The 144179-nt window shown below is 48.2% G+C and overlaps 1 protein-coding gene and 1 pseudogene across 4 annotated transcripts; one reads left to right on the top strand and one right to left on the bottom strand.

The window, feature by feature from the left end:
- Positions 1-44373: 44373 nt before the first annotated feature.
- SEC14L1 (SEC14 like lipid binding 1) lies at positions 44374-120150 on the bottom strand. 4 transcript variants are annotated; one of them, XM_034942968.3, is made up of 18 exons: positions 119475-120150; positions 117856-117960; positions 116947-117039; positions 69830-69979; positions 69488-69619; positions 67243-67371; positions 65880-66114; positions 64480-64589; positions 60130-60319; positions 57161-57249; positions 55478-55548; positions 54427-54598; positions 53963-54097; positions 51349-51483; positions 48606-48857; positions 47313-47491; positions 46786-46887; positions 44374-44926 (listed from the first exon to the last, which is right to left on the bottom strand). In XM_034942968.3, the coding sequence occupies exons 3-18, from the start codon at positions 117007-117009 to the stop codon at positions 44911-44913; spliced, it is 2160 nt and encodes a 719-aa protein (XP_034798859.1). In that variant the 5' UTR covers positions 117010-117039; positions 117856-117960; positions 119475-120150; the 3' UTR covers positions 44374-44910. The 4 variants fall into 4 exon arrangements, with proteins under 4 accessions (XP_034798859.1, XP_063455504.1, XP_063455502.1 ...); XM_063599434.1 differs by lacking the exon at positions 117856-117960 and having other exon boundaries at positions 44374-46887; positions 119475-119678; XM_063599432.1 differs by lacking the exons at positions 44374-44926; positions 46786-46887 and having other exon boundaries at positions 46973-47491.
- Positions 107951-108107, top strand: LOC129394534 (U4 spliceosomal RNA; annotated as a pseudogene).
- Positions 120151-144179: the final 24029 nt, after the last annotated feature.

Here is a 144179-nt window from a genome sequence, read left to right as displayed (position 1 = left end):
AGCCACTCATAGGGGTGGGGACAGGGCTTCCCAGCTGTGTACCTGGAGAGGGGAGAAAGCAGCCATGGCCTCAGAGCCCTGGCACCCAGGGACTCAGCACCCGGACAGCAAAATCCCCAGTAGCCCCCGGGAGGTGGGAACTCTGAGCCAACAACACAGGACCTCACCATTTCGGGGAGAGAGTGGGGGAGAGAGGGTGCGGGGAGAGAGAGAAAAAAAGAGGAGAAAGAGAGAGAAAGAGGAAGAGGAATAGGAAGAGGAAGAAAGAGAGACAGAGATTGACTGAAATGAGAGAGGCATTTACCCAAGACAAACCTACACACCTCACCCCCACCACATGGCAAAGCTGCTGCTAATAAAGACAATTAAGAAAAAATCAACCCTTAAATCATTGCAGGTGAAATGGAAATAACGGAAGAATCTGAAAATGATTTCAAATTAAAATGTTTAGGATCATCAAAGAAAACAAGAAGTTGTAAAACCGAAACTGGCTTAAGGCCAGGCGCAGTGGCTCATGCCTATAATCCCAGCATTTTGGGAGGCCCAGACAGGCAAATCCCGAGGTCAGGAGTTCGAGACCAGCCCGGCCAATATGGTGCAAACCCCATCTTTACTAAAAATATAAAAAATTAGCTAGGTCCGGTGGCGCTCACCTGTAGTCCCAGCTACTCAGGAGGCTGAGGCAGGAGAACTGCTGGAACGTGGGAGGCAGAGGTTGCAGTGAGCCGAGATCACGCCACCGCACTCCAGCCTGGGTGACAGAGTGACACTCCATCTAAAAAAAAACACAAAAAAAAAAAAAAAAAAAAAAAAACTGGCTTAAATGAAATAAGAACAGGTGGTCACGAAAAATAATCAGTGAGAAATCCTGGAAGTTAAAGGTATGATTTTTATTTATTTTAGTTTTTTCTTCCTTCTTCTAAAATTTTTTTATATTCTCTTTTTAAAAAATGTTTTTCATGGGCCAGGCATGGTGGCTTACACCTGTATTCCCAGCACTTTGGGGGGCCAAGGTGGGCAGATTGCTTGAGCCCAGGAGTTTGAGATCAGCCTGGGTAACAAAGTGAGACCTCATCTCTACAAAAAAAATTTAAAATTAGCTGGGTGTGGTTGATGCATACCTGTAGTCTCAGCTACTTGGGAGGCTGAGGGAGGAGAATCATTGGATCCCAGAAGTTTGAGGTTGTAGTAAGCTATAATTGTACCACTGCACTTCAGCCTGGGTGACAGAGTGAGACCCTGTCTCAAAAAAAAAAAAAAAAAAAAAGCTTTACATTTTAGTATTTATATATTACATTTTTCACCCTGTTGTGGTCTGTGTGCAAAAGGTGTAATTATTGAAATTAAGAAGCCAACAGACAGAATGTAGTTGGCTGGATACATTGAAGAGAGAATAAGTTAGTTGGCTGATGTCACCGAGAGTGTGGTAAAGAACAATATAGATGAAACAGGCCGGGTGCAGTGGCTCACACCTGTAATCCCAGCACTTTGGGAGGCCGAGGCAGGCAGATTACTTGAGGTCAGGAGTTCCAGACCAGCCTGGCCAACACGGTGAAACCCCATCTCTACTAAAAATTCAAAAATTTGCTGGGTGTGGTGGCAGGAGCCTGTAGTACCAGCTACTCGGGAGGCTGAGGCAGGAGAATCACTTGAACCTGGGAGGCGGAGGTTGTGGTGAGACCATGCTACCACACTCCAGCCTGGGTGATAGAGCGAGATTCCGTCTCAAAAAGATAAAAGGAGCAGGATTACTTGTTCACCTCTTTCTCTGGGCACTGAGGATTGGCAAGTATGGTCCTCAGGCCAGTTTCTGTGGCCCCCAGGAAATTCTACAAATGCATGAATAATGGGTCAGGACCCACAGTCTCGGTGATCCAAAGCTCACAGGTGATGCACCCTCCTGCAGAATAGAAAGAAGGGACAATCCTGGCTCCTGGTGGTGCTGATGGTTTGTTTTCATAAATGTCCATTTAACAGCTGCGACAGCTGGAGATCATTGTTCCTGGGGCATCTCGCTCTACCCCAGCTATGGTCCCTCTGAGCAGCCCCTACAAACACGGGAACCCACCAGAGGCCGAAGAGCCCTAGAAGAGACCAACTTTGGCAGTCCCATAACTGCACTGCCTTACTGTCCCCAAGGCAGACCATTCCCTTGCTCCCTCCAGGGGACACCCATAGCCCCCAGGGGCCACCTGGCTGCAGAAGGCCCCTGCACGGGGATGATTCTCAAGATTCTGATTTATTCATACTCTCTCCATATTTTCCCAGGCCGTATTCTACGATGTCAGGGATTTTGTGCAGGGCACAGGGCAGAAGCTGATGTGAGACGTGGGTACCTCCTGTCTCTTCAGAAGAGCTGTGCTCACCGGCTGCACATGGCAGATGAAGGAGGGGTGTATCTTAGTCCATTCTCATGCTGCTATAAAGAAATTCCCTGAGACTGGGTAATTTATAATGGAAAGGGGTCTTTTGTTTTTATTTTTATTTATTTATTTTTTTTGAGATGGAGTTTCCCTCTTGTTGCCCAGGCTGGAGTGCAATGGCATGATCTTGGCTCACCGCAACCTCCGTCTTCTGGGTTCCAGTGATTCTCCTGCCTCAGCCTCCTGAGTAGCTGGAATTACAGGCGCCCGCCACCACACTCAGCTAATTTTTTGTATTTTTAGTAGAGATGGGGTTTCGCTATGTTGGCAAGGCTGCTCTCGAACTCCTGACCTCAAGTGATCCACCTGCCTCGGCCTCCCAAAGTGCTGGGATTACAGGCATGAGCCATCACGCCCGGCCGGGAAAGAGGTTTAATTGACTCACAGTTTTGCATGGCTGGGAAGGCCTCAGGAAACTTACAGTCATGGCGGAAGGTGAAGGGGAAGCAAATACCTCCTTCACAAGGCGGCAGGAGAGAGAAGAGTGAGCGAAAGAACTTGCCAAACACTTATAAAACCACCAGATGTCGTGAGAACTCACTCACTCACCGTCCTGAGAACAGCATGGGGGAACCGCCCCCATAATCCAATCACCTCCCTCCCTCGACACATGGGGATTACAGGTCCCTCCCTTGACACGTGGGGATACAAATCGAGATGAGATTTGGGTGGGAACAGAGCCGAACCATATCAGGGTGCCTTGACAAAGAGAGAAACCGGAGATCCCAAGCCGAGGAGAAGTTGGAGGTTGGTCCTGAGGGCAGTGGGGCTGGCCTGGTGCGTCTCTGAGGGGAATAGCCATATGGCGCCTGTGGGAGGGGGCCCAGGATTGGGTCCTAGTCTCTCCAGTGTGGACACAGAGCCACGAGGCAGAAAGTACCATGAGATTGTGACCATGTTTGTTTCAGCAGACCCAGCCAGGATGGACAGTGATCAGGGCCCACTCTGAAAGGCCTGGGACCTTTGCACAACCACGGTGGTGGTGACAGCTGTTGGGGGGAGTTGGGAGCAGGAACCCTAAATGACAGATGGTTCCCTGTCCACTCAGCAGGCTGAGGGTCCACCTGGAAGATACCAAGGCGATGGGCTTGGTGCCGTCCTGAGTTTGCAGGCCGAGGCTCACGCTGCTCTGCCAACACTCACATACAGTATCCGCGTAAGCCAAAGAAACCCCCCGAACTTGGGACAGGCAGCTCCTTGCTGTGGGCCACACACTGGCTCGGGAAGGACCAGTGACTCAGGAGCTTTCATTGTTTCAGATCAAAGGCTGAGTGTGGCCAAGTGAAGGAGAAAGCCCCTGTGCGGGCACCTGCAGAGGCGTCCAACCTGCCCAGGGGCCTCTGGGGACGCAGCGCCCACCCTGCCCAGGGGCCTTGGGGACGCAGCGACTCACTGACCAGTGAGCGCAGATGAGCGACTGCACCTCTCTGCTTCAGCTCTTGCAATCCCCACCTTGCAAGGTGGCGTCAAGGACTGAGAAAGAACGAGCACCAGGCCTGGCCCCATGAGCACTGCTGGGTCTGGATCCAGGCGCCGTCCACCTTCCACCTGGCAGCACTAATGCTTCCTCCCCGGCTGCACTGGCCCTTATCTGGGGGTCAGGAACTCACGTGCTGAATAAAGAGCAACTCTTTTCCAGACAGGAACGTTGGGTGTGGCAGGGACAGGCACTGGGGCTGAAGTAGCTTTTCCAAGGAGACGGTTTGGAGTGGTGCCTTCCAGAAAGGAGCATGGTAAGGTGAAGGAAAGGAAGCTGGAGAGGGTGAGGAGGGGCTGTTTCAGGAAATGAAGCTGAGGGGAAGTGGCTCAGGATGTGGAGGTGGAGGAGGTGATAGAATGGAGGAGGTGATGGGAATGGAGGAGGTGATGAGGATGGAGGAGGTGATGGGGATGGAGGATGTGGGGAGGTGATGGGGATGGAGGAGGTGGGGAGATGATGAGGATGGAGGAGGTGACAGGATGGAGGAGGTGACAGAATGGAGGAGGTAATGGGGATGGAGGAGGTGATGCGGATGAAGGAGGTGGGGAGGCGATGGGAATGGGAGAGGTGACGGGAATGGGGGAGGTGATGGGAATGGAGGAGGTGATGAGGATGGAGGAGGTGATGGGGATGGAGGAGGTGGGGAGATGATGGGATGGAGGAGGTGATGGGGATGGAGGAGGTGGGGAGATGATGGGATGGAGGATGTGACAGAGGAGGTGATGGAGATGGAGGAGGTGATGGAGATGAAGGAGGTGGGGAGGTGATGGGAATGGAGGAGGTGATAGAATGAAGGAAATGATGGGAATGGAGGAGGTGATGGGGATGGAGGAGGTGATGAGGATGGAGGAGGTGATGGGGATGAAGGAGGTGATGAGGATGGAAGAGGTGATGGGGATGGAGGAGGTGATAAAATGGAGGAGATGATGGGAATGGAGGAGGTGATGGGGATGAAGGAGGTGGGGAGGTGATGAGAATGGAGGAAGTGATGGGGATGAAGGAGGTGAGGATGGAGGAAGTAATGGGGATGGAGGAGGTGATGGGGATGAAGGAAGTGGGGAGGTGATGGGGATGGAGGAGGTGATGGGGATGGAGGAGGTGATGGGGATGGAGGAAGTGGGGAGGTGATGGGAATGGAGGAGGTGATGGATGAAGGAGGTGGGGAGGTGATGGGAATGGAGGAGGTGATAGAATGGAGGAGATTATGGGAATGGAGGAAGTGATGAGGATGGAGGTGATGGGGATGAAGGAGGTGATGGGGATGGAGGAGGTGATGGGGATGGAGGAGGTGATGGAGATGGAGGAGGTGATGGGGATGGAGGAGGTGATGGAGATGGAGGAGGTGATGAGAATGGAGGAGGTGATGGGGATGGAGGAGGTGATTGGTTGAAGGAGGTGATGGGGATGGAGAAGGTGATGGGTTGAAGGAGGTGATGGGGATGGAGGAGGTGATGGGTTGAAGGAGGTGATGGGGATGGAGGAGGTGCAGAGGTGATGAGGATGGAGGAGGTGATGGGGATGGATTCCACTCTGGCCTTCCCTCATACCCTATGGGCCTCCTTCATCACTTTCGTTAACAACTTAGGCAGTTCCCAAAGCTGTTCATCTAGCTTCAGCAAATGAACCATCTCATCTTGGCCAATCCAGGCTTGCTGTCCCATATTAATAAACCAAACCAGTCTAAGTCAAAACTTCCATCTCACATCTGATGGCAAGCTGCAGGGGGCAGTAGTAGGGATCAGCCCTTCTACCTCCTTGCTCCCCTCCACCCTCATACATGCCTCCTCTCTCCCATCCCCTGCAAAGGACATCCTCCAGGGCACCCCTCCCCCAGGCAGCCCCACCCACCCCAGCTGCTGGTCCTTGTGGTTCAATGCCATCCAGGCAGCGAGCCCTTCATGAGCCTCCCACCTGAACCTACCCTCCTGGTGTTGCATGGCAACTTCGAGCATCCTTCCCTGGGAAACGCTGGAAATGTGGAGGGTGACCTGCCCAGGCAGCTCCAGCCACCCTTCAGAAGGCTCCAGGGGCAGGGCTGCTGCCTCTCTGCACCCAGCCCCAGCCGAGGTGGCCAAGCCCTCCCAAGAAAGCTCCCCACTTCTGCCTGGGGCCAGGACTCGAGTTCAGAAAACCATCAGCTGAGGCTCCTTTGCCAGGGGTGCTCGGGGGGCCCCCTCTCCTGGCTTGAGTCCCTTCACAGTCCCATCTCTATTCCTCAAAACTTGCCTCCAGCAAGCCCCTCTGATTTGAGCCTTCATTTGCAAGTGGCTTTGGCTCTGGGCTTTATGCTGCAGATTCACTGACACCTCATCACAGTTCCTCTAGCACCCATTTCACAGATGAGGAAACAGAAGCACAGAGAGCTTAAGTCCCCTGCTTGAGGTCTCACAGCTTCTCAGCAGGGGAGCCCAAATTCAGTTCCTGGCAGCAGCATGCTTCCCGGTCTGTGCCCGTAACCCCACTGCAGCTCTCTGCTGGGACCGTATGCCACCTTTTGAGATGTCCAACATTGACACGTCAGGCACACTGTCTGCACTGAGCAGACACGTCGGGCACCCTGTCTGCACTGAGCAGACAAGTCGGGCACCCTGTCTGCACTGAGCAGGCACGTCGGGCACCCTGTCTGCACTGAGCAGGCACGTCGGGCACCCTGTCTGCACTGAGAAGGCACGTCGGGCACCGTGTCTGCACTGAGTAGACACGTCGGGCACCCTGTCTGCACTGAGTAGGCACATGGGCATTCTCTGCTTTCCAGCTTCATCCAAAATCCCAGGCATCCGGGAAAGTCCCTGGTCACAGGGAGCCCAGCGATTCCTGGTGTGGGAGGGTGAGGGAATAGAGGAGTGGTTCTTCTCCACCCTGCCTCTGCCCTGAAAGACTTATTCACTGGCAACGTCCCCTAGAAAGAGGCCTCTGAGCTCCTAACCACAGGGTGCAGGACCCAGTAGCTCATGTCTGTGCCTCGTGCCGGGTGGCACGCTGACCCGGCTGCAACCAGCCAGTGGTGACTCAGGCCTCGGAAATGACAGGCTTCCGTGGAGACAGAGGGCACCGAGGTCGGGGAGGCAGCCCACGAGGAGCTTAAACCCCCACTGGGGGAGGGAGAGCACGACATTGCTGGATGGCAACATGAGAGGCCGGGGGTGCGAGTGAGGCCTCTGCCCACAGGTGACCCGGGTCACACCTTCCAGGAGCCACAGACAGGCCCCAGCAGGAGGAGCTGGGGGACACACACAGGCCCCAGCAGGAGAGGTGGAGTGGTTGCAGGACAGGCCTGGAGGGCAGGGGAGGGGCTGAGCCTCCGCAGTGGGCAAGAAGATCGGCCTCACAGCGCTGACGGTCAGGAGGCCCAGTCTGCCGCCCCATGCTGTGTGCCTATGAGGCCCCACGGGCCTCAGCTTCCTATTCTGTGACAGGGAGCAGCCCCCTCACCTGGCCAAGTGCCAACTGAGAGAGAGCTTGGCCCTGGGCAGGGCCACCTTCCTGTGTGCTGAATCGTCACCTGGAGGCAGGACTGGAAAGTGTTCTCACTGTATTGCATTCCTGGGCCCGAGGAGCTCTTTCATGGGGCTGAGCCGTGGATGAAGTGCTTATGAATTGGCACAAAGAGGGGGCCGGGTCTGATTCATCTGTGTGCCCCATCCGCACCCCATACAGGATCCGGCACAGAAAGATATTTCCCATGGTTACAGGAGGAAATAGAGTAGGATGAGGAAGAACCGGCCTCTGAGGTCCCTCTTTCTTCCCACCCTATCCCCCAAAAGTTGCCTTCCTGGAACCCCCTGCCCCCGTGTCCCCCACATAGGTGTTTACACGCTGATCAGTGGCGGAGATTCCAGGCAACAAGGAGCTGGGAGGCTGAACAGGTACTGGAAGCCAGTGGCCGATGCCCCTGGAACAGAGCCCTGTGGCCGAGCTGCGAGCTCTGTTAGGTCTCCAGCTTATGGCTCCCATGAAGGGCCTTGCCCTCCTGCCAGGAGCAGTATAACAATCTACCCAAATGCCCATGGACCCCTCTGGAGGCTTGTAAAGCCCCCAACTCCTGTTTGCTGCGAACTTACCAGGCTCGGCCACAGGGGCAGGGAGAATGTCCGGCTGGAGCACAGGGAAGGAAGGTTGGGTCTCTGGAGTCCACGGGGGTGGGGGGCTACCTCCCAGGTCTCGCCCTTCAGCTTTTCTGTTTCCCACTCCAGGGCCACACGTCCGTCGTTCTGAACCTCCAATCACATTGGTAACCAACATTATGGGTTCCCAGAGGCCCCGTTGTGGGGTCTTTTCCTCCTGGGGTCTCTGCTGGGGCTTCTCCCTCTCCTCGCTTCCGGCCATCCCCTTCGCTGGGGAGCGGTTGGCTGCTTTTCCGCAGCCAGTGCCTTTCACGGGTCCAGTTGATCCTATGAGATGCACCATGGAGGGGCAAATGCAGCCTGGGCTCCTCCAGAAGCCAGGGTGCCCACTGCTGCGTGGAGATGCTACCAAGCGTTCAAGTCGTGCGGGTTGTGGAAGAAGCTGGTGAGCCCCGGAGTCGGGCCTGGAACTCAGAACCCAGCGTGAGTCAATCCCTCCGCTTTTCACCGGGAAAAATCTTCCTGCCTCGAGGTCCTGGGTTCATCACTTTCTTCAAACAAACACTCAATCAAACACTTAGAGACTTCCGGTCTGGGTAAGATGGCCTAAACCCGACCCTCCCTGTTCCTGTCTGCTAAGCCCTGGAAAGAATGCAAGAGGCAACCCTAAGAGGGCCCTGAGGTGGAAGGAGCAGGAGAGCTGGTGAAGGACCCCAAGGCTGGGTCAGGAATATTTATCAACAGGGCATTACGACACCCCTCACCCCCACCCAATACAGGACCCGCCCAGGCGTGCATTTCCCAACTCCCGACCTAGCAACAGAAGGCAGCCAAGTAGGCTCCTTTCTCTCCTAGATTAAAGGCAAGTCGCCCCAACACACTAGGCAAGGCTGGGCCCGATTGCTCACAGCTGTAATCCCAGCGCTTCAAGACAGGAGGATCTCTTGAGACCAGGGATTTGATACCAGCCTGGGTAACCCAGCAGACCCTGTCTCTACAAAGAAAACTTAAAAATTAGCCAGGCATAGTGGCAGCCGCGTACAGTCCCAGCTACTCGGGAGGCTGAGGTGGGAGGATCACTTGAGCCCAGGAGCCTGGCCAACATGGTGAAACCCCGCCTCTACTAAAAATACAAAAATTAGCCGGGCGTGGTGGTGGGTGCCTGTGGTCCCAGCTACTCAGGAGGCTGAGGCAGGAGAATCGCTTGAACCTGGGAGGCAGAGGTTGCAATGAGCCAAGGTTGCGCCGTTGCACTCCAGGCTGGGTGACAGGAGTTAAACTCAAAAAAAAAAAAAAAAAAAATCAACAACAAAAAACCCACCAAGCAAGCCAGGCAGAATCACCAAAGGGGTTGGCCCAGCACCCTCCTGCTAATTATCTGCCAGGGTTAACCCTTTCCTCCTCACTGGACCTGAAATTCCACTTCCCCACCCAAAATCACTGCACAGCAGAGAGAGAGGGAGACGTTGATGGCAGGGAGAAAGCCCACCACAAGCAGAAGGCCTGTCTGTCCCTGTGAGCGAGAGACTCCCTTCTCCCACCTGGAGGCAATGAACGTCCAGCCTGGGAAAGCTCCTTCTGCCTCCTTAAGCAGCACCACACAAGCCGACCTAACCTCTATAGCACGGCAGAGGCTCTGCAAATCAGGTTTTCATTGGAACCACAGCCCCTAAAAGTAGCCCAAGACCTGGGCGCTAAACCTAAGCAGGGCCGCTGCTATCAAAGTAAAAAATGCAAACAGGACCTGAAGTCTCCTCACCTAATAGCCACAATGTCCAGGATACGGTGAAATTCACTCATCCCACCAAGAACTACGAAAATCACAATGTGAGTGGGAAGACCGTCAACTGAACCCTGAGATGAATCAGACGTTGGAGTTTACGTGACCAGGATTTTACTCTTTTTTTTTTTTTTGGAGACAGTCTTACTCTGTCACACAGGCTGGAGTGCAGTGGTGTGATCTCAGCTCACTGCAACCTCTGATTCCTGAGTTCAAGCGATTCTCCTGCCTCAGCCTCCTGAGTAGCTGGGATTACAGGCATGTGCCATCATACCCGGCTAATTTTTGTATTTTTAATAAAGACAGGCTTTCACTATGTTGGCCAGGCTGGCCTCGAACTGCTGACCTCAAGTGATTCACCCTCCTCGGCCTCCCAAAGTGCTGGAATTACAGGCATGAGCCACTGCGCCCAGCCATGTGACCAGGATTTTAAAGCACCATCAAAAAAAAAAACCACATAAAAATAAAAAATTCAACAAGCAATTACAAATTCTCTTGAAACAAATGAAAATATAGAAATTCTCAGCAAAGAAATAGTGGGTATTTAGAAAGAACCAAATGGAAATTACAGAACTGAAAAATGTCATTGCAGAAATTTAAAAAACTCCCTGATGGGCTCAGTTGTAGAGTGGAAATGACAGACGACAGAATCAGTGAATCTGGGGACAGATCAATCCAAAGTACCCAGTCTGAACCACAGGGAGAAAATAGACGGATAAGAAATAAACAGAACGTCCACGTCCAATGGGACCATAACAAACAAATCTCACACTCACATCACAGGGGCTAAGGAGGAGAAGAGAGTGAGGCTGAAGGAGTATTTGAAGAAATAATGGCTGAAAACTTCCAAATCTGGTAAAAGACATAAGCTTACAGATTCAGGAAACTGAACTTCAAACAGAAGAAGCCAAAGAAATCTACACTGAGATATCATCATTAAACTTCTGAAAACTAAAGACAAAAAAATCTCTTGAGAACAGCCAGAGAAACAATACATTACCTATAGGGACACCGGTTCAAATTATCTCATCTGAAACTACGGAGGCCAGAAGTGATGTGGATGACTTGAGGTCAGGAGTTTGAGACCAACCTGGCCAACATGGTGAAACCCCGACTCTACTAAAATTACAAAAAATAGCCGGGTGTGGTGGCACATGCCTGTAGTCCCAACTACTTGGGAGGCTGAAGCACGAGAATTGCTTGAGCCTGGGGATTGCGGGGCCAAGACTGCTGATGGGGGGTGGGGTTGAGCTGTGATGGCGCCACTGCACTTCAGCCTGGGTGACAGAGTGAGACTCTGTTTCAAAAAAAAAAAAATCAGTAACAGAAAGACTACAGGAAAATCTCTAAACACTTGGAAATTAAACAGTACACCTCTAAATATCCACGTCAATGAGGAAGTCTCAAAGAAAATTAAGAAATCTATAAAACTGAATGAGAATTAAAGGACAGCATACCAAAATATGTGGGATGCAACTGAGGCAATGCTGAGAAAGAAATTTTCTTATTTTTATTTTTTATTATTTTTTTGAGACAGGGTCTTGCTCTGTTGCCCAGGCTGGAGTGTAGTTGTGTGATCACAGCCCACTGCAGCCTCGACTCCCCAGGCTCAAGCAATCCTCCCACCTCAGCCTCCTGATGAACTGGGACTACAGGAACATGCCCCCCACACCTAGCTTGCTTTTTTTCTTTTTTTGATAGAAACAGGGTTTCGAGGTTGCTCAGTCTCGAACTCCTGGCCTCAAGTGATCTTCCCGCTTCAGCCTCCTAAAGTACTGGGATTACCAGTGTGAACCACTGTGCCCAGCCGAGAGGGATATTTATAGCACTAAATACTTACATTAAAAATAAAGATATCTCTAGTTTCAGCTACTTGAGAGGCTGAGGCAGTAGGATCGCTTGAGACCAGTCATTTGAGGTTGCCGTGTGCTGTGCTGGCACCTGTAAGTAGCCACCGTACTCCAGCCGGAGCAATGTGGTGAGGCCCTGACTCTAAAAATAATAAATAAATAAATATAAATTAAAAGAGAGCAGTCTCGTCTGGGCGTGGTGGCTCACGCCTGTAATTCCAGCACTTTGGAAGGCTGAGGCGGGTAGATCACGTGAGGTCAGGAGTTTGAGACCAGCCTGACCAACATGGTGAAACACCATCTCTACTAAAAATACAAAAATTAGCTGGGTGTGGTGGTGGGCGCCTGTAATCCCAGCTACTTGGGAGGCTGAGGCAGGAGAATCACTTGAACCCGGGAGGTGGAGGTTGCAGTGAGCTGGGATTGCGCCACTGCACTCCAGCCTGGGTGACAGAGTCAGGTCCATCTCAAAAAAGAAAAAAAAAATTAGCCAGGCGTGGTGGTGCATGCCTGTAATCCCAGCTACTTGGGGGGCTGAGGCAGGAGAATCGCTTGAACCTGGGAGGCAGAGGTTGCAGTGAGCCAAGATCCGTACCATTGCACTCCAGCCTGGGGGATAAGAGCGAAACTCTGTCTCAAAAAAAAAAAAAAAAAAGAGACAGACAGAAGTCTCAAATTAACCATTTATTGAGGTGGGTTCTGTGCTTGGTGCTGAGATGATAATTGTGAAGGCCCAGTCTCTTCCAAAGGGGCTTACAGCTTGAATGGGCACAGAAACAAGGAAAGGAGGAATTCACACACAGTGTGGTCAGGGGTGTAATTCACACACAGTGTGGTCAGGGGTGTAATTCACACACAGTGTGGTCAGGGGTGTTGGTCAAGGGTAGCCTAGGGCTAGGGTGTTGGCTTAGCCAGGTCAATACAGGCAGATGGCATCAAATCCAGGCTTGGGGAGCAAAGAAGTCTTCTCAGAGGAGAAGCTGCACCCTGATAGGTGAGGTGGGCCCCCCAAAATGGGGAGAGGGCTCAGAAAGCTGGGACACGCAAAGGCGCTGAGGGGAAGAGGACACGGCCCATCAGGGCACTGTCAGTGTGGCCAGACAGAGCAGGCAAGGCGGGGGAGACCCTGGGAGACAGAGCCAGGCCCAGAACGAGGGGCCCCTTCCCAGACTCGGAAGGAGTTTGGGCTTGATCCTAAGACAATTCAGAGCCAATGAAGAGTTTCAAGATGACAAGGTCTCATCTGTGTTTTGGGAAGACCCTTCCAACTGTTGGAGGAGGGCTGCTCCTAGATGCAGGGGGGCCAGGAGGGAGGGACTCAGTGGGCCATTTGGCAGAGGTGGACGCTGGACAGGGCAGGGGCGGCAGGCAGAGAAGTCCACAGCTCCTGGGGGAAGATCGCCAGGATTTGAAGATGAGATCTGGACACGACGGCCCGGGGGCATCCAAGCTGAGCCTGGGCCAGTGGGTAAATAAGCGGTCATTCACTGAGTAGGGGACATGAAGGAACAGATGGAGATGCTTTGTGTTGCCTTTGGTGGGGACAGAGCAAAAATACAATGATGGCATTTCCATCTGGGAGATGGCGCATCAGGGGCCAGGAGGCACGTCTTAGCCAGGACATGGAGGTGACCTAATTGACATGTGGCTGTGGCTGCAGTCGGGGATTTGGGAGAAACGCCACTGAGATGATTCAGAGGAGAAGGGCCAGAGACCAGGTCCTGGACGTGGGGATGTCCACATTTAAGGGGAAAACAGAAAAAGAAGGGTGGGGGAGAAGTCAAAGAGCCGGGAAGAAATCCAGGCAAGAACTGCACTCATAACCAAGGGACAGAAGGTTTAGAGAGTGACATGCCAGGGAGAGCTGCAGCTCACTGGGTTGGCAGAAGGGGCAGATGGTGAGTAGGGGGAGGTCATGGAGGAGGGATGAGGTGGAGGAGCAGGGAGTTCACGAGAGAGAGGAGGTGGACCTGGGAGAGGAGACAACTCCTTGGTTTTAGATCAAAGAGCCTTGAGTTAACGTATTTATGCCAGGAGAGAGAATGTCTAGGCTTGAAGGGGGAGGTGAGGGCTGACGGCACAAGGCTTCCAGCAGAGGACGGACAGCTCGGCCTGGAATAGAGAGTGGGACACAGTTTCCACGGAGGTGGAGAAGGGGACACAGTCCCTCGTCTGTGATTAGATGCCAATGGAATCCAGGCACAAGGGAAAGAGGGGCGGCACCTGCCCTCTGGAGGCTTCCAGTCTAGCGGAAGCTGATGGGTGGGAGGCAGGTGCAGAAAGATGGGGATCAGGCCTGGGAAGCAGTGCAGGAGGCAGGAACACCCAGCCATCTTCCTGTCCCTGGGGTGCCCAGCACCAGGGAGCATGAGTGGTGACCAGAGGTGCAGGTGGGTCCCCCCTGCTTAGTGGGAGAGTGGGGGAGGGCAGATGGAGTGGGGAGTCTTGAGTGACAAGCCAGCGCCCCTGGCACCCATCTCTGAGCATGGCAGACATGGTCCTGCCTCCACGGTGCTCCAGGTCCAGCTCAGCATCTTCCTTGGAGGGGCACCCCCAGAGGGGCCCCCAGCCACATCCTGTAAAATATGGGCTTCTGATGACCCTCTGACCTGGCTCCTCCTCCATAGCTCTCAGCCCCCTTGGAAATCAATTTTTAAATGTGCAATTAAAGGTTTGGTTCACTACAAAGGGCAGGTGAACAAGACAGACACAAATGATCCTTGGGAGCCCATGTCAAGGGGGAGAAGGCAGACAAGTGAACAGACTGTGATGATCCAGCCCGCAGAGGGCCGGTAGGCCCACATACAGCAGGAGCGCCCACCCTCACGTGGAGGGGGAGGGAGGGCTTCCTGGAGGAGGCGACATCTAATGCTACCCAAAGGGTAAGTAGCAGCTCATGAGTTAGGCAGGTGAAAAAATCTTCAGGCAGAGAGAACCACAGGTGACGGAAGCCAGCATGCCTGGGTTCCAATCCCAGGCCCTCCCCACCCCGACCCCCGGCGGTGGGACTTCTCTGTGCCTCAGTTTCCCCCTTTAAGAGGGAGCCAGAACAGCACCAACTCCGTAGGTCTGAGAGGACCACACACTTGGAAGACGGCCCTGCGCCTAGTGTGGCAGCCACTCTGAGAGCGCCCGTCACCATCGCCCGGAGGAGGAGGGAGGTCGCTGTCGCCAAGAGCCCGAGGACCAGAGCCGGCGGTCAGACCCTTCTCCAAGCCCTCCAGGCTCTCGGCCTGGGTCCTCAGAGGGCAACGGCAGTGGGCCCTTCCTCCCAGAACTGCTAAAACATCGCCCTGCGGAAAGGGCCCCTCGCAGCCCCAGACGCCGGGGAAGCGGTGGAGGCGCCGAAGACTCGGTCGGGGGTCTCGGGCGCAGCCCCAGGACCTGCGGAACCCGGCCCGGTGCGCAGACGCGCACAGTCCGGCAGGTGGCGCTGCCTCCCCTGGAACGAGTCGGCTCCCGCAGGCGGCGCTCGGGGCGGGAGGGCGGGAAAGGGAAGGACCGGAGAGCAGGGCGCCTCCCTCTGCCCCGCCGGCCTAGGCGTCCGATGCGGCCCCTGCGAGCCCCCTCCCCGGGAGTTCTCATTGCCTCCCCCTGCCCCCGCTCCCGGCCGCTCCGATGCCTGTGGCAACCGGGGTCCCGCGCCCGCCTCACCTGGGTGCGGGGGTGCAGGGTGACCTTTCACGCCGGGCCAACCCCAGTACCCCCTTCTCAGCACACCTGGGTCCCCGAGCGGGCCAGGTGGTTCCGTGGGGGCGGCCGCCACCGGCACACCTGGGCTGGATCCCCGCACACCTGGGTCCGCCCACGCTGCGGGCGGACACTCCTGTCGGGCTCGGGTACAAGTCCTGGCCGTGACACCTGGACCCCTCCACAGCCCTGCGGCTCCTCACTTCCCCCCTGCAGGGCTGGTTAGAAGAGGCACTCTAACGCACCTGGAAGGTAACCGGCCGTTCACAGGAATAGGACACCTGTCCCCTTCGTGCTAAAGGACGCTGGGGACAAGCGGGCCCCATCCAAAACGTGGGGAAAGTGACCATTGTCATCCCAGGGAAGAGGTAAGAGGGAGCACAGGACTTGGTAGGGGCAGCTGTCACGGGGATGAGATGGAGAAGAGTCATGGGACCACCTACAGCCCTGTGTCCCCAGAGCCACATGCCACAAACACACACACACACAAACATATACACATATGCATAGGGACACACATTCACATGCTCATATGCACACATTCATATACACATATATGAACACACAGGCATAGACATACATGCAAACACGCTCATATGCACACATTCATATACACATATAAACATGCAGACATACATGCACATACACACGCTCAATGCACACATTCATATGCACATAAACACATGCACACACACATACATGCACATACACACATATACAATGCTCATATGCACACATATACACATATAAACACACATGCACACACATACACATGCTTATATGCACACGTTCATATACATGTATATAGACATGCACATACAGACACATGCTCATGCACACATATACACATGTACACATACACACGTGGACACATACGCACTTGCATAGACATACACATGCTCATATGCACACATACACGTAAACACGCACACATACACATACGCATGCTCATGCACACATTCACACATGTACACATACATGCACATACACATGGGCATACACAGACATGCTCATATGCACACATTCATACACACATGTACACATACATGCACATACACATGGGCATACACAGACATGCTCATATGCACACATTCATACACATATGTACACATACATGCACATACACGTGGACGCATACATGCACACATACATACACGTGTGCACACAATATGTGTACAGATATACACATATATATGCACACATGCTCATACATACACACACTGACATACATACTCATAAACATATGCACACACACACACACACACACCAGGCCAAAGGCTGGTCTCGGCCACAGGAAAGCCCACGGCTGCTCCCTGGGGCTCTGTGGAAGACAGCGAGGGGTCTAGGTCTGGGCGGGCTGTGCGTGCCGCTGTGTCCTGCCAAAATGACTTGAAACCCTTCTCTCTTCCGGGCACTGTCCTGTCTCTCAGTCACGTCACCTCCTCACCATGCACCCGACCTTTGCGGAGATGAACTGTGACACCTGTCCCGTGCCTACACGGACTCTCAGAGTCTGGCTGGGCCCTCCACATTTCCTTCCCAAAGCTCTAACCACATCCCCTCTTCTTTCCCCAACTCCCTCTGCTCCCTCTCTTTTTCTCTCCACCCTCTTGTCTTCTACAATGTTGATCACCTCTGCCCTCCCCTCCCCGTCCCCTCTATCACCCTGCTCTGATTCTTATCACTCTGCTCCACGCTCCTGGCTGAGCCCCACAGCCCAGCCCACCCTCCATGCCTCACTGCTCCAATCATGTCAAAACCCCAGTAGGCCACAGGGTTTCAAAGTGGATTCTTTTTTTTTTTAATTTTTGTTTCATACTAACCTCACTATGGGGCTTTTTCAAAAGTAATTTATTTTTAGTTATGATTATTATTATTTTTTGTAGAGACAGGGTCTCACTGTGTTGCCCAGGCTGGTCTTGAACTCCTGGCCTCAAGCAATCCGACCACCTCAGCCTCCCAAAGTGCTGGGATCACAGGGTTGAACCACCGCATCCGGCCTTCAAAGTGGATTCTTAAGGAACCAGTTTTATAGAATACTACACACAGGCGGCCCTGAGGTTTGGAACCAAGGCTGTAAATGCATCTGGGGACCTCCTTCCATTAAGAAATGCTTTGAATGCTGGAGGAACGTTTATTATGTAGTGGGGTGACTGCCCTGAGCCCACATGGGGTTCAGCCCCTGGTGTGATGAGTGTGCAGGGAGAGACTGTGAAAGCCCAGCCATGTGTTGCCATGGATTGTCTTGGGGTGAGGGGATATTGGTGACAGGCTGGCAGGGAGCTGGGCGCTCACCCTGTGCCAATGTGTCCTCCTGGGTTTACTTGGTGCCTCCAATAGGGAAGAGGTAGCTCTAACAATGGAGAGGACCAGCTCTCACCTCAAAACCAGGGACTAACCTCAGAATCCCGAGAGTCATGACGTGCCTTCATTTTTTTTTTGGAGACAGAGTCTCACTCTGTCGCCCAGGCTGAGTGCAGTGGTGCAATCACAGCTCACTGCAGCCTCAACCTCCTGAGCTCAGGAGATTCTCCCACCTCTGCCTCCCAAGTAGCTGGGATTACAGGCACATGCCAACACACCTAGCTACTTTTTAAAAAATTTTTGTAGCAACAGGATCTTACTGTATTGCCCAGGCTGGTCTCAGAACTCCTAGGCTTAAGCGGTCCTCCTGCCTCGGCCTTCCAAAGTGCTGGGATTACAGGTGTGAGTCACCACATCTGGCCCATAATGTGCTTCTGATGACCTATAAGACCCTCTGGCCTGAAAGCACAACCTGAATCTTATCAGACCTAGTTTAGCTCTAACTTCAACTTCATAGGCCACGTCAAGCAACAGCGTATGTATACCACAGCCAGAGGAAGCAGCCAGGCTGACCCCGAATGGATGCCTTGCAAGTCCACAGCCCGCCAACCCAGTCTCTTCCACAGTCAGACATGAAAACACAGGATGGCCGGACGCGGTGGCTCACACCTGTAATCCCAGCACTTTGGGAGGCTGAGGCGGGCAGATCGCCTGAGGTCAGGAGTTCGAGACCAGCCTGGCCAACATGGCAAAACCTCGTCTCTACTAAAAATACAAAAATTAGCCGCGCATGGTGCCAGGCACCTGTAATCCCAGCCACTCAGGAGGCTGAGGCAGGAGAATCGTTTGAACCTGGGAGGTGGAGGCTGCAGTGAGCTGAGGTTGTGCCACTGCACTCCAGCCTGGGCAACAGAATGAGACTCCGTCTCAAAAAAAAATTAAAAGAAAAAAAAAGGAGGCAGCAGGTTAAAGGTGACTAAGAGATGAAACCACCAAATGCAACGCATGCACCTTATCGGGATCCTGGGTTTTGTTTGTTTATTTTTATTTTTTAAGACAGAGTCTTGCTCTGTCGCCCAGGCTGGAGTGCAGTGGCATGATCTCAGCTCACTTCAACCTCCTCTTCCCAGGTTCAAGTGATTCTCCTGTCTCAGCCTACCAAGGAGCTGGGATTACAGGCATGCTCCACCAGGCCCGGCTAATTTCTTTTTGTGCTTTTAGTAGAGGTGGGATTTCACTACATTGGTGAGACTGGTCTCGAACTCCTGACCTCAGATAATCCGCCCACTTTAGCCTCCCAAAGTGCCGGGATTACAGGCATAAGCCACCGCGCCCAGCCTGGGATCCTGTTTTGAACAAGCCCAGCTGGAAAAGCCATTTGGGAGACAACCAAACAAACATGGACTGGGCAGGCCATGACATTAGAAAATCGGTTAATTTTGTTAGCTGTGATCATGGTATTGTGGTTCAGTAAAAGAAAATGTCATTTTTAAAAGAAAATGTCTAAAAAAGATTTAGGGGGAAATGTCACACAGACAGTAACTGACTTTAGATTAGTTTAGAAAAGAAAACCAGATGAAGCAAATGTGGCAAAATGTTAGCGATTGTGAAATATAGAGGCTGGATCCGGAGGCGTTCATAAGGCTGCTGTCTGCACTCTCCGGAGGTTGAGATTTTCCATAATAAAGAGTTGTTTTCAACGTTTAATAAAGTGTGCGCACAGGGGAGGACACAGGCGTGAAAGGACAGTGTTTAGAACACATTTACAGTCACACAACAATAAGGAGCGATTTATGGGTCTTCCGGAAGAAGTGACTGGGTTTGAAACTCCACGTGGGTGCCTGGGGGAGTGTGCACTTCTCGGAGGACAAAAGCCCTCGACGCTCTTGCGTTCACTCAGTAGCCATGGTTCACGCACCCCACGGCAAGTGCTGCGAGGGGGAGAGACACAGGGAAATGGCCCTGAAATGGCACAGGGAGGTGCCCAGGCTCCGAGCAGCCCGGAGGACTCTGGAACCGTGGGGAAGCTGCCGGTGGAGCCCAGTGAGCTCCTGGAACAGCACTACCGCTCCCCAAGACCTCCACCCACTTCATCGCTTATGGCACCTGCTGCGGGGTTAGGTGCCTGTCCACCTGCCAGGCAACCTAGTTCAAGCTGTTCCTCCAATCACATGACCCTGCAGACCAGCCCTGTGCCCTGCCAGGCGGCGCCAGCCACCCCAGCTCACTTCTGGTGCCCTCAGGAGGATTTTGTCCGGTTGTTTGAGGCTGGCAGAGGTTTGCTGGGACACAGGGGGGTGTACAACAGGCCCCCCTGAGCCATTTCTGTTGAAGAGGTGTTTACTTGCCCTTCCAATTAGTTCCCAAGAGATTGGAAGTGTTGGAGTCTTGTTAGGAAAAGTGTGGATAAACTGTAAGCGCCTGAGAACGGTCTTTGGGCTGAAGGCTTTCTGGTGATGGTGGCCAAAGGGTCCTCCAAGGCTAGCACCCCACAGCGTGCAGAGCAGTCTAGTCCACAAAAGGAGCCACACTCGCTCATGTGTCCCCACATCAACCATCCCCAAAACTGGACTCAAGGACAGAAGTGTCGTGGCAGCGTCTCTAAGCAGCGCGGGCTAATGCAGAGGCTGCTGCATTTACCTGGGGTGCCGCGCACAGCCCAGATGTGCTGGGGAGTGAGCGATTCTGGGGTTGGCCCTTTAGAAGTGCTGGAGGTGTCATGTGAAATCCTAACTCGGGGGCAGCCTCCCCAGGAAGCAGGCCGGGTCTAGGGGGCTAGACTCTTTGATTTTTAACTATCCAATGCAATTCTGCAATAGATATTGGAGAGTGAATTTTAAACTGCTGTGTTCATTAGCTTGCCTCTCAATTATCAGCAGAGCTTTTGGCAGGACGGAAGTTGATTTATGTTTGTTTGCATGGAGGGGGCCCTAAAATCCCACCCCGCTTCAGCCTTGGACAGTCCTGTGCCTTTTCTAACAGATGGAGTGGAACAAGCTGAGTCACCCCACGCCGGGCCCGCTTGGGAACGCCGGGGTGGGGGTACTGCTCGGCTGACCCTCGGGTTTGGGTTTGCTGAGCAGGGTGGACAGGCCAACAAAGGGGGTCTACCAAGGTGCTGGGTCAGGGAGAAGCAACGTCCAGGGGGGCTCGCTGGAGGGGAACCTGGTGCCTCTAATGGGCTCCCTCCCCCCGCCGCACCCCCTGCAGTCACCATCTTCCCACAACATGTTCAAAATAAATTCTTACTAATCCATAATGGAACTGGTTCTCTTTGGGGCCACATCAGAACTGAGAACAACCTCAAGGCGGATGCTGCTGAGAGGGACTGCCCCCTGCGGGCGCCACCACACACACTGGGAGTCTGCCACGTCCAAGGGACTGGATATGCTTCTTCCTCCCACACCTGCGCCCCCCACCCCCAGATGGCTTCACGCCCTCAGCAGCGGCTGGAGAAGAACCCGGAGGCTCAGATATTAAAAAGTCCTAGAGGCGCAGATGACACTCCTTAGGAAAATGCAAAACTGAGGCTCATGCTTTCGTCTAAGCTGAAGTCCCTCTTGCTTGAGCACTAAAGCCCATAAGGGCTGATATTTCCCCAGGGGGAAGCACGGATTCTTATCATGCGCACGGTTGAGGCTCCATGTTCTACTCCCTTCCTCATGGAAGAGATGATCTGACTTTTAAAATGACAGTATGCAGGCGTGGTGCAGAGGTTCACACTGGTAATCCCAGCACTTTGGGAGGCCAAGGCAGGAGGGTTGCTTGAGCCCAGGAGTTCAAGACCAGCCTGGGCAACATGGTGAAACCCCATCTCTACAAAAATACAAAAATTAGCCAGGCATGGTGGTGCACACCTGTAATTCCAGCTGAGGGAGGCTGGAATTGGGAGGCTGAGGCAGGAGAACCACTTGAATTCAGGAGGCGGAGGTTGCAGTGAGCTGAGATCATGCCGCTGCACTCCAGCCTGGGCGACAGAGCTAGACTCCAGCTTAAAAAAAAAAAAAAAAAAAAAAAAACTCCCATGGGCTCTGTTGCATGCCTGCCCCCCGGGGAGGCTGGTGAGCCCGGCCTGGGAGTAGAACCTCTGCTGCTCAGTGCTCTCCAATCTCCTTGTTTTGTGCCAGAGCCACTAACTCTAGGATTCTAAAATCGAATGCATGCATGAATTCATGGATCCTGTCCTAGTACAGACAAACTCAATCCTTAGGGTATGTCGGATCCCCCAGTGCACACACACTGCTTCTCTCCAGAACTCTTAAATACGTGTGTGCTTTCAGAAAATTCCTCACCATGTGTAATTTCACTTATTAAACAGAAAATCAGGAAGCGATCACAAGAGAAATCTGGCATTGCAGAAGAATTTTTACTGGGGGTTCTTTCAACAGCCTTTTCCCAGAACACATTTTAAAATATCAGTTCACGCACTGGAAAGGTGTTTATTGAACAGACTGCGGTCTGCCTGCCTCACGAGAGCAACATGGTATGCACCAGGGGGTGGAGTGGAAGTGCTTTTTTTTTTTTTTGAGATGGAGTCTTGCTGTATCGCCCAGGCTGGAGTGCAGTGGTGCTATTTCAGCTCACTGCAGCCTCAGCCTCCCAGGTTCAAGCAATTCTTCTGCCTCCGCTTCTTGAGTAGCTGGGACTACAGGTGCATGCCACCATGTCCAGCTAATTTTTGTATTTTTAGTAGAGATGGGGTTTCACCATATTGGCCAGGCTGGTCTTGAACTCCTGACCTCGTGATCCACCCGCCTTGACCTCCCAAAGGTTTGGGATTACAGGCATGAGCCACCATGCCCGGCCTGAAGTGTTTTTTGTTTGTTTGTTTGTTTGTTTGTTTGTTTTGAGACGGCGTCTCGCTCTGTCACCCAGGCTGGAGTGCAGTAGCGCTATCTCGGCTCACTGCAAACTCCGCCTCCTGGGTTCAGGACATTCTTCTGCCTCAGCCTCCCGAGTAGCTGGGACTACAGGCGCCCACCACTGCGCCTGGCTAATTTTTTGTATTTTTAGTAGAGACGTTTCACCACGTTAGCCAGGATGGTCTCAATCTCCTGACCTCGTGATCCGCCTGCCTCAACCTCCCAAACTGCTGGGATTACAGGCGTGAGCCACCGCGCCCGGCCTGAAGTGCTTTTTTTATAATGACAATGAAGACACCACCATAAAGCTAAGCGAGAGAAATAGGATGGATGCTGGCATTATTCAGAAGTGAACCCGTTGCCATCTGGCCCCAGCGTCCCAGTTCCTGATCTGGAAGCCTGTGTTCTCTGCCCCACCGGGGCGTGGACCTTCCATCTTAGGAGAAGCTGCTCAGATCATGCTAACGAGGGCAGGATCTGGTGGGAGTGTCCACACCTGCCAAGCCCTTGGCAAAAGCTTCTGCAGGGGCCTGGAATTGAATCACCTTGGCTCTTTGTACCACCAAGGAGATGAATGTCTGTTCTCTCTGAGCATTGTGATCTCAGGGTCGTCTATGGGAGAATTCGACCTTAGGTGGATTCCAGTCTCATCTTTCATCAGAATCACGCACACCATACCTGCTGCCCCATTTCTGAAGATGGAGCCCCAATCTGGGAGCTTGTGCTAGGGGCCCAGCCCCAGCTCCATCCCAGGGGCTCACTGTGTGACTTCAGGCAAGTGTCTTAACCTCCCCGGGCTTCAGTTTCATCCTCTCAGTCATAAAAGTGCTAGTTTAGATCAATGATTCTCAGCTAGGGGCAGTTTTGCCCACACGGGGAACATTAAACAGTGTCTGGCTGGGCACGGTGGCTCACAACGGCAATCCTAGCACTTTGGGAGGCCCAGTTGGGAGGATCACTTGAGATCAGGAGTTCGAGACCAGCCTGGCCAACATGGTGAAACCCTTTCTCTACTAAAAATTTAAAAATTAGCCAGGCGTGGTGGTGGGTGCCTGTAATCACAGCTACTCGGGAGGCTGAGGCAGGAGAATCGCTTGAACCCAACCCAGGAGGCGGAGGTTGCAGTGAGCTGAGATCGTACCACTGCACTTCTGCCTGGGTGACAGAGCAAGACTCCGTCTCGAAAAAAGAAAAAAAAAAAACAGTGTCTGGAGACACTGTTGGTTGTCACAGCTGGGTGGGTGCTAGTGGCCTCTGGTGGGTAGAGGCCAGAGATGCTGCTAAACATCCCACAGTGCACAGGACGGCTCCCCCCGCAGAGAATGACCCTGCACAGCACGTCAGCCGCGCCTGCTGAGAAACCTGCCATAGACAAACCCAGCCCATTGCTGGCTGCCACGGTGGTCAGGACGGCCCAACAGCACCAAGACCGTCCCTAACTCTCAGTGGGCAGGACCTGAACTAGGGAGGTGGAGAAGGCTCACTGCCAGGCTCACCACTGTCCCTGATGCCTTCCAGGGAACTCTGGTGATATTCCAGTAGGATTTCCTTGGAAACATCCTCCTGCTCTGCAAACACTGGAGATTGCATGAGGAGCAGGTGGCTGAGCCCTGAGCATGTGACAGCCAGCGCTGGGAACTCAGTGGGACAAAAGGTCACACTGGGGCATCAAGGTGACCAAGTCCTGGACCTGCTGTCTTTCCTCCATTCTGCCTTCTTTTTGGTTTCTGTATGAGTCCGTTCTCACACTGCTCTAAAGAAATACCTGACACTGGGTAATTTATAAAGGAAAGAGGTTTAATTGACTCACAGTTCCACATGGCTGGGGAGGCCTCATGAGACTTACAATCATGGCAGAAAGCAAGAGAGAAGCAAAGGCATGTCTTACATGGCAGCAGGCAAGAGAGAGTGAATGAGCGAAGGAGGAAGAGGCCCTTATAAAACCATCAGATCATCTGAGAACTCACTCACTATCTCTTGAACGGTATGGGGGAACTGCTGCCATGACCCAATCACCTCCCACCAGGTCCCCCCTTCAACACATGGGAATTATGGGGATTACATTGGAGATGAGATTTGGGTGGGAACATAGAGCCAAACTAAATCAGTCTCTTTCTTTCTTTTCCTTTTTTTTTTTTTTTTTTGAGACGTAGTCTTGCTCTGTCACCCAGGCTGGAATGCAGTGGTGTGATCTCGGCTCACTGCAACCTCTGCCTCCTGGGTTCAAGCAATTCTGCCTCAGCCTCCCTAGTAGCTAGGATTATAGGCGCCTGCCACCATGCCTAGCTAATTTTTGTATTTTTAGTACAGATGGGGTTTCGCCACGTTGGCCAGGCTGGTCTTGAACTCCTGACCTCAGGTGATCTGCCCGCATCAGCCTCCCAAAGTGCCGGGATTACAGGCATAAGCCACTGCACCCAGCCTCTTTTCTCTTGTTTTCTTTCTCTCTCTTTTCTTTCTCTCTCCTTTCTTTCCTTCCTTCATTTTCCTTCCTTCTTTCTTTCTTTTTTGACACAGGGTCTCTCTCTGGAGTGCAGTGGTGCCATCACAGCTCCCTGCAGCCTTGACCTCCCAGGCTCAAGCAATCCTCCCACCTCAGCCTCCCAAATAGCTGGGACTACAGGCATATGCCACCATGCCCGGCTGATTTTTTTGTATTTTTTTGGTAGAGACAAAGTCTCCCTATGTTGCCCAGGCTGGTTTTGAACTCCTGGGCTCAAATGATCCTCCCACCTTGGCCTTCCAAAGTGCTGTGATTACAGGCATGAGCCACTGCACCTGGCCTTGTTGGTTCTTTAACAGCCCCAGCTAGGACACTTGGAGACAAATGGGTCTTGTCTTTTTACCACAGCTGGCTAACACTACAATGCCCCTTAGATTGAGAGATGTTCACTACATATTTTGAGAGACAGAAAAACTAATATTCTTTAGTTTGTTTTTTTTTTATTTTGGGTTTTTTGTTTTGGGTTTTTGTTTTGTTTTTTTTTTTTTTTCTTGAGACGCAGTTTCGGTCTTGTCACCCAGGCTGGGGTGCAGTGGCACAATCTCGGCTCACTGCAACCTCCGCCTCCCAGGTTCAATCAATTCTCCTGCCTCAGCCTCCTGAGCAGCTGGGATTACAGGCGCCTGCCACCACGCCTGGCTAATTTTTGTATTTTTAGTAGAGGGGGGTTTCGCCATGTTGGCCAGGCTGGTCTCGAATTCCTGACCTCAGGTGATGCACCTGTCTCAGTCTCCCAAACTGCTGGGATTATGGGCATGAGCCACCATGCCCAGCCTGTTTGTTTTTTGAGACAGGGTCTCTTGTTCTGTCACCTAGGCTGGAGTGCAGTGCTGCAATCTTGGCTCGCTACAACCTCCACATCCTGGGCTCAAGCGATTCTTCCACCTCAGTCTCACAAGTAGCTGAGACTGCAGGCTCGCGCCACCATGTCTGGCTACCAGGTTCTATTTAGTATTTTTAAAATAAAAATCTGCATGCCTCTTTCAAATCTGTAGTGGGAATCAGACCCCGCACAGGAAATGTCCATCAACTCCAGGGGCCCAGAAATGGCACTGGCCAAAAACACATGCCTGGCAGAGCCGAGCTGGTTTCCGGAAGAATGTGTCAGCAAAGCATCCCCACTTTTCTCCAGCTTGCATTTTCTCTTCAGCTTTCTCTTATGCTTTTCCAAACCACACAGCTTCTTGGGAGGCATGCTGAAGTGTTTAAAAATGAAGCAATAAAAATAAATCACTTGTTCTCGGAAGACAGCCGGCTGGTTATTTAGCTGCATGTTTCAACGGACTAAATGCTGACACAGGGCTGTTCCTCGGGCACCCAGGCAGCGGTGCCGCAGACAGGGTGCCTCAGAAAAGACTCTTGTCATGTCCACCAAAGGACATTCTGCTCCCTGTGGTGGCCAGAAACCCCTTCACGCTGGGGCTACACAATGTGATGTTCGCACTGTGTTTTATTCCTGGGTTATTTCCACACTCCTTTTTTTTTTTCTTTTGGAGACAGAGTTTCGCGCTTGTTGCCCAGGCTTGAGTGCAATGGTGTGATCTCCGCTCACTGCAACCTCCGCCTCCCAGGTTCAAGTGATTCTCCTGTCTCAGCCTCCCAAGTAGCTGAGATCACAGGTGCCCATCACCACACCCAGCTAATTTTTTGTAGAGAGCAGTTTTCACCATGTTGGCCAGGCCGGCCTCGAACTCCTAACCTCAGGTGATGCACTTGCTTCGGCCTCCCAGAGTACTGGGATTACGGGCATGAGCCACCACGCCTGGCCACTACACTCCTTATAATTGTCTAATTGTCCCAGGCAGCCACCCAGCCGGCCCTGGCCCTCCCTGGTGATCTGCTGGGGCTCCTCTCACCACCCCGATGCCCTTCCCACCCCAGACCCAGCATCAGTTCCCTAAAGGGTTTCTCCAGAGTTTCAAAGAGCTGTCCATAAGCTTTGTCATGCAGACACTGAATCTAGAGGACCATTTAGGACTCATTAAAAGCTCGACCTCACTCCTTACACAAAACCCACCAGATGCATCAGAGATTTCAGTGTAAAAAAATAAAGCCATGAAGGCCGGGTGCGGTGGCTCATGCCTGTAATCCCAGCACTTTGGGAGGCCGAGGCAGGAGGATCACTTGAGTTCGAGACCAGCCTGGCCAACGCAGTGAAACCCCGTCTCTACTAAAGATACAAAAATTAGCTGGGCATCATGGCACGTGCCTGTAATCCCAGCTACTTGGGAGGCTGAGGCAGGACAATCGCTTGAACTCGGAGGGGAAGGCTGCAGTGAGCCGAGATGGCACCACCGCACTCCAGCCTTGAGTGAGACTCTGCCTCTAAACAAAATAAAAATAAAATTTTAAAAAGCCATGAAAGTACGAGAAGAAAAGGTAGGAGGAGAATTAAACACGCAAAAGTCGTTTCCAAGCTGATACAAAACCCAGAGGCTACTGAGAAAGAGAATACCTTTGACCTCATAAATATTACAACTTTCATTGCAGCAGGTGGGGTTGATGGGAGGAAGTCAAAGTCAAATGAGAAAAGGCAGCTGTTTCCCATCTCACTCAGAACTCAAGCCAAAAAGCTGGTGTCCTTACCAAGACCCATAAGGCCTTGCAGGACCTGACCGGCCCCCCACACCCGCCAAGTCCCGCTGACCTCATCCCTGTATTTGTCAGAATGAACTCATTTTTGCTGACCTCATCCCTCTATTTGTCAGAATGAACTCATTTTTGCTGACCTCATCCCTGTATTTGTCAGAATGAACTCATTTTTGCAGTGGTGACAAATAAGCCCTGATGTCTCCAAGACACGATACACTACAGATTTACTTCTCGCTGACGCTAAGTCCAGAGCGAGCCAGGCAGCTCCCCAGAGCAGCAGTGGCTCCACGCGGTGACTCACCCATCCAGGCTGCCACAATCTTGTCTTTCAACAAACTCAATGCGTGGCCTCCAGCCATCATCAAGAAGCAGAAGGCAGGCCAGGCATCGCTCACCTGTTCCTCATGCCTCTGCCCAGGAGTGGCCCACGTTCCTTCCCCTCGTGGGGGCCTGGGCCAACTGCGCGGTGCCGCCTGTCTGTAGGGGGGCCGGTTATGGGGGTGGCCATGAATTATTTGGTGAATGTGCCTCCCTCTCCCGCAGCTCACTCGCCCGGCTACACTGACTCTGGTGCTTTATCTTGAACACCCTGAACTCCTGTCTCATGGCCTTTAAATTAGCTCTTCTCTCTTTCTGGAATGTTCTTCTCCAGGGAATCTGCTTGGCTGGTTCCCTTACCTCCCTCAGTGTAATTCAACAGAAAAGCATCAAAGAATGTAATTAGAACATGGGCAAGAGATATGAAATATTTTACCAAAAAGGATATACGGATGGCAAATAAGCACGTGAAAAGACGTTCAATATCGTGAGCCATTAGGGAAATTCACATTACGACTACAATAAGATATCACTGCGTTAACTATCAGAACGGCTAAAACAAAAAATGGTGGCAACACCAAATGCTAATGAGGATGCAGAGAAATAAGATCACGCACACACTGCTGGCGGGAACGGTACAGTTACTCTGGAAAACAGTCTGGCAGTTTCTTTTCTTTTTTTGAGACAGGATCCCACTTTGTTACCCAGGCTGCAGTGCAGTGGTGTGATGTCGGCTTATTGCAGCCTTGACCTCCTGGGCTCAAGTGATCCTCCCACCTCAGCCTCCTAAGTAGCTGGGACCACAGGCACATGCCACCATGCCTGGCTAATTTTCTGTATTTTTAGTAAAGATGGGATTTCACCATGTTGCCCAGGCTGGTCTCAAACTCCTGAGCTCATGTGGCCCTCCTGCCTTGGCCTCCCAAAGTGCTGGGATTACAAGCGTGAGCCACTGCGCCAGGACAGCAGTTTCTTATCAAACAAAACATGCAACTAACTACCACATGACACGGCAGCTATCGCACTGCCTGGAGAAACGAAAGTTTACGTTCACATAAAAATCAGTACACCTGCCTCAGAAGAAGGAGCAGGCATCAAAAAAAAAAATTGGGACTGGGCGCAGTGGCTCATGCCTGTAATCCCAGCACTTTGGGAGGCCAAGGCAGGTGGATCACTTGAGGTCAGGAGTTCGAGACCAGCCTGGCCAACATGGTGAAACCCCGGTCTCTACTAAAAATAGAAAAATTGGCCGGGCGTGGTGCTGCACACTTGTAATCCCAGCTACTCAGGTGGCTGAAGCAGGAGAATCACTTGAACCTGGAAAGCAGAGGTTGCAGTGAGCTGAGATCACGTCACTGCACTCCAGCCTGGGCGACAGAGTGATACTCTGTCTCAATAAATAAATAAATAATAAGACTGGTGGATTGCAAGATGTTGCCATTGGCGGAAAATGAGTAAAGGGTCAAAGGAATTTCTCAGTGTGATTTCTTGCAATTGCATGTGGATCTACAATTATCTCCCTCAAAATTTTAATTAAAAAACAGACACAAGGGCTGGGCGCAGTGGCTCACACCTGTAATCCCAGCACTTTGGGAGGCCGAGGTGGGCGGATCACCTGAGGTCAGGAGTTCGAGACCAGCCTGGCCAACATGGTGAAAACCCATCTCTATTAAAAATACCAAAAAAATTAGCCGGGCGTTGTGGCTGGTGCCTGTAATCCCAGCTACTCGGGAGGCTGAGGCAGGAGAATAATCGCTTGAACCTGGGAGGCGGAGGTTGCAGTGAGCCGAGATGGCGCCACTGCACTCCAGCCTGGGCAACAAGAGCGAAACTCCGTCTCAAACAAACAAACAAAAAAAATAGACACAAGGCTTTTCCTTCATTATTGTGAAACTGATTCAATTGCTTCATTTTGGCTTTGCTGTTTAAAAAAATAAAATAAAATAAATTAAAATAAATAAACCAGGGTGGCATTACTAGCAAACTTGTAATCACCCAGAATTGACTCTGGGTCTTGTGGCAAGAGAAGGTGCACAACACCGTCACCGTCACCGTCACCATCACCGTCACCATCTGAGCACAGGGAAATGCGGCCCATCTCCTCAGCTAAGTCCTAATTAGCTTAGTCCTGTGGTCGTAAAACCAAATTCCACAGGAGTGGAGAATGTCAAGAGGTGGCCGTGCACAGAATTACAACAGGTCCCTGTCCTTGCTCTTCTTGCATAGCTCAGATGTTCTCTATTTTGCTTTCAAAAGCAAAGGGCCTTCCATTCCTTCCATCCATTGCTCTCTCCATAGAGTCAGCGAAGATCAGTAGTTCATAAACTAGGAGCACAGCAGCATGTGGGTCCTTCACTCATCTACACCCTGAAAATGTTCTGGAAAAGGTCTCAAGCAAGAAGCCAACTGCTCCTCTTCCTGTGGCCCCAGCAAATCTCAGCAGGCCCCAAAGGCTGGAACCAGACAAGCGGGCCCATACATCCCCATGTCCTAGAGCAGGAACCTGGGCCACCCCTGCAGGAATCCCTGAGGATCAGGAAATCGGTTCACCAGCGTGGCTCGTCATCCACCCCTACTACAGGCAGGTTTTAGATCAGTGACATTCCCAGAAGCATTTCCTCTCCATTCCCAGATCACCTGCTGTATTAGTCCATTTCCACACTGCCATAAAGATACTACCCGAGACTAGGTAATTTATCAGCCAGGGAGGTTTAATTGACTCACAGTTCCACACGGCTGGGGAGACCTCAGGAAACTTACACTCACGGCAGAAGGGGAAGCAGACGCCTTCTTCACAAGGCAGCAGGAGAGCGAGAGAAGGAATAGGAAGGGAGAAGAGCCCCTTATAAAACCATCAGACCTCGTGAGAACCCACCCACTATCACGAGAACAGCACTGGGGAAGCTGCCTCCATGATCCAATCACCTCCCTCCCTCCACACGTGGGGATTACAATTCAAGATGAGATTTGGGTGGGGACACAGAGCCAAACCAGATCACCTGGCTCACCCAGACCTGGGACCTAGATGCCCCCTCACTTCTCAGTGTCAGGCTACTCCTCCATAAGCAGGCATCCAAGGACCCTCAAGGACCGTCGGTGGCTCCCTCCCTCCTTCCATCAAGCCTTCACCTGGTGGTTGGCCCCAAGGCCCCCATGCATGGCCCCTGCCTGCTGCTGTCTTCTGGGTTCCCTGTGCTTGCCTTCAGGGAGCTCCCAGCCTTCTGGCCATGCGCCTCGAAGTCCGGGGCTGTCTCCTCCCTCGGGGTCCTGGAAGTATCTTTCTTGCACCTGCCCCCTCCCAGGCAGGCACCTCTGAAGTCCCCCCAGTTGGGGTCCCTCATGCTCCTAGGGCTCCTCTCCAATCCACTGCCTGCTGGGGGAGGGATGCATCCGGGGGCCTGGCCCACGGAGCCAGGCCACCGTGAAGGCCTATCTCACCTGGCACAGGCCTGGTGGACACCGGCTGGCCGCAGCACCACCGAGCCTTCCAGAGGCAGGGTGCCGTCCCCACAGGCCGGCCCGGGCAGCATCTGCTGCTTCCCGCTGTGGCCAGCAGGCAAAAGAATCCCTCCCTGAGTCCCAGGAAGGGAGGGAAAGTCCAGACTAGCACTGAGACACTGAGGGCTTTGGGGCGGGCAGGAGCATGTAGGGGAGAGGCCGAAGCCAATCCCCCGACTCTCTGCATGGCTCACCGCTTCCCTGCTGTGTCTCCCAGAAGCAGCCATCACTGTCTGCTCCAGAACGTTCCTCTCCATCTTACTCCACGAAGGCAGGGAAATTGGATGGTCTATTTGCTGTCATGTCCCCGTACCCACAGTGGGAGAAGCCGAGAGGAGCTGGGGCCTCGCCTGGCTGGGATGGGCCTGCCAGGAATGCTGCCAGCTGGTTCCTTGTCCCAGCTGTGGGCACATTCCCAGTCCTCCGGTTGGGCTCTGTGGCGGGCCCTGAGGAGCACCCCATCCTCTGGGTCCTGGGTGGGAAGATAAAACAGAGGTCAGCAGAGCAGGGCCTGGGGCCGGACTGGATCCTGTTCTCCATTTTGTTGGCTGAAACTGTGGGCAAATTTCCCCAACCCCTCTGAGCCTCAGTTTCTCCATCTGTGCAGTGGGGACGGTAGGACTGACCCTGCAGGGATGGGTGGGGACTAAAATGGTGGGGGTGAGGCACTGAGCTCAGCATACGGCCAGAGGGAGGGCTCCGGGGCACTCCTGGGCTGGGTTATCCAATCAGAACTGCGGGAGGGCCGGGCGCGGTGCCTCACACCTGTAATCTCAGCACTTTAGAGGCCAAGGCCAGGGGATCACCTGAGGTCCGGAGTTCGAGACCAGCCTGGCCAACATGGTGAAACCCCGTCTCTACTAAAAATACAAAATTAGCCGAGCGTGGTGGCACATGCCTGCAGTCTCAGCTACTTGGGAAGCTGAGATAGGAGAATCGCTTGAACCCAGGAAGCGGAGGCTGCAGTGAGCCAAGACTGCGCCATTGCACTCCAGCCTGGGCGAGACAGGTAGAGACTCTGTCTCAAAAAAAAAAAAAAAAAAAAAGCTCTGGCCTGTGAATGCAGCCTGAGAAGCCTGGACTAGAGGCAGTTCAGCTTCCTTCCACATCCCCGGCACCCACCCATGCTGTGGTAGGACCTGCCCTTCTCGCGGGGGAAGGGAGGCCCTTCTGACCTCCACCCTCCATGCACCAGCACCTTCTGTGTGTCCAGCACAGCTCGAGGGCCCGGTCACACAGAGGTAGGAAGGAGAAGGAGACAGACGTGGGACAAGTCAGTTCCATGAACATCACAGGGCCGGGCACGGTGGCTTGTGTCTGTGCCTTTTGGGAGGCCGAGGCGGGAGGATCGCTTGAGCCTAGGAATTTGAGACCAGCCTCGGCAACATGGTGAGACCCTATCACTACAAAAGATAAAAAATAAAATAAATCATTGCAGCGTTGCACAAAAGTCTGTGCAGGGGACAAGGGGGTCAGGAAGGGAGGCTGGCCAAGCCCCCACAAATGTCTTCAGGGAAGAGCTTCCTGAGTTGTCCTTCTCCAGGGGTGGGAGCGTCCCAGGCAGACGAAACAGCAGGAGCACAGCACTGGAGGCCTGGCCTGGGCGGGAAGGGGAGGAGAGCGGCATGGCCACTCAGGGACCTGCATGGAGGTCCCACTGCCAGGTGACACTCAGCAAGCTCAGATCCTTTTACAAATAACCAGCCGCTTCTAGGAGAGAGATTAGTCCAGATTCCCCGGGAGCTTTTGACTTTCAGAGTCAACAAAGGATAAATTAATGCATCACTCTCTGCTCCTTCTGAGAACACGTGTCTAACCGGACCAGCTGCACCTTTGAGGCTGGGATCAGAGGGAGCAGCTGAGGACCCAGAGTGAGCCTGAATGAGTGACTCTGGGAGCCGGGCGAGATGGGGCAGCAGGGAGGGCGCCCGCCACCCATCGTGACCCTCTGGCCTTCCCGTCCAGCCTCTTCCCACACTGTGTGCCCCCCGAGCCCTCCTTGCTCTGGGGACGGCAGAGAGGCTGAAGCCAGGAGGCTCTCAGGTATGTCATGAGTCAACCCAGACAGAAACGGAAAACGAAGGAGACAGGAGCAGGTGGGAGGGAGGGAAGAACTGGAGGGCCACGGGGAGGCTCAGGACAGGGGTGGCCCTAGCCCATCACTGGGCACCTCACTGAGACAACACACTAGGGCTTCGCCAGCTGCCCCTGTCCCCCCAGGGCAGAGAATGTGGGCAGCCCAGGCAAAGCTGTCCTGATGCCTACACCCTCAGCGCCCAGCCCTTCCAGCTGTGCCACAGGAGGCTCATCCAACGGTGCGGAGAGAAGCGGGGAACAGGCCACAACCCACTGAAGGTCTCCAGAGCCTTCTCCCCACCAGCCGCGGAGCCTTCTGGAAGCATTCGGTTCATGTGCTCCTCTAACACTACCAGAGCTAGGGGCTGGCACCTCCTGCAGGGAACAATCAGACAGCATGCGGCTGGAGGGGCGGATGCCAGGCCTAAGAAAGCGGCAGCCCTCCAGGAAGCTGAGCCCCGTGACCAGCCCGTCCCACGCCCCAATAGTCGGCTAACCGCTCCTCTCCTACAGAGCCTCCCCGGCACAGCTCACAATGGCAATCAGGGCACAGATTCTCCCAGGAACTCCACAGGTACCAGACGCTGCCCCATCGGGGACGCAGAGGGTGAGCACAGCCCCAGCACAGCCCCACACTGATGCCCGTGGCAGGGGTGAGAAGAGGCGGTGCCCTCCCTTCAAGGAAGAGCTTGTTCAATCTTCCCCCAGATTCTAGGTTCTGGGAGAGCAGAGGGCAGGTCTGGCTGGGGCAGGACTCAGGGATTACCTGTCGTCCAGCTTGGCCACTGACGGTGACACTGGGCAGGTCCCCTTCTCTCCCACTCCACAGGGCAGGGCTCGGGGGCTCTGAGGAAGGGAGGAGGGCCACCTTCTCCACTGGGCCCATGATCCTTTAGGTGTCCACAAAAATGTTTTAATTTTCTTTTTTTTTTTTTTTGAGAAAGAGCCTGGCTCTGTCACCCAGGCTGGTGTGCAGTGGCACGATCTCGGCTCACTGCAACCTCTGCCTCCCAGGTTCAAGTGATTCTTGTGCCTCAGCCTCCCAAGTAGCTGGTATTATAGGCGCCCACCACCACACCCAGCTAATCTTTGTGTTTTTAGTAGAGATGGGGTTTCACCATGTTAGCCAGGCTGGTCTCGAACCCCTGGGCTCAAGCGATCTGCCTGCCTCAGCCTCCTACAGTGCTGGGATTACAGGAGTGAGCCACTGCAACCGGTTGGGATAAGCCTATTGATGGGAAGAAAAACCCCAAACACACACATACACACACACATACGAACCAAGGAGAGATGATTCCAGATTAACCCATTTTTTGTAGAAGTCAAAGGTTTTGCAGTTCCAGGATTTTGGAGCACACCTCCTATAGAAACAGAACAACAGGATGTATGTACATACGTGTAGAGAGACAGAGAATCACACACACACAGATGATAAGGATTCGGCTCATGTGATTGCAGAGGTTAAGTCCCAAGATCTGCTACAGTCGGCAAGCTAGAGGCCCAGGAGAGCGGACCACAGGGTTCCAGTCTGAGGCTTGAGACCCAAGAAGAGCCAGCATTCAAGTTCAAAGGCAGGAAAAAGCCAGTGTCCCTGTCTGAAGGCAGGCAGTCCGGAGAATTCTCTTCCTCGGGGGAGGGGGAGGCTTTTTGTTCTATGCAGGCCTTCAACTGACTGGATGAGGCCCCCCCACACTAGGGAGCACAGTCTACTCCTCTCAGTCCACTGATTTAAGTGTTAAACTCACCCACAGACACCCAGAATAATGTCTGACCACACATCTGGGAACCCCGTGGCCCAGTCAAGCTGACACATAAAAGTACCCAGGTAAGGCTGGGCGCAGTGGCTCAAGCCTGTAATCCCAGCACTTTGGGAGGCCGAGGTGGGTGGATCACCTGAGGTCAGGAGTTTGAGACCAGCCTGGCCAACATGGTGAAACCCCGTCTCTACTAAAAATATACAAAATTATCCGGGAGTGGTGGCAGGTGACTGTAATCCCAGACACTCAAGAGGCTGAGGCAGGAGAATCACTTGAACCCAGGAAGCAGAGGTTGCAGTGAGCCAAGATGGCGCCATTTCACTCCAGCCTGGGAGACAAGAGTGAAACTCCATATCAAGAAAAAACAAACGAACCAACAACGCACACACAAGAAAAGGGACCCAGGTAGGACTCCAGTGGACATGAGGGCTGGAGGGTCTCCCCTCGTGGCTCTGACTCCAAGGGCAGAGCTGAAGGGGGCAAAGGCTGTCACTGCCCCAAGCTCTGAGAGCTTCAGCCAGGTTACAAGAGACACAGGATAGTGCCAGAGGAGGAGTGACTCTTGGCAGAGCCAGGACTACCTCCAGGGGCCTCCGCCTTAGGGGGCTGTTGCTTGGCTTCACTCTTGGGTGTAAGCTGGCTGATACGGTTTGGATCCATGTCCCCACCCAAATCTCATTTTGAATTGTAATTCCCAGTGTTGAAGGTGGGGCCTGGTGGGAGGTGACTGGATTATGCAGGTGGCATTCTCATGAATGGCTTAGCACCATCTAATATGGTTTGGCTGTGTCCCCACCCAAATCTCATAATCCCCACCCGTGGTGAGAGGGACCCAGTGGGAGGCAATTGGATCATGGAGGCAGTTCCCCCATGCTGTTCTCATGATATTGAGTTAGTTCTCATGAGATCTGACGGTTTTATAAGGGGCTTTCCCCGCTTTCACTCTGTACTTCTCCTTCCTGCTGCCATGTGGAGAAGGACATGTGTTTGCTTCCCCTTCTGCCATGGTTGTAAGTTTCCTGAGGCCTCCCAAGCCATGCTGAACTGGGACTCAATTAAACCTTTTCTGTTTATAAGTTACCCAGTCTTGGGTATGTCCTTATTAGCAGAATGAGGATGGACTAATGCACCATCCTCCCTTGGTACTGTATAGTGAGTGAGTTACCAAAAGATCTGGTTGTTAAAAAGTGTGTGGCAGGCTGGATGCAGTGGCTCACGCCTGTAATCCCAGCACTTTGGGAGGCTGAGGTGGGCAGATCACGAGGTCAGGAGATCGAGACCATCATGGCTAATATGGTGAAATCCCGTTCTCTACTAAAAATACAAAAAATTAGCCAGGTGTGGTGGCACCCACCTGTAGTCCCAGCTACTCGGGAGGCTGAGGCAGGAGAGTTGCTTAAACCCAGGAGGCGGAGGTTGCAGTGAGCCGAGATTGCACCACTGCACTCCAGTCTGGGCGACAGAACAAGACTCCATCTCAAAAAAAAAAAAAGTGTGTGGCAACCTTCCCCTGGCTGTGTCTTGCTCCTGCTCCTGCCATGTCAGAAGCCTGCTCCCACTCTACCTTCCACATGAGTGAAAGCTCCCCGAGGCCTCCCCAGAAACAGATGCCGCCATGCTTCCAGTAGCCTGCAGAACCGTGAGCCAATGAAACCCGTTTTCTTTATAAATTACCCAGGCTCAGGTATTTCTTTATAGCAATGCGAGAGCAGACTAATACACCGCCCTGGCAAAGTGGAAAGGACAGGCAGGGCTTGGCAGCCAGACAAGGACTTAACTTTCAACTTGGGACTGAACATTCACCCAACGGAAACGAGATGGCTCTGCAGATGGAGCTGGAAGGGTCCCCCTTCTCTCTGCACCCCGTTCTCTCCTTCAGGAGTTGCACCGGCCTCTTGCCCCTCACTGGTTCTCAGCTCAGAGAGCGCAGGCAGCAGGTTTTTCTCTCCCTCGTGTCTCTAATCGGACATAAAGTGGCTGGGGACAGTGCAAAGAGACTCGGTAAGTGCTCATGATGATGTGTCACTGTCAAAACTGGGTCCTGGTGACAGTTTCTTAAGCCCAAAGGCAAGGTCGGAGTGGGAAATAGTCTGGTTGCTTCTATTTGAAGGCAGGACAGGTCACAGACAGTACACCGCAGGGGACAGAGCTTTAATTGGAACAACCTCAGATTCTCTCCTGGGGAACAGAAGCGACCAGGAACACAGAAGCTGCTGCCCTCGGCACAGCCGGCACGCACATCGGACCAGACACGAGCTAGTGCAGGACACGTCCTCAATGGCACCTGTGCCACAGGCCACAGCAGCCCCGTGATTTGGATAGAAGACGACCTGAGCTCCTAATAACCAGTGTTAACTTTTCTTCAAGGCAAGCTAACCTGTCTAAAGCCGTTAACCAAAAACAAAACACAACCAAACAATAATAAACCTTTTTATTGTAAAGTAAACACGGAAATGCACACAAGCGCACAGAGGACCCCAGGAGCCAGGACTGCCCCGACCCCACACCACATCACAGCCTCTGCCCAGGGAGGAGCCGCTTTCCGGCTGCTGTGATGATCGCTTCCTCGTGTTTTAAAACTTACAATAGATCTGCTCTAAGAAAAAGAAAGGAATTGGGTGGGACATTTCCTACAAATTAAAGAGACTGAGCCTTCTGGTCGGGCGGGGTGGTTCACGCCTGTAATCCCAACACTTTGGGAGGCCGACGCGGGTGCATCATTTGAGGTCAGGGGTTCGAGACCAGCCTGGCCAATATATTGAAGGTCTGTCTTTACCAAAACCACACAAAAAATAGCTGGACATGGTGGCGTATGCCTGTAGTCCCAGCTACTCAGAAGGCTGAGGCAGGAGAATCACTTCAACCCAGGAGGCAGAGGTTGCAGTAAGCCGAGATTGCACCACTGCACTCCAGCCTGGGCGACAGAGCAAGATTCCATCTCAACAACAACAAAAAAAAGATAAAGAGCCTGAGCCTTCTGACTTCACTTTCCCACAGTACAGTTCAACAGGTTCCTTGGTCTCTACTTCTTGCAAATTGGCAGCTGGATTCAGAGACTGGATAACAAAACTCTGGCAAGACTGTAGATCTCTAGGAGACACAGGACATCTGCTTGTCTTTTGTGTGTGTGATGTTAGCAGCTGATGCTTAATACTTCTATTTATTTATTCATCAGGATTACAGAATGATGTTATTCTATCATTTTTATAGTTAGTGAAAGTTGAAATACTTTTATAGATACTCATCTTCATCTATCGTGCATTTAGGAAAGGCTGGGATAAATGCTTGCTTCTTATTTACCAGTTTTCAAAATAAATGGTTCCCTATCATCCAAAATTATGTTATATATTAAAATTATGAACTCATGAATCTTAACATTCAATGGCGTCCTGCAATTATTATTATAGGACAATAACAATTGGGACAAGTAGAACTTGTCTCGTTTCTGGCCAGTGAAGGCCTCTTTGAGTCTGCTGAGTCCTTTTGACATGACCCTATTTTTTTTATTTTTTATTTTTCGAGATGGTCTCACTCTGTCACCCAGGCTGGAGTGCAGTGGCACAATCTTGGCTCACTGCAACCTCCACCTTCCAGGTTCAAGTGATTCTCCTGCCTCAGCCTCCCATGTAGCTGGGATTACAGGTGCCTGCCACCACGCCTGGCTAATTTTGTATTTTTAGTAGAGACAGGGTTTCACCATGTTGGCCAGGCTGGTCTCGAACTTCTGGGCTCAAGCAATCTGCCACGTTTGCCTCCGTGAGCCACTGTGCCCACCCCCTAATAGTCTTTGATCGCTTTTTTCCCAAGTGATATATGACAAGACGTCCCAGGCTCATCTGGTCCATTTCCTGTCCCAGACTTGGAATGAGTCATTTTAACAGGAACGCCTGGGTTCAATCGGGATGTTAGAGATTCTCTTTGTAATGGGCTGCTCATTGTTTCTAAGTAAATTCACTTAAACTCACCACACATACACATTTAAAGATAAAAATACCTCATGAATTCATATTAACCTTCCAATTCAAATCTGAGACTACAGGGCTTTTTTTTTTTTTTTTTTTTTTTTTTTTGAGACGGAGTCTTGCTTTGTTGCCCAAGCTGGAGTGCAATGGCACAATCTCGCCTCACTGCAACCTCCGCCTCCCGGGTTCAAGCGATTCTCCTGCCTCAGCCTCCCAAGGAGCTGGGATTATAGGCGTGCACCACCATGCCCAGTTAATTTTTGTATTTTTAGTAGTGATGGGGTTTCACCTGGCCAGGCTGGTCTCGAACTCCTGACGTCAGGTGATCCACCCACCCTGGTCTCCCAGCGATGGGATTACAGGCGTGAGCCACCACACCTGGCGACTACAGGGCTTCTATTTAACCACTCCCTGATGTATCTTCCACACAGAGAACCTTCGACACAGGACCCGGGGAAAGCTGGCTGAGGACAGCCCCTAATTACTCACTTGTTACCATACAAAAACTCAGCATAACAATGTTAATACTGCCCCTAATATAACCACTAAAACAACAGATATTTGCAAATGTTCCCTCTATTCTCCTCCCATTTTAAAACACAATTTTGCTGGCCAAGCATGGTGGCTCAAATCTGTAATCCCAGCACTTTGGGAGGGCAACGTGGCAGGACTGCTTAGGGCCTGAGACCAACCTAGGCAACACAGCCAGACCTCATCTCTACAAAAATAAAAATAAATTAGCTGAGTGTACTTGCACATGCCTGCAGTCCTACTTGGGCAGCTGAGACAGGAGGATCACTGGAGCCCAGGAGGTCAAGTTGGAGGCTGTAGAGAGCCGTGATTGTGCCACTGCACAGTCTGAGTGACAGAGCAAGATCGTCTCAAAAAAAAAAAAAAAAAAAAAAAAAAAAAAAAAAACAGGCCAGGCATGGTGGCTCACCTGTAATCCTAACACTTTGGGAGGCCAAGACAGGTGGATTGCTTAAGCCCAGGAGTTGGAGACCAACTTGGGCAACATGGTGAAATCTGATCTCTACCAAAAATACAAAAATTAGCTGGGTGCAGTGGTGCATGCCTGTAGTCCCAGCTACTCAGGAGGCTAAAGCTGGAGGATTGCTGGAGCTTAGGATGTTGAGATAGCAGTGAGCCACGATCAAGCTACTGCACTTCAGCCTGGGTGAGAGCAAGACCCTGTCTCAAAACAAACAAAAACTTTCGTGTGATCAATACGTTGTCGGAGCCAATACACACTGTCCCCTTGCCCTCATTAGCCTCGGCTGTACAGATGGGCAGGACCCTGAGCCCACCGCCAGGTCTCATGACTCTCCACCACACTACCTGAAGCCTAGTCGCTGGATAGCTCAGGAAGGGTGGTAGGCCCAAGCTGCTGCACACTGATAGCTTTATCAGCGCCCTTTACTTTTTTTTTTTTTTTTTTTTTTTTTGAGATGAGTTTCGTTCTTGTTGCCCAGGCTGGAAGGCAATGGTGCAATCTTGGCTCACTGCAACCTCCACCTCCAGGGTTCAAGCAATTCTCCTGCCTCAGCCTCCCGAGTAGCTGGGATTACAGGCACCCACCACCACTCTGGGCTAATTTTTGTATTTTTAGTAGAGATGAGGTTTCACCACATTGGCCAGGCTGGTCTCGAACTCCTGACCTCAGGTGATCCGCCTGCCTCAGCCTCCCAAAGTGCTGGGATTATAGGTGTGAGCCAACATGCCTGGCCTGTATCAGCACCCTTTATACTTGGAGGTCAGTCTTGCTGGACATAAAATTTTTGGCTGTTTCCTTGAAAAGTCTTAATTAATCCATTTCCTTCTGGCAGAAAGCTCAGTCCTCAAAAAAACTGATTCCCAGGATGCCCCAAGGATTTTTTAAGTCCAGAACTTTTCCTAAAATACTCTTGGTGTTGGTCCTTCTCAGACCCTCACTCTTTCAGTGGCACTCATGTGTTTGCTTATTTTCAACAGCATCACTTTTGAAGGCTTTCCATCCTTTTCGATTTATAAAATCAGCCGGGCGCGGTGGCTCACGCCTGTAATCTCAGCACTTTGGGAGGTCGAGGCCGGTGGATCACGAGGTCAAGAGATGGAGACCATCCTAGCCAACATGGTGAAACCCCGTCTCTACTAAAAATACAAAAAATTAGCCACGCGTGGTAGCAGGCGCCTGTAGTCCCAGTTACTCGGGAGGCTGAGGCAGGAGAATGGCGTGAGCCCAGGAGGCGGAGCTTGCAGTGAGCCAAGATCACACCACTGCACTCCAGCCTGGGTGACAGAGTGAGACTCCATCTCAAAAAAAAAAAAAAAAAAACCCATCCTCATTTTCACTTGGCATTGTTTTTTCACTTTGCATTCCCTCTACTTTGTCTCAATTTCTGAAAGGATTCCTGCATTTCTAATCTTTCTTGAGTTCTGTCACTTCATTTCTGAGTTTTTCTAACTCTGATTATGCTTTTCACATTTCATATCATTTTCTTCAAGTTTTTTTAGTTCATTTTTAAAATTGTTTTTAGACTGGGCGTGTGGGATCACGCCTTTAATCCCAGCACTTTGGGAGGCTGAGGAGGGTGATTACATGAGGCCAGGAGTTCGAGACAAGCCTGGCCAACATGGTGAAACCCCATCTGTACTAAAAATACAAAAATTAGCCAGGCGTGGTGGTGCACACCTATAGTCCCAGCTACTAGGGAGGCTGAGGCAGAAGAATTGCTTGAACCCAGGAGGCGGCGGTTGTAGTGAGCAGAGATCATGCCACTGCACTCCAGCCTGGACGACACAGCAAGACTCCGTCTCAAAAAATAAAAAACAAAATAAAATACAAAATAAAAATGAAACAAAAATAGTTTTTAAATGTGTTTTCTTTGGTCTGTTTTGCAGGCATGCCTTTCTGGCTTGCTTTCATTGTTGGTGGGAGTATTATTCTGCTCCCTACTCTGAGCCTTCTATAGGTTTGACTTTGCTACTTTTCTGATGCTCATTTTTATGGAAAAGTATTTCATAAACATTCAGAATGAAGTATGCTTCAAGAAAGCTGCTCTAATTTTGCGGTGCTCCCTCTCTGTTGTTTTGTGAAACGTTTAAAACATCACATCCGTCTGCTTTCACGGCTGCCCTGCCCATGACCCTCCCAGGCACCTGCACAGACTCGGTCCCCATCCTGCTTGACTTTATTCCCTCCAAGCAGTGGAATATGCTTTATTTCCTCACTGTGAGGTTCCTTCCAGAAGTGAGCCCTGGCAGGTCAGTCCAGGGAGTCCAGAGGGCCTGGTCTGCTCCCCTCAACCCGATCCTCTTCCCAACAGCCTCCGTGTCCCCAGGCTCCAGGTGCAGCCCAGCTGGGCCGTGTTACCTGCTGAGCACACACTGGCCTCCCACTGGGGTTCGTGGGGCCTCGTGGCTTCTCCTGCTCTCCCATCCATCAGACATTTTGCGTGTAACCTCTGCTTTCTCCCTCAGACACGGATAACCTATGGGTCTGGAAGCTCTGGAAACTACTGGTGGTTTACCCCGACTCACCCCTGGTTTGGGGTTTATGGGGATACTTGATCACCTAGTGTTGCCGTAAATGATGTCCATAGGCTGTTCTTACTGTCGTGCCAAAACACATACACAAACGCTGCCATTTCAGCCATTTTAAAGTGACCATTCAGTCACCCACGGGTTTTAGGTTTTGCAGTCTAGTTGTATTACCATCTTCCCAGAATCCCTGGCTTTCTAAAGCCCTCACTTTTCAAGCAAAACTGATTCCAACTGGTTTGTTTCATGGTGACATTAATAAGAATGCCTCCACCACAACTTAAGAACTGGAAGACAACCTACGGTTTGGGCTCTGCCAAAGTTCTGCAGAGATGGAGTATTAAAGGAAACATGATATATTTAAGAATCATCACATTGGCCGGGTGCAGTGGCTCACGCCTGAAATACCAGCACTTTAGGGGGCTGAGGTGGGTGGATCATTTGAGGTCAGGAGTTCAAGACCAGCATGGCCAACATGGCAAAAACCCATCTCTACTAAAAATACAAAAATTAGCCAGGCGTGGTGGTGGATGCCTGTAGCCCCAGCTACTCAGGAGGCTGAGGCAGGAGAATCACTTGAACCTGAGAACGGAGGTTGCAGTGAGCCGAGATTGTGCCACTGCACTCCAGCCTGGGTGACAGAGCACAGAGCAAGACTCTGTCTCAAAAAAAAAAAAACCCACAACAACAAAGAACAAACGCATTACTAATGGTTTGGTGGCCCAATATAAACACACTGCTGTTCAAGACACTCCATTTCAGTGTGGCCCTTTCTGAAGGTGGTCAGGAAGGCTTTCTGAAGGTGGTCTGAAGGCTGCGGGTTATCATCCTACGACCCTCACTTAGTTTCCAAGCTGCCTCTGGCTTCCACCCTGAGAACTGGACCGCCAAGCCAAAAGCTTGGTAACAGTAGGTCCGACTTGACAACAGACACAGAAATATGAGGGCATAAAGGGAATCATCAGATTTCGGCACGGCTAAGGTCCTGACTGCCTGTGGACACACTGACGGCCCAGGCCCAGCATGGACGTGCAGGGCACCCTCGGTCTCCCCTGCTTCCCACCCAGGTGCCAGCCAGACCCCTCGGCTGTGTCCCACCAAGGACAGATACGGACTACTAGGAATGCCAATGATCCTGCGGTTCCCAGTTAGGGAGGCACTGGCTTCTGCACCCTGGCACGCTGCCCTGAGCCGCCTTCTGGCCTGCCCTGAGCTTCACCGAGCCAGCAGCCTGCTCTGCCCACTGGGTTACGACCCCCCGAAGACCCACTGATTGGCAGGGGAGTGGAGATAAGGTAATCCAGGCTTCTAAAGGTCCACACCTGCCTCTTTTATTTTCTTGGAGGCGCCTGATGAAAGCAATCCTTTTTATCACAACGGAAACATCACAGCAGGGATCGCCCCATCACAGTGATGTTAGATCTGGCTGCGTTTAAGAAAAACCACATCATGTCTTCTTACAGAAGCGAGGATAAACACTGGGTTCGCTTCTGCATCAGCAAACATACGGCTGTGATCTGAGGCCGGACCACTCACCTGTGAAACACTCCCACACGAGCTAAAGCTCTTCTTGAACTTCTAGAGCATCAGTACTCTGGCTTCAGAAGCTCTCTTCTTTCTTCAATCTCTAAATTCTCCTAAGAATCTCAAACTCTTCAAGGGAAACTGTTGTTTCACAATAAGAAAAAGACATTCTTTTCTTTAAACAGTTCACATTTATTATTGATAACAATAAAAAAATCTTTTAAAGACTATCAGTATTGTATTACCAAGTGAGGTAATATGTTTACAAAACATTTACAGAATTTGATATGCAAATAACAAATTTAGGAAGGAAAGTGAATTAAGACATAATAGAGGGAGAATCAAAGAATCATTAGTACTAAGAAATGGGAAATGACAGCAGCGTTTTAAAAGAGTGGCAAGGTACTAAAGGTAGAAACACGATGCAAACTGCATACTCAAACCATAGCTGCCCCAGAATTCCCTTACAAGGGGAGTGAGATTGGATTACTCAGGAGGAAACCCTGTAAGCATTTGTGCGGTCATGTGCTTTGAGCTCTTCAAGATGCACTAAAGTCTTTGGGTATAAAAGAATGCCACTCCCGAATCAACTTAAAAAGAACAGATCTTCAGCCTGGGAGGGGGCAGGGGATGGCTGCAATTCAAACAGTTCTATAAACATCTCTGGGCACATGAGGACTGTTGAGTGAAGCATTTTCTTGGCAGCTGTCAGCAAAATCGCCATCTGAGACACAGAGAAAGAGAAAGAGAAAGCAGGGACCACCTTCAGGCCCTTGTGATTTGGGTACAGGAAGCACCAGGTGGAAGCAGCACAGACGCTACTAACCCTACCTACGAACCCTACCTACTAGCCCTACCTACGAACCCTACCTACTAGCCCTACCTACTAACCCTACCGCGCTTTAGGCTTCAGGTACCACTGAGGAGCTCGATCTCTAAGAGCAAACACAAATGTGGTCCAAAGGCAGGTGATCACAACACAGGCCCTGGGACGTCTACAGTGTGCAGGCAGCCACTAGGGCTGACCCGACCGGGCAAGAGGGCTGCTCGGTCCCTCCCCCGCCCTCCTGATCCCTGCACGGGGCACACATGGCCTCCACACAGCTCTCCAGTCACGCAGCACCCACACAGTGCCTTCAGAGCGGAGCTGAGACGGCACAACCAGGATCTCCATGCCTACCACGCACACAGTTGACAGCCGCGTGGGGTTTGGCATGAAAAACACGGCCTCTGCTGCACACAGAAACACGTGTTGTATGTCCTTATCGTGGAGGCCATCCCCTATGCAACTTCTGGACAGATTCTCAAATAACCTGCTTTTCCCATAAAAAGCTGAAAAAATAAGGGCCTGTACCAGATAGAGCAGGCTTTAAAATCAGGAATTAAACAAAATGTAAAAGGCAAACAAATCCCATATTCTGATTTGCTTCTGTGAAGATTCCTTCATTACTCAAACTAAGTTTCCACTCAGCCCATCCCCCCAGCACCCCCACCATCATGCACACATGCACACACACAGCACATGCACACACACACACGCATGAGTCCACAATTCCCATGTACAAAGAAGCAGGACTCCTACATGCCACACGCCACCCTGAAGTGGATGCGAGAGCTGCTGCTTAGCTACTAATAAAACCCCATGGACAGTGTCAAGTGGCAAATGCGACTTGCTGGTTCCAAGACGGCCTCCTAGCGGCTGGAACTGTCTGGGCTCTGAGGACAATGAGCCACCAGAGGGCACAGAGGAGATGGCCTACACTGGGCTGGGAGCTGACTGCAGGTGAGAGGGGCGACGCACGGAAGGAAACGGGAAGAACCCCCCCACCCAAGTTCACATACAGAAAAATCCTGCTCTAAAAAGTATCAAAAAGATTTGAAAAGGAGGAAAGAGAAAGTAATGTTTAACGATGGCAGCATTTTCCTGGAGTCACCAGGAGTCCCCAAGAGCCCCTCCTGAGCCCCCGGCCCCACTGCAGGACAGTGGGTGGTGTGGGTGTGTCTGGCCCTGGGACAAGGTACTCCGCAGGCAACCTCTGAATCCTCAGAGGATAAGGACCTCAAGGGCTGGCCCTAAGTCCACAGACCATCTTGACTGTGGCGGGAAGCGTGATGGCCGTGAGGCGGTGTGCGGGCCATGAGGCAGCTTGGGGGAAGCGAGCTGGCAGCTTCCGTCCCAGGTGAGGAGGGGCCATCTCTGGAGGATGTCACAGGAATTCATTCACTAATGGACAATGCGGAGTTCGTTGGAAAAATTTTTTGCATCAATATCTGAGACCACGTCAATCCTTTAATTGGTACAGAAACTACTTGTCTTTCAAGAGAGCCCTTGCGCTCTGGTTGGATTTTGTGCACAACGTATACAAAATCTATGGCTATTGAGTTAAGTTAGGATCAGAGTTAAAACTACCTGCCAAGGTAGTTTTGGGATCAAACGACTACGTTTACCATCTGAGAGCTATTTGCTATCTAGAGGTGAGAGGAGTCTGTACAATGTCGCCGCTGGGTGGGCGGGTGCAGCTGGCTGTCCGAGGAGGGGCGGCCGTCCCCTCTGCACACTAGGTGCAGGCAGCGCGGCACTACCTGGAGATCATGGAGCTGGAGTGGGACTGGCTGGAGGAGGTGGTGGCGGCACTCAGCTGGGAGAAGCCGCTGTGGCTGGACTCCAGGCTCGTCATGGAACCTCTGTAATGGCACAGGGAGGGGCGAGGCGTGAGGACCACCCTGCCAACCACCCGCCTGCCCACACTGCCTGCTGGACTTCGTGGCCCACCCTGTTCTCTGCTCACTTCTCATCCCCATCAGTGCTTGCAAACGGGGGATGGACATGAGTAACCCACCAGGGGGACCGGCTTCCCACAGCCTGCACGCAGACGGCAGTGTGAGCTAAAGCAAAGGCAGTCAGTTGGCTCTGTCTCTGACACTCTGCCTCTGCAGACAGGCAGGGAGTCACCGTGCCAACAAATGACCCCAAAGCCACTCCCTCCTGGCCCTCCGAGCATTCCTGACACCCGCCGCCACTGCTGATCCTGCACACGGCGTGGGACTGCAGGCTCCCTCCAACCATGCCCAGCTGCCCGCAGCACCTGCTGTGGCGAGGGTGGCCGCACCTGAAATCCTCCGAGCCGATCACCTCGGTGTAGTACATCACTTTACACTTGTGCGAAGAGACCTGCAGGGACGCGAGCACGTCGTCCACGCGGGGAAGGCTGCTGGCGGCGCACGCAGGCATGCTGTGGAATTTCCACTGCAGGATGTAGAAGCCCGGCCACCTGGTCACATGGGAACCCTAAAACAAGTAGGGCAGTGGCAGCTGAGGGCGACTCGCTTCCAACCCCTGGCCTACCACAGGCCTGACAAGCGCCAAGGGGACTGTCTTTAGGATTTCATGTAGCTACGGAAACTATCTCAATGGGATTCAGAACCTGCTATTTTGCTTCAGCAGCAGGTTTGACAATGTCCTTCCCTCTACTGAGTGTGGTCACTCCCGGGTGCTGGGAAGCCCGGAGGGACAAGCTCCATGTCCGTGGCCCTCACGAGGCCTGCCCAGCCCACCCCACCTACGGAGGCAGGAGCCTGGCAGGCTGGTGGCACCCATGCTGGAGGGAGGGCTCAGCACAGCTTCCCTGGACCTGGCCTCACTTTCTCTGACATGCTGCCAATCATTCAGCATGTCCGGGGCTGAAGGCACGTCACCCTAAAGTGAGCCATCAATCCGCGGAAAGCTCCTTCTCCATTCTCTCCGAAATTCATGACTGTGGTTAACACAGCTTAGCTGTTCATTGTTTTTACAATGGACAAAGGATTCTTTTACTCTGCCTCTAAGACCACTGAAACACTGACAAGGCTTACCCCTGAAAAGTGTAAAGGCAGCAAAATGATGCATCTATTATGAAGGCCAGAAGCAACGCCCCCGCCCCGAGGCTACTGTGAGCACAGGCACCCAAAATAACCGGCCACAATATGAAAAGGGAACTGAAAGCATTTGAAACAAATTAGAAGGTTTGGTAATGAGAGCTAATAGTTCTCTAAGTACTTGTCCCTCTTACTTCTATTTAGGGTGATTTTCCTTTGAAAAAGACAAATGCAACCCGGTGAAATGAGGCTGGGGGGAAAAATCCTCTGAAGCCCAGCTGGGCCCGTGCATGCGATGCCTTCCCTTCCCATCACAGGCTGCTTTTGGGAAAAGACGCAGATTCTGTCCAAAACCACTGCGAGGCCTGAACTCCTTCCTATGAGACCCACTTGGCTTCCTGCTCCTCCAGGCAAGCTGCTCCTCTACAAGCAGGGCCTCAAAAGCTACCCAGGGCTGCTCAAGGAGCGAAGCAAAGAGTCTACTCAAGACAGAATCACCTGGCCGCGTGGAGTCACGGATGCGCGATTTGACCTGTGTGTGATTTTACCTGCACGCTTTCTCCTTCTTTGCAGATCAGAGGCGACTCCACCATGCTGTAGTCGCGGCCCAGCTGCCAGACTTTGTCTATGAGCTGCACGTTGTTCCCACCCGGAGAGGTGATGCTGTGGGCTCCCAGGGAGTCCTTTTTGGGTGGTTGTGGCGACCTCTTGGAGTGATAGATGTTAAACACAATGTCCCCTTTGCACACGTCGAAATCCCAAGTGATGACTGACGAGGCATCCACAATCTGAATGAGAATCTGAAAAAGAGGCAGCGTTAGGCAGCCACGATCCACGAGCACCAGGCCGGCATGCTGCGAGCGCACTGTGCCCTCCAGGGGATCCAGGGTGCAGGTGCTGAAGCTGGGGAGGGAAACGCTGAATGTGTATGGACGGATCTCTTTCCCCAGAGTCACACACCACCATCCATTCAACCGCTGGATCCTGCTACATGTCATGCACCAAGCTCTGTGTTCTTTGTGACCTGCACCTACAGGTCCAAGATCTCCCGTACACCATCTTCACACACAATCTAAGAGGCCAGGTCTTAGAAACACCAAACACTGTGAGCTCGTACATGAGTGGTTCAGAGGACCGCCCTGGGCTGGAGAGAACAGAAGGCTCTGGAGAAGGTGAAAGCTAAAGAAAGAGCAGGCAGGGGAGCCTGAGGACAGCGTTCCCAGCAAGGGGGAAGCAGGGGCATGGAACCGGGCCTGCCATGTGAGGCTCACACGAGAGAACAGTGGCGAGGCTGGGTGAGTGGGATGAGCCCCTGGCATAGTAGAGATGGGGTTGAGGTGGTCACCCCCTGGGTGCTGAGAACCAATTGAAAACCGAACTTATACAGCACCAACAGAGCTACCCAGGAGGGAATGATCAAAGTTAGTTTCAAAGATTGGGGGCCGGGGGGGGGGGGCGGCGGACGTGAGAATGAAAAGCAGCTGTGCAGAGTTCTGCAGTCACTGAAAACTCCACCTAAGGAAGCAGCAGAGCCAGGCCCACGGCCCCTCTCAGCCCACTGCACACCGTCTGCTGTGCCCTTCAGCACGTGGCTGCTCCACAAGCCGGGCTCCTTCAATCCCACCACTGCCACCTCACCACTGAAACGCCACTTCGGAATGTCCTTCCACAGCAGATTCAGTGAGGTCCAAGAGTCCTGTCTAAGAACAGCAGGCGGCACCACGTGGCACGGCCCGCTCTTCAGCAAAGTGGCTCCCCAGGCAGCTCCATCCTGAGGCCTTGGCCCCCTGTGCTGACGGAACCTCTTTCCTGCATTCACAGTGGGGGCCTCCGCTTCAGCCTTCCTTTCGGTTTGTTGCCATCTCGGATCTGTGCTTTATTTAATACCCAAAGCAGAACGGAGGTTTTTACCATGTGGATGTCTACAGATGCCCCCGATTCACACGAAACACACTGCACCCCAAGTTCTTGAAACATGGACAAGAGCGATAGTGCCTAACAAACAAGGAACAAGGACTCGGTCCCTGGAGCCTGCCCTCCCGGTAAGAAATGAATACAGACAATCCTCAAGACGTTATGAAATCTGAGATTCCTCTATGTATGTATCTACAAGTAAGGCACACCAAATCTGTCTCTGCTTGTTCAAACCATGGCAACAGCATTCCCTTATCCACCTGCCCTGCAAGCACCAGGTGAGCCACTCAGGAAGACACCCCAGCAGAAGCCACTGGCAGATGGCTGACCCAGGTGCCTCCACGGCAGGAAGCAGGCCGCAGTCAGCTCCCGGCCAGCACCACTGCCCAAGCCAGCACCACATCCTCACTGACACCTGCTCTGCACAGAGTGCCACCGTCCTCTCCAACAACTCTGGGCCACGAACCTTGTCCTAGCTGAGAAGGGAGATTCCGCTGCAGGCCCCTCCTGCTTCAGGTCACTCGTGATGCTACAGGACAGACATATGGCATGCACAGGAACACGGAACGCCCTTGCTTCTCTACCAAAAGTGACAGCAAAAAAGGAATACAGGAACACCCTCCTTGCTCCATTAGACTTACAGAAACCGGAAAATCCCCAAGATATCTATAAATAACCAAAACCCAGCCAAGAAAAAGTAGCAAATGGGCCAGGTACAGTGGCTCACACCTGTAATCCCAGCACTTTGGGAGGCCAAGGCAGGTGGATCACCTGAGGTCAGGTGTTCGAGACCAGCCTGGCCAACATGGTGAAACCCCGCCTCTACTAAAAATACAAAAATTAGCCAGGCGTGGTGGCGGGTGCCTGTAATCCCAGCTACTTGGGAGGCTGAGGCAGGAGAATTGCTTGAACCCGGAAGGCGGAGGTTGCAGTGAGTTGAGATCATGCCACTGTACTCCAGCCTGGGCAACAGAGCAAAACTCTGTCTAGAAAAAAAAAAAAAAAGAAAAAGTAGCACATGAAACTTGTTCAATATAACCATGAAATAAACTAAATTCAGGAGTTAAGTGCTCCAACAAGGAAAGATTAGCTATTCCTATCTCTGTGTTTGGTGGCTTTAGTAAAATGGAGGTCAAGAGATCCAATTTCCTTTCCAGGCACTCTGATCAAGCACAGCTAGTTTCTATTCTGATAGAGACCCATTCTTCGACGTTGACATTTACTGAAACTAAATATCGAGTGTCAACAAAAGCCTAAAGACAAAGAGCAGAAAAACGAGTGGATTGTTCTGAATGAAAGGCTGCCAGGACGCCCTGCGAGGGCCAGGCCCTCTGTGGAGGAAGGGCCGGCCCAGGTGCAGGAAGGCGGAGGACGTACCTCATGTGGGGCTCCTTTGAAGACGCTTGCAGACTGGTAGATGGTCTCAGTCCAGAGCTTCAGGTCTTCGTTCTCCAGCTCCTCCGCAGTCCGGTACAGAGATTTGGGGACCAGTCCACCCTCTGGCACTTCGCACTGGAAGAAGAAACACAGCAGTGAAACCTGTGCAAACACAAACCAACCCTACGAAACCCAGACACACCGGCCAGCACCATCCCCCTGCGCTCAACTTCTGGAGGTTGCTGAGAAAATGGAAAACACTGGCAGGGTCGTAAAACACTCTGCACTACTGAGCAATATGTTTTTAAAAACCACTTAAATACATGTGTTTTACTCTGCATAAATGGGAACAAGTTGAAGCTGATGTACCACAGAATTCCTACTAAAATGCGTGAGGCACTGCACCCAGTTACTAAAGCTGGCTCATATAAGCATTAGGGGTATTTATATTGCCCTGTAAAGGAAAAGTATTACTTTAAGAAAAGAGTTTTGCTCTCAATAGCCACAGGCATTATTTTTATGATAGGGAATTATAGTCAAGATACAGAATCAATGAATAATGTTTTGTGTCTAAAGTCAAATGACTGGTCTATAACACCAGCCAAAAACTAATGAAGAACTTCTTTTGAATTTGCCTGAAACAAGTTGAATTAGAATTTGTACATAACATAAATCTCCTAATTGATCTTGACACAATGACTCCACACTAAAGTTCATAAAATCGAAGTCCTCCTTCTATTAGCCTTGGGAAGCAACTACATAGAAAATAAACATTTCAGTCTTCAGCCCAGCATGAGTGCAAAGTGTCAAAGCAGTGATGTCGTGGTGGAAAAATACCAGACTGCCCACTGGTTAGTAACCTCCGGCCACCAGAGAGCAGGAGGGAACAACCTCCTTTCAACGACCAGCCTCAACAGCAGCTCAGGAGAGCGGTGAAGAAGCCTTAGAAGGCCCGAGTTTTTGGACAGTTCAATTAACCACAAAGACGCTCAGCACCGCAAACACACTACAGAGGTCGGCATGTGACAAACAGGCACAACGTGGTGAGGCAGGTCTCCTTGGGCTCCAGCTCAATTCTTCGTGTCATAATTGGAAGCAGCAACAACACGGGATGGCTAGCTCATATCATGAAAGGAGTTCAGAGGTTTCTACGAACCTGAGCCTGCGGTTTAACCTCATAGGCACTTGCTAAATTCTGGTCCTATAACCTTTACTGTAACTTACTTGCTCTTTGCATTGTACTGTGATGATGCCTGTAATTTCCTTAAAGTGGAACTGATGAAGTGAAAGCTGAATTCATTTGTTTTCTAAATTTCTCTAACCATTCAGAAAGTCCAAAGTCCCCTGAATGTCCAATTCATTAGCTAAATACCTGAGTCAAACCCAGTGGGTACCATTCCAAACGGGTAACTTTATATGAAGGATGACTAGAGAGCCCTTCTGAAAAGAAGCTTCACTCCCTGCTGAGTTCAGCCACCGCCATGTGCCATGGAACAAGTCACTGGGACTTCTAGAGGCTTTGGCTTCCGTAATGCTCCCATGACACAACTGTGCACCATGGGCTAGAAGCCTATAAGGACCCCAAGGTTCTGAGCTTCTCTGAGTACAGGATATAGAAGTGGAGGCCTCTGCTTCATTACCCAGCAACTCCGTATATTAAAAACCCCAAACGTATGTTGAGAACCACTTCCCTTCGTTTTTTTACTTTAAAAATGTTATCCAGGCCAGGCATGGTGGCTCATGCCTGTAATCCCGGCACTTTGGAAGGCCGAGGTGGGCGGATTACTTGAGGTCAGGAGTTTGAGACCAGCCTGGCTGACATGGTGAAACCCCATCTCTACTAAAAATACAACAATTAGCTGTGGGTAGTGGCGCATGCCTGTAATCCCAGTTACTCCAGAGGCTGAGACTGAAGAATTGCTTGAATCTGGGAGGCGGAGGCTGCAGTGAGCTGAGATTGCACCACTGCACTCCAGCCTGTGCAACAGAGCAAGACTCCATCTCAAGAAGGAAAAAAAAAAACCAAAAATGTCATCCAGTCTGGGGCAAAATAGTGAGACTCTGCCTCTACAAAAAGTTCGCTGGGTATGGTGGTGCACGCCTACAGTCCCAGCTACTCGGGTGGCTGAGGTGGGAGGATCACCTGAGCCCACCAAGTCAGGCTGCAGTGAGCTGTGATCGCACCACTGCACTCCAGCCTGGGTGACAGAGCCGGACCCTGTCTCCATAAAAAAAAGGACGGGGAGGGGCGGGTGGGAAATTTTGAGAACTGATTCAATTTTTTAACAGTATTTTAGAAAATATGACAGCTCCTCTAAAATGGTTTAAAGATCTGATTCACACAAAGCCGTGTGAATCAAAGCAAGCTGCAATCATATTTGTTTCTACGAATTCTCATTCGTATTTAACAAGGAAGAAATGTACAGTATCAACAATTACTTCAATGGTTCTCTTTAGCTTAACCCTGGATCAGAGAAATGGCGGCCAAAAGAAACAAAACAAAAACAAAACATCCAAACGACTGGAAGTTCTGAAAATCATTTGTGCAAATCAACACCGACCTCTCCCACCTGCATAAGGGGCCAAATGTGCAGTTCCTCGCCTCAGGACATACCATGCACTCCCCACTCAGGAAATCTGGAATAATCTCTTTGTCGATGTAATCCAGCAGGCCTCCAGGACCCTGGTAGTCATTTCCTGCATAAATGAGGAACTTCCTTCTGGTGTTGTCATCAATGAACGGACTAACCTGTGAGGAGGAGAAGACCATGCAGTCATATTTCTCTGCTGCCTGAGTGTCCAAGATTAAAATGACAATGTGGTATTCTGAGTGGGAGGGTGGGGGGAGGAAATTCAAGTTTATATACTTCTTCTGTAAAGTCTATTTGCATGGCATTAGGACACTCACATTTTGTTTTTCCCCTTTCTTAAACAATTTGAGAAATTTTATATCTTTGCATGTTATTGTTTTTTTTCCTAAGAAGTTAAGACTTTAGGTCACAGACACGTGTATATGAATGCATGTGTTATCTGCTTTCCAAATGGCTCACAGTTACTGCAAAAAGCATCTCAACCCACCAGCGTCCAGAGCACAGGAAATACCCTGGGCGCCCGCAGGATGAGAAGGCGGCCCAGTGTCTCAGGGTAGTTGGCCTCCACCACCTCGATGATCCGCAGCAGCGCTTTCACACCAGGTCTCCACAAGTGGCGCATGTTCAGCCCTTCCAAGTCCACCAGGCAGGTCCATGAGCTGCAGGTTGTGCAGAGATGTGTTTCATTCAACAGACAGCACACTTAGCAAACTGTCTTATTTTTTTCTTTTTTGGTCATTTATAGCTATTTCCAAATACATCATAATCAATTTTTTAAAATTATAGTGCTGTGTATAGTGCTATGAACCCTGTTTATGTCTACTTGTACAAAACACACATGATCAGTGTGGTAGGACCAAGGCCTGAAACTGCAATTAAGGCTGATTGATAATGCACGAAAAGCTCTCTCAGATATGCTCAGTGAGCCGGCAAGCAAAGCCACAGTGTGCTGTCCTCGATGTGCTAAACCACCCCCCCAACCTGCCATCAACAGGGCACACAGCTGGTATTTTAACACATATTGTGTCTGAACTGCAGTGGGCTATGCTTCAACAGAGAGAGGCAAGCACTGTCCCAAGAGCTGAGAATACAGCAGTCAGCAAAAGGCCCTCAAAAACCCTGTTCTCATGGAACTTACATCCCAGTGAACCATCTACACCCTTATCAATGTCAACCTCTGAATCACTAAACATTTTCAGAACTCTTTACTGTAACTTAGAGCTTGGTTTAAGAACACAGAGTCATCCGGGTGGGGAGGGGAGGCAAAAACAAGCAAACGATCTGCAGCCCTGGGCTCCCGCGGCCCGCACAGACTAAGCAGACAGGCCAACCCACTCTGGCTGACGTCACAGCAATGCCTGGGGTCAAAAAACACTAACTGTCTGTCCCTCGTCACTGGCATATTACATGTCCACTTCTTGTCTACCTTTTAGAGCACCTTGGAAAATAATAAGTAGATTTTAATTCCAAAAATCAACTAGAAATATTTAATTCGTTTTCTCAGTAAGTTGAAAGGAAAAACAAAATCCCACATCTACCTGATAGGCCGACCAAAGACTTTTGTATTCTCTTCGCATCGCCTTAGCCCTTCTTCATTTATGGAGAGAACCTACATACAAAAGGGCATGAAAATTTACCATGATTAGTTTAAGGCTAAAACTACCGCGTCCAGCTATGGAAGAGGGACACTAACAGCGTATTACAGATAAGCATGTAAATCAAAAAAGTCACCTATGGAGATTTTCTTACACATTCACATGCGCTAAACACATCACCACCAACAAACAAATTCTACTTTTGAAAGAGAATAAACACTGTCATGTGTGGCAAAGGTAACGGCTATCCAAAGTGAAGCACAGAGGTATCCCCAGATGAGCAGGGGCCTGGCTCTGGGGCTCTGTCTTCAGAACAAGTGCATGGGAACAGCAGATGAATGTCTGTGAGTGTGAGAACACTCTGATACCACATGTGCCCGCCAAGAGAAAAGGCAGCCTTAGAACAGACGTAAGGCATGGCTCAAGCGATCCTTTGCTTTAGGTTAATAAACCCCTCCCCTGTAGATAAAGTCCATCCCTATCTTTATGTGTGAACGTGTGCATGTGGGGATATATAAACACACAGAGCGGTGGGGGCAGACTAACACAATACACAAGGGAATGCCAACAGTGAGCCAGGCTCAGTGGTGGTGCTTGTAGTCCCAGCTACTCAGGAGGCCGAGGTGGGAGGACCGCTTGAGGACAGGAGTTTGAAGCTGCAGTGAGTCGTGATCACACCCACGAATAGACACTGTACACTGTACCCCAGCCTCAGCAACAGAGTAAGACGATGTCTCTTAAAAAAAAAAAAAAAAAAAAAAAGCCGGCTGGGCAGGGTGGCTCAAGCCTGTAATTCCAGCACTTCGGGAGGCCAAGGCGGGAGGATCACCTGAGATCAGGAGTTCGAGACCAGCCTGACCAACATGGTGAAACCCCGTCTCTACTAAAAATATGAAAAAATTAGCTGGGCATGGTGGCGGGTGCCTGAAATCCCAGCTACTCAGGAGGTTGAGGCAGGAGAATCACTCGAACCCGGGAGGTGGAGGTTGCAGTGAGCCAAGATCACACCATTGCACTCCAGCCTGGGTAACAAGAGTGAAACTCCGTCTCAAAAAACATAATAAAAAATAAAGCCAAAAATGCGTATTTCAGGATAATGGGGCTATAAATACGTCTTTTAAGTTTCTGTTTGTTCTCAAATTGAAGGACCATCTTCTTCTCTGGGAGGGGGAAGCACAGCTGCCAATGGTGGCAGCAGTGGAGCGGGGCCTGGCTGGAGTCAGCGAGATGATGGGTCAGCAGGCATTCAGGAGGGTCTGGAGAAAGACGCCAAGAGCTCGCGTTAACGAAGGGCCAGTGGAAAGAATGCTATCAAGAGGTCTGCTGTGAGTGGCGTCCCAAGAGAGGGCAATTCCACGTGGGAGTGAATGAAAAGACTCAAACTGCTGCTACACAGGCATCTCGGGGGAGACCCTGACTGCCTCACTGACGCTTCCACTGTGAGAAACACTTTTATAACTTCTGTGTCTCCTTTTGAAATTTTAAGACGATATTAATATATTTTCAGTTCTAACTACATAAGCAATTCATGTTTGTTCTAACAGGCTGGTTAACACCCCAATCCTACTGGCAGAGAAAGAAAGTGACGCCACAGTGGCACCTGGAGTCTCGCAGCCGCGCACTTACGTATCTCAGCAGGGCTTCCTCCCCGAGCGCTCTCACCAAGCCTTTGGTGTCCATCTGCCCCAGCCTGAGCACGTAGAGGGGCCGCCCATCTGCAGAGGAGGGGAAGGAATGAGTTGTCAGCACCATCCCAGTTGAAACTGAGGATACAACTCTAAGACCCTTAACAGGAAAATGTGTTCGCCTGTGTCCTAGGGGCGCTTAAAGGTCTTTCTGATTCTTAGAAGTGGCAACTGATTTGTGTGATGGGGGTGTGTGTCCAATATTTACCCCAAAAAGCTGTAAGCGAGAAAAATAAAAACCAACTGACAGGGTAGCTGTGCAGGGTCCTGGAAATAGAAGGCTGTGCCGGGATGAGGGGAATCCGGCTGGGACTCACTCAGCTCGAGCTGCATAAGTGCTGGGCTCAGTCTGAACAACTGCCCATAAGCTGGGCTCACTTTGAACAACTGGGGCTGCCCAAGAGCTCTGATTTTCAACGGCAAGGGAACATCAAACTATCCAGACACTTTTTCTATGACTACAGAGTACTTTTAAAATTTTCTTTCTTAGAAAATCATTTTTTTTCATGTCATAGATTACTAAAAACTGAATGCAAGCTTTTTAAAAGCCAGCTTCCCTCAATTCCCACTCTAAGGACCAAGACAAATGAGAACATTCTAAAAATCCTTAAAACCCCACCAAGCAGCCTGTGTTGGCTCTACTCTGTTTTTTTTTTTTTTTTTTTAGAGAGAGAGTCTCTCTCTGTCACCCAAGCTGGAGTGCAGTGGCACGATCTCAGCTCACTGCAACCTCTGCCTGCAGGTTCAAGCGATTCTCCTGCCTCAGCCTCCCAAGTAGCTGGAACTACAGGCGCACGCTGCCACGCCCGGCTAATTTTTTGTATTTTACTAGAGACGGGGTTTCACCGTGTTGCCCAGGCTGGTCTCAAAATCCTGAGCTCAGGCAATCCGCCTGCCTCCGCCTCCCAAACTTCTAGGATTACAGGCGTGAGCCACTGTGCTGGGCCTCCTTTTTTGTTTTTTATTTGAGACAAAGTCTTGCTCTGTCGCCAGGCTGGAGTGCACTGGCACGATCTCGGCTCACTGCAACCTCCGCCTCCCAGGTTCAAGCGATTCTCCTGCCTCAGCCTCCCAAATAGCTGGGACTACAGGTGTGTGCCACCACGCCCAGCTAATTTTTGTATTTTTAGTAGAGACGGGGTTTCACCATGCTGGCCAGGATGGTCTTGAACTCCTGATCTCAGGTGATCCACCCGCTTCAGCCTCCCAAAGTGCTGGGATTACAGGTGTGAGCCACCGCACCCAGCCTCCTTTTTTTTTAAGTAGAGACAACAACTCACTGTGTTGCCCAGGCTAGTCTTGAAGTCCTGGGCCCAAGCCATCCTCCTGCCTTGGCCTCCCAAAATGCTGGGATTACGGGCATGAGCCATTGCGCCTGGCCTGACTCTACTTCTTTATAGCCTGGAGGTCTAATGGGTGCCGCCTGAGAGGAGCCTAACTCCTATCATACTGCCCTATCATCATGGGCCATCTACACAAAGGGGAAAAAGAGCTTGGTGGCCATAGTGTATCCCTAGAGTCAGCACTGCCTAGCCTCCTGCCGCACAGTCCCAGAAGGGGCAGCAGGAGGAATACAGACGATTGTGCTCCTGAAAAGGAACCAAGACTTGTCTTCGGTGGTTACCAGAGGACCAGCAGTGTCATCCCAACATGGGGCAGAGGGTTAGAGGGTAACATTTATCTTGTATTTGTCACCTAGTGAACTTCATCTCCCAGGAGAGTCTAGCTCTAGACCTGGTCTACTTAAAGCAAAACATTTTTATGTGCTCCAAAATCTTACGGAAAGGCCTATTTACAGAAAGTTTCTCCCAACGTTTAATAAGACACATTTGTTGAGGCCGGGCACAATGGCTCACGCCTGTAATTCCTGCACTTTTGGAGGCCAAGGCGGGCAGATCACGAGGTCAGGAGTTCGAGACCAGCCTGGCCAATATGGTGAAACCCCATCTCTACTAAAAATACAAAAAGTAGCCGGGCGTGGTGGTGCACACCTGTAGTCCCAACTACTCGGGAGGCTGAGGCGGGAGAATTGCTTGAACCCGGAAGGTGGAGGGTGCAGTGAGCTGAGATCTTGCCACTGGACTCCAGCCTTGGGGACAGAGCGAGACTCTGTCTAAAAAAAAAAAAAAAAGACACATTTGTCAATGTCTTACTACCAAACTTTTTAACAATACAAAAGATGAAGTCATAATCACAGACAAAGCTGAGCTGCTCAGTTCTGCAAGGACTTGTTCAGAGGGTAAAAGAACCAGTTCTACGGTGCTTCCCTCTCGCCGACATTTCCAATTCCATCCTGCCCGGCTCTCAAACTTTGGCTCAGGAAAGAGTGTATTTTTGACAGTGCAGGTCTTCCTGCAAGGCAGGGTATGGAAGGCATTTGGGGGAACTGTGTTTTAAGGTTCTCATTTAAACCACTCTTCATTTCAGGTGCATCGCCCCCCTTCATCCAGGCCTTACTTACTCCCAAAGCAGAACTGAAGTGCTCAGGGCTGTGATGTAGAAAACCGGGCTGAACCGTTTTAAGCTATCATAGGGTTTAAGTCATTGAAAAGTCCCTTTATTAACACTGCACTACTGAAAATACTCTGCCAGAGGCACTGCTGTCTTTTTAATAGGTCAAAACAAACTGTACTGCACCGAGCAAGTGAAGTCATTTGCCCAAGGATGACGTGTGTCCATGAGGAAAGAGCAGTCCCAGGCCCTTCCTGGCTGCCCGGGGCGGGACGGGAGTGTGCCCGTGGTGACGCGTATCAGTCTGTTCAACTTGGGAAAGGTGCCAAATTCTCAGAGTGAGGAGAAACGATGCACTCAAGGGGGCCCCACTCAACTCCAGGGAAGGAGGCCTTGGAAGATATCTTCAACCACACATCAAGACAACGATGGAAACACAGTTTCAACTCCATCTGGTACCTTTGTCGTGATGATGCCAGCCTCCCGCGTAGTAATCCTGAAGGACCTGAGGAGGGGTCCAGGTTTCAAGAATGTAGTCTACCTGATGCTGCTTTCTCCACGTCAAAGACTGACACATGATCTCTCTGGCTTTGTCAATATTAAAATCCCGTGCACGGAGGAACCGAAGAATATGCTCATCTTTTGGAATCTATTAAGAGAAAAAGACACTTCTAAGCAATGTTAAAAGTTGTGAAGGGAACTTTGGGAGGCTGCGGTGGACAGATCACTTGAGCTCAGGAGTTCAAGACCAGCCTGGCCAATATGGCGAAATGCCATCTCTACTAAAAATACAAAAATCAGCCAGGCATGGTGGTGCATGCCTGTAATCCCGGCTACTCGGAGGCTGAAGCAGGCGGATCACTTGAACCTGGGAGGTGGAGGCTGCAGCGAGCCGAGATCACATTACTGCCCTAAAAAAAAGTTGCTAAGGGAATAAGACCCTAAAATTCCCACTTTTCTTTTGGAGACAGGGTCTCTTATTCTGCCACCCAGGCTGGAGTGTTGTGGCATGATCTCAGCTCACTGCAGCCCCCAACTACTGGGCTTAGGCAATCCTCCCACCTCAGCCTCCTGAGCAGCTGGAACCACAGGCACACGCCACCACGCCCAGCTCATTTTTGTATTTGTAGAGATGTGGTTTCCCCATGTTGCCCAGGCTGGTCTCAAACGCCTGAGCTCAAGCAATCCTCCTGCCTTGGCCTCCCAAAGTGTTGGGATTATAGGCATGAGCCACCATGTCTGGCCTGAAACTCCCACTTCTAATCAACAGTGAGCTGCACTATTATACTATTAAAAATGAGGTGGTACCAGAAACATCTCCCTTACTACTCTAGAGAAAATCATCATTATCAGTTTGAATAATCTTTATAGTATTTCATTTTCGTTTCCGCAAAGTAGAGCAAAGGCATAAATAATTCCCTAAACATCAAATGCTTCAACTCTATGAACGGATCTATGAATGACTATGATCCTTGCACTTTTCTGTATACATACTGCATTTAAATAAAAAGTTAGAATAAAGAGAGAGCAGGACACCTGGCTTCTGAATGGAAACCTTCGTAGTGCCAGAGACAAAAGAGAATTAAACATGGATGATGTTGAGAAAGGCAAAGATTTTTGTTCCAAAGGGTGCCGCCCAGTGCCACACCATGGAAAAGGGAAGCAAGCACAAGACTGGGCCACATCTCCACCGTCTCTCCGGGCAGACGACAGGTCAGGCTGCTGGATTCTCTTATACATAGATGCCAATAAGAACAAAAGCATCACCTGGAGTGAGGACACACTGATGGGGTATTTGGAGAATCCCTGGAACAAAAATGGTCTTCACTGGCCGGGTGTGGTGGCTCAGGCCACCAGCACTTTGGGAGGCCAAGGCAGGTGGATTGCTTGAGGTCAGGAGTTCAAGACCAGACTGAGCAGCATGGAGAAACCCTGTCTCTACTAAAAATACAAAATTAGCCGGGCGTGGTGGTGCACACCTGTAGTCCCAGCTACTTGGGAGGCTGATGCAGGAGAATCACTTGAACCTGGAGGCAGAGGGTGCAGTGAGCCAAGATCGCGCCACTGCACTTCAGCCTGGGCAACAAGAGCGAAACTCCATCTCAAAAAAAAAAAAGAAAGAAAGAAGACGGCAAGGGCAGACTTGAAAGTTTATCTCAAAAAACCTTCTAATGAGTAATAATTGGTCACTGTCTTATTACAAAACAGAAATGTCATGACTTTTTAATGCATATCATAATTTAATAGATCTCATGGCTGGGCGCGGTGGCTCACGCCTGTAATCCCAGCACTCTGGGAGGCCGAGGCGGGCGGATCATGAGGTCAGGAGATCGAGACCATCCTGGCTAACACAGTGAAACCCCATCTCTACTAAAAATACAAAAATTATCTGGGCGTGGTGGCGGGTGCCTGTAGTCCCAGCTACTGGGGAGGCTGAAGCAGAAGAATGGCATGAACCCAGGAGGCGGATCTTGCAGTGAGCCGAGATCGCGCCACTGCACTCCAGCCTGGGCGACAGAGCAAGACTCCGTCTCAAAAAAAAAAAAAAAGAGATCTCATACACCAGAATTCAGATCATGAACCATCATCAGAATAGTTTGGTTGGGCAATCCTGATTTAACTAAGGCTGGCTTGTGGTTAAAGGACTATGTTCGGTTTTTTCAATTTTAATAATTCTGATTCAGTAACGCTACACTGCTTTCCCCTTCTAAAGATGTGATTGGACTTCGCTAGTAATGTTCAACTTTCACAAAGATCGTAAATGCCATCTTAAAGCCTATTGGAGATTGGTTTTATATTTGGGTTTACATAACTGGCCATGTGACTCTATTTAAATACTGAGGAAATCCCTTCACTGTCTCAGAACCAAGCAAGACTCACCTGTGTTTTGTATTTATTTGCCTCTTAAAGGCAAAGGCTGAAGATAAGGCAGCAATGTCTACTTTATATTTTTGGCCTTAACTATGCCAATCTAATTAGAATTTCCTGTATCTAAAATGGTTCCATTTATTAAAAGGCATTTTAGTGTAGTTTATGTGTAATATCAAATAAGGAATATTTAACACTTCTCACATTTTATAGACAATCTATAAGGTCAGATGCTTTTAAAAGTCAGTATGACAAGAAATAGTAGCAAGTTAAACTTTACTTTTGAATTCTTTACTGCTTAAGTCAGACTAAGTTATAATTTAGCATTGTCTTTAAAAAGTCATTCGAGGTTGGGCCCAGTGGCTCACGCCTGTAATCCCAGCCCTTTGGGAGGCTAAGGCAGGCGGATCACTTGAGGTCAGGAGTTTGAGACCAGCCTGGCCAACATGGTGGAACCCTGTTCTCTACTAAAAATACAAAAATTAGCCAGGAATGGTGGCAGAGCTAACCCCAGCTCTCAGGAGGCTGAGGCAGGATAATAGCCTGAACCTGGGAGACAGAGATTGTAGTGACCCAAGACTGCACCAGCCTGGGTGACGGAGCAAGACTCTGTATATTAAAAAAAAAAAAAAAATTCAAAAACATAAAACTGTAGAACTACCATGTGTCTACGTGATTGGCAATGGTGCTTTTGCCAACTCATTAGAAAGATTAAAGTAGAGAAGATATACACAAAGTTAAAAATTATGAGTGATCATAAGACTTAAGATAATTAAAAACAAAAACTACAGATTAAAGAAAAAGAATACAAAAAAAGCATGTTGGGTTTTCATGATGTGGCAGTATTGCTGACTAACACACAGGAATCTTCTCCAGGTTCCACTACTGTCAATCAACAGGTTGGCCTCCCTGAATAAAGAACAAGGCCAAGGCCGTGTTCTGAGTGTCACGTGGACCAAGTGTCTTCCTCCGTGGCCATGTGTTTAACCAACTCAAGAGCCTGGTCCGTCAGAACAAGAAGGGGGTGGGAACATGAGCTATTCATGACCCCAACTCCTGCGAAATAACTCAAAAGCATGTGGCCTACTGACGTGGCATCATCTTCACTCAGAAAGGACCACAGTTACGTGGAAGTGGTTAAGAATGTAGGTTCTGGAACAAAATGGCCTGGGTTCAAATCCTGACCCCACCACTCGCTGGCTGTGAGACCTCGGGCAGGTTACTTCACTGCTCTGTGCCTCAGTTTCCTCATGTGTAAAACCAGTGAGAAAAACAGCAGCAGAGAGAGCTGCCGGAAGGATGGAATAACGACCTGAAAACAGTGTCTAATACATGGTAAGAAGACAACAAACGGTGGCCATCATCACTGCAGTGGTTTTCTTGATGACTGGTATTCAACAGCACTCAGTTATTTGGTTTCTAGTAACCAGGCTGACAGAATTAGAGATCAGGCCAACTACATGCAATGCCTAGTTTCCCTTTACTAAATAATGCCAATAACTTGCTAGACACATACCAGGCTCTGCCCACTACATAACGCTTACCATAAAAATCTACACCTTTATGAGGCTAAAATTTCACCAAAAACCTGAAAATTAAAGCTCAAACATTTCTAATCTCTGATAAATCTCTGAACTCTTTTTACACCTTCTGAAAATTTGAATGTGTGAATACTTGGAACACATGTTGCTTTGTGACATGACACTGTTCGTAGCCAGACCTTGCTCTGTAAAGTCTAGAAAAATGCAGTTAGTCATGCATTATCACTTGCTATAAAGGACTTAGATTCCACAGAGACATAAATTCAATGACTTCTAAACTGGAAGAAACATTCCCAGCCGTGGAAGTTGGGAATATTACTCTTGGTGACTATGACAGAAAGAGATTCCATGATTTCACGTAGCTCTGGCCCTGCACACTGGGTGTGGTGCTGACACTCACTTTGCCCTTGTGGGTCTCCTGGAGCCACTGGCGAAGTCTAATGAGGCAGCTCTCCTGCAGCGGAGTCAAATCGCCCAGGTATCTCTTGATGTAGTCGGCATCTAGTTTGTCTGGAATGTAAGTGACATTTATTTACAACAAAGAACACTGGAGCTTTAGGCTCCCAAAGTCTTTGTGCTCAGTGGAGTTAACGTGTGGTCCTAGAGTCCTAGAGGCACATGAAACCGCAGAGATGGCAGATGTAAACCAGATTCCTTAGAGGACTTGAGGGATAGGCTCTGAGATCAAATCACTGACTAAACCACAGGTACACTTTCTGACTCAATTATCTTTCCCTGATTACCACTGAGTTACCTCTATTGCCAAATCACAATACTATTCATGACTATAATAGATATTAATGACTGTTTTAATTCCAAGAGGAACATAACATAAAAAGGACTTGCAAGATATAAAATTTATGGAAAAAAAAAAGCCAAGCAAATCTAAATCTATTTTGAATAGAGCTACTGTGTTGGAGAATGTAAGAAATCTGGTGGCTCACGCCCGTAATCCCAGCTACTCAGGAGGCTGAGGTGGGCAGATCACCTGAGATCAGGAGTTCAAGACAAGCCTGGCCAACATGGTGAAACCCCGTCTCTACTAGGAATATAAAAATTAGTCAGGCGTGGTGGTGCAGGCTTATAATCCCAGCTACTCAAGAGGCTTAGGCAGGAGAATCACTTGAACCCAGGAGACGAAGGCTGCACTGAGCCGAGATTGTGCCACTACACTGCAGCCTGGGTGACAGAGACTTTTTTATCTCAAAAATAAAAAAATAAAAAAATCAGTCAGGCGTGGTGGCACATGCCTGTGGTCCCAGCTACTCGGGAGGCTGAGGCAGGAAAATCACTTGAACCCGGGAGACGGAGGTTACAGTGAGCCAAGATGGCACCACTGCACTCCAGCCTGGGCAACAGAGCAATACTCTATCTCAAAACAAACAAACAAACAAACCAAAAAAAACACCTTCCTTAGGCCAGGCGTGGTGGCTCACACCTATAATCCCAGCACTGTGGGAGGCCGAGGCAGAAGGATTGCTTGAGCCCAGGAGTTCAAGACCATCCTGGGCAACACAGTAAGACCCCATTTCTTAAACAAACAAACAAACACCTTCCGGTATCCACAAAAGAATAAAAATAACTTGATATAATCCTTCCTACCTATTAACAAAAAATCTAATAAAAAGTAAAATGAATGTATTACATAAGCTAGAGGACAAGGGCCAGAAACGAGAGACGGGTCTTTTCTTTCTGAGTTATCTAATGTTCCAAGGAAGCGGGAACAGGCAGAGCAGAGAGAAAACGGCAACGCCGACTTCCCTAGCCTTGCTCTCGGGATGAAGCCCCTGCCAGACCCACCGTCAGGGGTTCCCACCACGGGCTCAGGTGCGCTGGGGCTGCTGAGGGCATCACCACTCAGCCCCTCCTTGAGGGCAGCTTCTGGGATGACGACAGCCATGGACGCTGCTTGTTTCTTGCAGGATGATGAAGATGTCTCTGAAGAGGGCGTGATGGAAGGCGGAGTCCAACGGGGCACAAAGGTTATGCCTTCTTCTTCTAATTGGCGAAGGTAGTATTCGATGATTTCCTTTCCCTTTAAAACAAAACCAATTTAAAGGTGAGTATATATTCAACATTCAAATTACTCATCTCTCCCAAGATTTTTCTTTTTTTCTAGCCAACAGAAGATGGTGAGCCTCATAAGCTTTTTTTTTTTTTGAGACAGGGTCTCGCTTTGTGGCCCAGGCTAGAGCGCAGTGGCATGATCACAGCTCACTGTACCCTTGACCTCCTGGACTCAAGCCATCCTACCTCAGCCTCCCCAGTAGCTGGGACTACAGGTATATGCCACCTCATCCGGCTAATTTTTGTATTCTTTGTAAATACGGGGTTTCGCAATGTTGTCCAGGATGGTCTCGAACTCTTGGGCTTGAGCAATCTGTCCACCTCAGCCTCCCAAAGTGCTGGGATTACAGGCATGAGCCAGTGTGCCCAGTCCCTCACAAGCTTTTAAAACACCAATAAAACTGAATTGCTACAAAATAAATAGAAAAAAAGAAAAGGCCAAATGCTTCTGTGTTTTTGTTTATTTTACTTGTTCTTTTCCAAGGTTTAGGAAATAGCATCTAATGAGATGGAATTTTTATATGACTATTTTAAAATGCTGATTTAGGGTACTTGTACTCAATATATGATTTCTGTCTCAATTTCAATTCTTTCCAACACAGTACCCTGAAAATGAGCCTTCAAAAACCACTCCATAATCCCACACGGATAGATTTCGAAACCACAATTCCCTAACAACTGATGAACAACAGCACAAAAACGAGAAAGGAAGGTCTTCTGTGGAAGAACTGACAATCCAAGGGGCGCAGCCTGCTCGGCAAGCACCTCCCCAGGCCCCCAGGCCTCCTCCCAATCCTGCAGCAAGGCCTGGGCGCTGTGTGCCAGCTGCTGCTGCCTCTCCCCAACTTCTAACTCTCTCAGCAACTCCAGGCAGACAGTGCCATGGCTAGAGCCACAGGCACCTCCTTCCTCCATCAGCAACCAGCACAACCTCAACCCCTATACCTAAAGATGAGGCAGGGGGTAGGGATCATAGCATCTTCCACCCAAGAAATGCTGCAAATCCCTTGCTAAGCCATCCCCAGCCTTCCAAAAAGATGGGTCATCTCAGAGACTCCTGCCCACCCTCTGCCACAAAATCCCAAGATACACTCACTTTTTTAATGTTGCTGGTATATTGTTTCATTGCAATTTTTTCCACTGTACTTTCAAAACCAAAGAAAGATTTAATATCTAAACTTGCAGACTGTTCAAAACAGGTCCAATCTTCATTTTCAGGGTGAACCTGCAGATAAAGAGAAAGCACTCTCACTGACTGCATTGACAACAGAATATCATCTGCCTGCTCCTCAGTTTAACCAGTAACCAGAAAAAAACACTTACGTTACTAATAATGCTACTACCATAAAGACAGCAGATGGAAAAAATGCCAAAATCATGTTCAAAATCAGGATCAAAAGCACATTCTAAATCATGAAGAGATCCAAATAATTGTTCAAAAACATTTCAAAGACGACTATAAAAAGGAGAGCTTCATTTTCATTCTTGCTTCATTCATTCATTCAACATACTCACTGAACAGTCTTCTCCATCATGAACAAAGAGGTACTGGCCTTGGAAGCTTTCAACAGAGTCTAACAGAGGAGACAATCAGCCAGAAACACAGTATGCAAGGAAATTAAAGATAAGTAAGTGCTATGGAAAAAAGAAAACTTGGAGCAGAGGCTAAAAGAACCAGGGATGGGGGTCAGGCATGATGGTTCACACCTGCAATCCCGACACTTTGGGAGGCCAAGGTGGGAGGATCACTTGAGTCCAGGAGTTTGAGACCAGCCTGGGCAACAGAGCAAGACCTCATCTCTACAAAAAAATTTAAAAACCAGCCAGGCATGGTGGCATGTGCCTATAGTCCCAGCTACTTGGGAGGCTGGGGCAGGAGGATCACTTGAGCCTGGGAGGTGGAGGCTGCAGTGAACTGTGATTGTTCCACTGCACTCCAGCCTGAGCGACAGGGCAAGATCCCATCCCTGAAGAAAAAAAAAAAAAGCCTGGGGGTTGGGGAGTCAGGCTGCAGAATTAAATGGGTGGCTGGGGCTGGCCAAGAAGGGGTGACCTGAGCCGAGATGGGAGGAGGTGAGACTAGAGACGTAGGGAAGAATAGCACGGCACAGCGAGCACCTTGGAGCCAAAGCCCCTGGGGGAGGCCCACTGCATGACAGCAAGGACAGGAAAGGCGTAACCAGGACAGAACTCAGGCCCTTGCAAGTCACCATAAAGACTATGGGCTCTTCCTCTGGGCGAACTGTGGAAACACTCCAGGGTTTTGAGCCCAGAGAAGTGACTTAATCTGACATACTTTAAATAGATCACTTTGAATTCAGTGTTAAGGATACACTGCAGGGGAGAAGGGCAGAAATACAGCAATCTGTCAGGAGAGTATTCTAAAAATCTGATAAAAGAAGTTCTTGAAACAGGGTGGTAAGCAGTGAAGATACTGAGACAGACAAACACTCTTGGCACTATTCTTAAAGGCACACATCTTAGTCCTTCATTACATATTTCTAACATATTACAGTAAGACCAGAAAAGAAGTGGCATATGAATGTAATATTTAAGGCCGGGCGTGGTGGCTCACGCCTGTAATCCCAGCATTTTGGGAGGACGAGGCAGACGGATCATGAGGTCAGGAGTTGGAGACCAGCCTGGCCAACATGGTGAAACCCTGTCTCTACTACAAATACAAAAATTAGCCAGGCGTGGTGGCGAGTGCCTGTAATCCCAGCTACTTGGGAGGCTGGGGAATGAGAATCACTTGAACCTGGGAGGCAGAGGTTGCAGTGAGCTGAGACTGTGCCACTGCATTTCAGCCTTGGTGACAAGAGTGAGACTCCATCTCAAAAAAAAAAAAAAAAATTAGGCCAAGGGGTGGATCACGTGAGGTCAGGAGTTCCAGACCAGCCAGGCCAACATAGTGAAACCCCATCTTTACTAAAAATACAAAAATCAGCCTGGCGTGGTGGCGCGTGCCTGTAATCCGAACTACTAGGGAGGCTGAGGCAGGAGAATCACTTGAACTCGGGAAGCAGAGGTTGCAGTGAGCCGAGATTGCACCACTGCACTCCGGCCTGGGCGACAGAGGGAGACTGTGTCTCAAAAAAGAAACAAAAAAGCAAAACCAAATCAAGGCATCACTTGGCTGCCTTAACTGCCACGACAACATAATACACTCTGCAGGAGAGACCACACCTGCTACCCTTCCTCCTACACATGAGAAATGAGTGACAACATCTAATGAAGAAGCCCTCTAAGACAAAAAGATGCGCTGTTTAAAATGGTGATCAAACAATCCTCAGAAGCCATATGTCGGCAGAACGTCTTCCGCCGAGTGACAGATTACTCACGGTGTAGCAGCAATGCTCATTAATGATGACCCGATTGGAAAACGTTTCATTATAAGCCTCAATGTGCAAAGTACGTTCCCGAGAATTCAGTGAGTTTTTCTGGACAAAATAAACATAATCAACTCCTGCAATCTTCAAAAAAAAAAGAAAGAGAAATGGGTTTATTAATAACAACCAATAGCACAGAAGCTATAGTATAAGTTCATGTTGTCTCTGGGGGCTGCCCTCCAGGATGCCCTCTCCCTCCAGGATGCCCTCTCCCTCCAGGATGCCCTCTCCCTCCAGGACACCCTCTCCCTCCAGGACGCCCTTTCGCTCCAAGACGTCCTTTCCGACCTTTACCTTCTTCAGCAGTCTGGGTGCATCTACATCCAGCTTGCAGCGCCTTTCAATGACATGAATAGCCCCATCTTCGCTCTTGAATTCATTCACAGTGTCACTGCCCACGAACATCGGAATCAAGGGACATGTAGGGAACCTCCTTTCATAGGCCTATAAATTTAAAAACCAAGAAAGCAGAAGTGAGCAAAGACACAACCTGATGTCCTGCCGCTGACTGTGTTCTCCCCGGAACAGCACCTCTCGGTGCACGGCAACAGGCAGCGCCACAACTGTCTTCACATCTGAAGCTTTCATTAAAGAAGAAAAAGACACTCCATGTCCATGGATCGGAAGATTCAACCTAGTAAAGATCTCAATTCTCCCCATAAGTAACATCATTCCTAAAAACCCCAGCAAGACTTTGTGGTAACTATAGACAAGATTGTTTTAAAATTTATATGGAAAGACAAAGGAACTAGAACAACTAAAACGATTTTGAAAAAGATGAATAAATTGGGAAGAATCAGTCACCCCGGTATTAAGGCTTACTCTATAACTACAGTAATCAAGGCCATCTAGTATTAGGAGAGGGGTAACTGACATACAGCTCTATGGGACAAAACACAGAACCCAGAAATAGACTCAAACAAATACACCCAACTGATTTATTTTTTAGTATCTGCACCTGTCAGGGAACACCGACTGATTTTCAACAGAGATGTAAAAGCAATGAGGGAAAGAAAGCAGGCCAGTCTTTTCAACATGTTACTGGAGCAATTACACATCCATGGGCTGAAACAATAATAACAATGAATCTTGACCTAAACCTCACACCTTGTATAAAAATTAACTCAAAGATCAGCGACTTAAATGTAAAACACAAAACTAAAACTTTAAGGAAAAAAAAATAGAAAATCTTTGGGATCCTGGGCTAGGCAAAGAATTCTTAGATGTGACAACAAAATCACAATCCATAGGAGAAAAAATATATAAAATGAACTTCCTCAAAGTTAAAAACATTTGCTCAGCGAAAGACCCTGTTAAGGCCGGGCGTGGTGGCTCACGCTTGTAATCTCAGCACTTTGGGAGTCTGAGGTGGGCAGATCATGAGGTCAGGAGATTGAGACCATCCTGGCTAACACGGTGAAACCCCGTCTCTACTAAAGATACAAAAAATTAGCAGGGCGTGGTGGCGGGCGCCTGTAGTCCCAGCTACTCAGGAGGCTGAGGCAGGAGAATGGCGTGAACCCGGGAGGTGGAGCTTGCAGTGAGCCGAGATCGCGCCACTGCACTCCAGCCTGGGCGACAGAGTGAGACTCCATCTCAAAACAAAACAAAACAAAACCCCTGTTAAGAGAATGAAAAAACAAACTACAAAATAGGAGGAGGGATTTACAAACCATGTATCTGACAAAGGGCTAGTGCCTAGAATACATAAAATTCTTAAAACTCAACATAAATACAGTGAGCCAGGAGAACACTAGTTTGGACTGAGCTCCTGCACCAGGCCCAGCAGACCAAACCAAAATGGAGTCCCCTCTTGGTAACCTCCATACCACCAAGCCAAAAGTAAGTTGTTTATCTGACTTTGCAAGAAGTCAGGAGAAAGAGAACAGCAAATCCCCCAAATGGGCCAGTTTGGGCCAGCGTGATAAGGAAGTCCCCTCTGCGTTAACCTTTACAAGGAAAGTCACTCTGAAACCACCCATCTGCTCTCTGTTCTCTGTGTCTGTTTCCCTCACCCCTTTTCTGTCTACAAAGCCAGCTTCCCCTGCTCAGCTCATGAGAACACTCATTCTATTTCACAGAATTCTGTTTTATAGAATGAGGGGTTGCCTGATTCTGGAATCAAAAAAGCCAATTAAGATCCATACACTAAATTTTTTGTAATTTTGTCTTTTGACACACAATTGAAATTTAAAAATGGTTAAGATGGTAAATTTCATGTGCTTTTACCATGATAAAAAAAAAAAACTCAAGAGTTTTAAAAAGTCCAATTAGAAAATGTGCAAGAGACAGTAAGTGATATCTCACCTGAGAGGACACACAGATGGCAAATAAGCACACGAGAGATGTTCATTAGAGAAAAGGGCCATTAGGGAAATGCAAATTAAAATCACAAAGGAGTATCACTATACAACTATCAGAATGGCTAAAATAAAACACAGTGCTGGTTAGGATGTGGAAGAACTGAATCCCTTCCACATCATTGGCAGGAATGTAAAATGGTGCAACCACTCCAGAAAACACTTCTTAAAACCTAAACATGCAACGGTATACAACCCAACAAATGCACTCCTGGGCATTTATCCCAGAGCAATGAGAGCTTATGTTCGCACAAAACCCCATATACAAACATTCATAGCAGCGTTACTCATAATAGAAACTGGAAACAACTCCGAGATGTCCTTCCTGAGTGAGGCTAAATGGACTGCGCTGCAGCCACACCACGGAACACTACTCAGCAAAAAAAAAGAATGAACTATTGATCCAGGTGAGGAACTGGATGAATCGTGGGAGAATTATGCTAAGCTAAAAAAAAAAGCCTCAGCAGTTACATACGGTATGATTCCCTGTCCATAACACTCTTGAAAAGACAAAACTAGAGAAACTGAAAACAGAAGAGTGGTTGCCAGGGGCTAAGGAAGGGGTGGGGACAGGAGCGAAGCAGGTGTGGCTGTAAAAGGGCCATGAGAGAGATGCCTGGGGAGCACTCTGCGTCTCGACTATGCGCACGGCAGCATCCTGACTGTGATGGTGCACACAGTTCTGCAAGATGTTATCACTGGGGGAAGATGAGTAAAGAACACATGAGATCTTTCAAGATTATTCCTTGTGAATAATTAAATTATTCAATATTATTCTTTGTAAATAATTTAATTTACTCTGTAGCAATCCACAAAGATTACCAAACTAAAGATGTTGCAGAATTCATATTAAAACCTAAGCGATCCAGAGGCCCAGGCGTGCAGATCACTTGAGCCCAGGAGTTTGAGACCAGCCTAGGCAACATAGCATAACCCCATCTCTACAAAAAATATAAAAATTAGCCAGGTGTGGTGGTACATGCCTGTAGTTCTAGCTACTCAGGAGGCTGACATGGGAGGACCACCTGAGCCCAGGAGGTGCAGGCTGCAGTGGCCTGTGATTGCACCACTGCACTCCAGCCTGGGTAACAGAGTAAGAGTAAGACCCTGTCTCAAAAAAAAAAAAAAAAAATTCCAGTAGCCCATGGTGCATGTGAACTGGAAGTCATAGGATATAGGGTAATAAGAATAAGGCCAGGTGCAGTGGCTCACGTCTGTAATCCCAGCACTTAGGGAGGCCAAGGCAGGCAGATCATTTGATGCCAGGAGTTTGAGACCACCCTAACCAACATGTCGAAACCCCATTTCTACCAAAAATACAAAAATTAGCTGGGCACGGTGGCATACACCTGTAATCCCAGCTACTTGGGAGGCTGAGGTGGGAAAATCACTAGAACCTGGGAGGCAGAGGCTGCAGTGAGCCAAAATGGCGCCACCACACTCCAAACTGGGCGGCAGAGCGAGACTCTGTCTCAGAAAAAAGGGGTGTGGTGGGGGGCATAGGGTAGTAAGAATCTAGGCTGTAAGAAGGAACCTGAAAAAGGAAACCCAGTGCCTGCCCCTGTGGTCGGCCCCATTATAAAGGAAGGTACTGCAGGATGACTCTTGCTTGACTGATAGATGTCACCCCTCTGTAAGGTTGTATGGGTTGAGCATCCCTTCTCCAAAATGCCTGGGACCAGAAGTGCTTCTGATTTCAGATTTTTTTCGGATCTTGGGAATAGCTCTATTATACTTACTGGTTGAGCATCTCAAATCCACAGATCCGAAATCCAAAATGCTCCAATGAGCATTTCCTTTGAGCATCTCAAATCCACAGATCCGAAATCCAAAATGCTCCAATGAGCATTTCCTTTGAGCATCATATCAGTGCTCAAAAAGTTTTTGATCTGGAGCATTTCAGACTTTGAACTTTCAAATTTGAGATGCTCAACCTGTACTAAAAATGAGGCGAGGTTAGAACTGTGAATTCCCATCTTAAATTAATCACAACCAAAAACAGAGTTAAGGAAGAAACCTTTGGTGTTAAAAATATTAATGAAAATGGCACAAATGGCTTTGATTTTACTTCTGACAAGGTACAAGTAGCTTCAGACCATTATTATACTAAAAACACTCCCTTTCTGGCAGCAATTCCCTGATGTTTACCTTCAACAGGACTGCCCTTCTGAACAGAAGTAATACACAGATCACAAATACTGCCATCAAGATCCCAGAAGGACTAGAGAATCACAGGAATTCCTCCACCTGCGTTTTTACTACGATTCCTTCAAAGTCACCCTCAGTTTTCTTGCCTGTTATCTCACTTTCTCTCCACAACGTTACAAGGTTAAATCAATGTGAAAAGCACATGCTACACTCCAGCTGCCTACGCACAAGGGACCATGGTAGTCAGTACAGGAGGGAGGGAAGGGAGTCAATGACATCCATGAGGGTCAGAAGGATAAGCAGGTGCCAGGAGGCAGAAGGGGGAGAACACGGTCTGCGTGGAGAGGCAGCGTGGGGAAAGCCTTTGAGAGAGAGGAGGCATGCATGCTGGGCCTCAAAGCGTGCCAGGGTCTGTTCACAGTCAGCGAGGCGGAGAGCGTTTCCAGGAAAGAACTCAGGAGTGCGACTGCAAGGCAACCTCAGGTGGCGGCAGGACCCATAGCCCCCAGGGGAGGGAAGTAGTGAGAGGTGAGGCCAGGGGTCGCTGTGGTGCATGACGATGTGGCATAGACCATGCCTTGCCGGGTGCAGACAGAAGGCCCTGGCCTTCCTCTCCAGGAGCTGGGATGGAGGGAGCGCGAACAGGTGGCCAGAGTCACATTTTCAGAAAATTAATATGAGACTCATGCGCAGGATGGTCTGGAAAGGATGCAAAACCCACATGTGGTAGCCAATTATATTTGCTTCTTAAATGTTCTTACTTTGGAAGTTAAAAATATATTCTTTATATTTATCTGCTCCCCTCTTCTACTCAAACATATTCTGAATCCCATTACTGCCAGAATCTTGAAAAATCACTCAGTATCTGTCTCTTCATACACTTTATGTAAACAACACTTAAGCAGTTTAATCACCTGCTCAGATCCCACCACAGATAAGTCCCATTCAAAGCCCTAAGAATTTATTAAGTACCGAACACGAACAATTCCTAGGAAAACAGATTGGCTACCATTTGTTCTATACGGACACTGAAAACCATCTAAACTGACTTCCACTGCACTCTAACTAAAAAAACAAAAACAAAAAAAACTGGCTTTGTACATTCCAGTACTGTGACGTACCAAGAAATTGAGACTTACAAAGGTTTCAAACAAAATGCATCTTTTTAAGTGACATATAGGGCAGAGTAAGCACTTACTAAGAGGTAGCCTTAGCTAGAACTAGGCCATTTTCAAAATACACACACCATCCTTCCAATTCCTGAAACAAGGGTGGTCAGCATAAGGTGTCACCCACGCAGCCTCACCTTGAATTTCAACCACACTAAAAACGTTCCCTTCCCTGTAAAATTATCCATCCATGTAGACTCATATTTGCACAGACATTCACTTTACCTTGGCATGCCCAACCAGATGGCATTTAAGGTATCCAGGCTAAGGAGCAGCTAACTCAGAAGCTGCACTGACCTCTCCAGAGCTCTGTCAGCATCAGGGGCAGTTAGCAAGCGCCTCCCTTACTCTCTCCACAGTCTCTTCCAAGCCTGTCACTCTGCCACCAAATGCACTGCTAGGCTGCAGGGCAGAGACTTTTTATCCTCAGGAGAACGAGGACTTCAATGCCTAAAACAAAGTCGTTGTCCAAAAAACATGTTTTGAAGCATACACTACAATCTTACTCAATAAAAAGATAAGTACTGCCTTTTGTTTCTGCACTCTCTTACCCTGACCCGTCTTTCAGAGATATGTTAAGGTCAGTAAATTCTGCATACCGTCAGCATACACAATTCTAACTGTGGAGGGTTCTGGAAATGAAAAGACTGCAAAAAGTAGATGTAACTTTCATCTCTGGGATGGCTTAGGTACCAGAACCTGAGTTTTTCAGCATGAGCTACAAGCCATGCAAGTTTCTACAAAGTATGTAAGCAGGCCCTGAAAAACAGAAGCATTCTAATTTGATTAAAAACATCAATCTATGTACTAGCTCCTAGCTCTTTCCATTGGAAGGGGTGAAAAGCAATGACACCTCAGTTCATGATGAGCAAACTTGGCAACCAGATCTTGATTTCCAAATACCAGTCCCTATTACAAAGGAATCCGTGCGGTTGATTACAAGTCTGGAGCAAGGGAAGGTCAAGGCGAGGCAGCAACATTTCTCACCAGGAGGCGAGGGAGTGCTCAGTGACAGATGGGCATATGTCCAAGGGACAGAGGAACCAGCCTGAAGGGGCTCCACTCACCAAGTCTGGGACAATTTGAACACCAGAAAGAAAAAAAGGTGGCAAAGCATTATAAACCACATAGTGATACTCAACAGGGGAGAAAATTTTTCAGGAAAAAAAAAATCTAATAAACACAGAAGGATTGCCAATTAGGAAATCACCATTTTCTAGCCACCAATGCACAATAACTGATTCAGACAAGGATCATCAATGAACGCTAACGTAAGGCATTCAGAAGAGACAGGGTCTCAAATTATCATCCTGCAGGTTACAGATAAATTTAACAAAGGAACAAAGGTGGGTACCTTTACAATGGAAAGATCTCATGGGCACCACCTTCACCAAATGACTGAACTGAGCGCCAGCAACAGGACAGCCGCAGAGCCTGGCGTGATGCAGCGGAAGCAGACACAAACACCACAGACTTCTGCGGCCCTCAGGACAAAGATGGTTGACCCTTAGCTAATCATGAGGAAATAAGGCCGGGCATGGTGGCTCACCCCTGTAATCCCAGCACTTTGGGAGGCCAAGGCAAGCGAATCACCTGAGGTCAGGAGTTCGAGACCCGCCTGGCCAACATGGTGAAACTATGTTTCTACTAAAAATACAAAAATTAGCCGGGCGTGGTGGCGCATGCCTACAATCCCAGCTACTCGGGAGGAAATCATCAGACAAACCCAAATTATGGAACATTCTACACAACCACCCTAGACGCTTAAACGAAAAAAAAAATGTCAGAGTCTTGAAAGATAAACAGAAGAAGCAAGGAACTGTCTAGAATAAAGGCATCTAAAGAGAGAACAACCAAATGCAATGCTGCATTAGCTCTTGGATTGGCTATCGAAACATCTGGGGAACAACCAAGGAAATGCAACCATGCGTTTCATATTGAATAACCCTTTTTTATTTTTTATTTCTATTTTTCTGAGACAGGGTCTCACTCTGGTCACCCAGGCTGGAGTGCAGTGGCACAGTCTTGGCTCACTGCATCCTCCGCCTCCTGGCTCAAGTGATCCTCCCACTTCAGCCTCCCAAGTAGCTGGGACCACAGGTGCACGATTCTTTGCCTGTGATAATAATCACAGCTAGACAGAAGAATATCTATTCTTAGGCAATACATGTTTTAGTATGTAGGGGTAAAGTGTCATGACATAAAGCAACTTACTTTCAAATGTTTCTACAAAATGTATGTGCACATGTGTTTGTGAAAGAGACAGAGAAAGCAAATGTGCTAATTTACCTAGGGGACATGCATACAGGTGTTCACAGTACTTTTCTACCAACTTTTTAAAAAAATGAGCATTACTCATAATAAAAAGTTTGGAAAGCCATTAATAGTTTGAAAAAGGTAGCTTTAGGGGAGAAAGTCCACATGTCAAATAAAACCTGCTTTTATGACAGAGTCAGAGCCTACACAGATTGGTACAAACCAAGAAATCAACCTACAGTTTTTATTGTCTTTTGCAATAACTGATTAAATACAACACTGCCACGTTTTAGATGTGAAAACGTGTACAAATTTTAGGTCTGCCCGAAGCTCTGGTCGAGGTGGTGGCAGGCCTGGTGCGCAGCACAGCGGGACGGGGCCTTCTCCTGGGGCCTCAGCACTGGCTCCAGCTCCTTGGGGCTAGGAGGAGCAGCGGCCTGGGGAGCTTATGCTTTTCAAGCAAAGCCAGCAACCTGGACTTTTCTGGAAAGCTTCTCTATTTTTAAAACCCCGTTTGAGCCACAGAGCCCACACCAGCAGGCCTTCACGTTTTATCTCTGCACTAAAAGAATGTGGGAAGAACCCCTTTTTCAACTCTCCCAGGTTCAAATCACTGCGCCGGAAGAGCAGCAGCAATTTCCAGGTATCCACAGTGTCATCCAGCCATTTCCTAATCACGCCCAACATTTACCAAACACACAGTCAAGAAAGGCTGGACGAAATGAACTCTCCCAGAAGTAAGTTCCTCAGAGAGGGAGAAAGGTTCTTTGATGTATCCTTTTTAAAGGAAAAATTATTTCTGTAAGTGTAAGACAAATAACTACTGTAATCATCTGCTCACTCATTTTTACACAGCAATTGTTTCAGTAATAAAAACAAAACTAGGGCCTCATCAACCTGACCCTGGGAGGAAGCTCCTCCCGGGTAACTGCTTCCTCCCACCTTCCTACACCCACTCTTCCTCTTTCAAAAGGGATTTCTGAGCCTGCAATTTGGAAGGCTGGCAACAGCACTTTCAGCTTTTAACCAACCTTTGAATGCAGTTTTGACATATTAAAAGCTAGTACTGTGCTAAAGAAAGCCATATTTTTGTGAAGACATTTCAACTTGAAAATTAATGAGCTGAATGCTGACTCCACCAGAAAAACCCATTCAAAACAAATTCAACCTAAAGAGCCTACCTTTAACGTGAGCTATGTTCATACCCAGTTTAGCCAACACACCAAGCCAGCTGTTTTCCATGCAACCACTGGGATATTCTACAGCATCAGACATGACCCTCAAACTCATTTATACACAGATCTGGTTTTACCCTGGAAAGAACCAGTAAGTAAGACAACTAACTACGGCCTCAGTCTCTCTACAAGCTGCCAGTGCTCAAAGAAACAAGTATTCAACATATCAAGAAAATGTGTCCAACTTTGTAGGCTGCATTAAAAAAAGAAAGAAAGAAAACGTGGCAAACTGACCAAAGTCCCTCAGAGTTCTAATTCTATAATTCACACACTATCAAAGTAACAGCTCTTTACAGAGGGCCTACCACATGCAGGCCCTATACTAAAAATTCTAAGGAATATACAAGTGGAAGGCACAGGAACATGGCTTATTTAGAGAGGCAAGACAGAAAAACTCATAACTAGCTGGGTGGGGTGGCTCACGCCTGTAACCCCAGCACTTTGGGAGGCTGAGGTGGGTAGACTACCTCACCCGAGGTTAGGAGTTTGAGACCAGCCTGGCCAACATGGTGAGACCCCATCTCTACTAAAAATACAAAATTAGCTGGGCATGGTGGTGCACGACTGTAATCCCAACTACTCAGGAGGCAAGGCTGGAGAATCACTTGAATCCGGGAGGCGGAGGATGCAGTGAGCTGAGACTGTGCCATTGCACTCCAGCCTGCGCAACAAGAGCAAAACTCTGTCTCAAAAACAAAAACAAATGTATAACTATATACAGCAATAGAAAAGAAGACTGAGAAAGAAGGTGATTAATACCAAAGACTGTATTAACAAAAAGAAATCTGCTTAAGCTATTCAGGGGGAAACCACTTCAGGTTGGATGGTTACAGAGGGCTTTGCTGGGGTGGTGATGTCTGCAGAGGGCTCTAAAGAGAAACCCAGAGAGAGAGGAACATTCCTGGCAGGGAGAGCATCAGCAAGAGGGAGCAAGACATGGGCCAACTCCAGAGAAGCCTCTCAGACCTACTTATAGAACATCAGTTTCCTCAGACGCTGGCTCAGACACAAGCGGTCATTCCATGAACAGCTTCAAGCACCGCGGTCTGCTGCTGAAACTCCAAGCAAATAAACATCGAAGCTACTTCTAGACCGTAAGAGTGACAAGGACACAGGAAGACTACTTGTAATCACAATTCAGTCCTCTGTAGGCTCCTGTACCCCACCTCGTTTCCTCATCAGAAGGCTACCAAGAGAAACAACTTCTGTTTAGTCCACTGGTAAACCGAGGTTTCAAATTGCATGCTATTTGTGAATATGTGTTCATACCTAATAAGGTATTTATAAAAACTAAAATTCATAAAAACTTGAGCCCTTTCAAAGAAAAGTCAGGATCCCAGCAGTTACGGCATACCCGTCCACTTGTCCAAATACTGACAGCCCAGAGCAACCACAGCTAGGATCAAAGGCCGCTTCTGGCAAACTCACAATGGTACATGGCATGCACATTAACTAGGGAAAGAAGTGCCACACCTCAACCAAAGTCAGCTGCCTCGGGTACCAGTCTTCAGTGAGAGAAACGCATCAAGTCACAACAGCAGACTGGTAATCTGCGCTTAGATCAAACCAGAAAATAAGGCTGAGGTGGGAGGATCGCGGGAGCCTAGGAGATGGAGGCTACAGTGAGCCATGATCACGCCACTGCACTCCCAACGGGGTGAAAGAGCCAGACCTTATCTCAAACAAAAACAAGAAAATACAATGACAATACTAAAATTAAAAACAAGCCGGATGCGGTGGCTCACTCCTATAATCCCAGCACTTTGGGAGGCCAAGGCGGGCAGATCACCTGAGGTCAGGAGTTAAGAGACCAGCCTGGCCAACGTCTCTACTAAAAATAGAAAAATTAGCTGGGCATGGTGGCAGGTGCCTGTAGTCCCAGCTACTCGAGAGGTTGAGGCAGGAGAATCGCTTGAAACCAGGAGGCAGGGGTTGCAGTGAACCAAGATCACGCCACTGCACTCCAGCCTGGGTGACTGTGTGAGAATCCCTCTCAAAAAAATAACATCATAAAGTAACATAACATAACATAACATAACATCAAAATAAAACAAAACAAAACAAAACAAAATAAAAACCTAAAAACAAATACGTAGGCCAGGCGCGGCGGCTCATGCCTGTAATCCCAGCACTTTGGGAGGCTGAGGCGGGCGGGTCACAAGGTCAAGAGATCAAGACCATCCCGGCTAACACAGTGAAACCCCGTCTCTACTAAAAATACAAAAAAAAAATTAGCCGGGTGTGGTGGCGGGCGCCTGTAGTCCCAGCTACTCGGGAAGCTGAGGCAGGAGAATGGCGTGAACCTGGGAGGTGGAGCTTGCAGTGAGCCGAGATCGCGCCACTGCACTCCAGCCTGGGCGACAGAGTGAGACTCCATCTCAAAAAAAAAAAAAAAAAAGTAAAAATTTGACATAATCCAAGACATTTCTGAGATCAAACACATATGAAGCTTAAATTATGAACTTCATCTTAGAAGACCTCAAACTCCATGGTTCTGATGATACACTTTCTCCAAAGCTAACATTTAGCACGGAAAAGTAAGTTCATCCTAAAGTGCTATAAAATCAAAGGAAAAAGTATCATGATAGATGCGAAGTAACCCAACAAAAAAGGTTGGGTTTCTTTTCTAGGGCCTTCTCATTGAGGTATGATTATGATGAGTATCGTGGAAGGCATTAATTATAGCTGAAAGAACAGACAGTAAACATGCTGCTCACGTGCCACGCACAAAACATTTGCACTTCCAAGTATTCTGGCATTTTTGACTGGGAATAGGTTCTTTTTACCGCCCCTCTCTCAATGCCTGCCTTCACAGTTTCCCACGCAATGGTATAAAGCAGCTATGTTTACTTTTGATCAAGGAGCCATTTCAACACACATCATACCACACAACAGACAGGGAATGGGCCAACCCCGGGAGGGCTGTGAGATATTCCGCATCAACCATCGGAGCTTCTTCCATTCGTACACCCACTCCTTTGCTCCAAGAGTTCCAGACATGATATATATTTTTGCTAGAGGACAGGAGAAAGAAACTTCAAAATCTCTTCCAAATTCCACGTTTTCTCTTAGGAAACAGCATGGCTCTTCAAGGTATCCGTGCCACCTGGGGTGTTAAGCCTGTGACAAGGAAAGGTCACTACATCCAGTGACCATCTGTGTGTTCCACCCTCCAGCCTATGCTGAACTTCACCTGGACTACCTTCGTTTAACACACAGAGAGTCCCCAACTCCTACCGGTCCGTGCGCTGCTGAGAACCTGGCCACGCTGCCGGCGTGCCAGCATTACTGCCTGAGCTCCACCTCCTGTCGCATCAGTGGCAGCATCAGACTCTCATAGGAGTGAGAGCCCTATTGTGAACTGCACACACAAGGGATTGAGGCTGCACACTCTGTAAGCTGCATGCTCCGTAAGAGAATCTAACGCCTGATGATCTGAGGTGGAAGAGTTTCGTCCCGAAACCATCCCCTTCACCCCACAATCCGTGGAACAACTGTCTTCCACAAAACCAGTCACTGGTGCCAAAAAGGCTGGGGACCACTGCTTTAACAGAGACCTTCACATGACTTTATTAGCAGGCAACAGTGACACAATTCTAAAGGACCTTGAAAAAATTACCCACAAAATTAAAAACTTCACACGTAAAAAGTTTTAATTCCACAGAGAGGTCACTCATCTGATTTATCCACATTATATTTTAAAATAATGTCAAAAAACACACAGTAGTAGGGTTTTTTTTTCTGACCTCTTAAAATAATTCAAGTTAGTGACACCCACACTGTGTTTGACTCTATTCTGGAAGGCCGTGTTCTTGCAGCTCTGAGTGGCAGGTGGGATGGAAGTGCTATGAACCAAAATTACTGACGACGGTCTCCTCCTCAAGAGCAAGAGAAGCTGCTACTAAATACAGCTCCATCCGCTTTAAGATTTTCTGCCATAAATTTCCCTAAACCTTTGGGTCCTAGAAACAAGTGCTAGTGCATGAACACTGCACTCCAAAAAAAAAAGGCGGGGGGGAGGGGAACAAAGGGAAAAAGCCACGAGTACAAAGGAGCAGGCAAGCAAATCTTAGCAAAGAACTAGGGCATTACCCACCAAACCTAATTTCACAGCTCTGTGACACCCCCAACTCTGTCCCCCAATGACAGTGGCTATGATTTTATACTCTTCATATGACAGCCATGTGTCCTGTCAAAATTGTTCCTGGTCCATACAAAAGAACTAGGTATATGTCAGTTATTTCACAGTATCCAGCAGAGGATTACAGCTTCTAAGTTTGGAACCACTGCTATAAGCACAAAACAAGCATGAAAACAAAAAATTATGCTCAAAAGAAAAATAATCATCTGCTAAAACACTAGCATGTCTACATTTGGCTAAATCAAGACTACTGTTCAGATCTAGCATTAGATATAATGTTTTAAGAGGGGGTCAGTTTCAGATTGTTCTAGTTAAAGACAAACACTATGCCTTCTCTCCTTGCTGAAACTAACATACATGCAACTAACCATAGCTAAAACTGGTTTAACAAGGTCTTCTGGAATATTTTCTCTTAAAGTACTTTTAATGTATTCTTCTTCAAGAATTTCCAGCCAAGACTACCTGGAAACTTTTGTTAACACTATTTAATAGGCTGACATAGAGTTACTGAGCTTTCAAATGAAATTCAAAGTATAATCTAGTATGCCTGATCAATTGTATCTTTTGCATTTAAATTTAAATTAGAAAAATAAGGCCCATCATTATTCTACTGTCTGTTACATTTCTGAAAGATCTCAATACGGACAACTCAGACATCAGCCCGGGGGCTCTATGTTTTAAATTTGCTCACTGTCCTGAACATAATCATCTCAGACATTCCTGACCAGCTCATCTGGGTACATTTGTCCTTCAGCACTGTCACATGTGTTCCTTGATGTCTCAGTAACTTTCATGGTGCCTCAAGACCAAAAAAATTGATGATTTATTAAGTTACTATGTCCAAACAATTTAAAAAGCATTTATGTCCTAATAACTTAGTAACCATTTGAAAAAATAATAAACTTAAGTTGAAGAAAAAATGTCTTTGCTTCATTCTTAATCAGAAGGATTTCTAAGGATGTGTAAAGTTGCATCGTCAAAATCCAAAGACATGTACAACACAGAGTGAACCTAGATATAAACTACAGATTCTAGTTAAAAATACCATAATTGGCCAGGTGCAGGGGATCACGCCTGTAATCCCAGCACTTTGGGAGGCCAAGGTGGGCAGATCACCTGAGGTTGGGAGTTCAAGAACACCCTGACCAACATGGAGACACCCCGTCTCTACTAAAAATACAGCAATTAGCCGGGCATGGTGGTAGGCACCTGTAATCCCAGCTACTCAGAAGGCTGAGGCAGGAGAATCACTTGAACCTGGGAGGTGGAGGATGCAGTGAGCCAAGACTGTGCCACTGCACTCCAGCCTGGACAACAGAGCGAGACTCTGTCTCAAAAACAAATGAACAAACAAAAAACCATAATTATTGTGTAAGAGACATCCAGTGGGGAAAAAATAATGTTGTCAATATTAGTTCATCAATTTTAACAAACATACTGATAGAGGCAGGAGGCAGACAAATGCCTAGGCAGACAGGAGCAGGTCCCCAGTGAAATCCAACCTTCAATCTGGAGAGAGTCCTGGGTAAATCCTCAGACGGGACTGAGAACCCACCTTCTCATTTGGCACAGTTTCCTCTGATTGATCCGTCTTTCACCTATTTTACATATACCTATCCTTTCCTAATTGGTTTACTTTTTTTTTTTCAAGACTGAGTTTCGCTCTTATTGCCCAAGCTGGAGTGTAATAGCATGATCTCGGCTCGCTGCAACCTCTGCCTGCTGGGTTTGAGTGATTCTCCTGCCTCAGCCTCCTGAGTAGCTGGGATTACAGGTGTGCAGCACCACGCTCAGCTAATTTTTGCCTTTTTAGTAGAGACAGGGTTTCACCATGTTGGTCAGGCTGGTCTCAAACTCCTGACCTCAGGTGATCCACCTACCCCGGCCTCCCAAAGTGCTGGGATTACAGGCATGAGCCACCATGTCCAGCCTCCTAATTGGTTTTCTACACTATCATGCCCACCTTTGAGTGGTGTCTTCACTTTAACCTTTTTTGCATACTCACAAACCAATCAGCACACACTCCCTATTCTGAGCCCATAAAAAGCCCTGGGCTCAGCTACACGGAGGCCGGAAATTAAAGAAAAATAAAATTTAAAAGAAAGACAAATAAGTTTTCCTGTATTAGGCTGATTTGTCCCAGAGGCAGCAACAGGCACAGCCTAGACCCAGGAAAAGTCTTGATAATATTATCTAATGTGCTCTGGAGACTTTCCCAGCACTCCCTCAACACAGGGAGAAGAAAAAACAAATTTTTCTTTGTTTTATAGAATGAGTTTATAGATTCCTGTTCTCTGTAACTAGTGACTTCAAGTATTGTTTTATCTAAGAAATACAATGAAGGTCATGAAAAGCCTGAGTAGGCCTGAACTACAGCTGCCCGGGCACCACAGTGAAGGTTATAGGATAAGTCCATGCCTAGGCAAACACAGATAACGGACATCTGGGTTGCACAGCAACAGTTATGTGCAATCCTGAGTTATGAACCTGTAACGATTTAATTAACTGTCTTTGTCCCACCTCTGTATCCCTGCTTTCACGCCACTATAAGCTTGCTTTAGCTAGCCCACCCCCTTCTGTGAAGTGTGTATAAAAGTCAAGTGCTGTCTTTGTTCTGAGCCCAACCTTTGGGTGTGAATCTGCTGGGCCTGAGTGCACTCAATAAAAGATTCTCCTGTTTTAACCCGAGATCTCTCTCTCGTCCTCCTGAATCCTGCAACAATACTAGTGCCAGAGATGATGAATTCCTCTTCAAAGGGTTTAACTGTGTAACGTCCTTGTTCTTTGTTCGGAAGCCCAACCTCCTTAATACTCTCGTTTCTGGCCTGCAAACAACCCTCCTGCTCTTGTTGTGCCCTGACATGCTCAGACAAGTCCAGACATACCTTGTACTGTAACAGACAGACTGCTCCTATCCCCTCCTTCTCTTACAAATCATGCGTTTATCCTATTCAAAAAAGTTTATGTCTTACCCAACCGGGATCAGTTTAGATTGTACAGTCCAATCCTAGCCAACAGGGGAAGGACACCGACAGGAACTGCGTTAGGGATAAAAACCCCTTCCCTCCTTTGTTCAGTGTGCTCTTGCAGTCGTAACAGACGCAGGCGGCACCCTTCTGCAAAAGTAAATTGCCTTGCTGAGAAATCCTTTGTCTCAGTGCTAGTTTTTCTCTTGAGCACCGCTTACTTGTTCCCAACAATCTGGGGGCCCATCCAGGATTCCTATTCTCCTCTGGGGAAGGGTCTCCAGTCCTCACTCGTGAGGAGACAGGTCCCACTGCCTCGTTGTGGTGGCCTCAAGGGTTAGGGATCGAGACCCACCTGGTGTGACGAATAAACCCGGACGCTTAGCAACGCGGGAGAAAAAGGCCTACAAATACCACGGTGACCAGGTAACTCTGTGCAGAGACAAAGGTTAAGAAAAAACACAATGGCAGTGAAGTATTTCCTTGGTGGTCTGGACATCCTGGAGGTTGAAAGTGTGTGAATGAGACGCACAATTGAGTGTGGAGTCCGGATCTGTGGTTCCATGGTCACCTCATACAGCTTAGGACAGCTTGCCTGTCTTGCCTGTCAGGGGATCATACCGACCCGCCAACGCTAAGGGGGACCTGAAAATTCCCACAAAGGAAGCAGCCAGAGAAGGATTAAGCAGAAGCAAAAGAATACAAGAAATCTCAAGTAAGGGGGGTTGGGCCTCTAAAGAAAGAGTGCAAGAGGCCAGGCGCAGTGGCTCATGCCTGTAATCCCAGCACTTTGGGAGGCCGAGGTAGGCAGATCACAAGGTCAGGAGTTCAAGACCAGCCTGGCCAACATGGTGCAACCCCATCTCTACCAAGGAAATAAATAAATAAATAAATAAAATACAAAAAATTAGCCAGGTGTGGTGGTGTGTGCCTGTAGTCCCAGCTACTTGGGAGGCTGAGGCAGAAGAATCGCTTGAACCCAGGAGGCAGAGGCTGCAGTGAGCGGAGATCGTGCCATTGCATTCCCGCCTGGGCAACAGAGAAAGACTCCACCTTAAAAAAAAAAAAAGAAAAAAAGAAAGGGTGCAAGAAATCTCTAGTAAGAGAGGTTGAGCCTCACAAACTCAAAAAAACACCTTCTCCAGGATGCGAAATACCCCAAGCAAGACAACAGAATTTCCCGGGACAGCCCCTTAGGTCTCCTGCTAAAATACTGGAAAGATAATGAAAGGACTAAAAATAAGAAAAAGCAACAAATGATAAAATATTGTTGTTTTATTTGGACTAAGGAAACTATCCTCAAACCATCAGTTTTCTGGCTACAGTTTGGGTCAAATGAGGATTGGATTTGTCAACTTTTAATAGAGTATGTGAATAACAAGAGTCCTGTCCCTCAGGAGGAGATACGCTATGCCCTGTGCTGACGGCAGGGGCCTGTCCACCTCTACCCCCTCAAAGCCAGTAAGAATAAGCCAGAAACTACTTACCCTATAGAAACTAAGGCCCCCACCCCTAAGCAACCCACATGGGATCCTTTAGACCATCTGCCTCAGCCAGATACCTCTCACCTCCCTCCCCCTCAGGCAGCCACCCTGGACCCTTCCCCCGACTCACGTTGTGCCCCCTCTTTATAAACCTAACTCCTGGAATCATTCCCAGCCTGAGGGCCCTCCCCCAGGAAGACTTCAATGTGAGACAGAACAATGTAAAAAGGATATTCAAAACTTCCCTTTCCCCACCACTTCTAAAGAGTTAGCTCCAACTCTCTTCCCCTTAAGGGAAGTGCCCCTCAGAGGAGGCTGAATGCTCCATTAACTAGCTCAGAGGTCCGAAACCCACAAAGGGAGCTCAAACCACTCTTAAGTGACTCTTATATAGTGGCTGACCAGATTAATCAATTTCTCGGACCCCAGATATATACTTGGGCTGAGCTAATGTCTATCCTAGGTATTCTCTTTTTAGGAGAAGACAGGAGCATGATTCGCAGGGTTGCCATGACAATTTGGGAACATGAGCATCCCCCAGGTCAGAACGTCCCAGCAGCTGAGCAAAAACTTGCGGCCGCAGATCCTCAATGGGATAGTAACAACACAGCCTACTGAAGGAATATGCAAGACCTTGGAGAACTGATAATTAAAGGAACTCAAAAATCTGTACTCCGCATCCAAAACATTCCCAAAGCTTTCTATGTACAACAAGGGAAGGATGAAGGACCTACAGAGTTCTCAGAAAGGCTCAAGGAGCAAGCGAGGATATATGCAGGTCTAGGTTCAGAAGACCCTCTTGGGCAGGGGATGTTAAAGCTCCATTTTGTTACCAATAGTTGGCCAGACATCACAAAACACGTTATAGAAAATAGAGAACTGGAAAGATAAATCTATAGAGCAGCTTTTGAGAGACGCTCAAAAGGTATATGTATGAAAAGATGAGGAAAAGAAAAGCAAAAACAAAAAGCAAGGATCATGCTGTCCGCCCCACAACAGAACACTCAGGGGTCAAAACCTATAAAGAACTTAAGCCCCCACTTTCCAGGCCATATAAAGGCTATAAAACAGCACAGCCAAAGAACCCAAAAGTAGAGGGGGAAACGGGCAAAACAAATGCTTCAAGTGTGGAAAAATAGGCCACTTTAAAAAGGAATGTCCCAGATGGGAAAAAGAGAAAGAAGTCATTCTACTCATGACCTTGGAGGAAGAACACGGCGGTCAAGGGCTCCACTCTTTTTTTTACCTCAAGTCCCACCAAGAGCCCTTGATAAATTTAGAGGTGGGACCCAAACCTGAGCTTATCACCTTTTTCATTGATTCAGGAGCTGCTCGCTCCTCAGTTTGTTATCTTCCCCCTGGTGTAACTTGTTCACAGGAAAAACTTTTTATTTCGGGAGTAAAAGAAGAGGGGTTTAAAGCAAAAATCTTAGAAGAAACAGAAATTAAATATAAGGACCGCTCAGTAAATATTAAACTTCTGTTAATCCCGGAGGCAGGAACAAACCTATTTAGGAAGAGATTTAATGCTAAAATTAAACCTAGACCTCTATGTTAACCAAGAAAAATTCCTCCCCTCCCTAAATTTGCTCACTACCCTAGATAAAGGATACATCCATCCAGATGTATGGTCAAAAGAAGGAAATCGAGGCAAGTAATAAAAGAAAAAAGGCATAACGGGTACTCAGTAGTAAACGGAGATATCCTCACAGAAATAAAATCAGGAAGATTACCTAATAACGGGTCTGCACCTGCTCTGCGCAAACATGTGAGCTGTTTGCATTAAATCAAGCCTTAAAATTTCTGCAAAACCAGGAAGGAACTATTTATACAGACTCCAAGTATGCTTTTGGAGTGGTCCACACCTTTGGAAAAATCTGAACAGAGCAAGGCCTCATTAACAGTAACTTAGTCCACAGGGACATAATAATTCAAGTATTAGAAAATCTATAGTTGCCAGAACAAATAGCTGTTGTTCACGTCCCAGGTATCAAAGAAATCTTTCCTTTAGAAGCTGAGGGAATAATCTTGCTGACCAAATAGCCAAGCAAGCTGCCTCTTCCCCAACGGGAACCCATTTTCCATTTAACTCCTTGTCTCCCTCCCCCAGCCACAGTCCCCGTCTTTTCCCATAACAAACAAGAAAAGTTAAATGAAATAGGAGCCAAAGAAAGCTCAGAAGAAAAACGAATATTACCAGATGAGAGGGAAATGTTGCCTAAACCTCTCATAAGACGGATGTTGTCTCAACTCCATCAAGGAACTCACTGGGTTCCCCAGGCTATGTGTGATGCCGCTCTCGGAGTTTATGGGTGTATAGAAATCTATACCCTTGCTAGGTAAATTGTGGATAGTTGTATAATATGCAAAAAAACTAATAAATCAACAAATAAGAGGCAAGCCCTTGGGGGAAAAAACTCAGGGTTAACGCCATTCCAAAAAATTCAAATTCATTACACTGAAATGCCCCCAGTAGGCCATGTTAACTATTTATTAGTAATAGTAGATCATCTCACCCACTGGGTAGAGGCCATCCCTTTCCCAAACACAACAGCTAAACATGTAGTTAAAACCTTATTAAAACAAATTATACCTAGGTTTGGAATTATAGAAAACACTGATTCAGACGATAGAACCCAATTCACTGCCCTCGTTATTAAAGGGCTCACTCAAGCACTAGGAATAAAATGGGAATATCATACACCAAGGCATCTACCCTCATCAGGAAAAGTAGAAAGAATGAACCAAACTTTAAAAAATCATTTAACCCAACTAATTTAAAAAACCCAGCTACCTCGGACAAAATGCCTTCCTATTGCCCTGTTCAGAGTCCAAACAGCCCCGCAAAAGGACACTGGCCTCTCTCCTTATGAAATGCTTTATGGACTGCCTTACTTAAACTCTAATACTGACATTCCCACTTTTGAAACAAAGGATGAATTTCTCAAAAACTATGTATCAGGTCTGTCTTCCACCCTTTCCTCTCTTAGGACTCAAGGCCTTTTAGCACAAACTGCACCCCTTGAATTTGCAGGCCATCATCACCAGCCCAGAGATTATGTCCTCGTCAGAAGTTGGAAAGAAGAAAAGCTCAAACCTACTTGGGAAGAACCTTATTTAGTACTTCTAAAAACTGAAACGGCAGTCAGGACCACCAAAAACGGTTGCACTCATCACACCCAAGTCAAAAGAGCACCATCCTCTCCAGAGTCATGGACTGCCGTTCCAGGACCCACCCCAACCAGAGTCACGTTAAAAAAGAAAGTTTAATCTGTCTCTTCCTTCTTAGCTTCCTTTCCCCAGCTACCACACATCTTATTATTAATATAACCAGATCTAGCTCCCCTCAAACCATTACTTTTAATGCTTGTCTTGTTATGCCCTGCGGGGATCTCCAAAGCCAAAGACAGCTGGCCTCTTCAGAAAAGTACCTTTGCCCTTCCAGGATAAATAAAACTGCCTACAGAACTGACTTTTGCACGGACCGAGGCTGATCCTATAACTGGTAGTTCTGTGATACTTGGGGAGATGTAATCTAGACCAACAAGTGTCAAGGCTGGACCTCCTCAATAGGTTGTACCTATCCGAAAGCCTTACATTCACTTTACCAAAGGTACAACCCCCTCCACCTGTCAACTCCAACAGTGTAACCCTGTGCAAATCTCTATTAATGTCCCCACCTCTACCGACACCAAGCCTCCAAGGTGACTCCAAGGTCATTTCTATGGCCCAGGAGCTAATATTCCTGGAAAGGACCCCAAAGGATCCTTTGAAATGCACTTCATTACTCCTCAACCCCCTTCACCTTCTTCTCCTTCTAAACCCTCTTCCAATCAAACAGCTGTTCTTTCCGTGCCCCATGACGAAACTATAGTAGGCACTGTAAAGGTTAAAGATTTAAAACAAACTTTAGTGCTTAGAACAGGATACCAAGATGCGAATGCCTGGCTGGAATGGATTAAATATTCTGCTCGCACATTAAACAAAATTGACTGTTAGGCTTGTGCGGCAGGCAGGCCAGAGGCCCAGATAGTCCCCTTCCCACTTGGACGGTCTTCTGACCGACCGGGCGTAAGCTGCATGGTAAGTCTCTTTCAAAATCTCACAGCCTGGGAGAGAGCATGCAAGACTCTCTCACTGCTATTCCCCCAAGTTAAAGACCCTGCAGGTCAGCCCCCGAGGGCCATCTGGCCTCCAGCTTCTGATGTTAATTTTACCTCGTGTCTTCTCTCATGGCAAGGGGAAAGATTAACGTCCCTCGGAGACCTAACAGGGTGTAGTCAAACCAAGCCTTCCCAAGAGCTTACCAGTCAAGCTGCCTTTTGTCTATTCTCAAGCAAATGTATGGTGGTACTGCGGTAAACTATTAGGCACTCTGCCGAGAAACTGGAGCGGCACGTGAGCCCTAGTCCAACTGGCCATCCCTTTCGCTCTGGCATTCCGTCAACATAACAGGACAGAGGATCGCAAAAAAAAAAAAAAAAAAAGATGCTCCTCACGGGTCTTTTGCCCCTCACATTTATATAGCTGCTACTGGGGTCCCACAAGGGGTACCAGATAAATTTAAATCCCAAAACCAAATAGCTGCAGGATTCAGATTCAAATCTGCACTGTTCTGGTGGTCAACTATAAACAAAAATGTAGATTGGATAAATTACATTTACTATAATCAACAGCGGTTTGTCAATTATGCAGACGATGCCATTAAAGGGAAAGCTGAACAATTAGGCCCACCAGCCAAATGCCCTGGGAAAATAGAACAGCCCTTAACATAATGTTAGCAAAAAAAGGCGAAGTCTGTGTCAAGACCAGAGTCCAATGCTGTACTTTCAGCCCTAACAACACAGCTCCCAATGGAACAATTATGAAGGCTTTACAAGGCCTTACCTCCATATCAGATAAGTTAGACAAAAATTCCAGAATAAATGACCCCATCACAAGTCTCATGGAAAAGTGGTTTGGTGAATGGAAAGGGCTTATGACTTCAATATTAACCTCTCTTGCAATTGTTACAGATGTACTCATATGTAGGATGCTGCATCATACCCTGTATCCATGGGTTATGCAAGGACTTATAGAAACAGCTCTCACAAAACCTCCCCTACCTCTCCTCCTCTATACTCAAATAGGCTCTTGTTCCTAGGTGATCGAGAAGAACAGCAGAGCCAAATCATGTTAGAAAAATTTGAAGAGGAAGAATTATCAAAAGACAAAGGGGGAAATTGCCAGAGATGATGAATTCCTCTTCAAAGGGTTTAACTGTGTAACGTTCTTGCTCTTTGTTCAGAAGCCCAACCTCCTTATACTCCCTTGTTTCTAGCCTCCGAACAACCCTCCCGCGCTTGTGGCCTGACATGCCCCATACTGTAATGGACAGACCACTCCTACCCCCTCCTTCTCTTACAAATCACGCATTTACCTATTAGAAAAAGTTTAAGTCTTAGCCAACTGGCATCAGTTTAGATTGTATGGTCCAACCCTAGCCAATAGGGGAAGGACACAGGGAAAGGAACTGCATTAGGGATAAAAACCCCTTCCCTCCTTTGTTCGGTGTACTCTTGCGGTTGTAACAGGCAGCACCTTTCTGCAGAAGTAAATTGCCTTGCTGAGAAATCCTTTGTCTCAATACTGGTTTTTCTCTTCAGCACCGCTTACTTGTTCCCAACACAAAGAACTCTCTTGCCTTTGGGTAGAGGGAGTAACCCTGTGTACCCTCCCCACTAAAAACTGCTTCATCACTCAATAAAACTTCCTGCCTTGCTCACTCTTTTGAGTGTCCACGTGTCTACTTCCTCCTGGTCATGAGACAAGAACCCAGACCTAGCTGAGCTAAGCAAAAAATCCTGCATCAGTATCACACAAGATGTTAATAATAGGGAAATTTGTAAGGTGGAAGGAGAAGGTATATGGTAATTCTCTGTACTAGCTGCTCAATTTTCTATAAACCTGTAATTGCTCTAAAAAATAAACTCCATTAAATATGAAAAAAAGAAACAAAAGCAATCAAGTAACCCATTGGCCAAAGGTAAAAACCTATTGTGCTCATGGTATAAGAAAACTGGCCAGGCGCAGTGGCTCATGTCTGTAATTCTAGCATTTCGAGAGGCCAAGGTGGGTGGATCACTTGAGGCCAAGAGTTTGAGACCAGCCTGGCCAACATGGCGAAACCCTTTCTCTGCTAAAAATACAAAAATTAGCTGGGTGTAGTACTACGTGCTTGTAATCCCAGCTACTCAGGTGGCTGAGGCAGGAGAATTGCTTCAACAATGAATTGGGAGGTGGAGATTGCAGTAATCACACCACTGCCCTCTGGCCTGGGAAACTGTCTCAAAAAAAAAAAAAAAAAAAGGAAAAAGAAAAGAAAACAGAAAGACAAACAAGCTTCTTTTAAGAACCTAGAAAAATTTCTAACATTACTTATTCAACATTCACTCCCTTCTCCAACAGGCACAGGGCTGAGGACACATGAACACAAGACAAGTGTCCTACCCATGAAGAGCTTTCATCTGGGGAGAAACACATCAGAGAGATGATCAAACCAACATGTATATATGGAGAGCCTAGTACGCATGCACCCTAATCAGCTTCACAAAGATTACTGCATTTAATAGGTATAATCTTTTTTTGTTGTTGTTGTTTTCTTGTTTTTTGTTTTTGAGACTGAGTCTTGCTCTGTCACCCAGGCTGGAGTGCAATGGCACGATCTTCACTCACTGCAACCTCCACCTCCCAGGTTCAAGCCATTCTCCTGCCTCAGCCTCTGAAGTAGCTGGGACTACAGGTGTGCGCCATCCAGCCTGGCTAATTTTTGTATTTTTAGTAGAGACAGGTGTTTACCATGTTGGCGAGGCTGGTCTTGAACTCCTGACCTCAAGTGATCCACCTGCCTCTGCCTCCCAAAGTGCTGGGATTACAGCCATGAGCCACTGCACCTGGCCCTTAATAGGTCTAATCTTTCCATGAAATAAGTGTTTCTCCCATTTTAAAATGAGAAACAGAGGCTGAGAGAATTTGAACCCAGGATATGAACCCAGGTCTGCCCCACTCCAGTTACCATTCTATTTCAGAGCACGGGCTTTAGAAGAGGCAGATCTGGCTTCAAATCCCAGTTCCACCATTAAAAGTGGTCCTTGGGGAGGCTATTTAATTTCATTAAGCTTCAATTTCTTCATCATCTTCAACTTACAGCATTGTTGAAAGATTAAATAAGAAAACATAAAATGTTTGGCAGGCCCTGACACAGAATAAGTAGGGGGCCAAGCATGATGGCTCAGGCCTGTAATCCCAGCAATTTGAGAGGCCAAGGTGGGAGGATCACTTGAACCCAGGAGTTCGACACCAGCCTGGGCAACATAGCAAGATCTCATCTCAAAAACAAAGAATAAGTACAATACTCAATAAGTGTGGCTACTGTTCCGTGCAGCACATGAACCTCTCAAGGAGGAAGACACTATTGGTAATGAAGTAAAGCCGCTGTCAGGCCCACAGTCCAGGAACCAGCTGAGCTACGCACAAGATGAGGAGGGGGACCTTCTGAATGCAAACAGTTTAAAACACTAAACATTTTCATTTGACATTTATCTTTTCTACTAAACTTTGGAAATGCACCAAATAAAATCCATGTGTTCACCAAACTAAAATAATTATCTCACTCATGACCCTAAAAATACAAGATGTAAATCTCATGAGACTTTGCTAGGAACCAGTTATTTTAAGTAAATAATTAGCCGACTAAAAAAAGGAACTAGGTATAAATAGGAGCATATTAGGTCTCCTGCCTTCTACAGAGAAAAGAAAAGGCCAAAGGAAGATAGTGGCAAAAAAAAGGATCATACTTCAGTTCAGGCACTGGGAATAAAACACTCCCCTTATCATATAAATTGTGAAAGGAAAATAAATCTTGGGGCCCCAAAATCACTCAGCTAAAAGGAAAAGTCAAACTGGGAGGCAAATCTGCCTCCCATTCCACTCAAAGTCACCCCTCTACTCACTGAGAAAAATGCTTCTGGCTGCCTCTCTCACCCACCTGCGACCTGGAGACCCCCTCCCTGCTTCAAGTTGTCCCGCCTTTCTGGACAGCACCAATGTACATCTTACATATACTGACTGACGTCTCATGTCTCCCTACAATAAGTAAAACCAAGCTGTGCCCTGACCACCTTGAGCACATGTTGTCAGCACCTCCTGAGGCTGTGTCACAGGCAAGTCCTCAATCCTGGCAAAATAAACTTTCTAAATTAACTAAGACCTGTCTCAGATATTCGGGGTTCACAGAAGAAGAGGAAATATATGGATTTAGTTATCTAATTCATTGATTAGCTACGTATACTATATTCGGTTGACAGAAGGAGAAAATATGGCCCTGAAGATAAATATCAGTCAAGTGGAAAGGGAACTTTCATAAAATAAATGAAGAAAAAGGCGTACTGAGTAACAGGATGTTCTCTGCAGAGGTTTCCGGTTACAGGTAGCCCTCAATCTGGCTTCTAATGGCATTAACGTTTTCCACAGAATAAGGAAACACGATCTACTTGGAAGAGAAAGAATTCATGTCAGGAAGCGAATTGCTCAGCTCCATTGTGGCCTGAATAAATGTAAACATGAGACTGTTGTTCCCACAGTTCTGGGAGGTCATCTACTATTCTCAGGACAAAAGCCTTCTCTGCCACACGATTACCTGCCAGACTCCACACTGTGCCAGCATCTATGGCCTTCAGCTATTTCAAGCTCAGCTTTCCTAGCAACTTCCTCCCACTCCGCATCACCACCACCCTCACCCGCACCCACCCAATTATCATGTCTGCAACTCAGCTATCCAAGTGTCCTTTCCCTCCACTCCTCCAGCACTGTCATTCTAGGACGAAGACACAAACCGGGGAGGCATATGGCAGGGCAAATTAGAGCCTGGGCTCTTGTGTCAATGGACCTTGATTTGAATCCCAGCTGGACAACCTGGAAGCAAAGGCCTCCTGTCCAAGCAAACAGAAAGAAAGCCACCAACAAAGGTGAAGCGCTGGGAAAAAGGGTTACTGCCCAGCAGGGAGACGGATCACACCAGACCGAGCAAAAGGGAAAAGAGGTGGGGGGAAATAGGGAGGTTTTTCAAAAAATTGAGTTTAATTGACCAAATTGGGCACTCCTCCCTCAAACCAGAATTGGTTCAGAGTGACTCCCAGAGAGGTCTTTTAAAGCAAAGACTGCAAACTGGCCCTGATGGGAATTATGAAAGCCAAGTGCCTGAGCGCCGTGGGCTGATGGCCTCCAGGTGGGCACAGGCGCTCTGCCTGCTCGGGGGCACGGTACCGGGTCAGCCCACACCGCTGTCAGCAGGCGAGGCAGCCAGGTCAGGGAAATCACTTAGTAACCAATTTCAACCTGTTTCCTCAGTTGTAAAGTGGGATGAAAGAGCCTACCCACAAAGTAAGTGTGGGCAATAAACAAGGTATTGCCTCACAAGCACTCTCTAAATGTTGTTCTTAGACCTGTTATATGTTCTTTAAGTATTTTGCAAATTGCGGTTCAGTGGCAGGATCCCTGGCTGCCACCCAGGAGCCCAGGCTCCTCTCCAGGCCAAGCAGTATCATCTTCACCCTGGGCTTGTCAAGGTCAAATAAAAATATAAAGCTGAATCCCTAAAACAGTTTCATTTGGGAAAAGAGAATTGCAACTTAGGGCATAGAGAAAGACCAGGGTGCTCTTCGGTATGTGCGAAGAAAAAACGGAAGGCTGGGGGTTTTATGAGAAAGAGAAATGTCATCATCTATGTGGCCCCGCTGCGAGCCGCTCCTTTGATCTTAAAGAAACTTGACAGCATATGAAGACTGAATATCCATGTGAATGCATGACACGAAGAACATGGTGACAGCGTCTGCTCTCTGCAAGTGAACAGGCTCAGAAAGGTCTGAGGGACTCTCTGAATGAACTTAAAAATTCTGCTTGTTAACAACAAGTTTGACTCTGGTAAATGGCCTTCATAGCTAAAGTATAAAACCAAAGAGGAGGGAAGAGGAGGAGAAAAAGAAAGAAAAGAAAGAAAGGTGACATACTGTTTTGAAAACTCATTGGTACTAGTGAAGTTTTTGGGAGCTGGCAAGCTCTGACTGATGAGGGAGGGACGGTGCTGAGAAAAACCAGTCTCAGAGTCACAGTAGTTCATTTCAGCAGCAAGGAGTTAACACTGGTCTTAAAGTTACAGCAGGTCACTGTGGCAGCTGGCCTTCAAGATAATCCCGGGGCAGACGCTCTGTGTCCCAGCTTTTCTTCTCCCCTGGTCTCTCGACTCCAGTTTAGTTGGGTGTGACAGAGTAAGTCCAATTCGTATCATCGATTTTCACAGACTCTATACTCGCTGAGAGCAGAACTCAAGGGGCTCAGTTGCCACTGCAAGCTCCAGACCAAGCACAGCGGCAGGAGCTACGTCAATCCCCTCCAGGAAATAACAAGAGTCCAGGAGGCAGAAGCTGCTAGAGAATTGTGTCCTATTGGCCGATGGCATACCAAACTCCCCTGTCTCCCTGGTACATGGCCAATATTCTCAAACTAAATAGCTTTAAGTGTTTTAAGCTTTTAAAGTTAAAAACATGATATAGTTTTAGGTGAGGATCTTAACATCACCTACAAAGCACTCCAAAATGTCCTTCATGAAAAAGAAAACATGACTATGAGAATCCACAACAGATTTTTTTTTTTTGAGACAGAGTTTCGCTCTTGTTGCCCTGGCTGGAGTGCAATGGTACCATCTCGGCTCACCGACACCTCCGCCTCCCCGGTTCAAGCGATTCTCCTGCCTCAACCTCCCGAGTAACTGCGATTAAAGGCACGTACCACCACACCAGTTCATTTTGTATTTTTAGTAGAGACAGGGGTTTCTCCATGTTGGTCATGCTGCTCTCGAACTCCCGACCTCAGGTGATCCACCTGCCTCGGCCTCCCAAAGTGCTGGGATTACAGGTGTGAGCCACCGTGCCTGGTCCACAACACATTTTTTTAACCTTTCCACCATGTGGTAATCATGCAGTCAAAATATACGTCATGTTACTTTCCACAGATCTAAATTACACCCAGAAGAAATTGAAGACACTGTCATTCCTATTTTCCATTCTCATCTCAGCCTTACCAGTCAATATCAACTTCAATTCAAATGGCTGTCAAATCAGTACTAATTTGATTCCTTGCACTGAAGGGTTGCCCATATTTAAAAATACTTGAGCCACAATAAGGAGCCAATGGGGCGAAGCTACCATCTGTGGGATTATGACTGAACGCCTTTAAGTCAGAATCCCACCCAGGCAGACGGATACAGCAGTGCCCGTGGGGCCTCGGTTGGCCTCCAATGGCCTCAGACAGCCAGTCCCTCCCCTGCCGAGCGCCAGGACTGGGGTCCGGTGCAGAAAGCCCCTCGTCCTGGGAAAGGCAGTTGCCCCCTTGCCCGTTGGGCCACCCATGTTCGTGGGGAACCTGGCCCTAAACCATTCATAGACGACCTGCAGAATTCTGGGTCGGGGATTTGTACGTAGCAGAGCACCTCCCTCACTGCGATCTATTGAAAGTCAGCCCTCAACACAAAGGGTTTGTTTAAAAAAAAAAAAGAAGAAGAAGAAGAAGAAAGAAGAAAAGAAGAGAAAGAGAGAAAGAGAGGAAGGAAGGAAGGGAGGGGAGGGGAGGGGAGGGAAGGGAAACAAACAAAAATTAAAATATAGTACTTGAGCCAACCAGGCACTCATGTTAAACACAAACAGGATAATACAAGGATGTTTATTCCCCTCCCCTCCTTAACCTCTGGTTGTTTAAAAAAAAAAAAAAAAAAAAAAAAAAAAAACCAATTTAAGGACCCAGCTGATTTGGATTCATGAAAGTAAAGCAAAATCTCTATGGCAAAGAAATCCTTTATGAAGCTTGAGTCATGTACAAACCCTCCTTTTAAAAGAGAAACGTTTCCTTGAACCTTTAATGTTGACCAGTTACTTTTTTCCCCTTGCAGAACTCAGTCTATTGACCAGTTATTTTTATTTTTTAATTAATTTTTTTTTTGAGATAGAGTCTCGTTTTATTGCCCAGGCTGGAGTGCAGTGGCACAATCTCAGCTCACTGCAACCTCCATCCCACCCCCATCCCCGCGGCTCAAGTGATTCTCTCGCCTCAGCTGCCCCAGTAGCTGGGATTACAGGTGGGTGCCACCATGCCCAGCTGATTTTTGTATTTTTAGTACAGACAGGGTTCCACCATGTTGGCCAGACTGGCCTCAAACTCCTGACCCCCAGTTATCTGCCCGCCTTGGCCTCCCAAAGGACTGGGATTATAGGCGTGAGCCACCTTGACTGGCCAGTTATTTTTATTATAACGTTACTTAAATAGGTGCAAACAAACTAGTTTCTAAACAAAAAAGCTCATACAATTATAAAATGTAAACAACATACATTTCATGGGGAAAATGACAATTTGTTGAAGACCAATTTCCCCTTCAAAATGAATATGGAACTGAACAGGAGGGGCACGGCTTCTTTCAAACTGGACAGAAGCTGTTTGATGACTCACTACTCCCATCATTTTACTCTATTTCAATCTTTATTTGTACAGCTCCCCATCTGCAAAGTAAGTACCCCAGTCTACAGTTCGCTCAAACACATCATTTACATAGTAATTTCATCCCTATTCTTTTTGTATTTACTTTCAGCCATTAAAACAGTATTATTTGTTGTCCACAAAAAATAAAAGCTAACCATGTGCTGATAGTGCTCAGCTGTAAGCATGCTATACAGATGATCTCAACGCATCTATGTAGTTTTTCGATTATCAAAATAAAAGTACAAAGACAACCAATCCCTGTTAGAGAATTATAAAGACACTAGTTAGAAAAAAATGGAGGTATACACATCTTTAAATACAAATCTTTATACTTAAGATACCTGGTCTCCGTCAATAAATCTTGAATGTCAAATACTTTGCATGCCACAATTACTTAAGCCCTAGGCAAACAAGAATGTCTACAGGGCTATGAAAGGTTTTATTTCTCTTTGCTTTTCATGTGTTTAAAGCAATCACATGATGCTGAAAGCATCCAAAGGAAACCAAAACATGCATGATATTCAAAAACCATTCCTAATCTGAAAAATTTTTGGTCTAATAAAGAGCAAACTGAGTACAAATCTCTCTCTAACAACAAAATAGCAGTGTGCATATTCCCTTTCAGATCCACTTGGACTTGGCAGAGTACGGTTTTACTTTCCAGAGTGTAAAAGAGAAATTTGTGGACTTCAGAAAAGCATTTGGTGTTCTAGGGAACTGCAGCTGTCAGCTTTTAAAGATGCCATGTGTTTGCCCACATAAAGGAATGCAATGAGCTATGGAAATATTATCTGGTTTCATGAACCAGAATAATAACTCCACAGAGTCAGTAGGCTGCCAATAGGAGTGCTTTAATCCATCAGGAAAATACTGATCACTCACTGTTTATTAAATATCTACTGTGCAGGTTGTACTTCATAGACCTTGAAGCACTTAAAATTTAAATCACACTCTGAAGAACAAAGAAAAGAAAATCAGGAGTAACACTATGACTTGAACACTTAACGGGGGGCAGGGTCATCTACAGGATTCTCTATCTTCTCTACCACCTCCATCCCCTTAGCACGGGAGTTCACCCTTTTATTTAAGTGGGTCACCACTCAGCTCATCATTCCACACCAGCTTTTGCACGCTATTCTTTCTTTGTTAAAAAATTAACAACAGTGGCAATCATGAGCTGTAAATTAAAGCTGTATTTTCAACAGATGGAATAAAATAGTGGTTGAATTCCTCAAGGAACTTGTCTTTTGGATCTGGAATCTATCAAATATAAAAGACAAGGGCCGGGAGCGGTGGTTCACGCCTGTAATCCCAGCACTCTGGGAGGCCGAGGCAGGCAGATCACGAGGTCAGGAGTTTGAGACCAGTGTGGCCAATATGGTGAAACCCCATCCCTACTAAAAATACAAAAATTAGCTAGGCTTGGTGGTGGGCGCCTGTAGTCCCAGCTACTTGGGAGGCTGAGAGAGAAGAATCGCTTGAACCTGGGAGATAGAGGTTGCAGTGAGCTGAGATCGTGCCACTGCACTCCAGCCTGGGCAACGGAGCGAGACTCTGTCTCAAAAAAAAGAAAAAAAGAAAAGAAAAGAGGCCAGGTGTGGTGGCTCATGCCTGTAATCCCAGCACTTTGGAAGGCCCAGGCAGGCCCATCGCCTGAGGTCAGAAGTTCGAGACCAGCCTGGCCAAGAGGGCGAACCCCCATCTCTACTAAAAATGCAAAAATTAGCCAGGTGTGGTGGCTCACACCTGTAATCCCAGCTACTTGGGAGGCTGAGGCAGGAGAATTGCTTGAACCCGGGAGGTGGAGGCTGCAGTGAGCCGAAATTGTGCCACTGCACTCCAGCCTGGGTGACAGAGTGAGAGTCTATCTCAGAAACAACAAAACAAAAAAAGCACTACAGCTGGGTGGATCACATGAAGCCAGGCGTCCTAGACCAGCCTGGCCAACATGGTGAAACCCCGTCTCTATTAAAATTACAAAAATTAGCCGGGCGTGGTGGTGCACGTTTGTAATACCAGCTACTTGGGAGGCACGAGAATTGCTTGAGCCCCAGAGGCGGAGGTTGCAGTGAGCCGAGATTGTGCCAATGCACTCCAGCCTAGGCAACAGAGTGAGACTGTCTCAAAAAAAAAAAAAAAAAAGAAAAGAAAGCAAGCTATAAAATGTAATTGAAACTTTAAAAATGTATAGTACAGACAACAGACAAAAGGTAGAAACAACCCAACGTCCACCGATAAGTCAATGGATGAGCAGAATGTGGCAGATACAATTGAGTACAATTCACCCCTGAAGAGGAAGGGAATTCTGCACATGCTACAACATGGATGAACCTTGAAGACATTAGGCTAAGTGAAAAAACCCAGTCACACAAAAGGTCAAGTACTGTGTCATTCTACCCATAAGAGGTACCGAGAGTAGTCAAATTTTTAGGGACAGAAAGAATGGTGGCTGCCAGGGGCTGGGGAAAGGAAGAATGGGGAATGAGTGTTTCATGGGGACAGAGCTTCGATCTGGGGAGATGAGAAAGTTCTGGAGATGGATGGTGGTGGTGGCTGCACAACGATGTGAATTTAGTTAGTGCCACTGAACTCTGCACTTAAAAGTGGTTACAGGCCGGGCACGGTGGCTCACGCCTGTAATCCCAGCACTTTGGAAGGCCAAGGCGGTTGGATCACGAGGTCAGGAGTTCGAGACCAGTCTGGCCAATATGGTGAAACCCCATCTCTACTAAAAATACAAAAATAAAAGTTATGGCCAGGCACGGTGGCTCATGCCTGGCCCACATGCTTGTTAATATAACGTGGACATCACTAAATAAACTCAAGAACAGCAATTTGGAGAAGTACATAAAGCAAACAGTCTCCTTCTAGTGTATGTTAAATCCGTCACATGAAAACATGATGTAATAAGAGCCTATTTATACAGCCTGTTGAAAAAAATCATTCCTTTGAAAAACTTTTAAATAAAAGTTATGGCCAGGCATGGTGGCTCATGCCTGTAATCCCAGCACTTTGGGAGGCCAAGGCAGACGGATCACGAGGTCAGGAGCTTGGGACCAGCCTGACCAACATGGTGAAACCCCGTCTCTACTAAAAATACAAAAATTAGCCGGGGATGGTGGCGCACGCCTGTAATCCCAGCTACTCAGGAGGCTGAGGCAGAAGAATCGCTTGAACCTGGGAGGTGGAGGCTGCAGTGAGCCGAGATCATGCCACTGCACTCCAGCCTGGGCAACACAGCGAGGCCCCGTCTCAAAAAAAAAAAAAGTTATAATAGAAACCACCCTCCTTTCTTCCTATCCCATGTACTACAAATTCAAATGATGCAAATCCACACCAGTGGTTCTCCAGCTTGAGTAGGCGTAAGAATCACCTGGAAGCCTTGTGAAGCCACAGACTGGCGGGACTCACCTCCAGAAATTCTGACTCAGTGAAGAATTAGGATTTGGAACTCTTCGAATTTACATTCTAAACCAACTTTGTGTGAGAAAATTCAAATGAAGATAATACATGTTTGGAGAAGAGCTTTCTAAATATTAACGCCATAAACTCTGCAACATACCAATGACCACTTAAATCAATTTACTTCTTAAAATATGTACCCTGTAGCTTTTAGTTCTGGGCCTTGTTTTTTAATACATACACAAGCATTAAACTAGGAAAAAGAAAAGAAACACACACATTTTGTGATTAGGCCTACCTCATGTTATGGAATAACTTATTTATTAAGAAAACAAGAATTATGTAATAACTCTTGGGTTTTAAATTTGGAGAAATCTTAAAATCAGATTACCATTCTACCAGAGTCAAGAATTTTACTTAAAATAGATTTATGTTCTGTAGGAGAACCAAAGAAATAGGATTTTGTATATACTTTGTATTCATCACTACAGGAGAAAAGCCACTCAAAACACTAAGTGACACATAAACCAGGACACGCTTTTCAGGCAACTAGAGGGATTATAAGCTTCAGTTCACTGAACTATTTTACTCACAAAACACGATTTGCATCAGATTCTTTTGAACCATAAATAGTAAATACAGCCGACCAAAAGACTATGTTCCAATGTAACCTTTTGTCAAAATTTTCATCATGTCATGGGATTAGAGTAAAAAAAAAAAAAAAAAAAAAAATTTCACTGACAGAGAAGAAGTGATGCAAGAAACGAAAGCATATATTGCAAGACCCTCTACTCTTCATAGAAATCTTTTTTTTTTTAGACGGAGTCTCGCTCTGCTGCCCAGTCTGGAGTGCAGTGGTGCGATCCCAGCTCACTGCAACCTCAGCCTCCTGGGTTCAAGCAATTCTCGTGCCTCAGCCTCCCCAGTAGCTAGGATTACAGATGTGCGCCACCACGCCCAGCTAATTTTTGTATTTTTAATAGAGATGGGGTTTCACTATGTTGGCCAGGCTGGTCTCGAACTCCTGACCTCAAGTGATCCACCTGCCTCAGCTTCCCAAAGTGTTGGGATTACAAGTGTGAGCCACCGCGCCTGGCCGAGAAATCTATTTTTGAGGGCATGAGGATTTGATTCTCACCCTGGGAACACTGGCAGTTGCAGGGAAGGTGACAGAGGCAGAGAGACCAGTGGAGTGTCAGGACCCTACAGCGGCTGCCAGTACACAGAGAGGATCCTCCACCAGGAGCAACTGCATGCGGCCAGCTAGAGTCAGCCAGGTGAGAAAGGAGGAAAGGTATTCTAGGCAAGTATGTGGTCAAGGCACCAAGATCATGACAAAAAATGGTATACCTAGGAAACAGCAAGAAATTCGACATAATTAGACTGTGCAGTGGGTGTGGAGGCCTCGCCATGGAGAGGAGGCTGCAGGGACAGGCAGAAGGCCAATGACAAAGGATTCTGGGAGCCAAGCTTAAGCTGGGAACCTCATCTTAAAGATGAGGTACGTGGACTGGGCGAAGTGGCTCACGCCTGTAATCCCAGCTGAGGCTGAGGCAGGAGAGAGGCGGAGGCTGCAGTGAGCCGAGATGGCGCCACTGCATTCTAGCCTGGGCAACAGAGCGAGATTCTGTCTCAAAAAAATTAAATAAATAAATAAATGAAGATGAGGTGCAGCCACTTCATCATTTGAAACTTGCAGGCAGCACAGTCAAGTTTACAATGTACCGATCTCTCTGGCAGCAGCCCCGAGGAAGAGCAGAAGAGTGAGGGGTAGACTCAGGGTCCAGAGGCTGTTGTAAGGAGGAGTGGTCTGGGGCTAAGCCACCAAGGCTACAGAAGAGCAAAGTGAGTGCCCATCCAGGAGACATCTCTGCCATCTCCCATCTGGGCACCAGCAAGACTGAGGGGTGAGGAAGGAAGGCTGCCAGGGATGCCTGGATTTCTGCTCTGAGGGTAAGGTACCTGCGGGGCCACACATCTAAAGCAGCAGCTCAGGGGAAAGGCAGAGCTTCTGAGTGGTGTTTTATTGGTTTGGTTTTTACTGGGGTGGGTGTGTGGGTGTGGGTGTGTGTTTGTTTCTGTTGGGGTGTGTGTTTTTTGCGCAGGCAAGAGGAGATGAACTCTGTTTCAGAGGCATTAAATCTGCCTGGGACAGTGAAATGGAGATGTCTGCCAGACACCTGGCTTGGAGTTTGGAAGCTCCTGGGGGGCATCTCGGGTGAAGACAAAGCTTTGAGATCTTTAGTTTATAAAGTGACAGGTGAAGCCACAGGTTTAAATGGGGCTGCCCAGGAAGACAGCCAGATAGCTATGCCTAAAATAGCATTAACTGCTCATTAAAACACCTATTATTGCCAGAAAATGCAAAATATACAACTGGGGGTCCCCAAACAGCAAAATCAGAGGAAAAGGAACAAACAATCCATCCGCACCTTAATAAGGCAAGAAAGTGGAATAAAGAAAGTCCAGATCAGAAGGGGAAGGCCAGACCCCTAAAAGGAAAAGAAGTAAGGACGCAGCCATCTACTGAAATACACAAGACATTTACAAACTGGACGCTTATCAGTACCTCGGATATTCTACTGATACACATGGCAGTACAGATCACTGAAAAACAGGGCAGATGTCTGAATGGAAAATGGATCCAGTACATATAAAGATACACATAGCAATTATTTCATATATTGATACATAATTATAGAGACAGACTTTTCTTAAAAAAAAAAAACCAAAAAAAACAGAAGGGGCCAGTAGAGTCCTCCCTCGGTATCTGGAGGGGACTGGTTCCAGGATGTCCCTCCAATCCCAAAACCTGTGGATGCCCAAGTCCCTGATATAAAAATGGAGTGGCATTTACATTTTATATTTAACCTACACACATCCTCTCATATACACAGACATACATCTTTTAGATACAGGGCCTCGCTCTGTTCACACAGGCCAGAGTGGCACTGCAGCCTCAAACTCCTAGGCTCAAACAATCCTGTCTCAAGTCTCCTGAGTAGCTGAGACTACGGGCATGCGCCACCACACCCAGCTAATTTTTTTTCAATTTATCATAGAGACAGAGTCTCGCTAAGTTGCCCAGGCTAGTCTCAAACTACTGGCCTCAAGTGATTCTCCCGCCTTGGCCTCCCAAAGCACTGGGATTACAGATGTGAGCCACCACACCCAGCCCTCCCGTACACTTTAAATTCTCTCTACATTACTTATAATACCAAATAAAATGTAAATGCTATGTAAATAGTTGTTGCATGAGTTTTATTTGTATTACAGTTTATTGTTATATTATTTTTATTGTTTTTCCTGAACATTTCTGATCCACGGTTGGTTGTATCTGTGGGTGCAGAACACAAGGATACAGAGGGCTGCTGTCCTCTTACATCAACTTGTACCATGCAAGAAAATTACAACGCAATATATGCTTCTTGTTACAACATGCAAAATAATTCCACTAGAACTATATAAAAGTGTCTGCTTCACTAGCGTACAGGTCAAAAATCAAGAGAGATGGATCAATTATAACATCTGCCAACCAAAATCCTCTCTACAGTGAACTTCTCCAGGGAAGCTTCCCCAGGCAGCCCAACAGCCCTATCCAGAGCTCTAATAAAAGAGACAACAGAAGAGGGCAAGGACTGACTGCCCAGCACAACTGGACGCCTCAGACCACAAACACCACCCACCTCCTCAGCCCCAGGCCAGACTCCTGCCAAGTGCCTGCTGCATGCACTACATAGAAACGCTGCCAATAAATTAATCCCTCTCACCTGCTTTCAGTACAAAATGAGGACCCATTCAGTGTTAAAAAGTAACTACAAAAATAAATAAATAAGGAGTAACCATAAATAGAATGGCCTAGTTTAATTTGGGAAAAAAATATTTTGCATCTTATTTGCAACTCAAAATTATATAGAACAATCCTAGGAAGAAAAGGGGAGCAGCTGGTTTTAACTATTAGTTTCCATCTCTGCCAGCAAATGTTTAAACAGAACTGCTAGCCAGGCTCAGTGGTTCACGCCTGTAATCCCAGCACTTTGGGAGGCCAAGGAGGGTGGATCACTTGAGGTCAGGAGTTTGAGACCAGCCTGGCCAACGTGGTGAAACCCCATCTGTACTAAAAATACAAAAATTAGCCGGGCGTGGTGGCGCATGCCTGTAGTCCCGCTACTCAGAGGCTGAGGCAGGAGAATCGCTGGAACCCGGGAGGCGGAGGTTGCAGTGAGCCAAGATTGCGCCACTGCACTCCAGCCTGGGTGACGAGTGAAACTCTGCCTCAAAAAAATAATAATAATAAATAAATAAAGAGAACTGCTAAAGGGTGGCTGCATTGATTGAATTTAGGTCCACACCTTCTCCTTACAGCCTATTTGCTGTAAGGAACAATTAAATCAGCAAAAGGTTAAGGTAACTGAACAGGACAAATGACCCAGTTTCTCTAACAAATCAATGGCATGAAAGGAAACAAAAGGAAAGGGAGAATGTTAGAGAATAAAGGAGACCCAAGAAACATAATAACCAAATACAAATGGCTTTATTTGAAGCAGGATCCAAGCAACTTATGAAAGACATTTTTTAGACAAGTGAGAAAACATGAACGTGGACTGTGTATTAGATGATCATCAGGCATCACTAGTACTTTCGTTAGGTGGGATAACAACATGGCGGCTGTGTTTAAAAAGGAGAAAGGCTCTCTGCACAGTGGCCCCATCATAGTCAGTGAGGTTTACCCGAGGCACGATTATTGCTCATTGAAAACTTCCCAATACCACAAGATAACTTGCAATAGAGCTGGCACCGGCCATTTCCCTTTTTTTTTTTTTTTTTTTGAGACGGAGTCTCGCTCTGTCACCCAGGCTGGAGTGCAGTGGCACGACCTCGGCTCTCTACAACCTCTGCCTCCTGGGTTCAAGCGATTCTCCTGCCTCGGCCTCCTAAGTAGCTGGGATTACAGCTGCCTGCCACCACGCCCAGCTAATTTTTGTATTTTTAGTAGAAACAGGGTTTCACCATGTTAGCTAGGCTGGTCTCAAACTCTTGACCTCAAATGATCCACCCGCCTCAGCCTCCCAAAGGGCTGGGATTACAGGCATGAGCCACCGTGCCCAGCCAGCACTGACCATTTCTGACAGTCTCTATGGAGACTGAATATTTTGGTTTAAAAAAAAAGTCTGCCTTAGTAATCTTAAGCAACAAGAATATAATTTCAAATTTTAAAAAAGAAAAATTAGCTGGCATGGTGGTGTGAGCCTGTAGTCCCAGCTACTCAGCAGGCTGAGGCAGGGCTCCTTGAGCCCAGGAGTTCGAGGCTGCAGTGAGCTATAATCGTGCCACTACACTCCCGCCTAGGTGACAAAGCAAAACCCTATCTCAAAAAAATAAAAATAATATAAGCAAAAGGTTAGAGATGTACACTGAAGTATTTGTCAACAAATTAACAAGATACCTGAAATCTGCTTTAATACACCAGGAAAGAAAAAAGTGGGTAGAACTGATAAAAATATTGGCAAGAGTTTGTTTTGTTTTTTAGAGACAGGGTCTTACCACGTTGCCCAGGCTGGTCTCAAACTCCTGGCCTCAAGCCATCCTCCCCACTTGGCCTCCCAAAGTGCTGGGATTACGGGCATAAGCCACTGTGTCAGGCCCGGCAAGATGCTGATAACATTGAACCGGCAAGATGCTGATAACATTGAAACTGGGTGATGGGTAAATGGCATTTATTATATGATTCTCTCTACCTGTGTATGCTTGAAATTTTCCATAAAACAAGGTTTTGGGGTTTGTTTGTTTTTATAAAACCAGGTAAATCAGAGAGGCGAGAAGCTGAATCTGATCCATCTTATTTCTGCTTGAAATATTTTCCTACTGCACCACAACTGCCTTCACTCTAGTGCATTAAAGACACTTGGATACAGCTCAGGAAAAGCATGGGGAAAAACCAACTGGAATGCATAATGCTGAGAGGCGGAATACAAGGGAGAAGGTCTGGCTCTGTACAAAGTAGCACGTAATGAAAGCTCACTCTAATTGTCCATTTTCAAAACCAACTAAATCTGACTAATTACACCACCCCAGCTTTGATGAAATGCAATAGGAGTCACGTGATGGCATTCACAACTTTACAAATGAGGGCAGCACAATCTCCCACTGATTGACCAGGTCCTTTTATATGTCATAGGAGAAAATGCAACATTTCCCTCCACTTCCAGACTTGAACAAAGTTGGGTTTTAAGTCAGCTACCCCAAAAAGTAGATTGCTTATTCGTTTGGGTAAAAACAAATTCTACTGCACATTAGGCTGCTGGAAGATCTAAGAATACCTTGATGCATTTCAATATCAGACCTAACCATCAGAAACTTAAAAAAACCAGAATCAGAAATACAAAAAGGCCCAAGGATGAAATCCAGGATGAGAGAAAGAAGACATGCTCTGAGAAGATGAACGACGGACTGAAAATATTTCCTGTAACTAAAACAATGCTGAAAATCTGATGTGCACAGGACCCCAGTCAGAGGAAGAAAACAAAGTTAGAGAAAAGGGGACAGGCAGCTCAGAGAATATTCAGGCAAGGTACGGGTGGGCGGATGGATGGTTTCTGAACGCAGCTAGCTGCCACAAAGATGGAGAAAGGGCAAAGCAGGACCTGTGCCCCCTGCCCAACCAACCAGAGGAACAACATGGGCACAGCTGCCCAACATGGGCACAGCTACCCGTCAGAAAGTGTTCTCCCTCGGGCATTTCGCACTCTACGGAGGCCCTGATTAAGGAAGAGCAGTGTCTCCTCACCCTGAAGTAAGATATATGAGTCGCGAGTCCATCCCTCACGTCTCCCTGTTTTGTATATGAAATTGGAATGGATGAAAGAGCTTCAATATAAATGCCTATTTGATCTAACATTCATAGTCATTTACTCACTTATAAACTGATTCAGTTCCCCTGGTATTTGGAGGTGAGAAGGGGCAGGGTATCTGGAAGGGAGAGGAGGAGACTGTGGCATCACCAGGTCGCCCTTGCCTACCCTCACCCCTGCTGTCTGTTTCACTCCAGCACCTCCTCACAGCAGTCTTACACTAGTCACTGGCCTAGTAGGTTACAAAGCTGGTCTGTGGCAGACACAGGTTTGTACCTGGCCTCAAAGCAAATCTCTTTCTCTTCCTTCCTCCGGTCTTACTGGGAAGACATGAGACACCTGAGAGGAAAGGGGGAAAAAAACCCAAATGCCAGAGTACAAAACAAAATAAAGCAAGAGGAGCAGGAGAGTGAAACAAATTCTTTTGTACTCGGGCCATTTAATCGACAACTGTGGTTACTCTGAGAGCACTGCCTGTGGGCCAGCCCTGCTCCGCAAGGAGCAGTATTTAAAAACAAAAACAAAAACAAAACCTATACACTGGTAAGCAGGTTTTTTGGTTATTCAACCTGGAAAAGCACACCATTTAAACTGCCAGGAGAGTGTTTACCAACAAGGTTTTGCAACATTTATGAAAATTTAAAAAAAAAAAACAAAAAACACAAATCAGCCAACTATATCACAAAAGGGCTTTGCTCCCAGGTGACCCACTGGTTAATTGAAAGACCATAGCATGTTACTTCTGTTCCATGTAGAAAACATAAATCTCTTGTCTGAAAACAGAATTAGAGATGCATTTTATTTCCTTATTTATTTTTGAAACAGGGTCTTGCTCTGTAACCCAGGCTGGAGTACAGTGGTGTGATCATAGCTCACTGCAGCCTTGAACTCCTGGGCTCAAAGGATCCTCTCTCTTCAGCCTCCTGAGAAGCTAGGACTATAGGCACACACCACCATGACCATTTATTTTAATTTTTTTTTTTATAGAGACAGGATCTTGCTATGTTGCCCAAGTTGGTCTCGAACTCCTGACCTCAAGAAATCCTCCCAACTCACCCTCCCAAGTTCTCAAGTAACTGCACTACAGACAGGCGCCATCATGCCCTGGAGATACAGTTTGGATCTGAATTTCCACCATTCACCAAGTCCTCATCCTCACAGTTCGTGTGAACAAGTCACACACATCTGCATGCCCACAGACTATGTCCTCAGCACCCGCGCTTGGGAGAACAAGACAAATAACTGTCAAGGTCACCGCCCTGGAAGGACACACAAAATAGTAGGAGAGCAACACTCAAGAGGCTTTGTGAATAAAGAAACTCCCATTGCAAGTGAAAGTACCTAACACCAACTCCAACATTAAGAATGTGTCCCGGGGAAGGGAGAGAAACATGAATGGCGTCTTCAGAGGCATCGGGGACGTGCAGAAGGACAAGATGGGTAAGATCTGGAGAGACAGATGGGGAATGGCAAACATCTGAGGCAAAGAAGTCTGAAAAGAAAAAAGAAAAGAGGGGGCAGGAAACGGCACTGTGTGTCCAGGCCAACGGGAACAAGACAGAAACAAACGTTCAAGTTCAAGCTGGGAAGTGTGCATAATTATGAAATAAGGTTAAACGGACCAGGCAGAACACAGCCACAAATGGCCTTGCCGAAAAAAGCACAGGAGCTGAGACGTGCGAGGACGGATAACAGGAAAGCCTTCAACACGGGACACACACAATGGAAAGTGTGTGGCAGGGGAGCACAAAGTGACCTAAGGGATGAAAGATGTGAGTGCGCAAAGGAACAAGGGACCCCTGGTCTTTCCCTGCAAAGGGAGGGGCTTACGCTGCAACGATGGCAGTGCTGGGACAGACAGGGACAGAACCAGGTGCCTTGGTTCCTGAAGGCACAGTCTAAAGGGTGTGTCTGCTGAAGGGACAGAGACACTGAAGGGGTTCCTGGAGAAAGCCAGCACTCCTAGGGCACAGTGAAACTGGGATGAGGGCGAGGAAAGGAGAGAGCAAAGAATGAGGTGACCACATCTGCTGTGTAATGGAAATAAGCCCGGACAGAAACGGCACTGGACAGGGTGGCAACTCCTGGGATGCACAGGAGCTAATGGAGCCTCTTCTATCGTGTGTTCCCACTGGTCACAATGAGGACAGCTGTCCTCAGCAGAAGAAAGACCAGAGTCCAAGCCACTATCTCGCCTGCGGCTGTCACCACAAAAATCGGGTTCAGAAGGTGGCCTCTCATGTTCTTCCCTCTCTCCCACAACTCTCCTTAAGGGCTCCTGACCTTGACCTCTCCCACCCTGCCCTCCTACGCTAGGTGGCCTCCCGCCTCCTTCATTTTCCCTTTGAAGCCTTTATTAAGGAACCATTAACATGCAGGGGGAGGGGGAGATGCACTTGACAATGTTTAACTTTTAAAGTTTGTGCTTTATCTTAGAAATTTCAAAAAGAAACACTTCAACTCAAGCACCCTGGAATTATACATCCCATTCTAAGTTCCTAATCTGTGGGATCATATCACTATGCTCCTGTGAGATCTTAAACCCTTTAAGGCACAATCAATCAGTGTCCTTCACTGATTCATTTCTCCTCCCCGCAAGCCAGGAAGAGAAGCCCTTTGGTTAAAACTGATCAAACTGTACACCTGACATGTGACCACTTCATTGTATGTAAATTATAACTCAATTTAAAAAATGAGTCCCCCACACCTTTGTCAAAACACAGGACATCTGCAACCATCCCCCCAGAAGGTTCCCTGGTGCGCCTTCCTTGTCAGGTGTGAGGCTTTCGTTTGTGTGTGGCCAAGAAGTTTTGATTTCTCTTTCATAAAATGTTTCAGGTACACATCCCTGGGTAGAAGGAAGAAGCATACTATGAGAAAAGAACACTAAACTCGAGAATCAGATCTCGGCACTACCTGTGTAAGTTTCACCACCTCGGAGTCTCAGATTCCCCGCCCTCCAAGGGAGGGTTGAGCTAGGTGATCGCTCCAACGCGCTGAAAGCTCTGACATTCTGTTTCTGGGCTGATATCTAACAAAACAACACCACGCAAATGCCTACTGAAAAACCTCCACTTCAATTTTGCTTATGTAAATACCACTCAAGCGAGTTAATGACAACTTTAACATGTTTTTTTTAATGGTACTGACCTCAAAACAAATGGTAAATTTTCATTAAATCAAGTGAGATGCAATTAACATATCTGACCTGATGTACCTATTTATACTAGGCACTTTTTACCTGAACAATTTTCCGGCAATACTAAATTACAAGTAAACTCTTGGTTAAAACAAACAAACAAGGGCATTAAGTTGAGTGAGGCGTTTTCTCCCACCCTCTCACCTCACAGGACTCACATAAACCAGGACTCGACCCACCTCCCGTGACTGCGTGCCGGGCACTGCCGGCCACTCCTGACGCCATCGTGCGTTCTAGTGAGGCACATTCGCTTTCTGATGTGCTCACAAGTCCGCCGGCGGAAGCTACGGTTCCGTTCTCACCTTAACTGCATATATACCTCTTTCCTCACTCTGAATGCTGAACTGAAAAGGGCATTTTCAGGTTAACTCATTTTACTGTTAGTTTTCCTCAATGACAAAAAAAATTAAGCAAATACTGAGGATTTTATACCATAAAACTACAGTAAGAAATGGGGGCAAAGGACACCACACAAACATCACTCACAGTCTACTTTTGGAAGGAAAAAGGTAACATATTTCATTTTCGGATTTAAAAATGTTTTCTTTATACTACAGGGTGGAAGAATATACGTGCGTGTGCGTGCATCTGTGTGTTTGTTTGTTTGTTTTTCTAACAATTCAAAAGAAAATTTCCTGAAGCTGGTGAGGCAAAAAAAAAGTTTCTAACTAGTAAGTTTTAAATCATAAAAAAAAGAAAAAAAAAAGGAGAAGAAAGAAAGAAAAAGAAGGGAAATTAACCACTACCTCAGAACGATAGTTTTAAAATGGTTTAATTGTAAAAACTTGGTGGCAGCTCAGAATTTGGATTTCGAGTTCTTCTGTAAAGTCCTGCATGAACTGGCAAGGTAAATGTCACAATTTTGAAAATAGTGAAGTAAGGGAAATAAGGAAGTCTGAACGTTAAACAATCCAAACACCTCCTCTTTTATTAAATCTAACGTTTGGCAAAGAAACCAGCCTTTGCCTCAAACTATCAGGGTTGCATGAACTTTTTAAGCCACACTCAAGTGTTTTGGAGAACATCCCCCACCCCGCCCAACTCTCTGCCCTGTGTCCACCCCGGGCCGTGGGCAGCCACTCTGCTTTACCCGGCGATGCCCACTGCCTACCACCCCCACTGCCTCCTCCCCAGCTCCACCAGCCCAGCTCACTGAACAAGGGTCAGGCCTCCCACCCAAGGCAAACAATCCACAGGCTAGCCAATATCCTCAAACCCAGGACCAGGGCAGGGGTCGGGGTGGGGAATGAACTAGATCAAGTTTCTCTCAAGGATGTGAACTATGAAATGTGACAGGAATTGGTCACTTAGAAACTGAAAGAATGCAACAAGAAATGCCACAGAGTTGAACTGGGGCCAGAGGGCTTTCAGACAGCTAAGCAAGTCTTCGAGCTGAAGCCACAAGGAAAACTAGGAGTGAGCAAAGCAGCCAGCTGGTGGCGGGGTAGAAGGCTCCAGCACATGGAGCCAGGCACAGTCCCACAGGGCAAAATCCTAGAGAAAAACTGTGGCTGAGGCCCCCAGAGCAGCCAGGAACCTCCCTCCACTCCCAGGCTCTGGAGCTCAGCCCATCCCAGCTCGAATTCCCGGATTCCTGTGTGATTCCTATCACACTATACATGTTCCCACTCACCAAAGTCCTTCCCAAGCTGGCTGGAGGGGGTCTTTGCCTCATACAACCAAAAGCCAAAACAGCACAGATAACATGCAAATGGCAAACATGGTAAGTCAACAACATAAAATACTGTTAACAGCCCTAGCTACACATATTTAAGACGTGTAACTACATCTTAACACACGTAACTTCTTAACACACAGAACATCTTAACACACAGAGCTTCTGACCCACACACACACACCAAAACCTCACACCTGAAAGGGAAGGCGCACCACAGAACCTTCACCAGGGGGATGGATTCAAATGTCCTGTGTTTTCACAAAGGTGTGAGGGATTCTTTTGTTAAAACTGATCAAACTGTACACCTGACACGTGACCATTTCACTGAATGTAAATTATATCTCAAGTACAGTGGCTCACACCTGTAATCCCAGCACTTTGGAAGGCCAAGGCAGGAGGATCACCTGAGGGCAGAAGTTCAAGACCAGCCTGGCCAACATGGAGAAACCCCATCTCTACTAAAAAACAAAACAAAACAAATATATATGTGTATATATATATACACACACACACACACACACACATACACACACACACAAATTAGCCAGGTGCGGGGGCAGGCACCTGTAATCCCAGCTATTCGGGAGGCTGATGCAGAATCGCTTGAACTCAGGAGGCAGAGGCTGCAGTAAGCCAAGATCGCGTCACTGCACTCCAGCCTGGACGAGAACAAAACTCTGTCTCAAAAAATAAAAATAAAAATAGACCAGGAGAGGTGGCTCACGCCTGTAATCCCAGCACTCTGGGAGACCAAGGCGGGTGGATCACCTGAGGTAAGGAGTTCGAGACCAGCCTGGCCAACATAGAGAAACCCCGTCTCTACTAAAAATACAAAAATTAGCGGGCATGGTAGTGCAGGTCTGTAATCCCAGCTATTTGGGAGGCTGAGGCAGAAGAATCGCTTGAACCCAGGAGAGGGAGGTTGCAGTGAGCTGAGATCGCGCCACTACAATCCAGCCTGAGTGACAGAGTGAGACGCTGTCTCAAAAAAATAAATAAAATAAATTTTAAAACAAACCCTCTCATGTAAATTCTTCCCGTAAGAGGACTTCTTGTTTTTTCAAAACTATTGATCTACATAAATCCCACAAACATACGCTAAGCAGAAGCAGCCAGCTGCTAAAACACCTGCGTTTCTATTTATAGAAGGAACAGAAACAGGTAACAGTCCTCTGTGTATTAGGAGTCAAAACAGTGGCTCACTTGAACCAGGGCAGACTTCTTCCTGGGTCGCCTATGTTCTGGTTCCTGACCTTGGTGCCAGTATCCCAGGTGTGCTGAGTGTGACACACATTTTCATCAGGTGTGTGCTCATGAAAGACACATTCTCCTGTCTGTATTATATTTTCTGGTATGTATGTTATATCTTAATAATAACACAAAAGAGAAAGGAAAAGAAGAAATACCCTACGGTAATCTAAAAATGACTGGAAAAGGTTTGCTTTGCATCTAGTAAAATGCTTATTTTCAGCCAAATTCTTCAGGTAAATAACGGAAAAACTCATTCAACAGAGTCATTTGAATCGTGAGTAAAACTCCATCGCACAGTGCTCAGTTCTAACACCACCTAAAGTGAATTCACCCATAGGCAGAGCACTCTTCCACACGAGCAGCAAAGACCACACTCCATGTCCCTTTGCTACTCTAACGAAGGAAAAAAAGAGCACAACCCCGAGGAAGAAGTGCTTAGAATCCCACTTCTGTGTGTTCAAAGGGAGAATTAACTTCAATTCATACATTACCCTGAGGTGCATTTTTTTTAATAAGCAGATTTTTATTTTCAGAGGCTTGTATTTTAAAAACATTTTACACACTCTAGATACGGTTCATAAGCATAAAAACAGAATAAGTTCAAGTGATGCCATGAAGACGAACAATAAATCTATAGATCATCAAATTCTAACACTGTACTTTATAAATAAGAAGCCAAAGAGTAAATTGAAATGTCAAGTACTTACAGCCATAATTAATTCAAAGGGGTATTTGTACACCCTCACTGGGGACTGGTATTTCTGCACCATGATTGCAATACAACAGCAACCCTCTCACACCTGCAAAACATAAATATATGTGATAAATAACCACAATGCAGAAACAAATTATTAGTAAGTCTGCACTGACACATCATACCACACTCTAACGACAGAAAGAGACCACAATAGGTCATAATTCTATGCACACAAAAATGAAAAGATGATATTTAAATACATGAGGGCAGGGGGAGGTAATTAAACGATAAGAAAAAGCAGACAAAGCCCCAGTGCAATGAGGCAAACAGTACTGGTGTGAGAGGGGTCCAATCCTCTCATCGGCTTACTGGGACTCTGCATTCATTACATGACCTGACCTGAGTCCTTTCCAGCAATGAACTGTTATGATTCTATTATTCTAATAACCAATATAATTAATGCTTGGATCATTTTCTCTTAAACAACTTCTACTAAAAGCCAAATAAAAATGATCTCGTGTTAAGATATTAGCTCTGGGAAAACAAAAATAAAACTGGAAAAAAATACTACTGTATCTCAAACTATGGAATACTCCTCAAAAGCTAGCTTCAAAGGAAACGTGTCAATTCCTATTTTCTAACTGTGTACACTACAGCTTTGGCGACCTGTCTTCGAGTGGCAGAGATGCCAAGTATTCTGGCTAAACAGGCTCCACTGAAATCTCTAGCCTCAGATAGCTAATATCTGTAAGTAATCGGTTAAATGTTCACACCTAATTCACAGTCAAGGAGCCCTCCTTAGGGGTGCATAATCATTCTCTAGCGCCAGCCTACACGGATTGCTCTAAAAACACACCTGGACTTGCCAGTCCTCTGTCTCCCCTATTTAAAGTGAGAAAGAAAAATCGAATGAGCCTACCTGTCTTGTTGAGGATAATCATTAAGAATGGTACTTTATGCTGAACATGGTGAGAGGATATTCAAACATACAAAACTGAATATCCTCAAGGAGCCCAAAGTCTAGCTGTTAAAAAAAAAAAGAGAGACAAATTACCAAGATGTATTTTATTTCAGAAACTTCCAAGATTCCTTTTTTTTTTTTTTTTTTTTTTTTTGAGACAGGGTGTCTCTCTGTTGCCCAAGCTGGAACACAGTGGCACAATCTCCACTCACTGCAGCCTCCACCTTCTAAGCTCAAGTGATCCTCCTGCCTCAGCCTCCCAAGTAGCTGGGACCACAGGCACGCACCACCATATATCTTTTTTGTAGACGGTTTCCCCATGTTGCCCAGGCTGGTCTCATACTCCTGGGCTCAAGGGATCTGCCCACTTCAGCCTCCCAAAGTGCTAGAATTATAGTCATGAGCCACGGCGCCTGGTATAAAATTCCCATCTATACTACTGGGTTTAAACAGGTTTGGAACTTTCTCTGGTATGTCTGGCGTACCTCTCAGAGGAGAGGTCATGGTGGAAAACATCGCCATCTGACAGTGTGAAAACGGCTAAGGAATGACTCTGGGTGACCACGAGTAAGCCATTTGACTTCCCTAGGACTCAGTTTCATCTCTGTAAAATGAGGTTTTCGGGGAGATGATCTTGAAAGACTTCCACCTCTAAAACCATGAGAATGAGAGCCAAACTCCCAAGTTCTCCAAACTCAACTTGAAGCTTTTCTAATATTCATCTTGATTATGCGACTGACACATCCTGATGTGCTGGGACCACGTTCTTTTTCTTTTGCAAACCTTACAGTGTTGGTGCACAGTGGGAATCCAATCATCTTTTAAAAATTGAATTGGGAATATTAATTTTAGGGTACTCTCCCAGATATGAGGACGATAACCGGGTACAAACAAGAGTGGGGAGAAGAAGCAAAAAAGCGTAACGCTCGTTTAAGAAACGGTAACATCCATTCAGGATTCCACCGCCTGGCAGAACTGGCTACACTCACTTAAGAACCTGCTAATTCACGAGCTTGTGAACCACAGCCAGGTCTCAGCTGCCGATGCTCTGGTCCAGATAAACGCCCTACGCGGGCATCCGGAGTGACAACGACCAAGTGGCATCCAGGAGCCGGACGGCCTCCATTGCATGACAATCGCTGTTTAAACAGGAGCCAAAGGCCAGACCCACTGAACGCATCCCGAGCAGGCTCGAGGGGCGGCCGGCGCCCGGGGCTGCTCAGCAGGGGTCCCGCGCGGCTGAGCCTCACGGGGCCAAAGCCCCGGCCGACGGGAGAGAGGGGCGGGCACTGGCTCCGGACCCGAAACTCCGCTCTCAGCAAAAAGCGGCTCCCGGGAGCTGGAAGCCTGGCGAGGTGGGGGTGGGGGCGGGGGCTAGGGGCGACGAGGGGCGACCAGGGGGGCGGGGGCACGGCCCGTTTCGGGTGCCGGGCCGATGGCAGCCGGGGCTGGGGAGGGACAGGCTCAGCAGGCGGGCGGCCGGGAGTTCCGGGGGGCCCGCCCGAGAGGCGCCGGACTCCACGGAGACCGGGACCGGGGCGGGGGCGCACTCGGACCCGCCGCGACGACGCGCCTACCTCTTGTCAGAAAGGCCGGGCCTGGGACGCGGGGTGGCGAGGGGCGCTCATACCGGCGGCTCCGCGGGGCAGTCTCGATTCCGCTGCTCCGCGGCCGTAGCTCGACCGCCGGTTCCGGGGAGGGGGCCGGGGAGGCGGGAGGGGGAAGGGGCGCGGCGAGGGCACTTGTGGTTGTTACGGGTGACGGGGTGGGCGGGGCGGGGCGCGCGTGCGCGGCCGCGGCCGAGGGAGCGGGGGCGGGAGCGGGCGATGGTTGCTAAGAAAGGGGAGGGGGGAGGACACCCGGGGCCCGAACTGCGCAGGCGCGAGCTCCGACCCGCGGGCGTGGGAGGAGCTCGGAGAAGGCGCCGGCCCTGTCGCACGGCTGGATGTGCCCGGGGTCCTCGTGGCCCCTCCCAGTTTTGCGTCACTTGTTGGGGGCGGGGCCGGGCGGGGCTTCGCGAGTAGCAGGCGGAGGCGGAGTGAAGCCCCAAGGGGCTGCCGGCGTGCAGGGGAGGGGTTCGGCTGAGCGGGAAAAGGGAAGTCTGCGGGAGGTCAAAACCACCGGGGCCGTCCCGTATGGCTGCTGCTCTGAGGCCTGCCTCTCGTCGCCCTGGCGGCTGCCCCCGTGCTTCCTCGTTTCTTGTTGACTGTTCAGGAGCACCAGCCTGCTCGCGCCAGTGCCCCGACCGCATTCTCGCCGAGTAATGGGGAGGAGACGGACGCCGGTGCTGCGCGGCCCAGGGCTCGGGAGGGCCCGGGTGAGCCCGGGTGGAGCCCAGCGGCATCCTTGTCAACACATCCAGACGGCTCTAGTGTCGGGCCGCGGGCTTGAAACTGAGACACGCGCCCAGGGTCTGCCCCTCGGGAACGAGGGGGCCAAGGTGGGGCTGCTAAGTAGCTCCCGAATTTCAGCAGGAGAGCACCGTCCAGCCCCAATTTTCAATCCGGTACCACTGAGACATTTTGGGGTCCTTAAGAGGAGCTCATGACTAGAAAGGGGCACCTCGCATGCCCACCCACACAGCAAAGCTGGTTTTATAACCAACATGCAATTTCAGTGTCAAAGTCACTGTTGTTCCGTTCACATTAGTCACCCTGAGTGGCTGTACATTTCATGCTGCCGTTGGACAGAACGTTTTTGGACCTGTTTAGGAATTTCCATCAAAGCCAGTTTACCAGACACACAAGCAAATCATTCATGGCCTCATCACCCCTTGTGTTCCACGTCAAACCATCATCTTCCAGCTGGGTCACCTACATTATTCACTACATTCAGTCTGACTGGCTTTTGCTTGTTTGTAGAAATCACATCCACTGGCCGGGCGCGGTGGCTCACGCCTGTAATCTCAGCACTTTGGGAGGCCGAGGTGGGCGGATCACGAGGTCAGGAGATCGAGACCATCCTGGCTAACACGGTGAAACCCCTGTCTCTACTAAAAATACAACAGATTAGCCGGGCGTGGTGGCGGGCGCCTGTAGTCCCAGCTACTTGGGAGTCTGAGGCAGGAGAATGGCGTCAACCCTGGAGGCAGAGCTTGCAGTGAGCCGAGATCGCGCCACTGCACCCCAGCCTGGGCGACAGAGCGAGACTCCGTCCCCCCAAAAAAAAAAAGAAATCACATCCACCTTCAAAAGACGCTTTAACGCCAGTTGCGGTGGCTCACGCCTGTAATCCCAACACTTTGGGAGGCCTAGGTGGGTGGATCACCTGAGGTCAGGAGTTTGAGACCATCCTGGTCAACACGGTGAGACCTCGTCTCCACTAAAAATACAAAAAGTTGCCGGGTGTGGTGCCAGATGCCTGTAATCCCAGCTACTTGGGAGGCTGAGGCAGGAGAATCACTTGAACCTGGGAGGCAGAGGTTGCAGTGAGCCAAGATCACGCCACCTGCCCTGCACTCCAGCCTGGGCTGTAACAGAGCAAGACTCCGTGTCAAAAAAAAAAAAAAAAAAAAAAAAAAAAATTCACCTGACCTGCTGAACTTCTAGATGTAACCACCAGTTTACAGGAAATACAGAATAGAGGAACATGCTAAATGACACCATGAAAAACAATTGGCAAAGTACAGACTGTGGGAAATGGTACAAGACAAATATATTCTTTATCAAATTCCAAAGGAAAAAAAGAGGGGAATGGTCAATCTATAGATTAAAAGAGATTGGGAAATTTGTTGAGCCATACATTCATTTATGATTTGCAAGCTTTTATATGTATATTATACTTCAGTTAAACATTTTGAAGAAAAAACAGACTTCAGATATCAACCAATCACAAAAAACTTTATTTCCTTTTTTTTTTTTTGAAACAGTCTCACTCTGTTCCCCAGGCTTGAGGGCAGTGGCATAATCATAGCCGTCTGCAGCATCATCACCTGGCCTCAAGTGAACCTCCCACCTCAGCCTTCTGAGTAGCTGTGACTACAGGCACATGCCACCACGCCTGGCTAATTTTTGCTATTTTTTTCCTTAGGTTTTTTTTGTTTTTTTTGTTTGTTTGTTTGTTTTGAGATGGAGTCTTACTCTGTTGCCCAGGCTGGAGTGCAGTGGCACAATCTTGGCTCACTGCAACCTCCACCTCCTGGGTTCAAGTGATTCTCCTGCCCTCCTGCCTCAGCCTCTCGAGTAGCTGGGATTACAGGCGAGTGCCCAGCTAATTTTTTATTTTTAGTACAGACGGGCTTTCACCATGTTGGTCAGGCCGGTCTCAAACTCCTGACCTTGTGATCTGCCTGCCTCAGCCTCCCAGAGTGGTGGTATTACAGGAGTGAACCACAGCACCCTGCCCACCAACCTCCTACTTGCCTGGGGACTAGATTGCCTTTGTAGGACTAACATTAGCCACAAATTAGAAATTATGGTTTAGGAGTCATGCAGCTGGAGGCTACAAGATTCTGACCCTCCCTAAACTGCTCCTAAGATCAGTGCTTGAGACATTTTGCCGCTCCTCCCCTTGATGGCTCAGCTGGCACCACCCAGATCAACAAACAGGCTCATCTGATCTTGTGGCCCCCACCCAGGAACTGACTCAGCACAAGAAGACAGCTCCGACTCCCTATGATTTCATCCCTGACCAATCAGCACTCCTGGCTCACTGGCCTCCCCCGACCCACCAAGTTGTCTTTAAAAACTCTGCTCCCTGAATGTTCAGGGAGACTGATTTGAGTAATAATAAAACTCCAATCTCCTGCACAGCCAGCTCTGTGTGAATGACTCTATTGCAATCCTCCTGTCCTGATGAATCAGCTCTCTCTAGGCAGCAGGGAAGGTGAACCCCTTGGGTGGTTATACTGTTATCCAGAGAAGGGGGTTATATGTAAAGATAAGCAATCTTTTGTTACAATAAATGCTTTTTCAGGAATTTGTTGAGGCAAACAGTGAAAGCACGTATTGGTTTACAGTCTAATATTCCTGAACAAGAATCTCCTGGATCAAATAGTAAGTCATGTTGACACAGAGATCTTAGGTCTCAGTCCTGATGGCTAAGCTGTGTGGATGCAGGTGGTCTTATTCCTCATGATCAGGAATGTAGGCCCTGAGATAGTCTGAACTCAAATCTCATGTCGAATTGTAATCCACAGTGTTGGAGGTCTGGCCTGGTGGGAGGCGTTTGGGTCATCAGATCCCTCATGAATGGCTTGGGCCATCCCCTTGGCCATAAGTGAGCTCTCTCTAAGTTCACATGAGATCTTCTCACTTAAAAATGGGTGGCACCTCCCCCTACTCTCTGGAGCTTCCGCCTGCTTTCGCCATGTGACCTGCCTGTTCCCCCTTCTCTCCTTCCACCAAGACTAAAAGCTCCCTGAGGCTTCACCAGAAGCTAAGCAGATGCCAGCGCCATGCTTCCTGAACAGCCTGGGGAACCTCTTAAGCACTATTCGAACATATAATGATACTAAGAAATTACTGCTTTCTTGTGGCTGAGCGTGGTGGCTCACGCTTGTAATCCCAGCACTTTGGGAGGCCAAGGCAGGTGGATCCCCTGAGGTTGGGAGTTTAAGACCAACCTGACCAATATGGAGAAACCCCATCTCTACTAAAAATACAAAATTAACCAGGCATGGTGGCACATGCCTATAATCCCAGCTACTCTGGAGGCTGAGGCAGGAGAATTGCTTGAACCTGGGAGGCGGAGGTTGCGGTGAGCCGAGACCGCACCATTGCACTCCAGCCTGGGCAACAAGAGCGAAACTCTGTCTCAAAAAAAAAAGAGAAAGAAAAAGAAATTATTGCTTTCTCTTAAGAATGCCAATTAAACTTTTTTTCTTTATAAATTACCCAGTCTCAAGTATTTCTTTATAGCAATTCGAGAATGGCCTAACACGGGCCCCTTCTGTGTTGCTACTTTGCCATTACCACAGTGTGTCTTCCCGCTCCAGCCAGCAAGTCGGAGGAAAGGGTGAAGAAGAGCAAACCTGCTCCCCGAACGACGCTTCCTTGGAAATGATATGCATGTACAAACACGTGCACACACATGCGTGCACACCCATAAGCAAACATACATACTTCACATTGGCCAGAACTTAATCACATGGGCACACCCAAGAGCAAAGAAGGCTGGGAAATGTAGCCTGTGCCAAGTGACCACACACCCAGCTACAAACGGTGAGTTCTGTTGCTAAGAAAGAAGCAAAGGATGTATAATATTGGTGGCGACTAACAGTCTCTCTCATCAAGGATATAATCAAACTATTAAAATGTAGTGGTAATGTGTGTTTGAAAAATTTCAAAAGAAAGAAAGAAGGAGGAAGGAAAGAGAAAGAAAGAAAAAAGAGAAAGGAAGGAAGGGAGGGAAGGGGAGAGGGAGGGCAGGGCAGGGTGAGGATGAGAGAAAGAAAGGAAGAGAGAGACAAAAAGAGAAAGAAAGGAAAGAGGAAGGAAGGAAAGAGAAAAGAAAGAAAGAAAAGAAAGAAAAGAAAAGAAAGCAAAAGAGAAAGAAAGAAAGAGAAGGGGCCAGGCGCAGTGGCTCACGCCTGTAATCTCAACACTTTGGGAGGCCGAGGCGGGCAGGTCACAAGGTCAGGAGATCGAAACCATCCTGGCTAACATATGAAACCCGTCTCTACTAAAAATACAAAAGAAAAATTAGCCAGGTGTGGTGGCTGGCGCCTATAGTCCCAGCTACTCAGGAGGCTGAGGCAGGAGAATGGCATGAACCTGGGAGACGGACCTTGCAGTGAGCCAAGATAGCGCCACTGCACTCCAGCCTGGGTGACAGAGCGAAACTCTGTCTCAAAAAAATAAAAAAGAAAGAGAAGGAAGGAAGGAAAGAAGGAAAGAGAGAGAGAGAGAGAGAGGCGCCAGGTACATAGCTTATGCCTGCAATCTTTGGGAAGCCAAGTTGGAAGGATTGCTTGAGCCCAGGAGTTCCAGACCAGCCTGGACAACACAGCAAGACCCCTATCTCTACAAACAATAATTTAAAAAAAATTAGCCAGGCATGGTGGTACATGCCTGTAGTCCTTGTTACTCGGGAGGCTGAGGCAGGAGGATCGCTTGAACCCAGGAGGTCGAGGGTGCAGTGAGCCCTGATTGTGCCACTGCACTCCAGCCTGAGAGAGAGCCTGAGAGACAGAGCAACACTGTCTCGAAAGAAAGGAAGGAAGGAAGACAAAGAGAGAAAGACAAAGAGAGAAAGAAAGAATTACAGAATAAAACAAATCTATACACAGTGTGATAAGTGCTAGAAATGAGAAATAGGGACAGTGCTATGGAGCCAGTCTCTGGGGAGTTGAGGAAGGCCTCACAGAGCAGAAACAGTTGACTAGGCAGGAACTTATCCAAGGCTGAATGAAGTTACTGGTGGGAGTATGGTATCACTCAGATGCAAAGAAAACCAAGAGCAGAATTCTAAAGAACTCCAACTATTAAGAGTCAGGATGTGAACAAGAACCAGGGAAGGATGCTGATGAGCAGAGAGGTGGAAGGAGAACCAGGAGAGAGAAGTGATGCCCTGCTCCCCAACAGTGTCAAGTGGTATGGGGTCAATAGAGCCAAAAGATGGGTAACAGAACGAGAAATAAGACAGCTCCTGGGCTTCGGTAATAAGAGGGCCACTGGTGTCCTTGCTAGACATGAATTCACCAGGCTTCAGGGACAGAAGACAGGCAGCGGTGGGTTGAGGAGAGAATGGAAGCCAGGACAATGAGTGTAAATACTCAAGCCAATGTGAAAGGACACAATCTTTTTACAAAAAACAAAAACAGAACATAAGAATTATTTGCAGCTGGACACAGTGGCTACCGCCTGTCATCCCAGCACTTTACGAGGCTGAAGTGGGAGGATTATTTGAGCTCAGGAGTTCAAGACCAACCTGGGAAACACAGTGAGACCCTGTCTCAACAACAACAAAAAAATTATTTTATTTTATTTATTTAATTTATTTTTGAGACAGAGTTTTGCTCGGTCACCCAGGCTAGCGTGCAGTGGCACAATCTCGGCTTACTGCAACATCCGCCTCCTGGGTTCAAGCGATTCTCCTGCCCAGCTTCTCAGTAGCTGGGATTACAGGCATGCGCCACCACACCTGCCTAATTTTTGTATTTTTTGTTTGTTTGTTTTAAGTAGAGATGGGGTTTCACCATGTTGGCCAGGGTGGTCTAGAACTCCTGACCTCAAGTGATCACCCGCCTCCCCCTCCCAAAGGGCTGGGAATACAGGCATGAGCCACCGCACCCGGCCTCAACAAAAAATTTAAAATTTAGCTGGTCATGGTGGCTCGCATCTATAGTTCCAGCTACTTGGGAGGCTGAGCCAGTAGGATCACTTGAACCCAGGAGGTTGAGGCTACAGTGAGCCATGATTGCAGCACTGCACACTGCACTACAGCCTCGGTGCCAGAGAGAGACCATGTCTCCAAAAAAAAAAAAAGTGTTTGTGTGTTGCATGTTGTGTTCAAGTGGCACTGTTCCTTTCTCTGTTCTCTGGGCTAATAGTCATCCACAGGCTGAACAGGGTGGAGTCAACACCGGGCAGGGTGAGTGACGTCAGGTAACAAACAGTGAAGGCAGGTTGGTGGGACCGCAGCGCTGCAGCAGAGAAGAGAAGGCTGCTGCCCTTGTCTTGCAGCACTCCTCCTGTTTTCCTCAGACAGGATCCCTTTAAAGTCGAATTACGAGAGTGGGCACTCTGAAACACCATGACTGTGCCCCTCGCTTCCAGAGCTTTTTTTTTTTTTTTTGAGATGGAGTCTCACTCTGTTGCCCAGGCTGGAGTACAGTGGCACGATCTTGGTTCACTGCAGCCTCCACCTCCTGGGTTCTAGTGATTCTCCTGCCTCAGCCTCCCGAGTAGCTGAGACTACAGGTGCTTGCCACCACGCCCAGCTAATTTTTGTATTTTTAGTAGAGACGGGGTTTCTCCATCTTGGCCAGGCTGATCTCGAACTCCTGACCTCATGTGATCCACCCGCCTCGGCCTCCCAAAGTGCTGGGATTACAGGGGTGAGCCACCCTGCCAGCACAGAGCATCTTTATTAGTGAGTTCTCCTCACCTGTCTGTTGTCGCCTCTCATTTGGTGAATGGAAGCCTTGATGGGTGCCACGTAAAGGCTACACATACCAGGTGCCCTTGGGACCGAAGCACAGGATTCCCAAGAGTCCATAGCAAGACACTGTGAGTTGCTCAGACAAGCCCCCATTAGGAGCCTGAGTCTGAAGCTGCCGTTCCACTTGGCCGCCTCGAGCTGACCTCAGGACGCAGTGTCAGCAGCCTGGTCACACCTGCACAGGCACCGACAGGTGGGCAGAAGCATCGTGGCAGGACACATCCCCCCCCCCGGCAGGATTAACCTGAGGTAGGGGGGCCATTGCTGGGTCCTCAGGCCATATCTCCTCCATTGCTCTTAGCAAAATATTAGGAGTCACTGAAATTTCGGCCTCCAGAGCTCAACCTCTTCTCTACCATAACAAAAGCGGCATGGGAACCTGTGGCATAAGAGGACTGCAGCCAGGTGCAGTGGCTCATGCCTGTAATCTCAACACTTTGGGAGGGTGAGGCAGGAGGATCACTTGAGCCCAGGAGTTCCAGAACAGCCTGGAGAACATAGTGAGACCTTGTCTCTACAAAAAATAAAAATAAAAATTAGCTGGGGGTAGTGGCACTCACCTGTGGTCCCAGCTACTCGGGAGGCTGATCCTCAAGTGGGAGAATCACTTGGGCTCAGGAGTTTGAGGCTGCAGTGAGTCACGATTGCGCCACTGCACTCCAGCCTGGGCGAGAGAGTGAGACTCTGTCTCAAAAAAAAGAAAAAAGAAAAAAAAAAAGGAGGATTGGGGTATAGTTTAGGGGAGTGTCACTCCAAGAAAGACAGTGGAAGGCAAGTGACAACCTTAAACTAAAATTTCAGCCTCCAGAGCCCAACCCCTTCACTACCACAGCAAAAGAAACAAGAGATAATGCTCAATAATGCCTTTAAACAATGCTGAGAGTCAGGGCCAGCTAATTATCTAGGCTGTGCCAAGAGACCCAGGGGCACTTACTTCTTATTTTCTGGTGGCCTTACACGCCCTGGCATTTGTGCTTCACTTCAGTCAGTTACAGAGACATGTCAGAGCCCATGCTGGGGGGTTGTGTTTAATGCACGCAGACTTGCCCAGGCGCAATGGCTCACGCCTGTAATCCCAGCACTTTGGGAGGCAGAGGCGGGTGGATCACCTGAGGTCAGGAGTTTGAGACCAGCCTGGCCAAAACATGGTGAAACCCCGTCTCCACTAAAAATGTAAAAATTAGCTGGGTGTGGTGGTGCATGCCTGTAATCGCAGCTACTTGGGAGGCTGAGGCAGGACAATCGCTTGAACCCAGGAGTTGGAGGGTGCAGTGAGATCGCGCCACTGCACTCTAGCCTGGGTGACAGAGCCAGACTCCGGCTCAAAAAAAAAAAAAAAAAAAAAAAAAATTCCATGCGGAATAAAGGCCTAATAAAGGAAGAGACCACTTTGGCATTTGGTGGTAAAAGAGTTAAAGACAGCCTTGCAAGGCATGACTGATACTCCTGACATGGGCCATCTGGCAAAGTTTCCAGCCTGGAAAAGTACAGAAAATGTAGGTTACCCTACAGGCACGATTTCCTAATTGAGCCCTGGCAATAATCCAGTGGCCTTGAGGTAACACAGTGCATCATTCCCGACCTGGGAAAACTTCAGGCCAAGAAGCTGGATCTGCAAAAGTTATCATCCAACCTTCAATATTTCCAAAATATTTCATTTCAATCTGGAGAGGCAAAGTCCCTATTAACTAGTTGGTTTATCTATCTAAGAGTCTTCCTTCTTTCAGGACACCCTTCGTACTACTAGCAGAATTCTCTCCCAAAAATACAGACTTGCTCCCTTGTGCAAAAAGGACATTGACTACAGAATTAAATTTAAACTTCAAAGCCTACCATTCAAGATCATCTGTAAATCTTGTCCCCAATTTCATTTGTCCAGAATGATTTTATATTCATCTCCATTCTATTCATTTATTTATTCATTCCTTTGTGGATTCAACAAACATTTATTCAGCACCTTAATTTACTCCGAACACAGTGAGCACTGGGGTATAGAAAGACCCACTACAGCTGGGTGTGGTGGCTCACGCCTGTAATCCCAGCACTTTGGGAGGTCGAGGCGGGTGGATCATCTGAGATCAGGAGTTTGAGACCAGCCTGGCCAACATGGTAAAACTGCGTCTCTACTAAAAATACAAAAATTAGTTGGGCATGGTGGTGGGTGCCTGTCATCCCAGCTACTTGGGAGGCTGAGGCTGGGGAATCGCTTGAACCTGGGAGGCAGAGGTTGCAGTGAGCCAAGACCGCGCCATTGCACTCCAGCCTGGGCAACAAAAGCGAAACTCCGTCTCAAAAAAAGAGAGATCCACTACAAAAAAGCAGATTTTCCTACAAGGTGCCAGCCTGCTCTATAGGACAGACACCTAGCAGTTGAAACACAGCCTATTCAGTTCCACAACGGCCCAATGTAGCTCCTCCCTGAAGGCTTTTCTGATGCCTCTTTCCATTGGCCCAGGCACTTCACAATTCCATCATAAGGCATGTTGGCTAAAACTAGACTGTCCGTAGAAGAATGGGATCTGTGTCTTCTGTTGAACTGTAAGTTGCTTGGGTACCATCGTCACTAATTTTCTCCTATTTTAATAGCACCTGGCATTTTCTAGAACCCTATTAAATATCTGTTGGGTTGAACTAAATGAACTTTTGATGAGGCCTTTATTCTGAGTGCATTTCACACATCTCAGGCTAGGCAGTCTGTCAACCCAGCACTTTGGGAAGTCGAGGCGGGCAGATCCCTTGAGCCCAGGAATTCAAGACCAGCTTGGACAACATGGCAAGACCCTGTCTTTACAAAAATACAAAAATTAGCTGGGCATGGTGGCATGCGCCTGCATTCCCAGCTGCTTGGGAGGCTCACTTGACCCGGGAGAGGGAGGTTGCAGTGAGCTGTGATCATGCTACTGTACTTCAGCCTGGGTGACAGAACGAGACCCTGTCTCAAAAATAAATAAATAGGCTGGGCTCAGTGGCTCACGCCTGTCATCCCAGCACTTTGGGAGGCCGAGGCAGGTGAATCACTTGAGGCCAGGAGTTCGAGACCAGCTTGGCCAACATGGTGAAGTGAAACCCCGTCGCTACTAAAAAATACAAAAAAATTAGCTGAGTGTGGTAGCGCACTTGTAATCCCAGATACTCGGGAGGCTGAGGCATGAGAATCACTTGAACTCAGGAGGTGGAGGTTGCAGTGAGCCGAGACAGCGCCACTGCACTCCAGCCTGAGTGACAGAGTGAAACTCTGTCTCAAATAAATAAATAAATAAAAATTCATTAATTAAATAAATAAATAACACATCCCCCCATCACATGGACTGAGCTGAAGCATCCTTGGGGCTGATGCTTTCACCACCCCTCCACCCCACACTGGCACCTTTAGACAGCACTGTACCTCGTGTCACCAGGCGAGGACATCAAGTCCAGGGAAGCAGCCTGGCTTAGGCGGTGAGTTTCTGTAGCAGAAAGCACAGCCTGCATCTGATGAGATTTAGGGTGACAAAGGAGCGCCACCAAGCCTTTCAGCTTCCCACTCAGAGAAATAAAAATAGCCTACCCAATCATATTTCTTTTTGGCTTGTTTGTTTCACAAAATATAGTCCTCACTTCACCGACTGATGCAGCTGCTTGGCACTCCCTTTCCTTTGCTGGATCAGGACTTAGGTTGGCAAGTCCAGCAATGAATCCCCGGGCTGTGCAGCTGCGGGTCATAAACAGCTGGAGGGAGGCTCGACTTGCTCCTTTTAATTAACCCCCAGGAAGGAGTGTCGCGCTAACAGGGTATAGACCAGAGGCCACATCACAAGGCGCGACTGGGTGAAGAATAAACAGTCGAGCAGCCTCAATCCATTTAGTTAAAGCAATTGTCTCAAGGCTAACCATGGAAAAGAAAACCCTCCTCCACCTTCAGCTCTGCGGGCAGAACTGAAGACACACAGGGGTCATCAGAGGCCAGAGCTCTCCCACGTCCTCCTTGATGTGGGTGAAAGAGAGGACCATTCAGACCCCCAAATCTCCTGTTTCACCAGGAGATTCGAACTCAGAGGGTTTCAGTTCAATACCTTATTTGGGATGCATCCCATAACCAGGCACCCTACAGCCCTGCCCGGGAAGGTTCTATATACACAGTGTGACCTCCAGCTGAGAATCACACATGTGCTCACTTCACACTGCAGTGAAAATTCCATCTCTCACCCCTCCCCACGTTGGCAGGACCTGTGGGTCTGATTGAGCCACCTCAGTAGCCTAAAGCAGCTTTTAGGGTTTTCCTCCTCCAAAGGAAAAAAAAAAACAAAAAAAACTAATTGGATGCTGATGGAATTTGGTGTCAGAAAATCTCACTGGGTTGTTAAGCTTGGATAAGAAAATGTTGATGAAAACATTTTGTAAATGGTTAGGCTCTATGTAAATGCTTCCCACCGCCAGGCATCCTACAGCTTTGCCTCCGGAATGTTCTGTACACATAGATTATTATTATCGTCCCGCCTACCGCTCTAGTTGGTTGCCAGCAACATCGTCTATATTTAGATAAATCCTTCCCCATCTTAAATTTCCCCCAACAGAAAAACAATATGAAAATTGTTCAAAAGACCAATATGAAAATATGATTAAAAGACCAATGCTCATTTGTACGGCTCTTGGCACAGACAGGCTGAAAAAAATACAAAGGAATTTCTTGGCAAACCATTGTCTATAATTATGAGCTACATAAGCTAAGTGGACTCCAAGGGGCTAGGGGTGCATGGGGAGATGGTCATCTGGCTTAGTTGGGCACAACAGTCTCTATCACCCCTTCATGTTCAGAAAGCTCACTCTACTTTAAAATGCCCAAGCGTGGCCAGGCGCGGTGAATCACATCTGTAATCCCAGCACTTTGGGAGGCCGAGGCAGGTGGATCACCTGAGGTCATGAGTTCAAGACCAGCCTGGCCAACGAAACCCCATCTCTACTAAAAATACAAAAATTAGCCAGGCCTGGTGGCATGTGCCTGTAATCCCAGCTACTCAGGAGGCTGAGGCAGGAGAATCACTTGAACCCGAGAAGCAGAGGTTGCAGTGAGCCAAGACAGTGCCACTGCACTCCAGCCTGGGTGACAGAACAAGACTATGTCTCAGAAAAAAAAAAAAAAACATAATAAAATAAAATAAAATAAAATGCTCAAGTGTGAATGCATAACTTGTCCTAAAAGGCACTGCACCTGCCAGCTCTGCACCCCCGCCCACCCCTGTGGCCTCTGGTCAGGCGCCGTGCTGGTGCTAAGAGGTGACCCCCAGCTGCCTACTGGACATTAGCGGGGAGAACTGGTGTGCCCTAGGAAGGAACAACCACGCTGACGCAAAACCAAGAGCCTGCGTGACCTTCCTCCATACCCCCGGGTATACAAGGTACGGCTCTGAACTTTTCACCACACAAGGCTCAGGAAGCACCCACGGTTGACGCACTGTTCCAAGAAATTACCACGAACTGGGTGGCTGAGGGCAACAGAAATTCATTCTCTCACTGTTCTGGAGGCCGTAAGCTCTGGAGGTGAAATCAAAGTGTCGGCAGAGCTGTGCTCCCTCCTGCAGCTCTGGGAAGGTCCGTTCTGGCTTCTTCCGGCTGCTGGTTGCCCTGGGTGTTCCTTGGCTTGCGGCCACCTCTCGCTAGTCTCCACTTCCACCTTCTCCCTTGTGTGTCTCAAATCTCTCTCCTTTCTCTTATAAAGCCACCAAAATTAGATCATCGTAGACCCTAAATCCACGATGATCTCATCTCAAGTTCCTTAACTTACTGACATCTGCAAAGACACTGTTTTACAAATGAAATCGCCTTCACAGGTACCAGGGGTTAGGACTTGGACACATCTTTTGGGGACCCACATTCAACCCTCTACAGCTGGTTAGAAAACAAACCCCTTGGCCAGGCGTGGTGGCTCACGCCTGTAATCCCAGCACTTTGGGAGGCTGAGGCAGGTGGATTACCTGTGGTCGGAAGTTCGAGACCAGCCTGGCCAACATGGTGAAACCCCATTTCTACTAAAAATACAAAAATTAGCCAGGCGTGGTGGTGGGTGCTTGTAATCCTGGCTACTTGGGAAGCTGAGGCAGGAGAATTGCTTGAACCCAAGGGGCCGAGGTTGCAGTGAGCTGAGATCGCGCCACTGCACTCCAGCCTGGGTGACAGGGCGAGACTCCATCTCAAAAAAAGAAAAGAAAAGAAAACAGACCCCTTGAAACCATAAAAAGGAATGAGTTCATGTCCTTTGCAGGGACATGGATGAAGCTGGAAGCCATCATCCTCAGAAAACTAACCCAGGAACAGAAAACCATACACCGCATGTTCTCACTCATAAGTGGGAGTTGAACAATGAGAACACATGGACACAGAGAGGGGACCATCACACACTGGGGCCTGTTGGTTGGGGGTGAGGGGAGGCAACTTAAGAAGACGTGTCAGTAGGTGCAGCAAACCACTATGGCACATGTACCCCTATATAACAAACCTGCACATTCTGCACATGTATCCCTTTTTTTTTTTTAAGAAGAAATAAAGATAAAAAGAAAATAAATAAATAAATAAAAATTTTAAAAAAGAGAGAAAAAAAAAAAGAAATCCCTGTTGGAGGGAAGGGAGGCGCCCCTGCTCACTCTCCCGGCAGTGGTATCAGCCTCGTCAAGCCCAGAGCAGTGAAAAAGGTGCCTGCACCCCACAGAGTCAGCCTCCTGGACCCCGAGGGTGCCCACTCCTGCCTGACCCACCCATCACCATTGCCCACAAAGCAAATAATGCCAAGGGAAGGGCAAGGCTGGCTTGCTCATCACGTTGTAGACTCTGGGCTTTGAGAAAGCCAGAGAACAAAGGATGTTGCTGTCCTTGGCAGGGCTGGCCTTGTTCCAAGGTTCCCGTGCACCTGGAGAAGAGCTTGACCTGGCTCACATGGCACACTCGGGCACACAGAGGGCTTCTCTGGGAACCAGCCTCTTAGCAATTCCAGGAGCATGCAAGGAACCGCTATGATGCTGGCAACCTGAGTTTATTATTCCATATCAGGGAGACCGAGGCACAAAGAGTTCTGCGTGTTTAACCCCTACCGATCATTCAGAACTTAGGAGCCAGTTCATGGTTCCTGCCTCCCCATATGATGCCTAAATTCAGCACCCTATTGAATTCAGTTACAGTTTCCTTGAAGAACGAACACAGTTCCCTCTATTTTCTACCAGTTGTATCAGGCCCAGGCCCTGTGCTAGGCACTTCACAAGCATCACGATGATCTTCCTCACAGCCCATTTCGCAGATGGGGACACCAAGATACAGAGAGGATAAGTGACTTTCAGAGCAGAGAATCCAAACCCAACAGTCTGACTCCAGTGTTCACAGAGCTCTTCCTATCGCACTCCCATTCCTTCTTTTTTTTGAGACGGAGTCTCGCTCTGTCACCCAGGATGGAGTGCAGTGGTGCGATCTCAGCTCACTGCAACCTTTACCTCCTGGGTTCCAGCGATTCTCCTGCCTCAGCCTTCCAAGTAGCTGGGATTACAGGCATGCGCCACCATACCCAGCTAATTTTTATATTTTTGTAGAGATGGGGTTTTGCCATGTTGGCCAGGATGGTCTCAAACTCCTGACCTCTGGTGATTTGCCTGCCTGGGCCTCCCAAAGTGTTGGGATTACAGGTGTGAGCCACCCCGCCCGGCCCCATTCCTTCTGTTGAACTCACAGTTCTTTGGCTTTTTGTTCTTCCTTCCAGGTCACCAGTTTCAAGATTTGTACATCCTGGTGTCACGGTGAAAAGCCTATTGGTGGCAAGCACATAAGGCACGTGGGATGGCCAGGGGCCTCCAGCACAGGAAGGCCCCGAGTGAAAGCCTAGCAGAGGTAGGTGCCTGTGTGTCCTGGGACATCCTACTGAGCAGGCAAACCACGGACACATTCAGCTCCAAAATATTTCCATATGGTCCCGGTATAGCAGTTGAATTGGTTTGACTCATGCATTCTTTAAATAGCAAGTAGCAATAACCTGGATGATTCTTAATGTTCCATTTATTCCTCTATCCGTTTATTGTTCTGTGATTTATAGCATAGCTCCTGAGTGTCATGTGCATGACATAATAGGGGAAAGGGAAAAAAAAAAAACCTGCAACTTCAGAATCTAAGGACTAAGCTAAAATTTTAGAATGCTGAGTGAATCAAAAGGTGTGCATCATTGGTGAAAATAATAAGAAGAGTTTTTTTTTCTTTTTCTTTTCTTTCTTTAAATCCACTTATTCTGTCCGGGCAAGGTGGCTCATGCCTGTAATCCCAGCACTTTGGGAGGCCGAGGCGGGCAGATCATTTGAGGTCAGGAGTTCGAGACCAGCCTGGCCAACATGGCAAAACCCAGTCTCTACTAAAAATAGAAAAATTAGCCGGGCGGGCGCCTGTAGTCCCAGCTGCTTGGGAGGCTGAGGCAGGAGAATCGCTTGAACCCGGGAGGCAGAGGTTGCAGTGAGCCAAGATTGTGCCACTGCACTCCAGCCTGAGCAACAAAGCGAGACTCTGCCTCAAAAAATATATAATAATAATAATAATAATAGTAAATCCACTTATTCTTATGTTCTAGCAGCCAAGGCTGCTAGGGCAATTTGGATCTCAATATAAGATAAAGCTTATTCTCTGATGGAAGACATCAGATCCCCCACCTTAATTTCTGTGTCACTTGCTTTAAACAGTTAAGCGACTGTACGACATGCTGAAAGGGATCAGTGATTTCTCCTGCAGCCAGTTCCAACCTGCTGAAAGGAACACTGAGAAAATATATGGACTCAGTAAACCTGAGCTGCCTCCAATGGCCTCACTCACTCCAACCCTCAACTTTGCAATGCTGGAATGTGAGTCACCTTTAAGATCATTTCATTTATCTTGGCCAAGCCTTTAAATATTTAGGTCTACATCAAATAATGTCTGATAAAAGCTTAGCGCTTTTCACAGCAAAGAACAAAACTTAATTTTGAACCACCACAGCTGAAAAAAGGGATGTTATTAGCCAAGACAGGGGCCCCAGTTCAGCAGCCTGCCTCCCGTGACCCAGTGATACACAGCTAAGGAAGTGTGGGGCTCGTGGGGCCTGTTTGGTTCCTGACGTTCCCAGAGAACAATATCCTGAAGCAGAAACAAGACGTGGTTTCCGGTTTTTGTTTTTGTTTTGAGACGGAATCTTGCTTTGTCACCCTGGCTGGAATGCAGTGGCATGATCACAGCTCACTGCAGACGCGACCTCCTGGGCGCAAATGATCCTCCCCCCTCAGCCCCCCAAGTAGCTGAGACTATAGGCGCACGCCACCACGCCTGGCTACTTTTCATATTTTTTGTAGAGACAGTGTCTTGCCATGTTGCCAAGGCTGGTCTCGAACTCCTGGGCTCAAGTGATCCACCTGCCTTGGCCTCCCAAAGTGTTAGGATAATGGGTGTGAGCCACCACCCCTGGCCAATACATGGTTTTTATTTGTGTGCAGGCTGAGATTATCATCCACAAGGAGCAGAAGCTTTCATAGAGGAACCCATCGACGTGGCTCCTGCCAAAGTCCTCAACAGGGCTTCGAAACACAGCAAGCATAATTTTTTAAATGTTTTTATATCAATGAAAATTTTAAAATTATAAAATAATCTGCCATAGAGGACACACAGACCATCTACATGGCATCCGTTTCGCTACAACTTCCTTCCCAAGGCCCCAGCTTTGTCCAGGTGTCCATCCCACTCCACATGCCGGGGAAGCCGGCCCCTGCCTGGCCAGCAGGTGGACCTGATTCTAACACATCCCCCCTGCCAGGGACTGACTTAAGAGTGGGCCTGGGTGGCTGGGTGTGGTGGCTCACGCCTGTAATCCCAACACTTTGGGAGGCCAAGGCGGGCAGATCGCTTGAGCCCAGGAGTTCGAAACCTGGGCAACATGGTGAGACCTCTGTCTCTACAAAAAAAAAAACAAAGAAAATAGCCAGATTTGGTGGTGTGTGCCTGTGGTCCCAGCTACGCAGGAGGCTGAGGTGGGAGAATCACTTGAACCCAGAAGGCGGAGGTTGCAGCGAGCCAAGATCTCGCCACCGCACTCCAGCCTGGGCAACACAGTGATGCTCTGTCTCAAAAAAAAAAAAAAAAAAAAAAAGAGTGGGCCTGGGACCCACTTCAGGGGGTTCTGGAAGGGTTCCCACACTCTTAAAAAGGAGACACCAGCTGGGCACAGTGGCTCATGCCTGTAATCCCAGCACTTTGGGAGGCCGAGGCAGGTGGATCATGAGGTCAAGAGATCAAGACCATCCTGGCCAACATGGTGAATCCCCATCTCTACTAAAAATACAAAAAATTAGCTGGGCATGGTGGCGAGCACCTGTAGTCCCAGCTACTTGGGAGGCTGAGGCAGAAGGATCGCTTGAAGCAGGGAGGCGGAGGTTTCAGTGAGCCGAGATCGTGCCACTGCACTCCAGCATGGCAATAGAGTGAGACTCCATCTCAAACAAAACAAAACAAAACAAAACAAAACAAAAACAAAACAAAAAGGAGACACCAGAAAAGAAAGCCCCTGTTTCTGTGTCTGGATGCTGTGTGATTCTCTGTCTGGATGCTGTGTGATTCTCTGTCTGGATGCTGTGTGATTCTCAGGCTGCTGCAGACATGCGGTACCCATGAGGGGATGCAACCTGTGATGGAGGAGACACGGGGACCGCAGAGAGGAGAGGCAGAAAGAGCATCTTTGCCTTGGGTGGCCTTGGGTGGCGTTGCTGCTCTGGCCAGGCCCAGGCCCTCCTTCTGCCTTGCAGTTGTGTGTTCTTATCAGTGTCCTCATGGCACAAGCCAGGGTGAGTCAGGGTTATCTGTTCATGGCAGCTACAAGCAACAAGAGCACACGGTCATCTTAGAAATATGTCTAATGCAGAAATGCCAAAGGAAGAAAATAGGGTGGGGATGGTGCTTCATGCCTGTAATCCCAACACTTTGGGAGGCAAAGGCAGGAGGATTGCTCCTATGTTACCCAAGAGTTCAAGACCAGCCTGGGCAACAGAGTGAGATCCTGTTTTTACAAAAAATAAAAAAAGTAGCTGGATGTGGTGGTGTACACCTGTAGTCCCAGCTACTCAGGAGGCTGAGGCAGGAGGATCACTTGAGCTCGGAAAGTTGAGGCTACAGTGAGCCAAGATTGTGCCACTGCACTGAGCCTGGGTGACAGAGTGAGACGCTGTCTCAAAAAAAAAAAAAAAAAAAGAAGATGAAGAAGAAAATAAAAATTAATGATAATCTCACTATCCAATGATAATCACAATTTATGTTTTCTTGCCTGCCCTTCTCTCTTAAACAACTGATTTGGTGGCACTAATTGCAATATATGATGTGATAACAGAAGCAATCCACCTACTGTGTGTAAAAAATTCAAATAGCACAATTGTTGAAGGCAGAAAGCAAATAGCTCCTGGAATCCCATCCCCTGAGTGGTGGACTCGGTGGTTTGTCATCTATTCTGGGAATGTTTGCCCCAGTATATCAATGTTTTCCAGTGTGTGGGCTGCTGCTGACTAATGCATGTTTACACAGCCTTTTAAGCCCAGATGAGCAAACTGTGGTGTTCCTCAGGCTTAGCTGAATGTCTGGGCCCTGAGAGTTGGAAGACAAGAGGAGCAGAAAGAATGGGGAAAGGAGGGTCCACTCTTTTCTGCAGGCAGCATTGGCCTGGACAAAGTAACAAAGCAGGGAGAGCCTAGGCTTTGAGCACAAAGGATTGGAGTCCCAGCTCCTGATTCACCGTTAAAGGCTGTGTGGCATTGGGCAGGCTCCTTAACCATTCTGAGCCCGTTTCCTCATCTGTAAAATGGGAATAATGCCTAACAGAGTGGTGAGGGTTAAAGATAGTGCACATGGGCCGGGTGCGGTGGCTCACACCTGTAATCCCAGCACTTTGGGAGGCCGAGGTGGGTGGATCACGAGGTCAGGAGATTGAGATCATCCTGGCCAACATGGTGAAACCCTGTCTCTACTGAAAATACAAAAATTAGCCGGGCATGGTGGCACGTGCCTGTAATCCCAGCTACTTGGGAGGCTGAGGCAGGAGAATCGCTTGAACCTGGGAGGCAGAGGTTACAGTGAGCCGAGATAGTGCCACTGCACTCCAGCCTGGGTGACAGAGGAAGACTCTGTCTCAAAAAAAAGATAGTGCACATGATATGGCCTCAATAAATAGTGGCCATTATTCAAAATATTTGCCAACTTCCCGAATCTCTGCCTCTCCTACCACTTCTCCACATCTCTTTTCCCTGCCCCCTGTTGTCTTTGCTTTGTCAGCAGTAGCCAGGATGTTCTTAGCTGCAGACAACAGGATCCAGCGTAGCCAATTCAAGCCAGAAGGGCTTTAGGAAGAGATAGAGAGAGCTCATGTAACTGGCAGGAGGGCCAGCGATACAGGCACTAGGCAGGCTTCCAGGGACAACCAACTCTCAGGATCACACTGAAGAACCATCTCACCGATGGAGCTGCCACCTCACCCGGATTAGGCAGCTGCCAAGTCAGGATGTTGCTGCCTTGGTTCCTGTCTCCAGAGCCAAGCTCCCTCTGCCACAACCCACGATAACAAAACGATGCTCTGTTCCCTGCCTCTCTCTCACCTAAGTGAGTTCCGAGTCCAAGTCTCCTATGGGGACATGCAATTAGCTGAATCTCAGTCACACATCGGAGCCCCAGCAGGGCTGACATTTCTGTGTTGGAAAGGTGATGCTTACAATCAGAATATGGAGAGAAGGGGCCGGTCGCAGTGGCTCACGCCTGTAATCCTAACACTTTGGGAGGCCGAGACCGGTGGATCACCTGAGGTCAGGAGCTTGAGACCAGCCTGGACAACAGGGTGAAACCCCACCTCTACTCAAAATACAAAAATTAGCTGGGCGTGGTGGCACGCACCTGTAATCCCAGCTACTTGGGAGGCTGAAGCAGGAGAATCGCTTGAACCCGGGAGGCCGAAGTTGCAGTGAGCCGAGGTCGTGCCATCGCACTCCAGCCTGGGCGACAGAGCAAGACTCCATTAAAAAAAAAAAAAAAAGAATGTGGAGAGAAGGATCAGAAACTCCGGGGCAGCCTCAGATTGTGGATGCATTCCCTAGTTGGGGAGTAGAACACGCAGACACACAGCGACGTTCTAGACCTCTGTCCTCGTCCCTCTGTGATGGCACTGTGGTTGTGACATGCTCCAGGAAATCCCTAGCTGAGCTCCTACGTGAGTGGCAAAACAAGGCGGTTAGAACACTTCATGCCTAGATGTACATGTCTAATGGGCACTTCATGATTCACTTTTTTTAAATTTATTTTTTATTTCTAAAGATAGGATATCTCACTATGTTGCTCAGGCTGGTCTTGAACTCCCGAGCTCAAGGGATCTGCTCACCTCAGCCTCCCAAAGTGCTGGGATTTACAGGCGTGCACCACCACACCTGGCCATGATTCACATTTTTAAGACGATGTTTGTCAGTCTAATCTCCAGTCGATGGGCTCTCAGGCAGTATAACAAATGAGCTGAAAATGTTTTCAGTGCAATACGGGAAAGTATTCTTAGTCAGGGCAAATCCAGACTGAGGGTCAGGGCAGCCTGGGGAATGTCCCGAAGGTCAGATTCCCGAAGTTGTTCCTGACATTCCAAGCTGCTGCCTTTTCTGTGGCATTGGTTCAGAATGTATCTGCGAAGGTTCTAATTCTTCTCATAGTGACAGCTTTGGCAAGGGTGGGTGGAGCTGGTAGGTTTAAGTGCAGGTGGGTTTATGTAATCCAGGGATTATGTACATAATAGAAGTATGAACTGCTGGAGCGTAAGGGCCGTTTGAGGCAAGCCAGCCTGGGGCCCTCTCCTTATCAGTGAAAATATTAATTGCCTGCAATTAGAGATGATATTTCACATTCACTCAGCATAAATTATTTCATCAAATACATACTCTTTGATCCTGTAGGTGGATAAAATAAATACTGCTTCTCATCCTGCCAGAGAGCTTATTACCTCCTTGACAACAGCCACGTCTGCTCTTTCACAGGGATACCGGCTCCTTGATGGTGCTCCTCCACCTAACTTTGTTTAATTTAACGCCAATGAGGACCAGGTGTGATTTGAAACATCCTTCCAACCCCTGAAAGGTATTCCTTCCTGGGTAGGACAGAGTCTGGAATTCACCCGTAATCCCTAAGGACAGGTGGCCCAGTGATTGTCCAGGCTGTATTTTTTTTTTTTTTTTGGGATGGAGTCTCACTCTGTCTACCCAGGCTGGAGTGCAGTGGCGCAATCTCGGCTCACTGCAACCTCTGCCCCCCAGATTCAAGCAGTTCTCATGTCTCAGCCTCCCGAGTAGCTGGGATTAGAGGCGCATGCCCACACTCAGCTAATTTCTGTATTTTTAGTAGAGATGGGGTTTCACCATGTTACCCAAGCTGGTCTCAAACTCCTGAGCTCAGGCAATCCACCCGTCTCGGCCTCCCAAAGTGCTGGGATTACAGACATGAGCCACTGCACCCGGCCTGTACAGGCTGTATTTTTCTTCCTTCATCAATGCATGCAGAGGTTTGTTTTCTGAGATGTTAAGCAAGCTTTTGGGATGCTTCTTGGGAAGTCAGCAAAGCCAGGGCTTCCTTCATCCCGCTGAAGGTGGTGGGATGGTTTCTGGAAAGTACTAGCTATTTCTTTCCCATGCTAAGCCTCTTGGGATCACTGTGCCAGTCAAAGCCTGTGCTCCCTGCATAATCAGAGAGGAATGCTGTAAAGAGGCGATGGTGATTGACAGCAGCTTCTAGGTGCACCGCCTGCATGCACGCCTGCTACGAACATCAGAACAATTACAGGGAGGAGGCTGTCGAAATGCATAATTATAACCTTGACTTAGAAAAAGCATGATCTTCCCTGGCTGGGGCCGAGGCTTTCCTTACGTTAAGCGCATTCCCAGACCAGCAACTGGAGTGCTCTGTACATTGGACGTGGCAGCATCTGGAATATTACATAACAGAAGCATGTCCATTGCCCTTGGAATGTATGAGGCTCGGGGACAGTCCTCCACTCGGTGGAGACTACAAGGTCTCATTAATGAGTCACCTTTGTTCCCTTTTCCATCCTTTATAATTAGGGTGACATACATTCCATTTGGCCCAGGACAGTCTCCGTATGTGCCTACTGAACGAAGGTGGTAATTAACAAGGCCTCCTTCACTCTCCGAAGGGACCTGACTGGGAGATAAACTCAGAGATCACTGATTTATAATCCTCAAGGAGGACGGAGACAACGCCCAGGTGGCCATGGGCACCCTTGAAAGACCGCCTAGGTAAGAAGGCTTCAGGATAAACGATAGGGAAAAGCTGTTCCAGCCCCTTCCACAGTGCGGCCTGCCGCACTCACCCTTAATGGCTCTGAGCACATGCTCCCAGCTACTGGGACACTGGCATGAACAGCATGAGCCAGGTGGGCCTGATGGCCTAGTCAGTATGCCCAGATTGAAAAAATCAAATGATTCCCGCTGTCCAGTTGACCCTGAAGCTGACCGAGATTAGATGAAGCTTTGCTGTTTGGCGTCCAAGCCTTGGGCTCCCAGTCCTAGGTTCGAGAGAACTTCAGTGCCAGCCTTGTGTAGGGGGAGGTGAGGGATCCACCAGGGCAGTCTTGTTTTTAGGGCCTTCTTATCATGCTGGGTCCCATGGAGGCCCACTGCAAAAGGCCAAATCATTCTGTCATTCTGCATAGTCTCCCTTAAAGTGGTGGGAACGAAGGAGGCACAGGAGATAATATTCAGGGAGTCTCAAAGACCAAAAGGTCCCCAAACGAAGCCCCTTTGCCCAACTTCATTGTAATGAAAGACTTTCTTATCCCTCAAGCCTACCAAATATTTCTTCCTGCAGGAGATGGCCAGGGTCAGTAGGGCTGGGCTTTCTTGAGCAATTCATTGGTGACAGGCCAACTCCGTGGGGAAAATTCTCATCTAAGAGTTGATCTGTGAAGTTATGCTAATTCATCAGCCCTGTCTAAAAGCTTCAGGGCAATTGATTAGGCTGTCGAACATTCATTTGGCCTGTGAGAATAGCTTATTATTTCTTTTTAAAATACCAATCTCTTGGAAAGATGTTGATTGGGTTTCTACGTGCACCCCAACGGTGCCTCTGTGTAGAGCTTACTTCAGCTGCATTTTTTTTTGTTTTGTTTTGTTCTGCTTTTCTGAGACAGAGTCTCGCTCTGACACCCAGGCTGGAGTGCAGTGGCTCGATCTCAGCTCACTGCAACCTCCACCTCTCGGGTTCAAGCAATTCTCCTTCCTCAGCCTCCCAAGTAGCTGGGACTATAGGCATGTGTCACCATGCCCGGCTAATTTTGTATTTTTAGTAGAGACAGGATTTTACCATGTTGGCCAGGCTGGTCTCAAACTCCTGACCTCATGTGATCCACCCGCCTCGGCCTCCCAGAATGCTGGCATTACAGGCATGAGCCACTGCGCCCGGTCTTCCATTGCATTTACTGCAGGGAATAGATAAAGACGTAAAACTGTTGGGTAAATGGAACTCAACTAACACCAGAGACAGCCAATTACAGCAAATGAAGAGGATGCTTACCATTTAATTTTGTAAAGATGGGGTGTCCGCCCGGAATCATGGTCCAAAAATCCTCCCACCCATGGCCCCAGCCCCCTCTCACAGCTGCAGTGGTGGATGAGACAGGGGACTTCTACAGTCCCACTTACCCCAGAGCATCCTGCCAGGTAAGCTCCTTACAGACATGAAAGAGGGTTGTGGAAAAGTCCATGAAATTCCAAGTTTGTTCAAACATCCTGTTACTGATAAAAATGTGCCTTCAAATTCCAAATTGGCTTTTTAGCAAATTTATGTCTGTACTACTTCTCAGACTTGTAAAACACAATATGCAAACAATGATGAAAAATATGAGCCTTTCAGTTTTACTCTGCCCCAAGAGCCAGGGGCTGAAAACCAGGTCCATCACATGGCTCTCTGTTCAGACAGGAGCAGGTGCCTCCTCCCAAGTTCCCACTCCAGAACTTTACTTTGAGCCTCTTCCAACTGGAAGGTCTTTTCTCCCAACCTCTGCCCTCCACAATCCCACACCATCCTTCCTGGTTCATTTCCTCTGTGTGACACCGAGATTTAAGGGTCAGAATTAATTTCTCCTTCTTCTGGGTTCTGGCTCCGGGTTTTACTCACATTATTATTATAGTTCTCACAAC

Source organism: Pan paniscus, chromosome 19 (assembly GCF_029289425.2).
Source record: "Pan paniscus chromosome 19, NHGRI_mPanPan1-v2.0_pri, whole genome shotgun sequence".
NCBI lineage: Eukaryota > Metazoa > Chordata > Mammalia > Primates > Hominidae > Pan > Pan paniscus.
The sequence above is the reverse complement of the archived record's forward strand: the minus strand, read 5'-3'. Positions and strand labels throughout refer to the sequence as shown.

Coding starts and splice junctions, on each gene's coding strand:
- SEC14L1 (XM_063599432.1), bottom strand. CDS start 117,009: ATGGTGCAGAAATACCAGTCCCCAGTGAGGGTGTACAAATACCCCTTT. Junction 66,115..67,242: donor ATACCAGCAACATTAAAAAA/GTGAGTGTATCT, acceptor TTTGTTTTAAAG/GGAAAGGAAATCATCGAATA. Junction 47,492..48,605: donor AAGAAGGAGAAAGCGTGCAG/GTAAAATCACAC, acceptor TACTTGTTTTAG/GGTTCCCATGTGACCAGGTG.